Here is a 144179-nt window from a genome sequence, read left to right as displayed (position 1 = left end):
TTCATTTGGGTGGTAAGTTGCATGACCGAGCAATAAATGGTGAAAGTAGTGTAGTGCAGAAGTGTAAAAAGTGGCCTGGTCATTAAGGGTGCTTAAGCACTGGGGGCTGAAGTGGTTAGAGAGAATGCTTATGGAAATATATACAGTACTTGGTTATTTTGGTCAAATAAAAGAATGAAAATTTGCTGAATTTTGTCTTGGTGTAATGCTTTTTAATGTTTTTTTCTGTGTCTCTAAATAGATTTCAAAGCTTCCAGACGTGCAGAGGATGATTAATAAGCAAAGATATTTAGTTCATTAAGATTTTTGTTGTTGGTTTTTATCTGTGCCATTAAAGCTTACTTAGCAGTAACTCCACTCCACAATAACACATGGCCCCTGGGATTTATAATCAACTGTATTTTTTTAAAGAGATACATTCTTTGCATCCCCAATACTCAAAAATGACTTATCTGATTCTTGACCTGATGTATAGCATACCTTCAGTATGTGCAGCAATTGAATTTGCCACTGTTATTGTTATAGACAATGATTGTGGAACCACTGTGCCAACTAACTGGTTTGACTTTGGGCTATTAATGAGGACATTGTTCTAGCAGCCCTTAAAGGGAACCTGTCACCTCCAAAAAACATCCCAAGCCAGCAGCAGTACCTGAGAGTAGCCAGCAGTGTGTTTGTAACGATCATTTTCTTCCTGCAGGCAGATGAAGCAAAAGCTGTAAAAATGTTCTTTAATCCCCTGCCGGCACGCATCTCTAGTCAGGCTAGAAGTCACGGAGGCAGCGGCCTCCTTGCTTCAAGTCATGGTAAACACACCCCCTTCCCTGCCCCTTCTTTGTGATTGACAGCGCTTATGCACAACAGTTCGACTGGCTTTGCCGAACTACCAGCTGTCAGTCACAGCAAATGGGCAGGGAAGGGGGAGTGGTAGCCGTGACTTGAAGCAAGGAGGCCGCTGCCTCCGTGACTTCAAGCCTGACTAGAGAAGCGTGCCGGCAGGGGATTAAAGAACATTTTTACAGCTTTTGCTTCATCTGCCTGCAGGAAGAAAATGATTGTTACAAACACGCTGCTGGCTACTCTCAGGTACTGCTGCTGGCTTGGGATATTTTTTGGAGGTGACAGGTTCCCTTTAAACCTAGCTACCTTTTGGAATATTGCCGGTGTAGTTGGCAGCAGACCCACAGAGGTCAAAGACACTGATGCAAAGCACCAAGGGATCAGGCAATAATTGTATTCAGTTAACAGGCAGAGGTCAGGGCAGGCAGATTTCATGCAATTCTGAGAAACTAGTTGGAGGTCAGGGCAAGCAGCAAAGTGTCATGTGGTACTCAGTACAGTAGACAGGTTAAGGTCAGGGCAGGCAGCATTAGAGTTGGTTAACAGGCAGAAGTTTGGCACAGGGTAAAACAATCAGAATAGTGCACGATCAATGGTTGAACTAGTAAACCAGGAACCTAAGTTCAAGCACCCTCCCATTGAGAAAGGTGCCTTAAATATCCAGAGACCTACAGAAGAATTAAGATGTGCAGGCCCTGTAAAAGCTAGGAAGCACACGCTCCAGGGGGGAAAAGGGGGGGGGGGGCTAGACGTTGAAGAGCTAGCTACAGCTTGTAGGAGCAGAACGAAAGCCTGGGGCAGCAGGTTCAGGCCAGAAGGCAGGACAAGAACTGTGAGCAAGACGGTGTTCATAGCTACCCGGGAGATTTATTCAGCAGACAAAGGACACCGAGCTAACAGTACCCCCCTTACTCCCTCTGTTCTTTTTTCAACAAAACATTATTTTCTGCAGGCTTCCACAACCTTTTCTCAAGGCCAAAACCTTTCCAGTGAGTCAGTACTCTTCAACTTTAATTGTCTTCCTGCCCAGCATGTTCTTCACCACATACACATTATTAGAACTAACCAGGGAGGTAGGAGGGATGGATCTGCAAAAAATGATTGAAAATCACTAGCTTGAGTGGAGAGACATGGAAACAACACAATATTCGCAGAGAAGCAGGGAGACACAATCTGTAGCAGACTAGGTTCCTGAGTTCCAGTGAAGAACAGCACTGTACAAGCGGAGCCAGGGTAATAGGAGAAAGCTGGTAGACGCAGGTAAAAGAAACAAGGAGATATTTTCCGTGTGGATTGAACCCCCTTGTGACAAACTGAATAGACTCTGTGAGAGCTCTCCCATCAACCATGTCACCATCAATGGCTGCTCAAGGTGCTGAAGGGACATTCGATATTACCCTGTAGAATACCAGCGCCTTACATGCTGCGCCTGCCCGATCAGCTGCAGGGGTCCAGCAGTCACTGATAGCCGGACCCATGCTGTATGCATCGGCATTAATAAAAACACCAATGCCGACGCATTAACCCTTGCACTGCTGCAGTCAGCGCTCACCGTGGCACTTGAGGTATCCTCCCGGGTGCGGGGTGGCCATCGGGTCCCTGCGCTGCTGTGACAGGGATCCGATGGCAGGGAAGGCAGCCCGATGCCTTCCTTAGGCATCATGGCTGCCATCCGTGAGAGTCTATGAGATCCAGCCCCGTGGATCTCACAGGCAGGAAGCTGTAAGTGTATTACACTGGTAATACACTTAATGCCAATGCATTACAATGGAGAAGTATTGTAATTAGAGATGGCCCGAACTATCCGACGGCGAACAGTTCCCGGCGAACATAGCTTGTTCGCGTTCGCCTCTGCCGGGCGAACACATGCGATGTTCGGTCCGCCCCCTATACATCATCATTGAGCAAACTTTGACCCTGTACCTCACAGTCAGCAGACACATTCCAGCCAATCAGCAGCATACCCTCCCTCCCAGACCCTCCCACCTCCTGCACAGCATCCATTTTAGATTCATTCTGAAGCTGCAGTCTTAGTGAGAGGAGGGAGACTGTAACTGCTGCTGATTTAATTGGGAAATCGATAGCTAGGCTAGTGAATTCAGTGTCCACTCCAGTCCTGAAAGACTCATCTGATCTCTGCTGTAAGGACAGCGTCCTGACAGCACCCCAAAAAGCCCTTTTTAGGGCTGCAACATTAGTCTGCTTTTTTTTTTTCCTTTATATACATATTGCAGTTGCCTGGCCTGCCTGTGTGTGAGGAGCTGCAGGCCCACAGACTGTAGTGTGCCCACTGCCAGTGCTCACCCCTGTCATTCCGTGTGGCACAGGACTTTGCTTAAAAAAAGGCACTTAATTTTTACACTTTAATCTAAGGTTAGTTGCCTGCCAGTGTGTGTCAGGCTGACTTCCACTGACTGTAGTGTGCCCACTGCCAGTGCCCACCACTCATACCGGCTGGCACAGGACTTTGCATAAAAAAGGCATTTAATTTTTACACTTTAGTGTAATTTCAGCTGCTTGCCTGCTGCTAGTGTGTGTCAGGCCGACTTCAACTGACTGTAGTGTGCCCACTGCCAGTGCCCACCCCTGTCATCCCGTGTGGCACAGGACTTTGCTTAAAAAAAAGGCACTTAATTTTTACACTTTAATCTAAGGTTAGTTGCCTGCCAGTGTGTGTCAGGCTGACTTCCACTGACTGTAGTGTGCCCACTGCCAGTGCCCACCACTCATACCGGCTGGCACAGGACTTTGCATAAAAAAGGCATTTAATTTTTACACTTTAGTGTAATTTCAGCTGCTTGCCTGCTGCTAGTGTGTGTCAGGCCGACTTCAACTGACTGTAGTGTGCCCACTGCCAGTGCCCACCCCTGTCATCCCGTGTGGCACAGGACTTTGCTTAAAAAAAAGGCACTTCATTTTTACACTTTAATCTAAGGTTAGTTGCCTGCCAGTGTGTGTCAGGCCGACTTCAACTGACTGTAGTGTGCCCACTGCCAGTGCCCACCCCTGTCATCCCGAGTGGCACAGGACTTTGCTTAAAAAATAGGCACTTAATTTTTACACTTTAATCTAAGGTTAGTTGCCTGCCAGTGTGTGTCAGGCTGACTTCCACTGACTGTAGTGTGCCCACTGCCAGTGCCCACCACTCATACCGGCTGGCACAGGACTTTGCTTAAAAAAGGCATTTAATTTTTACACTTTAATGTAATTTCAGCTGCTTGCCTGCTGCTAGTGTGTGTCAGGCCGACTTCAACTGACTGTAGTGTGCCCACTGCCAGTGCCCACCCCTGTCATACCGAGTGGCACAGGACTTTGCTTAAAAAATAGGCACTTAATTTTTACACTTTAATCTAAGGTTAGTTGCCTGCCAGTGTGTGTCAGGCTGACTTCCACTGACTGTAGTGTGCCCACTGCCAGTGCCCACCACTCATACCGGCTGGCACAGGACTTTGCATAAAAAAGGCATTTAATTTTTACACTTTAGTGTAATTTCAGCTGCTTGCCTGCTGCTAGTGTGTGTCAGGCCGACTTCAACTGACTGTAGTGTGCCCACTGCCAGTGCCCACCCCTGTCATCCCGTGTGGCACAGGACTTTGCTTAAAAAAAAGGCACTTCATTTTTACACTTTAATCTAAGGTTAGTTGCCTGCCAGTGTGTGTCAGGCCGACTTCAACTGACTGTAGTGTGCCCACTGCCAGTGCCCACCCCTGTCATCCCGAGTGGCACAGGACTTTGCTTAAAAAATAGGCACTTAATTTTTACACTTTAATCTAAGGTTAGTTGCCTGCCAGTGTGTGTCAGGCTGACTTCCACTGACTGTAGTGTGCCCACTGCCAGTGCCCACCACTCATACCGGCTGGCACAGGACTTTGCATAAAAAAGACATTTAATTTTTACACTTTAGTGTAATTTCAGCTGCTTGCCTGCTGCTAGTGTGTGTCAGGCCGACTTCAACTGACTGTAGTGTGCCCACTGCCAGTGCCAACCACTGATACCGGGTGGCACAGTAGCTTGCCGATAAATAAGGCATTTAATTTTTAGACAGTAGTCTAAATTCAGTTGCTTGCCTGCTGCCAGTGTGTGTCAGGCCCGCTTCCACTGACTGTAGTGTGCCCACTGCCAGTGCCAACCACTGATACCGGGTGGCACAGTAGCTTGCCGATAAATAAGGCATTTAATTTTTAGACAGTAGTCTAAATTCAGTTGCTTGCCTGCTGCCAGTGTGTGTCAGGCCCTCTTCCACTGACTGTAGTGTGCCCACTGCCAGTGCCAACCACTCATACCGGGTGGCACAGTAGCTTGCCGATAAATAAGGCATTTAATTTTTACACTTTAGTGTAATTTCAGTTGCTTGCCTGCTGCCAGTGTGTGTCAGGCCCGCTTCTACTGACTGTAGTGTGCCCACTGCCAGTGCCAACCACTGATACCATCTCCCCGTTCGAAAAATCTATTCAATAAATGGCACCCAGATTGGGGACGTTAGAGGGATTAAACTGATGAGAATAGTACTACAGAAAATACCACTCATATCGGGTGTGACAGTAAATTGCACGGCGCAGACGCAGTCACCGTGGATAAAAACAAAGGGGAGGGAGCCAGCGTTTTTTTAACCATCTCCCCGTTCGAAAAATCAATTCAATTGACCTTTCGGGGACCCTTGGTGTTGTACGTGGCTGGGTGGAGGAAGAAACCTTCAATGACATCACCGGGACGTGGCTAGCTTGGTATCCAACCTTGTGCAAATGGGGAGTTTGCGGTTGTGCAAATGAACTGTTTGCGGTGCATTAAAAGGGGAGTTTGGTCTGTCAATGTCTGTGATGCGGGCGTAACCCTTACACTACCTGATCGATACAACATCATACCTGATCGTATACACACACTGGATGTTTTAAAGCACGTTATTCCAAACAATTTAGGAATGTTAGTTGATTTATGCCCTTTATGGATTAAAACCCGACTCTGCGTCCACTACGTAATTTTCCATGGGAGTTTTGCCATAGATCCCCCTCCGGCATGCCACAGTCCAGGTGTTAGACCCCTTGAAACAACTTTCTCATCACTATTGTGGCCAGAAAGAGTCCCTGTGGGTTTTAAAATTCGCCTGTCTATTGAAGTCTATGGCGGTTCGCCCGGTTCGCCAGTTCGCGAACATTTGCGGAAGTTCTCGTTCGCTGTTCGCGAACTGAAAATTTTATGTTCGCGACATCACTAATTGTAATGCATTGTAAAGGAGATCAGACTCCCAAAAGTTGAAGTCCAAGAGTGGGACAAAAATAAAGTGAAAAAAGAAGCTAAAAAATTAAAGTTTCACAAAAACAATTAAAAGTTTCAAGTAAGAAAAAAAAAAGCTTCCTTTTCCCCAAAATAAAGTAAAAAAAAAAGGGGGGAAAAATAAATGTAGACATATTAGGTATCGCCGCATCCATATCGACCAGCTCTATAAAAGTATCACATGATCCACCCCGTCAGGTGAACACCGTAAAAAAAAAAAAAACGGTGTAAAAAAAGCCATTTTCTGGTCACCTTGCCTCACAGAAATTGTAATACCAAGTGATCAAGAAGTCTTACGTAACACATCGATGGTTAACAGCCAAACAAAACTCAATATTTATTACCCAGATTCTGCGGTTTACAGAAACACCCCACATGTGGTCATAAACTGCTGTATGGGCACACGGCAGGGCGCAGAAGAAAAGGAACTCCACATGGTTTTTAGATGCCATGTCCCATTTGAAGCCCCCTGATGCACCCTTACAGTAGAAACTCCCAAGAAGTGACCCCATTTCGGAAATTAGGGGATAAGGTGCCAGTTTTATTAGTACTATTTTTGGGTACATATGATTTTTTGATCATTCATTATAACACTTTATGGGGCAAGGTGACCAAAAAATTGGTTGTTTTAGCACAGTTTCTATTTATTTATTTTTACAGCGTTCACCTGAGGGGTTCAGTCAAGTGACATTTTTATAGAGCAGATCGTTACGGACGTGGCGATACCTAATATGTATACTTTTTCTCATTTATTAAAGTTTTACACAATAATAGCATTTTTGAAACAAAAAAATTATGTTTTAATGTGTCCATGTTCTGAGAGCTATAGTTTTTTTTATTTTTTGAGAGATTTTCTTATGTAGGGGTTCATTTTTTGCGGGATGAGGTGACGGTTTTATTGGTACTATTTTGTGGGACATACGCGTTTTTGATCACTTGGTGTTGCACCTTTTGTGATGCAAGGTGACAAAAATTGCTTGTTTTGACTGTTTTTTTTTTTTTTTTTTACGGTGTTCACCCGAGGGGTTAGGTCATGTGATATTTTTATAGAGCTGGTTTTTACGGACGCGGCAATACCTAATATGTATACTTTTTTTTATTTGTTTCACTTTAACACAATAATAGCATTTTTGAAACCCAAAAAAATGATGTTTTAGTGTCTCCATGTTCTGAGAGCTATAGTTTTTTTTATTTTTTGAGAGATTTTCTTATGTAGGGGCTCATTTTTTGCGGGATGAGGTGACTGTTTTATTGGTACTATTTTGTGGGACATACCCGTTTTTGATCACTTGGTGTTGCACTTTTTGTGATGCAAGGTGACAAAAATTGCTTGTTTTGACACCGTTTTTTTTTTTTTTTTTTACGGTGTTCATCCGAGGGGTTAGGTCATGTGATATTTTTATAGAGCTGGTTTTTACGGACGCGGCAATACCTAATATGTATACTTTTTTTATTTTTTCTATTTTTAATTTTTTTTTTTTCATTCCTTACTTGGGGACTTTTTTTTTTTTACATGTGAAACTTTTTTTTATTTTCAACCTTTTATTTATTTATTTTTTATTTTACACTTTTCGTCCCCCATAAGGTCATACAAGACCTCTGGGGGACATTTACTTCACTTTTTTTTTTTTTTTCACAGTTGATTTCTCCTGTAACTGGGGCTGACATAGTAGCCCCAGTTACAGGACAAATACACCCCTAGAGAGGCTGTACAGCAGCAAACCAGCGCTGTACAGCCTCACAGCAGGGCTGATCGAGGTCTCTGAGAGACCTCACACAGCTCCTGCACACTCCGGTCACGGCGGTCACATGACCGCCGGGCTGGAACAGGAAGCGCACAGCGCTTCCTTCTCTGCAGACACAGCGCTCGGTGAGCGCTGTGTCTGCAGCGATCTAGAAGGCAGGGACACCTGGGCACTGTCCCTGCCTTGTCTTAGGGTTGCCCTGCTGTCACTGACAGCGGGCAACCCGATCAGCAGCTGCACGATTAGCGTGCAGCTGCTATTTCTGAAAGGACGTTTTAGAACGTGCTTTCAGAAATAGACGTCCACCCATAGGACGTTTATATCCTATGGGCGGACGTGAAGCGGTTATGGGGTGTAGTTTCCAAAATGGGGTGAATTTTTGAGGGTTTCCACTGTAGGGGTACATCAGGGTCTCTTCAAATACAAAATAATGTCTAAAAACCATTCTAGCGAAATCTGCCTCCAAAATCCATATGGCGCTCCTTTTCTTCTCACCACTGCCATGTGCCCATAGAGCAGTTTACTGCCACATATGGGGTATTTCTGTAAGCTGCAGAATCAGAGAAATATATATAAGGTTTATTTTGCTGTTAACCCTTGCTGTGTTGCAAGAAAAAATTGATTAACATAAAAAATCACCCAAAAAAGTGAAATTTTTAAATTTCACCTCCATTTTCCTTTAGTTCTTGTGGAACACCTCAAGGGTTAACAAATAGTGGTGGACGAACATCGGCCGGGACGATGCGCGAACGCGATCAAATATTCGCAAACCGCAAGTTTGTGGCGGGCCCCTTTCACTTTAATGGCAGGTGCACCTGAAAAAACTCCAGGTCATATTTGCAGCCTCCAAAGATTTACTAGAAGCTCACTAAAAGTCCCACAACATGGACAGTGACATACTAGAGGGGGATCAATGACACAAATTCCCACAAAAAATATATATTTTATTCATGGGCCATTTTTATGCGCCTTAAAGGGAAATTCTCATTCTCATTCAGCTGACATAAAACAAATTCTGATTATGTGGCTCGAGGTACATTATGCGGTCATTGAATAACAATTTTACTGTAGCCCACTGGAGTACAGGCCCCAAGCATTAGGCATTCAAAGTACAGAAAAGATCAAGTGATTATGTGGTTGGAGGTATATTAGACGGTCATTAGATATCAATTTTACTGCAGGCCAGTACAAATACATGTCAAATACATATGTTTAAAAGAACTAAAAATAAAAAATTGGATTAAAAACATGGCTAACGAAATCCCCCCTCTTGAATAAACCCCAAAAGATAATAGGTGAAATTCGATAACACGTGGTCATCATAGGTGTTGAATTCCTCCGAGACCCCAACAATTAGGCATTCACCGTACAGAAAAGATCAAGTGATTATGTGGCTGGAGGTATATTAGACGGTCATTCGATATCAATTTTACTGCAGGCCAGTGGAGTACAGTCCCCAAACATTAGGCATTCACCGGACAGAAAAGGCCTTTTATGCCGCTGTATTTACATAAGACAGGGACCATTGTTTGTTCTGGGAGGTGGCGGATATGTGTGGGCTGCCATGAGGAGATTCAATTAAATGTGGTCATCACAGGTGCTGAATTCCTCTGAGGTCCATGCTTCATTAATTTTTAGAAATGTGAGGTAGTCCACACTGTCGTGAGCTAGGCAAGTGCGCTTATTGGTCCCGATCCCCCGTGCTGCGCTGCACGTCCTTTCGGACAGGACACTCGACAAGGGGCAAGCCAAGAGTTGCATGGAAAATTGTGCCAGCTCTGGCCACAGGTCAAGCCTGCACACCCAGTAGTCCAGGGGTTCCTCGCTTCTCAGAGTGTCCACATTGGCCGTTACCCGATGTAGTCGGACACCGGTCGGTCTAGGCCAGTGATGGTGAACCTTTTAGAGACCGAGCGCCCAAACTGCAACCCAAAACCCACTTATTTATCGCATAGTGCCAACACGGCAATTTACCCTGAATATGGGCCCATGCATCTGACCTTATGTATGACGTCCGCGTGCATTCTGTATTTTGCGTAATGGGACAGCTGGCCCCTAATAGAACAGGACTATTCTTGTCCGTAATACGGACAATAATAGGACATGTTCTATTTTTTTGCGGAACGGACACACAGAAATGGAATGCACATGGAGTAACTTCCGTTTTTTTGCAGACCCATTAAAATGAATGGTTCCGCATACAGTCCGCAAAAAAAATGGAATGGACACGGAAAGAAAATACGTTCGTGTGCATGAGCTCTACTACAGTCCGATATAGTATATCTTCCATGTACTTTATCACTTAGCTATAACATTCAGTGCGCTGCCTGTGCTGTTCATAGTGCGCCCTGCGCTGATGAATGGCAGAGAGTCTAAGGCATATGGGTACACCATAGACTTTTTCCAGAGTGCGAGTGCCCACAGAGAGGGCTCCGAGGGCACCCGTGCAATAGGTTCGCCACCACTGGTCTAGGCGTTCCCTGAGGCTGGATCCGGAGGGCGGCTGTCGATGGGTTGGCTTCAAGAATGATCTCATATCTGAAGTGACCGACACATCTTCAAACCGCCCTCTTCTTGCATGCGCGGTAGGATTGGTACCTGCAACTGTTGGGTGGAAATTCCTTTGCCAGTGCCCGCAACAGCAGAGTGCAGCATATTTTGCAGAAAGGCCTGGAAATGCTGCATTCTGACAGCCCTCTGTGATGCTGGTAACATGTCCGCCATTTTGTTTTTGTACCGGGGGTCTAAGAATGTTCCCACCCAGTACTGGTCCTTGCCCTTTATGCTTTTCACACGGAGGTCCCTCTTCAAACACTTAAGCATGAAGACCCCCATTTTCACTAAATTGGAAGCAGTGGAGCACCCTGGCTCCTGCTCATCGCCCAGGAGAATGTCGTCTTCGGTCTCCCCCCACATCCACGGACAACACCAGAGATCCCCGAAAAGTTTAAAGCCTGCTCTCCCGCTCCTCCTCCTCCTCCCCCCAGGCACCATCCTCCTCAGACTCCTGCTGACTTGTCTAAGATGGATTAGCCCCACTGGGAATATATTCAGCATTGTGATACGACACAATGCACGATCCAGAAAGAAGGCGTAAGGCACGATGTCACTGATGGTGCCCTGGCTGCGACTGACCAGTTTGGTGATCTCATTAAATGGCTGCAGAAGTCTGCATGCGTAGCGCATGAGCAGCCACTGGCGCGGTGAAAAGAAACCAAGCTCCCCAGAACCTGTCCTGCTGCAAAGTTCATACAGGTAGTTGTTAACGGCACGTTGCTGCTGGAGCAGCCTATCAAGCATATACGAGGTGCAGTTCCAGTGTGTCGGGCTGTCACAAATCATACGTCTGACGGGCAGGTGGTGTCGCCGCTGAACATCAGCAAGGCGAGCCATGGCCGTATAAGATCTTCTAAAATGGCCAGAGATTTTCCTAGCCTGCCGCAAGACGTCTTGGACCCCGGGGTTTTTGGCAATGAATCGCTGCACGACTAAGTTTAGGACATGTGCCATGCACAGCACGTGTGTCATTTTGCCCTGTTTCAGCACGCTCAGCAGATTGGCACCATTGTCGTGCACCACTTTACCAACTGTCAAATATAGCGGGGTTAGCCACTGATCAGCATGTGTTCGCAGAGCTGAGAGCAGTGCAGGACCGATGTGGCTCTTGGCTTCCAGGCACAACAGCCGCAGCACAGCATGGCAACGTCTTACCTGGCTCGTCGAATAGGTTCTGGGGAGCTTGTTGGGTGCAGCAGAAGAGGCTGTAGCAGTGAAAAAGGAGGAGTCAGCCGAGGAGGAGACGGGGGATGGAGTAGGATAAGGAGAAGAAGAGGCAGGCCTGCATGCAATCCGTGGCGGTAGCACCAAATCCACACGGGTGCCACGGGTTGCATGCTTGACAGCCGTCAGAAGGTTCACCCAGTCGGCAGTAAAAGTTATGTACATTCCCTGCCCGTGTTTGCTAGATTATGTGTCTGTGGTCAGATGTATCTTGGCACCAACACTGTGTGCCAGAGATACAATTACTTGACGCTGAACATGCCCATATAGCTCTGGGATGCCCTTCTGGGAGAAATATTTCCAGGTACCTTCCATTGCGGTGTGCCAATGGCCACAAATTTTCTAAAGGCCTCCAAGTCCACCAATTTATATGGCAGTAGTTGGCGGGCTAGCAGTTCCGACAAGCCAGCGGTCAGCCTTTGGGCAAGAGGGTTATCCGGCGTCATCAACTTTTTACGTTCGAACATTTGGGCCACGGAAGTCTGCCTTTTGCCAGATGAACGCGATGACGGCACGGTGGAAGGTGGAGTGGAGGACAAATGGGAGGAGAAGGAGAAGAGACAGGACGTGTAGCGTCGGGAGTGTGGCTTTGTGTTGCTCCCACTGGGGTTGGTGATGGGAGGCCAGGTGCCTTCTTAAGGCGGTTGTCCCTAGGTGAGTGTTGGGCTTACCGCAACTTATGCGTTGCAGATGGCAAAACTATTGTCAGCAGCTGACACGTTAAAAAAATCCCACACTGCGGAGCAATGTGCCAGGGTCCTGGGAGTGCCAGATGTGACTGTGCCTGGTGGATGGCTCGCTCCAGATACATTAGCAGTCTGCTTTTTTCCTCCTGTGCACTGCGAGTTCTACCCCCTATCTGCTGCTTTGTCTCTCCCTCTGAACTCCCCTTCTCTTCCTCTCTTGTGGGCACCCACATGACATCCATCGACACGTCATCATTATCACCTTCACCACCACTGACATTAGAGATCTCGCAGTAGGCAGCAACAGCGGGGACCTCCGTCTTTGGTCTGATCTGGGTATTGTAATCAGACCGCTGGGTGGTGGCTGTTGCTACCTCCTTTTCCTGATCTGATGCCAAGAATGGCTGCGCATCGGTAAGGTCTGGGAATTGATGGGAAAAAAATTACTCTGACTCGAGTGGAGGGGCTATCGTGGTGGTGGTGGTGTCTTTGGGTGTGCACACAGCAGACAGTGAAGAGGGTGCAGATACAGAGGATGAGGGAGGTGCAGAAACGGAAGGCTGAGTGAGCCACTCAGCCAACTCTGGTGCGTCCTTTGACGTAATCGCACACACCTTCTCCAACTTCCCACTTAGGCTCCGGCCTGGTGCACCTGCCCGACCCCTACCACCCCTGCCAAATGACCTGCCTCTTCCTCTGCCTGTCATTTTCAAAATGACCCTGTACAAAGTCCCTATAGAAGAGCAGTATTTGTGGAAGCAGGTATATTGCAGGCCTCAATCAATATTTGGTGGAAGCTGGTATATCAATCCCCTCTATCAGTATTTTGTGGAAACAGGTATATAGAACCCCTTAATGAGTATTTGCTGGAAGCCGGTAAATCAAACCTCTTAATCAATATTTGGTGGAAGCTAGTGTATCGCAGGCCTCAATCAATATTTGATAGAAGCTGGTATATCAATCCCCTCTATCAGTATTTTGTGGAAATAGGTATTGTGAGGATTTGCTCTGGTAGGCCGGGTAAGCGGACGCAGTACAGAGGCAAAACAAGTTCGTAAATCAAAATGTTAGTGTTTATTCACACAAAAGGAAAAAGAAAAACAACTCATAACAGTCTTGCTGTTAATTCACACAATGAAAAGTCCATATAACAGACATGTCACCTTGCTAGCTGTTTTATCCCCGGCAGTCCACAGCAGGCTTTAGGGGCCTGTTTCCCAGCATACAGCCTTCATGCGGCTCCGAACCTTCCAGCACAGCACCATGCTTCAGATCCCAAGACAGAGACTCAGATTCTGAGCCCAGCTGACTATTTAAAGGACAGCCAGGTGCTGCCAAAACCTGGATCGGCACTTAAACTCTGGTCCGGTATTTGATCTCACCTGGCAGGAAATCAGCCCAGCCGCCCATGTTGGGAGGAAAATATCTGCTTTCCCAAACAAAACCCCTTGCTATGTCACATAGCCCCCCCCTTTGTTCAACCCTAAGGGGGTGAACACATGCCAGACAGTGTAGCCGGGACAGGGCATCTGTGTTTCCCTGTAACCGGCCTGCCCTGTGTTCTACTGTAAATTTAAAGTTTTGCAAGGACAAGAACCATCTGGTGACCCGAGCATTACTCTCTTTGGCCTGGCTCATCCACTTGAGAGGGGAAGAGGGGAGTGGTCGGTCACCAGACAGAACTTTCTCTCCAACAGATAATAGCGGAGAGACTTGAATGCCCACTTGATGGCCAGGCACTCTCTCTCCACTATACTGTACCGGGTCTTGGCTGGAATGAGCTTACGGCTTAGGAAGACAACAGGATGCTCCTCCCCGTTGACTTCCTGAGACAGTACCGCACTGAGGCCTACTTTGGAGGCATCGGTTTGTGGTATAAACTCCCTTTTGAAGTCGGGCATCACCAAAACTGGGGACACACACAGGGCTGACTAAAAAGCGGAGAAAGCCTCTTCCCCCTGGTTATTCCAGCGGACCATCACGGAATTCCGTCCCCTCAAGAGCCCTGTCAATGGAGCTGCTAAAGTGGCAAAATGAAACGAACCTCATATAATAGTCCACCATTCCCAAGAATGACTTTACTTGCCTAGAGGTGACAGGTCGGGGGCCATTCTTTATCGCCTCAGTTTTGTTTACTTCGGGTTTGATGACTCCACGCACAATGACATACACTAGGTATTTGGTCTCTAACCATATCGCACATTTTTTGGGGTTAGCTGTTAGACCAGCCTTTCGAAGGGAGTCCACTACGGCCTGTACTTTGGGCAGGTGACTTTCCCAGTCGGTACTGTGAATGACAATATCATCCAGATAAGCCGAGGCGTATCGCTGATGTGGACGAAGCACAATGTCCATTAGACGTTAAAAAGTGGCAGCGGCGCCATGCAGACTGAAGGGTAACACCTTATATTGGTACAGCCCCTCTGGTGTAATGAAGGCAGTTTTCTCCTTGGCAGCCTCCATCAAGGCTACCTGCCAGTACCCTTTGGTGAGGTCCAAAACAGAAAAATACCGGGCTTGGCCTAACCTTTCAATAAGCTCATTCACCCGAGGCATGGGATATGCATCGAATTTAGATATTTCGTTTAGCTTATGAAAGTCGTTAAAAAACCCGTAATGTCCTGTCCAGCTTAAGTATTAAGACTATAGGACTGGTCCACTCACTTTTAGACTCCTCGATGACGTCTATGTCACGGATGGTGTACAGGAAACAAGACAAAACCATATAAACAATGTCTCTCTGGATCCACAACTAAGGAACAAAGGGAGACCCCTGCAATAGACCTGCCGCTCTCCCTCACTGCTCAGCCTATGCGAACACCCCAAAGGTGGATGGCCGCATATCCACGTTCCTCGGCTATCTATTACCTGAAGACCCTACAATAGTGAAGGGACACGACCACCGGCTCCCTACACTGACACGGAGGGAGTCAGGGTCACCTGGATCCAGAAAAGACAAAAACATAAATACATAAACAGCACTTATCTGCAGACGACTGAAGACTGGGAACTGGGAACTGCATGCACACACACTCCAGGAAGTTGTATCAGCCGCACACTACTGCATTATGGGGAGGAACTTAAAGGGTAGCGATCAGTCTGACTGCATGACAGCTGAGATAGACTAACGAGATGAGAAACTAAACCAAAACAAAGAAATTCAAGGAGGAGGATCTGAGAAGCTCCTGTGAGCGCTTCTCAGCTGTCTGGCTGTGACAGTACCCCTCCCTCTAGGAGTGGACTCCGGACACTCAGGGCCCACCTTCTCAGGATGGGACCTATGGAAAGCCCTGATGAGACGAGAGGCCTTAATGTCCGTCACTGGGACCCACATCCTCTCCTCAGGACCATAACCCTCCCAATGAACGAGGTACTGGAGGGAACCGCGGACAAGACGAGAATCCACAATCCTAGAGACCTGAAATTCAAGATTTCCATCAACCATAATCGGAGGAGGAGGCAAAGGCGAGGGTACAATAGGTTGAACATAAGGTTTCAATAAGGACTTATGAAAAACATTATGGATCTTCCAAGTCTGAGGAAGGTCAAGACGGTAGGCAACAGGATTGATGACAGACAGGATCTTGTAAGGCCCAATAAACCTAGGACCCAACTTCCAGGAGGGAACCTTCAATTTGATATTCTTGGTAGACAACCACACCAGATCACCAACATTCAGGTCCGGACCAGGCACACGTCTCTTATCCGCCACACGCTTATATCTCTCACTCATGCTCTTTAGATTATCCTGAATCTTTTGCCAAATAGATGACAAAGACGAGGAGAATCTGTCCTCATCAGGCAAACCAGAAGAGCCCTCTCCCGAGAAAGTCCCAAACTGCGGATGGAACCCATATGCACCAAAAAATGGTGACTTATCAGAGGACTCCTGACGACGGTTATTTAAAGCAAACTCAGCAAGGGACAAAAAAGAACACCAATCCTCCTGATTCTCCGCCACAAAACAGCGCAGATATGTCTCCAGATTCTGATTGACGCGCTCTGTCTGGCCATTCGACTGCGGATGGAAAGCAGAAGAGAATGACAACCGAACCCCCAAGCGAGAACAGAAAGCCTTCCAGAATCTGGAAACAAACTGCGTGCCCCTATCAGAGACTATGTCTGAAGGAATCCCATGCAATTTGACAATGTGGTCAATAAATGCCTGCGCCAGCGTCTTAGCATTGGGCAAACCAGGGAAAGGGATAAAATGCACCATTTTGCTAAAACAGTCCACCACCACCAGAATCACAGACTTCCCCGAGGAACGAGGCAAGTCCGTTATGAAGTTCATGGACAGATGTGTCCAAGGACGGGAAGGAATGGGCAAAGGAAGGAGAGGACCTGATGGCCGTGAATGAGGGACCTTGGCACGAGCGCAAGTCTCGCAAGCTGCCACAAAAGCCTCAACCGACTTACGAAGCGCAGGCCACCAGAATCTCCGAGCGATGAGATCCAGTGTGGCTCTTGCCCCCGGGTGCCCAGCAAGGACCGTGTCGTGGTGTTCTTTAAAAATCTTGTGTCTCAAAGCGAGAGGCACAAACAACCTCCCAGGAGGACAAAGATCAGGAGCTTCTGACTGGGCTGCCTGCACCTCTGCCTCCAATTCAGGAAAAAGAGCAGAGACCACCACACCTTCAGCCAAAATGGGACCCGGGTCTTCAAAATTCCCACCTCCTGGAAAACAGCGTGACAGGGCATCTGCCTTCACATTCTTAACCCCAGGGCGGAACGTAACAACAAAATTAAACCTTGAAAAGAACAAAGACCATCTGGCCTGTCTCGGGTTCAGACGCTTGGCTGACTCCAAATAGGCCAGATTTTTATGGTCAGTAAACACGGTAATAGGGTGTCTGGCTCCCTCTAGCCAATGGCGCCATTCCTCAAAAGCCAACTTGATGGCCAACAATTCCCTATCTCCCACATCATAATTTCTCTCTGCGGAGGAGAGTTTCTTTGAGAAAAAGGCACACGGTTGCCATTTGGCAGGAGAGGAACCCTGAGACAAGACCGCACCCACCCCTACCTCAGAAGCATCAACCTCAACTATGAAGGGTAACGAAATATCAGGTTGTACTAGGATGGGAGCGGAAGCAAAACTCTCCTTGATATTAGAAAAGGCCTTACGCGCCTCTACCGACCAGGAAGAAAAATCTACCCCCTTTCTGGTCATATCAGTGAGTGGTTTAACAACAGAGGAATAATTCAAAATAAATTTCCTGTAATAATTGGCAAAGCCCAAAAAACGCATCAGCGCCTTCTGGTTCTCAGGAAGCTCCCACTCAAGCACAGCGCGGACCTTCTCGGGGTCCATGCGAAAACCAGAAGCGGAGACAAGAAACCCCAGAAATTGGATTTCTGGAACCGCAAACACACATTTTTCCAGTTTCGCATATAATTTATTCTCCCGCAGAATGAGCAAGACCTGACGTAAGTGTTCCTTATGAGTCTTGAAATCAGGAGAAAAAATCAAAATGTCATCCAAATACACTAATACAAATTTTCCCATTAAATGATAAAAAATGCTGTTGACGAAATGCTGAAAAACGGCTGGGGCATTCATCAAACCAAAAGGCATAACCAAATTCTCAAAATGGCCCTCAGGGGTATTGAAAGCCGTCTTCCATTCGTCTCCTTCTCTGACCCTAACCAGGTTGTATGCCCCTCTTAGGTCTAATTTGGAAAAGACTTTAGCCCCAACAACCTGGTTAAACAGGTCCGGGATCAGAGGAAGCGGATAAGGATCACGAATAGTGATACTGTTCAGCTCCCTGAAATCCAGACAAGGTCTTAAAGAACCATCTTTTTTCTTAACAAAGAAAAAACCAGCGGCAACAGGTGACTTCGAGGGTCGTATGTGTCCTTTTCTCAAACTCTCAGAGATATAAGCCCACATAGCGACCCTCTCAGGTTGGGAGAGATTGTATAAACGAGATTTAGGCAGCTTGGCGCCTGGGATGAGATTAATAGGGCAATCATACTCCCTGTGCGGAGGCAAACCCTGAACTCCACTCTCAGAGAAGACATCCAAAAATTCAGAGAGGAAAGGTGGTACAGTCTTAGTAGAAACCTCAGAAACAGATGTTATGAGGCAATTCTCTCTGCAAAAGTCACTCCAACCATTTATTTGCCTCGCTTGCCAATCAATGGTGGGGTTATGTTTAGTGAGCCAGGGTAGCCCCAACACTAGAGGAGTAGGCAAACTGCTAAGGACGAAACATGACACATCCTCAACATGAGCATCACTCACAATTAAACGGATATTGTGAACTATGCCCTTTAATGATTTCTGAGAAAGTGGAGCTGAATCAATAGCAAAAACAGGAATATCCCTTCCCAAAGTGCATACCTGGAAACCATGAGTTATTGCAAATTGATTATCAATGAGGTTGACAGCTGCTCCACTATCCACAAAAATCTCACAAAAAATGCTCTTGCTCTCTAGCGCCACCCTAGCAGGCAGGACAAAACGGGAACTACAAGCAAACGGAAAACCTTCAATTTCCGCCTCAACCCTGCCAATAGTAACAGACGGAACATTTTTAAGAGATTTTTTCCTTTTTGTCTCTTTATTACTCCCAGAAAACTGCCTGAATCTCCTTGAGGGACAAACATTTGCCAAATGATTTATACCTCCACAACAAAAACAAACCCTCCCATGCGGGCTGAATCTTCTATTGTCAGAGGCAATCAACCCCAGCTGCATGGGCTCCTGCTCAGAAGGGGCTGACAGCGACTGAGACTCCTGCGCACAGAATGAGACCGCTGCACTGTTCCGAGACTGAGTAGGACAGGAAGGAGAGATCTCTTGTCTCTCTCTAAGACGCCTGTCAATACGAACGGCCTGAGACATAGCAGAGTCCAAGGAGATAGGCCTCTCATGAAAGGAAAATGCATCTTTCAATCCCTCTGAAAGACCATGGCAAAATTGACTTCGGAGTGCAGCATCATTCCAACCAGTATCAGCTGCCCATCTCCGAAATTCGGAGCAGTATATCTCTGCGGATTGTTTACCCTGGCATAACAGACGTAGTCTAGACTCAGCCAGAGCAATACGATCCGGATCATCATATATCTGACCCAGGGCTAAAAAGAATTCATCCACTGAGTGGAGGGGCCGTGCCCCCTCCGGTAGCGAAAAGGCCCAAGACTGAGCGTTACCCCTGAGCAGCGATACAATGATCCCCACCCTCCGTTCTTCATCACCAGAAGAATGGGGAAGAAGGCGAAAATGGAGTTTGCAAGCCTCTTTAAAACGCACAAAATTCTCACTACCCCCAGAGAACGTATCCGGGAGCGAGACCTTGGGCTCAGCACAAACTCCATGAACGCAAGCTGAACCGGTCACTTGAAACTGAGAAAAAATCCTACGGAGATCAGCTACCTCCAAAGAAAGACCCTGGAGGCGTTCAGCCAAAAGTGAAACCGGATCCATGCTTGAGACGGTTTTGGCGGCTGATAATGTCACGGAAGGTGTACAGGAAACAAGACAAAACCATATAAACAATGTTTCTCTGGATCCACAACTAAGGAACAAAGGGAGACCCCTGCAATAGACCTGCCGCTCTCCCTCACTGCTCAGCCTATGCGAACACCCCAAAGGTGGATGGCCGCATATCCACGTTCCTCGGCTATCTATTACCTGATGACCCTACAATAGTGAAGGGACACGACCACCGGCTCCCTACACTGACACGGAGGGAGTCAGGGTCACCTGGATCCAGAAAAGACAAAAACATAAATACATAAACAGCACTTATCTGCAGACGACTGAGGACTGAGGACTGGGAACTGGGAACTGCATGCACACACACTCCAGGAAGTTGTATCAGCCGCACACTACTGCATTATGGGGAGGAACTTAAAGGGTAGCAATCAGTCTGACTGCATGACAGCTGAGATAGACTAACGAGATGAGAAACTAAACCAAAACAAAGAAATTCAAGGAGGAGGATCTGAGAAGCTCCTGTGAGCGCTTCTCAGCTGTCTGGCTGTGACAGTCTAGCTGCAGTATGAGCTGCACTTCCTCCGAGATGGCTTGTCGCCGAGCCTCAGGTACCCGGTATGGCTTTAACCAGACTTTTGCCTGAGGCTCAGTGACAATGTCATGCTGGATTGCGGAAGTGCATCCAGGGAGGTCCGAGAACACATCCGAGTTCCGACTAATGAACTCCCTGGTCTCCTTACCCTGTTTAGAGGAGAGGCTGTCAGCAATTTTTACTGTGGCAACCGGGTTAAAGGTCCAGACTCGAGCCTGCCGATTATAGATCCGACTCTGGGCTCACTGAGCGGCCTCCATATGCTCCCTGACAAGAGGCAAAACGGTCTCTATCCACTGTTGCATCTTGATAACATACTCCAGGGCACTTATATGCGGAGTGGGTTGCTGTTCCCACGCCTCTTTGGCCATGTCCAACAGACCACGAGGATGTCTGTCATAAAGCAATTTGAAGGGCGAGAACCCAGTAGAAGCCTGGGGTACCTCTCGCACATTGAACATGAGATAGGGCAGAAGAAGGTCCCAATCCTTCCCATCTTTAGACACCACCCTTTTTAACATAGTTTTTAGAGTTTTGTTAAACCTTTCAACCAGACCGTCCGTTTGCGGACGTCCGTTACTGTCTAATATGCAGCAACTTACAGAGTTCCCTCATGACCTTGGACATAAATGGGGTCCCCTGGTCAGTCAGAACCTCTTTAGGTAGCCCCACTCGGGAAAACATCTCCATTAGCTCCTTAGCTATAAGCCTCGCCGATGTATGTCGCAGTGGCACCTCCTCCGGGTACCGAGTGACGTAGTCCAGGACAACCAAGATGTGCTGGTGTCCTCTAGCGGACTTTGGTACTGGGCCTACGAGGTCCATAGCGATTCACTCAAACGGCACCTCGATGATCGGGAAAGGTAGCAAGGGACTGCGGGAAAGGTGCTGGGGGCTAGTTGCTTGGCAGGTCGGGCAAGACTTACAGAATTCTTCTGCCTCGTTAAACACACTGGGCCAGTAAAACCGTTGTAGTATCCGGTCCTGTGTCTTCTGCATTCCCAGATGACCCCCGAGAACACGAGTTTGCGATAAGACTGGGGCACCACCAACTGTTCAATGGATTCACCTTGCAGTTGGTTTACCAGATACAACATACTCTGATGAACCACAAAACAGGGGAACACTGACTCTGCCCCTGGTTGTTGTGGTTCACCATCTACTATTAATACATTTTCCCAGGCTCGGGATAGGGTTGGGTCCCGATGTTGGGCGGTAACAAATTACCCCTGGAGACATTGAGGTCTGCCAGTCCTTCATGTCTCCCACCATCACACTTAGCGGGGTTGTCTCCCCCTTTTCCACCGAAGTGGCGGTCACCCCTACCGCTGGCCCTTCAGACTCAGGTTCCCAGGGTTCTGGTGTTCCCCCTGAGCCGGGCCACTCTGCTAGGGTTACCCCTGTCTCATGGGTATCAGTCACTCTCTTAGCAGTCCACAGTGCCGGGAAGCCTGGGAAGTCTCTCCCTATTAAAAGTTCGTAATGTATATTGGTGGCGACAGCCACCTCGTGGGTCCACCTGCCGGCAACTGTGGATAGAGACACCATAGCAGTGGGCTAGTCTTTTAAGTCTCCATGAATACACATCACCCCAACTTTCCGGCCAGTATACTCAGTGGACCGTACCAGGGGAGCCCTTACCAGGGTCACCAGACTCCCTGAGTCCAACAGATCCTCTGCTGGAGTGTCTCCCACCTCCACCTGGCACAGGTGATTCAGAGTCTCCAGGGCACCCGCTGCACAGAGCTTCCTAGCATATAATGACTGACGGAAGCAATAGTTCATGTCAATTGGTTCCACCTGCTGTGGACAGTCAGCTCGTACATGGCCAGGCTCCCGACACCGCCAGCAGACTATCTGAGCTGGGTCCACAGGGGGTACATCCTGGGTGGGTTTGGTGGGTTCAAATCGGCAGGTCTGGGGTGGAGAGTTACAGGTTTTGACTACCCCCCTCCCAGAAGAACCAACCTGTAGCCTCATAGCGCTCCACTAGGTCGACCATCTCGAGAGCATTACCCGGAGAGACCTGGCCGATCCATTGCTGGACAGGGGGTGGCAAAGCCCTCCAGAACATATCAACCAACAGACGGTCCAGCATAGCAGTGGGGCTCAGCACATCAGACTGTAGCCACTTTTGCAAGAGGTTAAGTAAGTTTTAATACTGGGGTCTCACGGGCTCAGCCGGCTTAAACCCCCACTGATGCACCCGCTGGGCCCAGACCAGCACATTCACCCCAAGTTTTGCAAGAATCTCACCCTTTACTTTCTGGTAGTCGCCGCTTGATTGTCCGGCAAGTCGAAATACACCCGCTGGGAATCGGATCTCAGGAACGGAGCGACGTCCTCAGCCCACTGATCTAGGGGTAGATTCTCCCTTGTGGCCACCTTCTCATACACTGCCAGGTAAGTTTCGACGTCATCTGATGGTGTCATCTTGGGGTTTACCGCACGGACCACTTTCCGGACATCATGGACACTCTGGGACGCTCCTGCCGTCTGTAAAGCCATCACGTGTTGTAACAGCAGCTGGTTTGTTTCTTGCTGGTGTTGATTAGCCTCCACGAGAGCTTTCATTACAGCCTCCATTTTGTCATGTGACACAGGTTTGAATTTAGCTGGTTTAATCCAGGACATCCAGCCATACCAGAAAACAAGAATATTTTGGCGTTTACGCCAGCCTCACTGTGTGTGCCCGCTCCAAGCCGGCAATTGTGAGGATTTGCTCTGGTAGGCAGGGTAAGCAGACGCAGTACAGAGGCAAAACAAGTTTGTAAATCAAAATGTCAGTGTTTATTCACACAAAAGGAAATAGAAAAACAACTCATAACAGTCTTGGTGTTAATTCACACAACGAAAAGTCCATATAAGGCTACTTTCACACTAGCGTTCGGGGCTCCGCTTGTGAGTTACGTTTGAAGGCTCTCACAAGCGGCCCCGAACGGATCCGTCCAGCCCTAATGCATTCTGAGTTGATGCGGATCCGCTCAGAATGCATCAGTCTGGCACCGTTTGTCCTCTGCTCCGCTCAGCAGGCGGACACCTGAACGCAGCTTGCAGCGTTCGGGTGTCCGCCTGGCCGTGCGGAGGCAAACGGATCCGTCCAGACTTACAATGTAAGTCAATGGGGACGGATCCGTTTGAAGATGACACAGTATGGCTCAATCTTCAAACGGATCCGTCCCCCATTCACTTTCAATGTAAAGTCAAAACGGATCCGTTTGTATTATCATGAACAAAAAAAAAAAAATCAGGCTTCAGGGGCCTGTTTCCCAGCATACAGCCCTCATGCGGCTCCGAACCTTCCAGCATAGCACCATGCTTCAGATCCCAAGACAGAGACTCAGATTCTGAGCCCAGCTTCCTATTTAAAGGACAGCCAGGTGCTGCCAAAACCCGGACCAGCACTTAAACTCCAGTCTGGTATTTGATCTCACCTGGCTGGAAATCAGAGGAAAATACCTGCTTTCCCAAACAAAACCCCTTGCTATGTCACAGTTTATAGAACCCCTTAATGAGTATTTGCTGGAAGTCGGTAAATCAAACCCCTTAATTAATATTTGGTGGAAGCTGGTATATCAATCCCCTCTATCAGTATTTTGTGGAAACAGGTATATAGAACCCCATAATGAGTATTTGCTGGAAGCTGGTAAATCAAACCCCATAATCAATATTTGGTGGAAGCCGGTGTATCGCAGGCCTCAATCAATATTTGGTAGAAGCTGGTATATCAATCCCCTCTATCAGTATTTTGTGGAAACAGGTATATAGAACCCCTTAATGAGTATTTCCTGGAAGCTGGTAAATAAAACCCCATAATCAATATTTGGTGGAAGCCGGTGTATCGCAGGCCTCAATCAATATTTGGTGGAAGCCAGTATATCAATCCCCTCTATCAGTATTTTGTGTAAACAGGTATATAAAGTTCCTTAATAAGTATTTTCTGGAAGCTGGTAAATCAAACCCCTTAATCAATATTTGGTGGAAGCTGGTGAATGGCAGGCCTCAATCAGTATTTTGTGGAAGTGTAGTGTCCCACTACGTAAGGGTGGGGACTACTAAGGGTCATGTTGCCCCACCTCCTGTGGGAAATTGCTATTGTATTTTATATTGCATTGTAATGTGTAATGCCATGTTAATTCCTGTATACCAGGCCTATTAGGGGTGTAGTTTCTTCTCCCAAGCTGTAGAGGGAGCTAGGGAACCCCCTAGTATATATAGTTAGGCCCAGACAGGAAAGGGTTAGTTCAGTCTAATCCAGGAGGCTAAGTAGCTCAGGCTAGCCTGCCTGAGGTCCCTGAGCAAGAGAAGCTCAGAAGTTAATCCTGGGGAAGAAGTTACCTCCTGAGGATATATAGCACCTTATCAAGTACAGAGCAGAGCCACTTTTATCCAGCCAAATATAAAGCTGAAGGGCAGAAGGATATTTAAAGCAAGAATATATATAACAGAGGAAGTTTTCCCTACCCAAGGATAAAGCCAGCAATAGGGCATACGGGCCTTGGTGAAAGCCAGACAGGATCTGAGGAAAGTACAGCCTGATCTGTAAGTGTTATACCCTGTGAGTATCTTGCAAAGACTTTGCCTGCCAATTGTATGAAGCCTGCCTGTATTCAACATTATACATATGGAACTAACTGAAGACTATAAATAGTTGAACTGTTCAGTAAAAAGAAGTTCTGGTTCACTGCAACTGTATGTACCTCAATTCTTCCTACAATAAATCGGTGTGCCACCTTTACCGGCACTGGCATCACGAACTTTAAGGGATCTTGCCACAGGCACACTGAACCTACAACACCCAGGGCATCTCACCTACCACCTGGCCTGGTCCCTATACACAGAGAGTGCCCCAGAGGATCCATGTGCCAACCTCTCCATCACTGCTGTACGCCTGCCCAGGGTATATAAAAACTATGAGTACCAAGAGCAACCCTCGTTCTGCCTATTAACCATGACCTCACATTCGCTCACCCTGCAGGACTGGCACACTGCAGAAGCAGGTATATCCAACCCCTTAATCAGTTTTTTGGGGGGCAACAGGTATATCACACCAATTGCAATTAGTTACTTCAAATAGCGTTTGTCCCTCTATCTAGCTGCAGTATCTCAGCAGAACCGCACACAACTGCTGCACAATACAAATGCACTATAATATACTTTCTATGTTAGAAGGTATATTATAGGTATATTACACCCCTCAATCTTTTTTTTGGGGAGGGGCAATAGGTATATCACACCAGTTGCAATTAGTTATTCCAATAGCGTTTGTCCCTCTATCTAGCTGCAGTATCACAGGAGAACCGCACACAACTGCTGCACAATACAAATGCACTATAATATACTTTCTATCTTAGAAAGTATGTTATAATTATATCACACCCTTCAGTATGTCACACCTATCGATAGCACACCTATACCAGTTCTTAAAAGGACTTTTGTGGCCCTTATATCTAGCATTTGGTGTCCCTAACAGTCTGTCCCTGCTTTACACAGCAACCTCTCCCTACACTGGCAAAAAATAGAATGTAAAATGGCTGCCAGATCGGGTTTATTTATGGGGTAGGGGGTGTGTCTATGTGCTGAAACCTCTCAATTGGCTGTCCTGTCCCACCTGATGGATGTGTTATGGGTCAAAGTTCAGCGCTATGCAAAACAATATGGCGTATGCGAATATCGCCATATGTTCTCATGTTCGACGAATCGCGAACAACCAAAGTTTGCCGCGAAATGACCGCCGGGCGACCCGCAAGGCCATCTCTATTAACAAAGTTTGTAACATTGGTTTTGAATAATTTTAGTGGTGTAGTTTCTAAAATGGGGTCATTTATGGGTGGTTTCCATTACGTAAGCCCCTCAAAATCACTTTAGAACTGAATTGATGCTTAAAAAAATGGTTTTGGAAATGTTGAAAATTTGAAAAATAGCTTCTAAACTTCTAAGCCTTCTAACGTCCTAAAAAAATAAAATGACATTTACAAAATTATGCCAACATACAGCAGACATATGGGGAATGTTGATTGATATCCATTTTATGAGGTATCTGTCTTAAAAGAAAATAGTGAATTTTTAAAAAATTTTGGTAAATTTTTTGATTATTTTATAAATAAAGGTGAAATGTATTGACTCAAATTTACCACTGTCATGAAGTACAATGTGTCATGAGAAAACAATCATAGAATGGCTTGGATAAGTGAAAGCATTCCAAAGTTATTAACCACATAGTGACACATGTCAGATTTGCAAAAATCGGCCTGGGATTAAAGGTAAAAAGTGGCCCGGTACTGAAAGGGTTAGATCACTGATACAGGAAGTTTCCTGCCGAACAAGAATCTAGGAAGTTCGACAGTGAACTGAGTAACACTGAAGGACAGTATTTACAAGTTAAGTCAATCTAGTAGAGGACTGATCTTCACCCAGGTTCATCACTCCTACCCACCCCTACCCACTCTAGGCTCTGGAGTGTACAATCTCCACAATACAAATGCAGGTGGTTGGAACACCTGCGCAGACACTGCTTTTCCATCAGTCTGAATCTGTCCACCTGCATGGGCTCTGGTGTAGTAGTTGAGGTGGAAGCAAGAGACAAAGGCAGTGGTTTTTGAAACATATGTGCCAGTTGAAACATATGTGCTGGGGTCCATGGCTTGAGGTTACTGTTATGGAGAATGGCTGTGGAACCACTGTGCCAACTAACCGGTTTGACTTTGGACTATTCCTGAGGGTGTTGTCCTGGTGGTCCCCTGGTTTTACCATTTAAACCCTGTAATGGGATCTGATGCAGTACCCTAGAATAGGGAACTTGTAAAATGTTCTTGTTATGTAATGATATTTATTGTTAATTAATGCTATCTAATAGGTATGTCTTGTAATACACCAGAATAGTTTTCTATGGATTAGTGGGGGTTAATAATCCTGAGTCTGCCCTTGTAGGAGGTTAAGTGTTGGATTTAGGTCCACCCCTAGCTCAGTCAGTCAATTTCTAACTGAGGAAGTGAGCGGAACCTATCTGTGATCACTCCTCAAAGAATAGCCCTACATTCAACAGAACCCGCTACCTCTGGGAGAGTTACAGAGAGAAAACCATCTTCCTGTTAACTGACTCTACAGTACTCCAGGAAATTAGAAGCATAGAACTAGAAGGTCTAGAATCTGCATGGTTGAGTATTGGAGTCAGTAAAATATTTGCTGTTTAAGGTTGATAAACACTTTACTGCAGAGAGAGGCACACTGCTAAAACACCCTTTACTCTTGGACATGGTCTGGCCCAAGGTATCTTAATCCTGTACCCTTCAGCTGGGAATTACAGCCACCATTACAAGAATAATATTGCCAGTCTTAGACGCTGCAGAGACAGTCTTTGGAGATATAGAGAGAAGGAGTACTGCAAACCCCATCCTGCCCTATAATCATACATTAGAGAGTTCAAAAGTAAATGCTACTTTAAGTGCTGCAGGTACCTTGTGAAATAGGTTCAATTCACACCGGACATACAGTACAGACCAAAAGTTTGGACACACCTTCTCATTCAAAGAGTTTTCTTTATTTTCATGACTATGAAAATTGTAGATTCACACTAAAGGCATCAAAACTATGAATTAACACATGTGGAATTATATACATAACAAACAAGTGTGAAACAACTGAAAATATGTCATATTCTAGGTTCTTCAAAGTAGCCACCTTTTGCTTTGATTACTGCTTTGCACACTCTTGGCATTCTCTTGATGAGCTTCAAGAGGTAGTCCCCTGAAATGGTTTTCACTTCACAGGTGTGCCCTGTCAGGTTTAATAAGTGGGAATTCTTGCCTTATAAATGGGGTTGGGACCATCAGTTGCGTTGAGGAGAAGTCAGGTCGAAACAAAGCTGATAGTCCTACTGAATAGACTGTTAGAATTTGTATTATGGCAAGAAAAAAGCAGCTAAGTAAAGAAAAACGAGTGGCCATCATTACTTTAAGAAATGAAGGTCAGTCAGTCAGCCGGAAAATTGGGAAAACTTTGAAAGTAAGGGGTATTTGACCATGAAGGAAAGTGATGGGGTGCTGCGCCAGATGACCTGGCCTCCACAGTCACCGGACCTGAACCCAATTGAGATGGTTTGGGGTTAGCTGGACCGCAGAGTGAAGGCAAAAGGGCCAACAAGTGCTAAGCATCTCTGGGAACTCCTTCAAGACTGTTGGAAGACCATTTCAGGTGACTACCTCTTGAAGCTCATCAAGAGAATGCCAAGAGTGTGCAAAGCAGTAATCAAAGCAAAAGGTGGCTACTTTGATGAACCTAGAATATGACATATTTTCAGTTGTTTCACACTTGTTTGTTATGTATATAATTCCACATGTGTTAATTCATAGTTTTGATGCCTTCATAGTCATGAAAATAAAGAAAACTCTTTGAATGAGAAGGTGTGTCCAAACTTTTGGTCTGTACTGTATGTAGCAAAAATATATGGACCATGCTGCTTCTATAGAATCCACAGACATATTGGGGCAGGTTAGATCCTAAACCTCTCCTCCTTCATTCCTTTTCTGTGCTGCCAAACACTTCTGGTATCACTTGCGGTCACTTTCCTGTAACCTTATTTCCTGTATGAATCAAGGATCAAGTAGTGATAATGAAGCAGAGGTGAAATCTAGGTCAGGCGAACTACAGGCAACCGGCCTTTTAAAACATTGATGTACTTTCATTTTATCTACTCTTGTGAGCATAATAAATCCATTTTTTGTTGTACATGTGCCTGCTGTGCCTCACTATGTTGCTCCCTGGTCCTTGATTCACACAGGAACCGAGGTTGCAGGAAATGTTGAAGCTGTACTGCAAGTGATACCAGTAGCAGTGTTTGGCAGCACTGGAGTGAAGGAGGAGAGGTTCAGGATCTAACCTGCACCAATCTGTCTGTTTGTGGATTCTAGAGGAGCAGCATGGTCCGTTTCTTTTTGCTACATTCATACATTGCTATCTAGGAAGATTTGCACTGTGAATTGTTTGGAACTGTGTTCTGATACTGATGGCTGTACTTAAACTCCTATTTTGCACTGTAGCAAAATAAAAACTTGTTCATTGTATACAACTGGCCTGGTTACTGACTCCAGCACCATACTGTGGCCACAGAACATACATCTCCTGACTTTCATCATTTCAACACTTATAAAACCAAGGGCACCCTTACTACAATCAAGCAGGAGCTCCAACATCAGGGTGTGCCCCAGGGGAAGAAAAAGGTGTTTCTTCCTATCACCGCCATGGCCCTAGGAAGCATTGGTGTGAGTATTGCCAATGTAAATGATTATTGCAGCCAGAGCCACTGACACTCTCATCCTGCTCTCCACTCCTCCGGGGCTTGCGGCACTGTCCCTCAATGCATGGGAGCCACCAGGCCACCACCTCTTGGAATAAATCTGGTATAGTTGGCAGCTGACCCACAGAGGTCAGAGACACTGATGCTAAATCACCAAGAGATCAGGCAACACTTGTCAGTTAACAGGTAGAGGTCAAGGCCAGGCAGCAAAGGGTCAGTACGGAAGACAGGTTAAGGTCAGGGCAGGCAGCAAAGCTTCAGAGTTTGATACACAGACAATAAGGATAGCACATATTCACTAGTTAAACTAGTAAGCTATGAACCTAAAATTCCAATGGGAAAGGTACCTTAGATACCCAGAGACTTCCAGCAATAGGCTGAGGAAAAATGAGGACGTGTGTGTGCCAAGAAGTATCCATGCCCTACAGGCGGAGGGGGGAAGTCGGACCAAGAAGCACAGGTTGCACCCTGCACAGCAGCATGAGGCCCTAGAGACACACCCACTGCGGGTGAGGAAGAGGAGGGTCAGCAGGTCTGGGTCATTGGGCAAGACAAGAACCGTAAACTATACAGCGTCTATGCCATTATACTTAATAGGGCTGGCTGCCATTCCCTTTGTATCCAGCAGTGACAGATTCTGAGAATTCCGGCAGGCTGTTATCTGCCGAAACAGCCTGTCAGAATTTATGCCCAGATGTAAAACTAACCTTACTGCGTTTTTTCATTAAAGGTTTACTCATTAGCTATAAACTTAAATATGTGACTCCAAATGACTGAAATTCTATGCAATAAACAAACAAAAATACTCAGTAACAGTCCATTAATTATTAGTTTTTTAACTGATTTTTCCGTTTTTTTTCACTATTAATGTTTATTTTCAATGCAACAGAAATTAAAGCCCATAAAAAACAAAGCTGACAAAATTTAAGAATTTGTTTTTAACTGTATTCTATGTACCCCAAATGGTGCCATTGTAACTTGTCCTGAAAAAAAAACAAGCCTTCATACAGCTATGTACTAGTGATGAGCGGCATAGGCAATATTCGTTTTCGCGATATTTCGCAAATTTTTCGCATATTTGCAATAAATTTGCAAATTCTGGAATTCATGATCTCCAGTTATTATTTTTGCCATTGCGCAAATTGGCACTAATGATGCACATATTGTTTTGCGCAATACATCCAACTTCACATTTTATCAGGTCTGAGTAGATATTACTGATTGGTGCACTAAGTATTGTTGTGACATCACAGCACTATGTCTGTAGCATGTATGTATGGACAGCAGAGAAACAGTAATTCCTATCACACTACCTAACGCCCTGCACTGGAACCTAGCAGCTACACTATATAATTATCTAACCTACACTGACTACCTCCCACTAACTATCTTTATTATATATATGAGCTAACTAACTATCTAATGTAATTGGATAAGGAATAGGATCCAGATGAAAGCACAGAGCACAGCAATGTCACTGCTCTCTCTCTCTCAGAAAATGGCTGCTGGGGAGTTTCTTATACAGTGAGGAACAGAAGTATTTGAACACCCTGTGATTTTGCAAGTTCTCCCACTTAGAGATCATGGAGGGGTCTGAAATTCACATTGTAGGTGCATTCCCACTCTGAAAGACAGAATTAAAAAATAAATAAATAAGGAAATCACATTGTATGATTTCTAAAGAATTTGTTTGTCTTGCACTGCTGAACATAAGTATTTGAACACCTGAGAAAATCAGTGTTAATATTTGGTACAGAAGCCTTTGTTTGCAATTACAGAGGTCAAACGTTTCCTGTAGTTCTTGACCAGGTTTGCACACACAGCAACAGGGATTTTGGCCCACTACTCGACACAGATCTCCTCTAGATCTGTCAGGTTTCAGGGCTGTCGCTAAGCAACACTGAGTTTCAGCTCCCTCCAAAGATGTTCTATTGGATTTAGGTCTGGAGACTGGCTAGGCCACTTCTTACAGAGCCACTCATTGGTTATCCTAGCTGTGTGCTTCGGGTCATTGTCATGTTGGAACACCCAGCCACGACCCATCTTGAATTCTCTGACTGAGGGAAGGAGGTTGTTGCTCAAAATCTCACAATAAATGGCCCCATTCATCATCTCCTTAATACAGTGCAGTCACCCTGTCCCCTTCGCAGAAAAGCACCCCCAAAGCATTATGTTACCACCCCCATGCTTCACAGTAGGGATGGTGTTCTTGGGATGCAACTCATACCTTTTTTTCCTCCAAACACGACGAGTGAAGTTTAGACCAAAAAGATCTACTTTGGTCTCATCTGACCACATGACTTTCTCCCGTGCCTCCTCTGGATCATCCAGATGATCATTGGCAAACTTCAGACGGGTCTGGACATGTGATGACTTGAGCAGGGGAACTTTCCGTGCAATGCATGATTTTAAACCATGACGGCGTAGTGTTCTACTGACAGTGACCTTTGAAACTGTGGTCCCATCTCTCTTCATGTCATTGACCAGCTCCTCCCTTGTAGTTCTGGGCTTATTCCTCACCTTTCTTATTATCAGTGATACCCAACGAGGTGAGATCTTGCATGGATCCCCAGTCCGACGGAGACGGACAGTCGTCTTGAGCCCCTTCTATTTTCTAACAATTGCTCTAGCAGTTGATCTATTTTCACCAAGCTGCTTGGCAATTGCCCGTAGCCCTTTCTAGCCTTGTGGAGGTCCACAATTTTGTCTCTGGTGTCTTTTCACAGCTCTTTGGTCTTGCCCATGGTAGTAGTTGGCATCTGACTGACTGTGGGGTTGACAGGTGTCTTTAAAGAGCTTAGACAGGTGCTACTAAGTTAGATTAATGAGTGGAGTAGAGGTGGACTTTTTAAAGGCACGGTAACAGGTCTTTGAGAGCCAGAATTCTTGCTGTTTCTCAGGTGTTCAAATACTTATGTTCAGCAGTGCAAGGCAAATAAATTCTTTAAAAATCATACAATGTGATTTCCTGATTTTTAATTTTTTTTATTCTGTCTCTCAGAGTGAGAATGTACAGTACAGACCAAAAGTTTGGACACACCTTCTCATTCAAAGAGTTTTCTTTATTTTCATGACTATGAAAATTGTAGATTCACACTGAAGGCATCAAAACTATGAATTAACACATGTGGAATTATATACATAACAAACAAGTGTGAAACAACTGAAAATATGTCATATTCTAGGTTCTTCAAAGTAGCCACCTTTTGCTTTGATTACTGCTTTGCACACTCTTGGCATTCTCTTGATGAGCTTCAAGAGGTAGTCCCATGAAATGGTTTTCACTTCACAGGTGTGCCCTGTCAGGTTTAATAAGTGGGATTTCTTGCCTTATAAATGGGTCAGGTGGATACACAGCTGATAGTCCTACTGAATAGACTGTTAGAATTTGTATTATGGCAAGAAAAAAGCAGCTAAGTAAAGAAAAACGAGTGGCCATCATTACTTTAAGAAATGAAGATTATTCAATCAGCCGGAAAATTGGGAAAACTTTGAAAGTAAGGGCTATTTGACCATGAAGGAGAGTGATGGGGTGCTGCGCCAGATGACCTGGCCTCCACAGTCACCGGACCTGAACCCAATCGAGATGGTTTGGGGTGAGCTGAACCCGCAGAGTGAATGCAAAAGGGCCAACAAGTGCTAAGCATCTCTGGGAACTCCTTCAAGACTGTTGGAAGACCATTTCAGGGGACTACCTCTTGAAGCTCATCAAGAGAATGCCAAGAGTGTGCAAAACAGTAATCAAATCAAAAGGTGGCTACTTTGAAGAACCTAGAATATGACATATTTTCAGTTGTTTCACACTTGTTTGTTATGTATATAATTCCATATGTGTTAATTCATAGTTTTGATGCCTTCATAGTCATGAAAATAAAGAAAACTCTTTGAATGAGAAGGTGTGTCCAAACTTTTGGTCTGTGCTGTACCTACAATGTGAATTTCAGACCCCTCCTTGATTTCTAAGTGGGAGAACTTGCAAAATTGCAGGGTGTTCAAATACTTCTGTTCCTCACTGTATAGTAAAGGGGTAGACAACTTTCCTATTGGTTGCTAGGGATATTGCTAAGCTCTGACAAAGATATTGCAACCTTCTTATTGGCCCACAAGCAAGAAGGAAGGTTACCGATGAAAAAAAAATCTAGAATATTCGCGATTACGAATATATAGCACTAAAATCTGCGATTAGAATATTCACAATCAACACAATTATGTACCTTGAAAAATTAAAAAAAAAAAATGGGTCTCGGGATTGCGAAGATAAAAAAAAAATTAAGCCAAAATTACTTGGTCACTAATGGTCTGGTCATTAAGTGACATCTGGCTGTAGTGGTTTTGGCCAAAAAAAGTACAAAAGTACAAAAAAATTCACTGAAACCAATCTAAAAATGTTCAGTTCATTATAAGCATTTTAATTCTGATATTTTCATGGCCTTTTTAACCACTGACATTTTTTTTATTTTTTTATAAAAAAATAAACACATGAAAACTAAGCATTTTCAGTTCAATTAAATTACCAATTTTCAAATGTGCATTGATATGGCAGACAATTAAAATTTGTTTTATAATTACAGGCTTTTTTCTGTGTCAGACTCTGGATTTATTCTTTATTATGTGACATACATATATCTTGCTTGCAGCTTTCAGTCTAACCTTTGAGACTTTAGATAAATAGTATCGGTAAATGCCTCCCAGATGGCTGAGCTGACACTATAAGTATAAGTTGATTCTATATTAAAGCTGCATGCCTTAAGTATGAAGCTTCCCTATTAACACAATATATAAATCAATAAAGGAAGCCTCTTGGGTATTCTTTTAGGTTATAAAAGGTATAGAGACATTTAGAATGTGACCTGTCTTTGCCCCAACTAGGAGATTACTTTCTGTGTGTATTTCAAAGAATGACGAGAGTGAATTAGCTGATGACCTGTGATCTTTGTGTTCAGGACACAGTAATTCTCCATTAGAAATAATGCTGATGGTTGCACGCCAAGGTCAGTTAAAAACCCTGGAGAGCTAATAATCTCCCTGAAAAGCTACTAGACCTTCAGACAAGCTGAACAATAAGTTGCGAAAGTGAGTCTGGATATCTGCCAACCTTTCTCCAGTGCCAGTGGTCAGTACTAAAGATTTATGTGGTCAAAATTAAATCTACTGAAAGAAAAAATTTAAAATGCTACTACTGTAAAACTATAATTGTTATTTCATAAGCAACTGATTAAATTGAGGCTCTGAAAATTGTAAATTAGAGATAGATAGATACATTATAGTTTGGTTTAGTAAACATGATTTTATCATGGTGATGTAAAATGCTGCAAGTTTGTCCCCTCTGACCCTCGTTTAATAATTGATTGTTGTTATTTTAACACAAAGTTCATTTTATTAGCAACCAGCTTAACATTTTTCCATTCACAAGAGTAGAAAAAACAAGACACAAGATAATTCCCAAACAGATAAATCATAGGAGATTTAGCTAGCACATATAGATACACAAATGCAATGTCAAACCATGCAGTTTGTCCTCATATAACCTCTCTATTTTAAACCTCACTATGAAACTTAGCTTTAACATAGTAGAAGAAAAAGTCCCAAAGGTTCCAGTTGGCGGTTTATTAAGAAGAAAGATATGTCAACTGAACATTTTTGGTTTTGGAACTAAAATATACTGGACAATTTGAAAGCATGGAAAAAAATAAAATTGGAATAAAAGAATCCTATTTAGAAATATTGTATATTAAAACAGGGGAATGTTAGCGCGACTAGGAAATGTTTTAATATTTGTGGCATATACTAGTCACAGAAAGACCCATAACATGCCTGATGCCCTAACAATCAGTAGGTGCACCACTCATCTGGAGTGGGACCACTCAGAGGTAGGACCCGGACCAATCAGGCAATGAGGGCATATCCTAGCGATAGGCCCCCAGTGTTTCACATGGGAATACCCCTTTAATGCTTCTGTGGAAAAGAGAAACGCAAGCTAGTCTCCTTTCCAAAAGGAAAGGAAACAGAAGGGGAGATTTATCAAACTGGTTTAAAGTAGAATTGGCTTAGTTGACCGTAGCAACCATTCAGATTCCAACTTTCATCTTTCACAGCTAATTTGGAAAATGAAAGGTGGAATCTGATTGGTTGCTATGGGCAACTAAGCCAGTTTTACTTTACATCAGTTTGATAAATCTCCCCCAGGAGCCAGTTCTTTTCTGGGTAACTTTCCTTTAAAGGGAGTCTTTCACGCCGATTGACCCTATTAACCTATTAACAGACTTATGTCTACGGCATCCCCCCTATTAAAACTGTTCTTACCATATGTTGCTTGCTATCATCGTTCCTCCGAAAAACACTTTTATTCCGTATGCAAATGAGGCTGTGAAGGTGCCCAGGGGCGGCCTTACAACGGCCGGTGCCCAGGCCCCTGGGTCATTTTCATACCAATCCACTCCCGCTCCGCCGCTTCTGCCCGCCCATCCGCGCCGTCTGCCCGCCCTTGGTCTCTTCTCTATCCATCCTCCTACTGTCCGTAATCCCGCGCATGCGCGGATGACCGCGATATCGGCGCGTGCGCATTGAATGACCACAGTCTGGCCGGGGCATCACAGTTTACCGTGCGCATGCACCGGCCCCGGCCTAACTTACGTTCTTGCCGTGATGCTGTGGGCAGACGCGACGGATGGGCGGGCAGAAGCGGCGGAGGGGGAGTGGATTGGTATGAAAATGACCCAGGGGCCTGGGCACCGGCCGTTGTAAGGCCACCCCTGGGCACCTTCACAGTCTCATTTGCATACGGAATAAAAGTGTTTTTCGGAGGAACGATGATAGCAAGCAACATATGGTAAGAACAGTTTTAATAGGGGGGATGCTGTGGACATAAGTCTGTTAATAGGTTAATAGGGTCAATCGGCGTGAAAGACTCCCTTTAAGAGATTTGACCAAAGAACATTTTCATGGCTGCGTGAGATACCTTGGTTGGGGTACTATTGCAGCAAGCACCTGAGGAGCTGGTGCAGTGAATGGGAGAGGTAGTTGCCCTGATGAGATGTTGAGTCATGGTGTCCTACCTCAGTCCATCACTCCTTAGGGTTCGGTGCAGTAAAAAGGTGATGTGAAGAAACAGACAGAGATTATAGAAGAAAGAATGTCTTTATTTACTGAGTGAAAAAACTAATAGAAGCACATCCAGCAGCAGTTTGTACAAAGTGCAGTTTATTACTAGCACCAGATCAGGAGGTATAGTGGCTGGCAATTTGGCAGAAGATGATGCTCAGAAATTTTCTAGCTGATAATGTCTCTCCCCTGATTCCCTTTCCTACAGCTTTACTCTGGCACCTGTGGCTGTAGGTGTCCACTGTATGATGCAGGCTTTTAGCTATGGCTGTTGTGAACTGTGGTGATGGTGTCTTAATGTGTTTCCTGCCAGTCTTGATTTCATGATTACTTGATCACTCTGCTGACACAAATACGCTGTAGTTTACAATTGTTCTGTAGCGTGGGACCCTGCAGTCTCTCTAGGACAATATTATCATCCTAGATGAGCCACTTCTGTGGTTCTTATGGCCTGGAGGAGCAGGAGATAGATTGTATGCTCCCTCACTCCTCACTTTCCTCTCCACAACTCACTGTATCTAGCTTTGCCCCTCCCTTGGCAGGAAGTCGGACCAGTCCACTCCTGCCAAGAAGGGAGGAATGGTAAGTCTCATTCCTGTTGCCAAACACTGTAAACCGTACCCCATCTACTGGTGAACAAAGTGGGTAGCATGACATTACATTACATTGCATTTAAGTTACAAACCATTTTAGTTACAATAGTAGTACCTCCAGGTTTGGGGTTCTACACTATTTGTCCTCATGGAATGCATCAAGCATGTATGAGGAGTATTGTAAGCCAGTCAACGTTCCTCTGGGTTTCTGGGAAAATATATGAAAATTGGCACTAGAAATGAGCAAATTGAAGCTGATAAAGTGGAATTTGATCAGAATTTCAGGAAAAATTCAGTTCGCAACGAAAGCGAATTTCCTTGCGCTTCGTGGTAACGAATCACAATTTTTCCTAAAATGGCAGCTACAATGGCGGCTACACGTGTGAGGACATGGAACAAGGAACTCTGGGAAGGCGGGGTGACCCATAATGCCATGCATGCAGCCAATCAGCAGCCAGCCAGCCCTAAAAATTCTGGCGGCCATCTTAGAGTTAGACATTTTCCAGTGTTCAGAGTGCACGGACAGATGTGAGAAGGAGCTAGGAACAGCAATTGAAAAAACCTCATTGTGAAAAAACCCCTGAAAAAACTATTTATAAGTGCAGGGAAAGGATAGGGAGGAATCATTTCATAGCATCTTAGTGCAGGGAAAGACGTCAGAAGGCGCTAGGGACAGTGCTAGAAAAGTGATTTACAAGTTCAGGGAAAGGATAGGTAGGAATCATTTCACAGCATCTTAGTGCAGGGAGAGATGTCTGAAGTCACTTGGGACAATGCTAGAAATACCTCACTGTGAAAAATAAAGCAATTTACAAGTGCAGGGAAACATTATTTGGGGATCCGAATAGCCATAATACAGTTCTGGCATTCTAGCAAATTGTTCTTGTTATCATTTTTAAAAACACACTTTTTTGGCAAAATACACAGTTTTTTCGCCCTTGCAGCATCAAGACGTTTGAAATTCCAGGGTTATATACTGATGTCATATTCAGTTATTAACCACCTCCGGACCGCTGTACGCACAGACGCGTCCTGGAGGTGGTTGATTCATTCCGAGTGGACGCATATACGCGTCATCTCGCGAGACGCGAGATTTCCTGTGAACGCGCGCACACAGGCGCGCGCGCTCACAGGAACGGAAGGTAAGAGAGTTGATCTCCAGCCTGCCAGCGGCGATCGTTCGCTGGCAGGCTGGAGATGTGTTTTTTTTAACCCCTAACAGGTATATTAGACGCTGTTTTGATAACAGCGTCTAATATACCTGTTACCTGGTCCTCTGGTGGTCCCCTTTGTTTGGATCGACCACCAGAGGACACAGGTAGCTCAGTAAAGTAGCACCAAGCACCACTACACTACACTACACCCCCCCCGTCACTTATTAACCCCTTATTAGCCCCTGATCACCCCATATAGACTCCCTGATCAACCCATATAGACTCCCTGATCACCCCCCTGTCATTGATTACCCCCCTGTCATTGATCAACCCCCTGTAAAGATCCATTCAGATGTCCGCATGATTTTTACGGATCCACTGATAGATGGATCGGATCCGAAAAACGCATCCGGACGTCTGAATGAAGCCTTACAGGGGCATGATCAATGACTGTGGTTATCACCCCATATAGACTCCCTGATCACCCCCCTGTCATTGATCACCCCCCTGTCATTGATTACCCCCCTGTAAAGCTCCATTCAGACGTCCGCATGATTTTTACGGATCCACTGATAGATGGATCGGATCCGCAAAACGCATCCGGACGTCTGAATGAAGCCTTACAGGGGCATGATCAATGACTGTGGTGATCACCCCATATAGACTCCCTGATCACCCACCTGTAAAGCTCCATTCAGATGTCCGCATGATTTTTACGGATCCACTGATAGATGGATCGGATCCGCAAAACGCATCCGGACGTCTGAATGAAGCCTTACAGGGGCATGATCAATGACTGTGGTTATCACCCCATATAGACTCCCTGATCACCCCCCTGTCATTGATCACCCCCCTGTCATTGATTACCCCCCTGTAAAGCTCCATTCAGACGTCCGCATGATTTTTACGGATCCACTGATAGATGGATCGGATCCGCAAAACGCATCCGGACGTCTGAATGAAGCCTTACAGGGGCATGATCAATGACTGTGGTGATCACCCCATATAGACTCCCTGATCACCCCCCTGTAAAGCTCCATTCAGATGTCCGCATGATTTTTACGGATCCACTGATAGATGGATCGGATCCGCAAAACGCATCCGGACGTCTGAATGAAGCCTTACAGGGGCATGATCAATGACTGTGGTTATCACCCCATATAGACTCCCTGATCACCCCCCTGTCATTGATCACCCCCCTGTCATTGATTACCCCCCTGTAAAGCTCCATTCAGACGTCCGCATGATTTTTACGGATCCACTGATAGATGGATCGGATCCGCAAAACGCATCCGGACGTCTGAATGAAGCCTTACAGGGGCATGATCAATGACTGTGGTTATCACCCCATATAGACTCCCTGATCACCCCCCTGTCATTGATCACCCCCCTGTCATTGATTACCCCCCTGTAAAGCTCCATTCAGACGTCCGCATGATTTTTACGGATCCACTGATAGATGGATCGGATCCGCAAAACGCATCCGGACGTCTGAATGAAGCCTTACAGGGGCATGATCAATGACTGTGGTTATCACCCCATATAGACTCCCTGATCACCCCCCTGTCATTGATCACCCCCCTGTCATTGATTACCCCCCTGTAAAGCTCCATTCAGACGTCCGCATGATTTTTACGGATCCACTGATAGATGGATCGGATCCGCAAAACGCATCCGGACGTCTGAATGAAGCCTTACAGGGGCATGATCAATGACTGTGGTTATCACCCCATATAGACTCCCTGATCACCCCCCTGTCATTGATTACCCCCCTGTCATTGATCACCCCCCTGTAAAGCTCCATTCAGACGTCCGCATGATTTTTACGGATCCACTGATAGATGGATCGGATCCGCAAAACGCATACGGACGTCTGAATGAAGCCTTACACGGGCGTGATCAATGACTGTGGTTATCACCCCATATAGACTCCCTGATCACCCCCCTGTCATTGATCACCCCCCTGTCATTGATCACCCCCCTGTCATTGATCACCCCCCTGTCATTGATCACCACCCCTGTCATTGATCACCCCCCTGTCATTGATCACCCCCCTGTCATTGATCACCCCCCTGTCATTGATCAACCCCCTGTCATTGATCAACCCCCCTGTCATTGATCACCCCCCTGTCATTGATCACCCCCCTGTAAGGCTCCATTCAGACATTTTTTTGGCCCAAGTTAGCGGAATTATTTTTTTTTTTTCTTACAAAGTCTCATATTCCACTAACTTGTGACAAAAAATTAAATCTCACATGAACTCACCATACCCCTCACGGAATCCAAATGCGTAAAATTTTTTAGACATTTATATTCCAGACTTCTTCTCACGCTTTAGGGTCCCTAGAATGCCAGGGCAGTATAAATACCCCACATGTGACCCCATTTCGGAAAGAAGACACCCCCAGGTATTCCGTGAGGGGCATATTGAGACCATGAAAGATTGAAATTTTTGTCCCAAGTTAGCGGAACGGGAGACTTTGTGAGAAAAAAATAAAAAATATCAATTTCCGCTAACTTGTGCCAAAAAAAAAAATTTTCTATGAACTCGCCATGCCCCTCATTGAATACCTTGGGGTGTCTTCTTTCCAAAATGGGGTCACATGTGGGGTATTTATACTGCCCTGGCATTCTAGGGGCCCCAAAGCGTGAGAAGAAGTCTGGTATCCAAATGTCTAAAAATGCCCTCCTAAAAGGAATTTGGGCCCCTTTGCGCATCTAGGCTGCAAAAAAGTGTCACACATCTGGTATCGCCGTACTCAGGAGAAGTTGGGGAATGTGTTTTGGGGTGTCATTTTACATATACCCATGCTGGGTGAGATAAATATCTTGGTCAAATGCCAACTTTGTATAAAAAAATGGGAAAAGTTGTCTTTTGCCAAGATATTTCTCTCACCCAGCAAGGGTATATGTAAAAAGACACCCCAAAACACATTCCCCAACTTCTCCCGAGTACGGAGATACCAGATGTGTGACACTTTTTTGCAGCCTAGGTGGGCAAAGGGGCCCATATTCCAAAGAGCACCTTTCGGATTTCACTGGTCATTTACCTACTTACCACACATTAGGGCCCCTGGAAAATGCCAGGGCAGTATAACTACCCCACAAGTGACCCCATTTTGGAAAGAAGACACCCCAAGGTATTCCGTGAGGGGCATGGCGAGTTCCTAGAATTTTTTATTTTTTGTCACAAGTTAGTGGAAAATGATGATTTTTTTTTTTTTTTTTTTTTTCATACAAAGTCTCATATTCCACTAACTTGTGACAAAAAATAAAAACTTCCATGAACTCACTATGCCCATCAGCGAATACCTTGGGGTCTATTCTTTCCAAAATGGGGTCACTTGTGGGGTAGGTATAATGCCCTGGTATTTTAGGGGCCCAAATGTGTGGTAAGGAGTTTGAAATCAAATTCTGTAAAAAATGACGAGTGAAATCCGAAAGGTGCTCTTTGGAATATGGGCCCCTTTGCCCACCTAGGCTGCAAAAAAGTGTCACACATCTGGTATCTCCGTACTCAGGAGAAGGTGGGGAATGTGTTTTGGGGTGTCATTTTACATATACCCATGCTGGGTGAGATAAATATCTTGGTCAAATGCCAACTTTGTATAAAAAAATGGGAAAAGTTGTCTTTTGCCAAGATATTTCTCTCACCCAGCATGGGTATATGTAAAAAGACACCACAAAACACATTCCCCAACTTCTCCTGAGTACGGAGATACCACATGTGTGGCACTTTTTTGCAGTCTAGGTGGGCAAAGGGGCCCATATTCCAAAGAGCACCTTTTGGATTTCACTGGTCATTTACCTACTTACCACACATTAGGGCCCCTGGAAAATGCCAGGGCAGTATAACTACCTCACAAGTGACCCCATTTTGGAAAGAAGACACCCCAAGGTATTCCGTGAGGGGCATGGCGAGTTCCTAGAATTTTTTATTTTTTGTCACAAGTTAGTGGAAAATGATGATTTTTTTTTTTTTTTTTTTTTCATACAAAGTCTCATATTCCACTAACTTGTGACAAAAAATAAAAACTTCCATGAACTCACTATGCCCATCAGCGAATACCTTGGGGTCTCTTCTTTCCAAAATGGGGTCACTTGTGGGGTAGTTATACTGCCCTGGCATTCTAGGGGCCCAAATGTGTGGTAAGGAGTTTGAAATCAAATTCTGTAAAAAATGACGAGTGAAATCCGAAAGGTGCTCTTTGGAATATGGGCCCCTTTGCCCACCTAGGCTGCAAAAAAGTGTCACACATCTGGTATCTCCGTATTCAGGAGAAGTTGGGGAATGTGTTTTGGGGTGTCTTTTTACATATACCCATGCTGGGTGAGAGAAATATCTTGGCAAAAGACAACTTTTCCCATTTTTTTATACAAAGTTGGCATTTGACCAAGATATTTATCTCACCCAGCATGGGTATATGTAAAATTACACCCCAAAACACATTCCCCAACTTCTACTGAATACGGAGATACCAGATGTGTGACACTTTTTTGCAGCCTAGGTGGGCAAAGGGGCCCACATTCCAAAGAGCACCTTTCGGATTTCACTCGTCATTTTTTACAGAATTTGATTTCAAACTCCTTACCACACATTTGGGCCCCTAGAATGCCAGGGCAGTATAACTACCCCACAAGTGACCCCATTTTGGAAAGAAGAGACCCCAAGGTATTTCGTGATGGGCATAGTGAGTTCATGGAAGTTTTTATTTTTTGTCACAAGTTAGTGGAATATGAGACTTTATAAGAAAAAAAAAACAAAAAAAAAAAACATCATTTTCCGCTAACTTGTGACAAAAAATAAAAAGTTCTATGAACTCACTATGCCCATCAGCGAATACCTTAGGGTGTGTACTTTCCGAAATGGGGTCATTTGTGGGGTGTTTGTACTGTCTGGGCATTGTAGAACCTCAGGAAACATGACAGGTGCTCAGAAAGTCAGAGCTGCTTCAAAAAGCGGAAATTCACATTTTTGTACCATAGTTTGTAAACGCTATAACTTTTACCCAAACCATTTTTTTTTTTACCCAAACATTTTTTTTTTTATCAAAGACATGTAGAACAATAAATTTAGAGCAAAATTTATATATGGATGTCGTTTTTTTTGCAAAATTTTACAACTGAAAGTGAAAAATGTCATTTTTTTGCAAAAAAATCGTTAAATTTCAATTAATAACAAAAAAAGTAAAAATGTCAGCAGCAATGAAATACCACCAAATGAAAGCTCTATTAGTGAGAAGAAAAGGAGGTAAAATTCATTTGGGTGGTAAGTTGCATGACCGAGCAATAAATGGTGAAAGTAGTGTAGGTCAGAAGTGTAAAAAGTGGCCTGGTCTTTCAGGGTGTTTAAGCACTGGGGGCTGAGGTGGTTAAACAAACCCCCGTTTGGGAAAAAAAACAAATTATTTGGCAGCCTTTGCTGCAGATATCATTGTGAGATACACTCTTTATATACAGGGGTTATATTCAGTTAATTGAAATACAGCCATTTTAAGCACAAATCTTTAATTGCGGCCTAGTGTGGGTCTGGGCGTGTGAGATACACCCTTTAAATACAGGGGTTATATTCAGTTATTTGAAATACAGCCATTTTAAGCACAAATCTTTAATTGCGGCCTAGTGTGGGTAAGGGTGTGTGAGATACACCCTTTAAATACAGGGGTTATATTCAGTTATTTTAAATACAACCATTTTGGTCACAAATCTTTAATTGCGGCCTAGTGTGGGACAGGGCGTGTGAGATATACCCTTTATATACAGGGGTTATATTCAGTTATTTGAAATACAGCCATTTTGGGCACAAATCTTTAATTGCGGCCTAGTGTGTGTAAGGGCGTGTGAGATATACCCTTTATATACAGGGGTTATATTCAGTTATTTGAAATACAGCCATTTTGGGCACAAATCTTTAATTGCGGCCTAGTGTGGGTCAGGGCGTGTGAGATACACCCTTTATATACAGGGGTTATATTCTTCTATTAATAAAACACCCTTTTTTGGGCAAAATACACAATTGTTCCGCCCTTGCAGCATCAAGACGTTTGAAATTCCAGGGTTATATACTGCTGTCATATTCAGTTATTAAACAAACACCCGTTTGGGCAAAAAAAAAATTATATTTGGCAGCCTTTGCTGCAGATGTCATTGTGAGATACACCCTTTATATACATGTGTTATTTTCAGTTATTTAAAATACAGCCATTTTAGGCACAAATCTTTAATTGCCGCCTAGTGTGGGTCAGGGCGTGTGAGATACACCCTTTATATACAGGAGTTATATTCAGTTATTTGAATACAGTCATTTTGGGCACAAATCTTTAATTGCGGCTTAGTGTGGGTCAGGTCGTGTGAGATACACCCTTTAAATACAGGGGTTATATTCAGTTATTTGAAATACAGCCATTTTAAGCACAAATCTTTAATTGCGGCCTAGTGTGGGTCAGGGCGTGTGAGATACACCCTTTAAATACAGAGGTTATATTCAGTTATTTGAAATACAGCCATTTTAGGCACAAATCTTTAATTGCCGCCTAGTGTGGGTCAGGGCGTGGGAGATACACCCTTTATATACAGGAGTTATATTCAGTTATTTTAAATACAACCATTTTGGTAACAAATCTTTAATTGCGGCCTAGTGTGGGTCAGGGCGTGTGGGATATACCCTTTTTATACAGGGGTTATATTCAGTTATTTGAAATACAGCCATTTTGGGCACAAATCTTTAATTGCGGCCTAGTGTGGGTCAGGGCGTGTGAGATACACCCTTTATATACAGGGGTTATATTCTTCTATTATTAAAACACCCTTTTTTGGGCAAAATACACAATTGTTCCACCCTTGCAGCATCAAGATGTTTGAAAGTCCAGGGTTATATACTGCTGTCATATTCAGTTATTAAACAAACACCCGTTTGGGCAAAAAAATAAAAATTTGTCAGCCTTTGCTGTAGATATCATTGTGAGATACACCCTTTATATACATGGGTTATATTCAGTTATTTAAAATACAGCCATTTTAGGCACAAATCTTTAATTGCCGCCTAGTGTGGGTCAGGGCGTGTGAGATACACCCTTTATATACAGGAGTTATATTGAGTTATTTGAAATACAGCCATTTTGGGCACAAATCTTTAATTGCGGCTTAGTGTGGGTCAGGGCGTGTGAGATACACCCTTTATATACAGGGGTTATATTCAGTTATTTGAAATACAGCAATTTTGTGCACAAATCTTTAAATGCGGCATAGTGTGGGTCAGGGCGTGTGAGATACACCCTTTAAATACAGGGGTTATATTCAGTTATTTGAAATACAGCCATTTTGGGCACAAATCTTTAATTGTGGCCTAGTGTGGGTCAGGGCGTGTGAGATACACCCTTTGTATACAGGGGTTATATTCAGGTATTTGAAATACAGCATTTTGGGCACAAATCTTTAATTGCGGCCTAGTGTGGGTCAGGGCATGTGAGATACACCATTTATATACAGGGGTTATATTCAGTTATTTGAAATACAGCCATTTTGGGCACAAATCTTTAGTTGCGGCCTAGTGTGCGTCAGGGCATGTGAGATACACCCTTTATATACAGGGGTTATATTCTTCTATTAATAAAACACCCTTTTTTAGGCAAAAAACACAATTGTTCTGCCCTTGCAGCATCAAGAAGTTTGAAATTCCAGGGTTATATACTCCTGTCATATTCAGTTATTAAACAAACACCCGTTTGGGCAAAAAAAAAAAATATGGCAGCCTTTGCTGCAGATGTCATTGTGAGATACACCTTTTATATACTGGGGTTATATTTAGTTATTTGAAATTGCAATTTTGTGCACAAATCTTTAATTGCGGCATAGTGTGGGTCATGGCGTGTGAGATACACCCTTTAAATTTAGGGGTTATATTCAGTTATTTGAAATACAGCTATTTTGGGCACAAATCTTTAATTGAGGCCTAGTGTGGGTCAGGGCGTGTGAGATACACCCTTTATATACAGGGGTTATATTAAGTTATTTGAAATACAGCCATTTTGGGCACAAATCTTTAATTGAGGCCTAGTGTGGGTCAGGGCATGTGAGATACACCCTTTATATACAGGGGTTATATTCAGTTATTTGAAATACAGCCATTTTGGGCACAAATCTTTAATTGCTGCCTAGTGTGGGTCAGGGCATGTGAGATACACCCTTTATATACAGGGGTTATATTCTTCTATTAATAAAACACCCTTTTTTGGGCAAAATACACAATTGTTCCACCCTTGCAGCATCAAGACGTTTAAATTTTCAGTTACTAAACAAACACCCATTTGGGCAAAAAAAAATTATATGGCAGCCTTTGCTGCAGATGTCATTGTGAGATTTACCCTTTATATACAGGGGTTATATTCAGTTATTTGAAATACAGCCATTTTGGGCACAAATCTTTAATTTCGGCCTAGTGTGGGTTAGGGCGTGTGAGATACACCCTTTAAATACAGGAATTATATTCAGTTATTTGAAATACAGCCATTTTGGTAACAAATCTTTAATTGCGGCCTAGTATGTGTCAGGGCGTGTGAGATACACCCTTTATATACAGGAGTTATATTCAGTTATTTGAAATACAGCCATTTTGGCCACAAATCTTTAATTGCAGCCTAGTATGTGTCAGGGCGTGTGTGATACACACTTTATATACAGGAGTTATATTCAGTTATTTGAAATACAGCCATTTTGTGCACAAATCTTTAATTGCGGCATAGTGTGGGTCATGGCGTGTGAGATACACCCTTTAAATTTAGGGGTTATATTCAGTTATTTGAAATACAGCTATTTTGGGCACAAATCTTTAATTGAGGCCTAGTGTGGGTCAGGGCGTGTGAGATACACCCTTTATATACAGGGGTTATATTAAGTTATTTGAAATACAGCCATTTTGGGCACAAATCTTTAATTGAGGCCTAGTGTGGGTCAGGGCATGTGAGATACACCCTTTATATACAGGGGTTATATTCAGTTATTTGAAATACAGCCATTTTGGGCACAAATCTTTAATTGCTGCCTAGTGTGGGTCAGGGCATGTGAGATACATCCTTTATATACAGGGGTTATATTCTTCTATTAATAAAACACCCTTTTTTGGGCAAAATACACAATTGTTCCGCCCTTGCAGCATCAAGACGTTTAAATTTTAGTTACTAAACAAACACCCATTTGGGCAAAAAAAAATTATATGGCAGCCTTTGCTGCAGATGTCATTGTGAGATTTACCCTTTATATACAGGGGTTATATTCAGTTGTTTGAAATACAGCCATTTTGGGCACAAATCTTTAATTTCGGCCTAGTGTGGGTTAGGGCGTGTGAGATACACCCTTTAAATACAGGAATTATATTCAGTTATTTGAAATACAGCCATTTTGGTAACAAATCTTTAATTGCGGCCTAGTATGTGTCAGGGCGTGTGAGATACACCCTTTATATACAGGAGTTATATTCAGTTATTTGAAATACAGCCATTTTGGCCACAAATCTTTAATTGCAGCCTAGTATGTGTCAGGGCGTGTGTGATACACACTTTATATACAGGAGTTATATTCAGTTATTTGAAATACAGCCATTTTGGGCACAAATCTTTAATTGCGGCCTAGTATGGTTCAGGGCGGGTGAGATACACCCTTTATATACAGGAGTTATATTCAGTTATTTGAAATACAGCCATTTTGGGCACAAATCTTTAATTGCGGCCTAGTGTGGGTCAGGGCATATAAGATACACCCTTTAAATGCAGGGGTTATATTCAGTTATTTGAAATACAGCCATTTTGCGCACAAATCTTTAATTGCGGCCTAGTGTGGGTCAGGGCATGTGAGATATACAGGTGTTACATTCTTCTATTAATAAAACACCCTTTTTTGGGCAAAATACACAATTGTTCGGCCCTTGCAGCATCAAGACGTTTGAAATTCCAGGGTTATATACTGCTGTCATATTCAGTTATTAAACAAACACTAGTTTTGGCAAAAGAAAAATATTTGGCAGCCTTTGCTGCAGATGTCATTGTGAGATACACCCTTTATATAGTGAAAATTATTACCTGGAATTTTGCTTTCCATGAGTCCGAAGGCAGCACATGAAGGGTTAACTGAGTCCTATTCTCGCCCCAGGACCGCCCACCTAGATAAAAACAAGATAATTAATTAATTAGCAGTCCTATAGGTCCCTATAAAGCACTCCCTCTTTCAAACCTCCAATGTGTATAAAAAAATTGATTCAGGCAAAATGCAAAACAAAAGGATTTATTAGGGAGGGTATGTATGTGCTGCCTTCGGACTCATGGAAAGCAAAATTCCAGGTAATAATTTTCACTTTCCCCTGTCGTCCTCGGCAGCACATGAAGGGATATGCATAGATACTAAAGGGAGGGAATTACTGAACTGCTGCACTCAACACCGCAGTGCCAAAGGCTGAGCTCTTATTTTCTATGTCCAGCCGGTAGTGCTTCATGAAGGTAGATGGCGTAGACCATGATGCTGCTCTACAGATCTCTTCTAGGGAGACATGCGCTTGTTCAGCCCAAGATGTTGCTGTGGCCCTAGTTGAGTGGGCTCTAATCGGAGAAGGAGGAGAGATGCCCTCTATGGTGTATGCCTCCAAGATGACAGACTTGATCCATCTTGCCAGGGAACTCTTAGATGCCTTGTGACCTTTATTAGGACCGGAGTATAACAAAAACAGATTTTCATCTAGTCTAAAATTCTCCGTCCTTCGAAGGTAGATCTCAACTGCCCTCTTGACATCCAAGGTGTGCCATCGAGCTTGTTCTTCATCTGAGGGATCTGGGAAAAAGACTGGTAGAAATGCTTCTCGGTTGACATTAGCAGAAGAAGGAACTTTTGGCACAAAGGAAGGTAGAGTGCGCAGCAGAACTCCATTCGGCAGGATTCTTAAATACGGCGTCTTAACCGATAGTGCTTGCAATTCCCCGAGTCTCTTAGCCGAAGTGATGGCAATAAGAAAGAGAACTTTACAGGAGAGCCAATTAAGTTCTGCGTCTATTAAGGGCTCAAAAGGGGTTTCAGTCAATCTTCTGAGGACTAATGACAGATCCCAAACAGGCATAGGGTGTCTCACCACCGGTCTAAGCTTCTTAATGGCCTTGAAGAAACGATTAATTAAGGGATGATGTCCGAATCTGCTCTCTGTCATGGCATTAATGGCTGTCATGTGCACTTTCAAAGTGTTCGGAGTAAGACCCTTCTGGAATCCATCTTGCAGGAACTGGAGGATAACAGGGACTGTAATATCTGAACATTCATTCTCTGACATCCAGGATGAAAATTTTCTCCATATCTTTTCATACTTGATATTTGTAGAGGTTTTCCGGGAGGAGAGTAGAGTATTGATGACAGGGACAGACAGCCCTTTTCCTTCTAGTCTGGACCTCTCAGTCTCCAAGCTGTGAGATGAAGTTTGTTCAGATGTTGATGAAACAGGCCGTTCTGAACTAGTAGGTCGGGATAAGATGGAAGCTTCCAGTAGACTCCTCTGGATAACTGGAGTAGAAGTGGGAACCATGGCCTGCGTGGCCAAAAAGGAGCAATCAATATCGCTTGAGGTTTCTCTAATAGGATCTTCTGCAGGACTCTTAAGATGAGGGGCACCGGAGAAAAGATATAAACATACTGGTCCTTCCAAGTTATAGAAAAGGCGTCTACTGCTGCTGGATTCTGGAATCCGTTCAGAGAACAGAACTTGGGAAGTTTGCTTGTTTTCCCTGGAGGCCATCAGATCTACAGACGGAGTACCCCATCTGGCTGTAATCTGCAGGAAGTATTTCTAGTTCAGCTCCCACTCGGTTTGTCTGATCTTCCTCCGACTGAGAAGATCCGCCTGAGTATTCAACGAGCCTTTGATGTGTACCGCCCTTAGATTCTGTAAGTGCCTCTCTGCCCATGCAATGATCTTCCTGCATAATGCAAGGAGTAGAAGGCTCCGGGTGCCTCCCTGCTTGTTTATGTAAAAAACTGCAGGGAGATTGTCCGTCTGAATTAGGACTGATTGGTTCTCCAAATCTGCCCGAAAGTGTTGTAATGCCAGCTTGATTGCCTTCAACTCTCTGAAGTTCGAGGACAGCTGTCGTTCTGTGCAGGACCAAGAACCTTGAACCCAACTGCTTCCGAGATGGGCTCCCCAGCCCCGGGAAGAGGCATCCGTCGTAACAGTCACCGTAGGTGTTAGCTGGAAGGATTTTCCCCTGGATAAATTCCTTCCTCTTAACCACCATTTCAGCTCCGTGATTGTGGAAGGTCTCAACCTGACACAGGCTGAGAGATTGTGGTTGTACTTCCAAACTTGAAGCAAGTCCTGCTGTAATTCCCGTATGTGGGCCTAAACCCAAGGAACTGCATCTATTACTGATGTCATATGACCCAGGGTTTTCATCACCCTGTGGACTGTAGGTCTTTGGCCCGCAATTAAGATCTTTATTGCTGATGACACGGAGCTTATCCTGGAGGACGGGAGATACAGGGTCATGGTGCAAGTGTCTATCCTGAAGCCTAGAAACGTTTTGGATGTTGCTGGCTGGATGTCGGATTTGTCCCAATTGATCAAGAAGCCCAGAGACTGAAGCAACTCGATGACTTTCAGGAGATGGGAATTCAGTAAGTCCCTGGTGGGTGCCACTACAAGCCAGTCGTCCAGGTACGGAAACACCTGTAAGGCTTGTAGGCGTAAACTTGCAACAGCGATTACGGCTAATTTCGTAAAAATTCTGGGTGCTGATGAGAGGCCGAAGGGCAGGGCTTTGAATTGGAGGTGTTTTACTTTTCCTCCCATGGTAATTGCAATCCTCAGAAAGCGTCTGGACGCGTTCTCTATTGGGACATGCAGATAAGCGTCTCTCAAGTCGATGGATGCCAAGAAGTGACCTTCTTGAAGCAGAGACGTGATAGACCTTATGTTTTCCATCTTGAAATGAACTTTTGTGATGAATTGATTCACGTAGCGGAGGTCTATGATTAGGCGCCACTTTCCCTCTGGCTTGGGGACTGGAAACACTCTGGAATATACTCCTGTTCCTTCTTGATGTCTTGGTACAGGTTCCAGAGCACCCTTTTGAATGAATTCCCTTACGAGGTCTATGACCCGAGGGTCTTCTCTTTGATTTAAGAGAAAACGGTCTCTTGGACGGCGGATAAACTCCAGCGAGTATCCTTCTCTTACGATCCTCAAGGCCCAAGTGTCTGAGGAAATTCCCTGCCATGCTGCGTAGAATCGAGTAAGCCGACCTCCTACCACTTTGCTTCTGGCGTCATAAGTCCTCTTTGGTGGGTTTATCCTCTGGTTTCTTCCTACCCTTATCCGATGTTCTGGCAAAATATCTTCGGTCAGATCCTCTCCTGTCCGAAAGCCCGCGAAAATCGGATCTTTGAAAGCGCTGCCTTCTGAAGGGCCGAAAGCTTCGGGGTAGAAATCTGCGCCTGGAAAGAGGAAATTCCAGTGCTTTATCTTCCTTATTGGTTTCCAATAAAGTGTCTAGTTGAGAGCCGAACAGACGCCCTGGTTCAAAAGGAAGAGAACAAAGGTTGTTCTTGGAGGGGACATCACCCGACCACAATTTCAACCAGATTGACCTCCTGATAGAGTTGGAGAGAGCCATATTTTTGGCTAAGCCTTTCAGGGTATCCACGGGGAAGTCACATAGGAATTCCGCCGCGATCTTCAAAGAAGGAAGCTGCTGAAGCAAATCTTCTCTATCAACGCCATCCTCAATATCCCTTCCTAGTTGACTCAACCATGGTTACGACTAAGAACTATTGTTCGAAACGCGTCAAAATTGCTACACTTGTGGGTAGATGTCCTGTCTAAACTGTCTACTGCCTGAATAAAAGACGAAGATTTTAGCTACCAAAATCGTGAGTGCTGGAATTTTGTTGTGCTTCATACTAAAGATATACAGGCTCACCAGCCTTTTCCGTGCACGCAGGTGTTTGGATAATTGGGTTGAGCTGGACTTTTCTTTGTGCATATTGACTCAACCATACCCTCAGGGCACGGGCTACAGGTACTGTGGCCATGGACGCCTTCTTCAGGGAGGCTATATAAGAATGAAGCCGCTTTAGGAGATTATCTGCCTTCTTATCCATGGGATCCTTTAACAACGTAGAGTCGTCAGATGGAAAAAAGGACCTCTTCGCTAGTCTGGCCACTGCAGGATCGACCTTGGAAGGTGCCCCCCATTTCTCACATTCGGCAGGGTCTATTCTGTACATAGCCCTAGCTCTTCTTCCTGAATCCATCTTCCTTAATGGATGTTTCCATTCCTTCTGGATGATGGATTCAAGCACCGGATGACTGGGTAAGACCCGTGCTTTCTTTTTAGGAAAGTAAAACAGGCTCCCCTCATCTTGGTCGGTACGCGTCTCCGTCTTGGATTCAATTATATGTTTCACATCCTTGATGAGACGGTTAATATCCTCCTTCCTGAACAAGAAGTTCTCTTCTGTGGCTGGTTCTAGATCTGAGCTAGAACCAGAGGACACCTCCCCTTCTGAGCGAGAAGACCTCTCGGGAGACGTAGAAGGGCTAGGATCAGCCCGTTTCCTCTTATGCGTCTTATGTCTCTTAGATTGAGACAGAAAGGATTCGAGTAAGGAGATTAATTTTTTTGTATTATCTTCAGAGACAAGCTCCAGCTGAGTACAAGCTGCGCAAATGTTTGACGTATAACCCTTAGGAAGCGGTTTGATACACGTAATACATAAGGGCTGCTTCTTCTTATATCTCTTCACACGCCTGGGTGAGGATTCCGGGGAATGGGAAAACGCCTCTAATCCACAGCTCCCACAATAATCGTCCTGGTGGTCATCAGGGAGAGGCTGGTCGCAGGATTGGCACAGTCTGTGTCTGTGCTTCCTGGATCTTTTTCCTCCTTTACTGGAATGGCTGGACATCTGGAAGAGGAACAGATTAAATATATAAAGAACTAAGATACCATAAAATAAAAAGCCAGGACAAACTGGCTGTAATCAGTTATAACCAGAGCCTGGATCAGGGGTACCTTAGAAATAATAGAGCTCGACTGCCAAGGCACAAGGGAAGTGAGAGCATGGACTATACCACCTTAAATACAGGAGAAAATTTAAATTTGCCGCCGGAATCCCGGGGGGCGGGCGCCCGCTGATGACGTCACACTCGGCAGCCGACGCTGCGTTCCACGATGCGTTCCATGAGACTTGCAGGCACCGCCATTGCCACCCAGAGAGATGAAGCGCTGGTGCGGCATATTGCAGGCATCGCTGCACACCCGAACCCGGCACAGGAGAGGAAAGACTCCAAAGAGCAGCGCCAAGGCACCCCCATGGCTAGCTGGACTCTGAGCCTAAGCCTGGGACACCCCCCAGGCATGAGGGCTCCAGATGAGGTGGGCTATGGAACCTGTCCAGAATCAGGACATGAAAAAAACACATTGGAGGTTTGAAAGAGGGAGTGCTTTATAGGGACCTATAGGACTGCTAATTAATTAATTATCTTGTTTTTATCTAGGTGGGCGGTCCTGGGGCGAGAATAGGACTCAGTTAACCCTTCATGTGCTGCCGAGGACGACAGGGGAAACATGGGTTATATTCAGTTATTTGAAATACAGCCAATTTGGGCACAAATCTTTATTTGCTGCCTAGTGTGTGTCAGGGCATGTGAGATACACCCTTTATATACAGGGGTTATATTATTTTATTAAATATTAATAAAACACCATTTTTTGGGCAAAATACACAATTGTTCCGCCCTTGCAGCATCTAGACGTTTAAAATTCCAGGGTTATATACTGCTGTCATTTTGAGTTACTAAACAAAAACCCATTTGGGCAAAAAAATTATTATATGGCAGCCTTTGCTGCAGATTTCATTGTGAGATACACCCTTTATATACAGTGGTTATATTCAGTTATTTGAAATACAGCCATTTTGGGCACAAATCTTTAATTGCGGCCTAGTGTGGGTCAGGGCATGTGAGATACACCCTTTATATACAGGGGTTATATTCTTCTATTAATAAAACACCCTTTTTTAGGCAAAATACACAATTGTTCTGCCCTTGCAGCATCAAGAAGTTTGAAATTCCAGGGTTATATACTGCTGTCATATTCAGTTATTAAACAAACACCCGTTTGGGAAAAAATATATATTTGTCAGCCTTTGCTGCAGATGTCATTGTGAGATACACCCTTTATATACAGGGGTTATATTCAGTTATTTGAAATACAGCAATTTTGGGCACAAATCTTTAATTGCGGCCTAGCGTGGGTCAGGGTGTGTGAGATACACCGTTTAAATACAGGGGTTATATTCAGTTACTTGAAATACAGCCATTTTGGGCACAAATCTTTAATTGCGGACTAGTGTGGGTCAGGGCATGTGAGATACACCCTTTAAATACATGGGTTATATTCAGTTATTTGAAATACAGCCCTTTTAGGGACAAATCTTTAACCCCCTTCAAGACCAGGCCTATTTTCATTTTTACATTTTTGATTTGTCCTCCTCATGTTCCAAAATCCATAACTTTTTAATTTTTCCGTTCACATAGCTATATGAGGGCTTTTTTTTTTTTGCGAGACAAGATGCATTTTTTAATGCCACCATTTAACTTACCATGTTTTGTATTTGAAAAAAGGAAAAAAATTATTTGTGTGGCAAAATTGAAAAAAATACTAAATTCCACCAAGGTTTTTGACATCACAGTGTTCACTATGCACTAAAAATGACCTCACATTCTTATTCTGCGGCTCAATACGAATGCGGCGATACCAAACTTTAACATTTTTTTTTTGTTTTACTACTTTTAAAAAAAATGTAATCTTCTGAAAAATCTAAATTTTCTTTGCATCGCTATTTTCTGACAGCCATAACTTTTTTATATTGCGGTCTACACAGCTTTATAAGTTCTTGTTTTTTGCGTAACGAACTGTACTTTTCATTGATGCAATTTTTGTAGTACATACAACGTTTTGATCACCGTTATTCAAATGTTTTTTTGAGACAAAATGACAAAGAAATGGCAAATCGCATATTTTTCATTATTTTTTCGGTTACTGCGTTCACTGCACAAGATTTTTTTAAAAATATTTTAATAGACGCGGCGATGCCCAATATGTTTATTTTTTTTATTGTTTATGTAGTTTTATATGTAAATTTGTGAAAGGGTGGTGATTTAAACTTTTAATATACAGTACAGACCAAAAGTTTGGACACACCTTCTCATTCAAAGAGTTTTCTTTATTTTCATGACTATGAAAATTGTAGTGGTAGGTTGTGGTGGCTCACTAGCAAGTAGTTAAGGTATGGTGCTGCAAGCTCATATAGAGGGAATCACCCCACCCTCTCTTAAAGGAAGGGAGAGTGAATCTACCCGTAACGCGTATGGTGAAACAAGTGATGTACCTGCATTGAAAAGCCTCCGATAATACTGTATGGCCATACAGAAGAAAATCTCTACAGTAAAGGATTAACTATTCTTATCGTCGAAAGCTGCACCAAAGGAAATTGCGGAACAGAGTGGCAACTCCTGCGATCTTTAGAACTCCTGCGAAATTTAAACCAGCTTGCTGTATGGAGCGACCGAATAAGCCGGCAAATATTTAAAGCTCCATTGAAGCAATAGGGAGACAGCAGACGCCAGACGGTAAGCCAAACATCGATTTAAAGTTTTCTCCAATCCAAAGCTCATATCGAGCTTAAAAGGATATGCTATAAGAGACTTTTCACATTATCAGGATTCCTGTGGACACTTTATGAACATATTGCGCTCCCAGTGAATACACCTACAACATTTTCAGTGACATTCAGTTTCCCAAATTGGGAGAGAGCGCTAGAAGACAATACCCCCTCTTCCCAAATAACAGCAGATACTTGAAGTTTCTTGGTGTGATATATATTATTGAATTTATCGACACTATTGAGTTATATGAATATAGTGTTGATCATATCTACCACAATATATGTGATTGTAATGTTGTATATTATTGCTACATTGTTCTTATAAATTTTATTACTTGTATTTTATGGGGATATAATAAATATTTTCTGCACATGTCAATTTGGTTGCCAAGTGTATGAGTGCTCGCTCATTACTCTATTACTACATATGAAAATTGTAGATTCACACTGAAGGCATCAAAACTATGAATTAACACATGTGGAATTATATACATAACAAACAAGTGTGAAACAACTGAAAATATGTCATATTCTAGGTTCTTCAAAGTAGCCACCTTTTGCTTTGATTACTGCTTTGCACACTCTTGGCATTCTCTTGATGAGCTTTAAGAGGTAGTCCCCTGAAATGGTTTTTACTCCACAGGTGTGCCCTGTCAGGTTTAATAAGTGGGATTTCTTGCCTTATAAATGGGGTTGGGACCATCAGTTGCGTTGAGGAGAAGTCAGGTGGATACACAGCTGATAGTCCTACTGAATAGACTGTTAGAATTTGTATTATGGCAAGAAAAAAGCAGCTAAGTAATGAAAAACGAGTGGCCATCATTACTTTAAGAAATGAAGGTCAGTCAGTCAGCCGAAAAATTGGGAAAACTTTGAAAGTAAGGGCTATTTGACCATGAAGGAGAGTGATGGGGTGCTGCGCCAGATGATCTGGCATCCACAGTCACCGGACCTGAACCCAATCGAGATGGTTTGGGGTGAGCTGGACCGCAGAGTGAAGGCAAAAGGGCCAACAAGTGCTAAGCATCTCTGGGAACTCCTTCAAGACTGTTGGAAGACCATTTCAGGGGACTACCTCTTGAAGCTCATCAAGAGAATGCCAAGAGTGTGCAAAGCAGTAATCAAAGCAAAAGGTGGCTACTTTGAAGAACCTAGAATATGACATATTTTCAGTTGTTTCACACTTGTTTTTTATGTATATAATTCCACATGTGTTAATTCATAGTTTTGATGCCTTCATAGTCATGAAAATAAAGAAAACTCTTTGAATGAGAAGGTGTGTCCAAACTTTTGGTCTGTACTGTATATATATTTTTTTCACCTTTTTTTTTTTTTACTTTTTTTTTACAGCAATTAGCCCCCATAGGGGCCTCGTACATGGGGTCTTTTGATCCCCTCTCCTATTTACCATAATAGAGATCTATTATGGTGAATAGGATTTTTACACACTCCATTCTGCGCTATGCCTCGTGCATAGCTCAGTATAGAGAAAGCCATGGCAGGCCTGGATCGCTTCAGCAGCGTCCAGGCTGCCATGGCAACCGATCGGAGCCCAGCGATTTCCCTGCGGGGGCTTCGATCGGAAGGAAGATGGAGGCGCATCACATCATAGGTGCCGCAGTCAGCCTTGATCGCGGCACCTGAGGGGTTGAATGGCAGGGGCGACGCGATCGCAGCTTCCTGTTAGTGCAGCCAGATGCCGGCTGTATCATACAGCAGGCAGATCATGGGTATGGATCAGGCTCACTGCAGAGGCCCGCTCTTTACATCACCTGTCACGCAATGACGTACCTGTACATCATAATGCGTAAAAGGGAATAATTGCGGCCTAGTGTGGATCAGGGCGTGTGAGATACACCCTTTATATACAGGGGTTATATTTAGTTATTTGAAATGCAGCCATTTTGGGCATAAATCTTTAATTGTGGCCTAGTCTGGATCAGGGCGTGTGAGATACACCCTTTATATACAGGGGTTCTATTCAGGTATTTGAAATACAGCCATTTTGGGCAAACAAATTTAATTGAGGCCTAGTCTGTACATGTCGTGTACTGTCGTTCTATTCTACTATTAATTAAACACCCATTTAGGGCAAGATCCTAAATTCGAGAAATATGAGGAGAGTGTCAAATAAGGGACGTGGCCTAGATCGTGGTGCTGTTGGTGGAGCTCCTGTTGCAGGGAGAGGACGTGGTCGATCTGTGCCAGCTACACGCACAGGTGAAACCCCTTCCTCAGGTGCGAGTAGGCGAAAGAAACTGCAGCAGTATTTGGCCGGGCCTAATGCAGCTCCACGAATGGTGAGGCCTGAACAAGAACAGGCGATAGTAGATTGGGTTGCTGACAGTGCCTCCAGTTCCTTCACATTGTCTCCTACCCAGTCTCCTGCTGAAAGATCAGAGTTGACACCTGCAGCCCATATCCATCAGTCATTCACCTCACCCCCTTGCAAATCAGCCAAGCAGTCTGAGCCCCAAGTCATGTAGCAGTCTCTTCTGCTTTTTGATGACTCTGTTAGCAGGGTTTCCCAGGGCCATCCACCTAGCCCTGCCCCAAAAGTGGAAGAGATTGAGTGCACCGATGCCCAACCACTTATCTTATAAGATGAGTATGTGAGATTGTGGAAAAGCTCTGCCTGCATAATGTTTATGCCTAGATTGTATTGAAGCTGTCATTTGGCATTCCGGGCACTAGAGGCCACTGTTTTGCAGCTACAGTCAGAACACTCTGGGATCTGCATATGCAAAGCAGATGATGACTCATGCAAGCTGCTTCTGAAAACCAGGAAGTCTGAGCTAATCTGACATGGTGGAAGGATTGTGCTGTGAGGGACTGAATCCGATTCCATCCTGGCTTGTGGATGTCCGGCAGTGAATGGACACTCAAAGGAAGGAGAGTAGTTTTTGCTCCCTTACTGGATCCAGCCCTTTAAAAGAGAGGTTGTCCCAGGAAGACCAGTTCCAGTGTGTGGACAGAAAGCCTTATCATCAAGCAAGGCCGCACAGTTGCTGAGAGCTTGGTGGCCATCCCGGGTAAGCGGTATCCTAGGGCCCAGAACGGACCAGGTCAGTACACCCGTCTACTCCTTGCTTTATACTAGTGGCGCCTGAAGCAACAGAGACTAAGCCTAGGCCTGAAACTAGATAGATAGTTAGGGTTGTGTGATTGCCAGGTTGTACAGAACTGTTCTGCAGGGCAGTATTGACTTTGCAGTCTCTGCTGTGTCCGCCATCGGCTAGGTTTGTCCTGTTCTGCGGTACAGTATTGACTTTGCAGGCTCTGCTGTGTCCGCCATCGGCTAGGCCTGTCCAGTGGGCAGGGACAGTGACTGTGGGTCCGGGGTATAGCATTTTCTGTGCATGTTTGTATTGTTGCAATTTATACTTGTGTTATTACTTTTGCCAAAATAAAGTTTCTGTTCTTGCATATTAAGCTGGTGTCAGTGTCGCTTTCCTTTATTGTGACTTCGCTGTATCCTGGGGAGCCCACCCCGGTACACGGCTTACAATTACATGGGAGGACCATCGCAGCACGTCTCGGATGATGACGAAACACAGGTGCCAATTGCTGGGGCTTTCGAAAGTGGGCAGACCGACAAGGAAGTCAGGGGTGAAGACGGGGTGGAAGATGATGTGGAGGACGATGAGGTCCCCGACCCCACATGGAATCAAGGTCATGCGAGTGACCTATGTAGTTTCGGCTATGCAGTAGCGTTTATCAAGTATGTATATACTTGATAAAGGCTACTGCGTAGCCGAAAGGTCATACTCTCTTGGCTTCCAATAAACAGACACACCGGACATGCTGCTGTGATGCATGTTTGCTATTTTCCTAAGTAGTTCAGAGGAAGAGGCGGTGGTCGCACAGAGCCACCAGCACAGCAGAAGAGAAAGCAGGGTGCAAAAGCGGAGCGGCCATCCTCTAGACAGTACGCCTCCTACTGCCCACCGCAGCAAGGGACCAAGCACACCAAAGCCAGCTCCAAGGAGTTCCCTGGCGTGGCAGTTCTTCAGACAATGTGCTGACGACAAGACACAAGTGGTTTGCACGCTGTGCAATCAGAGCCTGAAGCGAGGCATAAACGTTCTCAACCTGAGCACAACCTGCATGACCAGGTATTTAAGTGCTAAGCACGAGCTGCAGTGCAGTAGACACCTCAAAAACCAAGAAAGGTCTCTGGCTCCTCCTGCTCCCTCTTCTGCTGCAGTCTCGGCCTCTTCATCCACCTCTGGAGTGACAGTGCCACCTGCCACCCCGCAAATAGAGCATCTTCCAGCAACATCACCACCTGGGTCACCAAGCATCTCCACAATGTCCCACGGAAGCATTCACCTCTCCATCTCCCAAACACTGGAGAGGAAGAGGAAGTACCCCCGTACCAACCCGCGATCCCTAGCCCTGAATGCCAGCATTTCTAAATTACTGGCCTTTGAAATGCTGTCATTCCGTCTGGTGGAGACGGATAGTTTTAAAGGCCTTATGGCGGTGGCTGTCCCACAGTACGTCGTGCCCAGCCGCCACTACTTTTCCAGGCGAGCCATCCCTTCCCTGCACAACCAAGTAGCAGACAAAATTAGGTGTGCACTGCGTAACGCCATCTGTGGCAAGGTGCACCTCACTACGGATACGTGGACCAGTAAGCACGGTCAGGGACATTATATCTCCATAACAGAACACTGGGTAAATGCAGTGGCGGCTGGGCCTGAGGCGGATAGCAGTTTATCGCATGTCCTTCCACCACCGAGGATTGCAGGGTGCTTCAGTTTGCCTCCTGTTGCTTACTCCTCCTACTCCACTTCCTCATCCTATACCGGCTCCTCATCCGGTCAGCGTAACACCTTCACCACCAACTTCAGCACAGCCAGGGGTAAACGACAGAAGGCAGTTTTAAAACTTATCTGTTTGGGGGACAAACCCCACACCGCGCAGGAGCTGTGGACGGGCCTTGAACAACAGACCGATGAGTGGTTGGTGCCAGTGAGCCTCAAGCCCGGCCTGGTGGTGTGCGATAATGGGCGAAATCTCGTAGCAGCTCTGGAACTAGCCGGTTTGACACACATCCCTTGCCTGGCGCATGTGCTGAATTTGGTGGTGCAGAGATTCCTTAAAAATTACCCCGATATGTCAGAGCTGCTGCATAAAGTGCAGGCCATCTGTGCGTGCTTTCGGCGTTCTCACCCTGCTGCTGCTCGCCTGTCAGCGCTGCAGCGTAACTTCGGCTTTCCCGCTCACCGCCTCATATGCGACATGCCCACAAGGTGGAACTCCACCTTGCACATGCTGGCCAGACTGTGAGAGCAGCAGCAGGCGATAGTGGATTTTCAGCTGCAGCATGCACGGATGAGTCGCTCTGCGGAACAGCACCACTTCACCACCAATGACTGGGCCTCCATGCGAGACCTGTGTTCCTTGTTGCGCTGTTTCGAGTACTCCACCAACATGGCCAGTGCCGATAACTCTGTTCTCAGCGTAACTATCCCACTTCTATGCCTCCTTTAAAAAAAATGCTGCTGGCGATTATGGAAGAGGAAGTGGAACAGGAGGAAGAGGAGGAGGAAGAGGGATCAATTCGTAGGGTTTGCGGCCAGTCATTCACAAGTGGCTCCGAGGGTGGGTTCCTGCACCCACAAATGGCAGGTACACAATTGTAGAGCCAGGGCTGAGTTCTGGAGGATGACGAGGTGGAGGATGAGGAGGAGGAGATGGAGGAGGAGGAACCATGTTCACAGCAGGGTGGCACCCAGACCAGCTCATGGCCATCACTGGTGCATGGCTAGGGGGATACAGAGGACACAGATGATACAACTCCCACAGAGGACAGCTTTTTGTTGCCTCTGGGCAGCCTGGCACACATGAGCGATTACATGCTGCAGTGTCTCCGCAACGACCGCCGAGTTGCCCACATTCTAACTTGTGCTGATTACTGGGTGGCCACGCTGCTGTATCCCCATTACAAGGACAACGTACCATCCATAATTCCCTCACTGGAGCGTGATCGTAAGATGCACGAGCACAAGCGCACGCTGGTGGCATTAACACCTGACAGCGTAGGCACAGTGGAAGCACAAGGCGAAGGCAGAGGAAGAGGTCGCCAACGCAGCTGGGGCACCGCCAGCACCTCAGAAGGCAGGGTTAGCATGGCGGAATGTGGAAAAGCTTTGTCAGCACACCACAACAACCAGTACCACCAGTTGATATGGAACGTCTTAGCAGGAGGCAGCATTTCAGCAACATGGCGGAGCAGTATGTGTGCACACGCCTACACGAACTGAATGACGGGTCTGCCCCCTTCAACTTCTGGGTCTCCAAATTGGGTACATGGCCGAAGCTTGCCCTTTACGCCTTGGAGGTGCTGGCCTGCCTTGCAGCCAGTGTATTATCTGAACGTGTGTTTAGCACGGCAGGGGGCGTTATCACGGACAAGCGCAGCCACCTGTCCACAGCCAATGTGGACAAGCTCACGTTCATTAAAATGAATCAGGCATGGATCCCACAGGACTTGTCCGTACCTTGTGCTGAATAGACATGTATACCTGCCTTAACCAGCCATTGTTATACTACAGCGCAATTGCTCATTCTAGTATTTTGGATATTTTACACTCTTTTGGAGTGTACCCTAATTTAAAAAATAAAATAAATTAAAACCAAAAACCAGTGTTGGCTACCTCGTCCTTTTCCACCGCCGCATCCACTTACACCGCTACGTCCACCGCCTCCTCAAACTCCTACTCCATATGGACCTCCACCTCATAAATCAAGTTAATTTTTTTTAATTTGTACGAATTTTATTTTATTATGTATTTTCACTAATTTGTCTGTTACATTTTCGGGTGAAATTCACCAATTTTTGGGTGTGATATACCACTGCTATACCTAGTAGACAGGTAAAAAAAAAAAAAATAATTTGTCTGTTACATATTCAGGTGAAATTTACCAATTTTTGGCTGTGATATACCCCGGATGTACCTAGTACACAGGTAAAAAACATTTCACTAATTTGTCTGTTACATTTTCGAGTGAAATTCAACAATTTTTGGGTGTGATATACCACTGCTATACCTAGTAGACAGGTAAAAATATTTCACTAATTTTGCCGTGATTAAACCCCTGCTCTGCATAGGTGATAGGGACCTAAATTAAATAAATCCTCCTTTCATTCAATGCTTAAACTTTAATAACTTGTCCCACATTTGCGCTTCAATAATTTGTTCCAGTTTTCCGCTCGATCATATTTAATTTTAAAAAATTTACCTCCCTTGGATGTGATCTCTCTTTCTCACGCTCCCTATCCGGTGTGGAACCCTGATTCGCCGATATCCGTTATCAACATTGTAGGCTCAGAAAAGAACATTGAAAGTTGATAGAAAAGATATCCAAATGGATCGTGGACGTCACGGTAACATGCGACATGGTGGGGCAGTATGTTTGCACACGCCTACACAAACTGAGGGATGGGTCTCCAAATTGGGCACATGGCTTAATCTTGCCCTTTACATCTTGGAGGTGCGGGCCTGCCCTGCAGCCAGTGTATTGTCTGAACATGTGTTTAGCATGACTGGAGGGGGTTATCACAGGTTATAAATTTAAAACCAAAATGCAGTGTAGGCTACATCCTCCTCCTCCACCGCCACTTCCACCTACACTGCCACATCCACTGCCTCCTCAACCTCCTACTCCATATGGACCTCGTCCTCCTAGATCAAGATTATTATTATTTTTTAAAGTATTTTATGTTATTTAAAGTCATTTCCCTATCCACATTTGTTTGCAGTGCGCTTGCCATGTTCTTAACCACATTTTGATGCCATTTGCAGCCGTCTAGCCCTTTCCATGACATTTTTAGAGCCATTTTAGTGCTCAAACGTTCGGGTCCCCATTGACTTCAATGGGGTTCGGGGTCAAGTTTTTGTGAAGTACGGCTGAACCTGTCGAACCCGAACATCCAGGTGTCTGCTCAACTCTAATCCTTAGACACTTAGACTCTTTGGTCTTGGCCATGGTGGAGAGGTTGGAGTGTGATTGATTGAGTGTGTGGACAGGTGTCTTTTATAAAGGTAGCAAGTTCAAACAGGTGCAATTAATACAGGTAATGAGTGCAGAGCAGGAGGGCTTCTTAACCCCTTAAGGACTCGGCCCTAATTCACCTTACGGACTTGGCGATTTTTTGCAAATCTGACCAGTGTCACTTTAAGTGCTGATAACTTTAAAACGCTTTGACTTATCCAGGCCATTCTGAGATTCTTTTTTCGTCACATATTGTACTTCATGACACTGGTAAAATGAGCTAAAAAAAAATTCATTTATATTTTTAAAAAATACTAAATTTGCCATTTTTTTTTAAAAAATTGCAAATTTCCAAGTTTCAATTTCTCTACTTCTATGATACATAGTAATACCTGCAAAAATAGTTATTACTTTACAAAATTTCACTTTTTTGGCAGATTTTCCATTTTAATAATTTTTTTCCAGTTACAAAGCAAGGGTTAACAGCAAAACCAAACTCAATATTTATGGCCCTGATTCTGTAGTTTACAGAAACACTCCATATGTGGTCGTAAACTATTGTACGGGCACACGGCAGGGCGCAGAAGGAAAGGAATGCCATACGGTTTTTGGAAGGCAGATTTTGCTGGACTGTTTTTTTTGACACCATGTCCCATTTGAAGCCCCCCTGATGCACCCCTAGAGTGGAAACTCCATAAAAGCGACCCCCATCTAAGAAACTACATCCCTCAAGGTATTCAAAACTGATTTTACAAACGTCGTTAACCCTTTAGGTGTTCGACAAGAATTAATGGAAAATAGAGATACAATTTCAAAATTTCACTTTTTTGGCAGATTTTCCATTTTAATAAAAAAAATTCCAGTTACAAAGCAAGGGTTAACAGCCAAACCAAACTCAATATTTATGGCCCTGATTCTGTAGTTTACAGAAATACCCCATATGTGGTCGTAAACTACTGTACGGGCACACGGCAGGGCGCAGAAGGAAAGGAATGCCATACGGTTTTTGGAAGGCATATTTTGCTGGACTGTTTTTTTGGACACCATGTCCCATTTGAAGCCCCCTGATCAACCCTAGAGTAGAAACTCCATAAAAGTCACCCCATCTAAGAAACTACACCCCTCAAGGTATTCAAAACAGATTTTACAAACGTAGTTAACCCTTTAGGTGTTCCACAAGAGTTATTGGCAAATGGAGATGAAATTTCAGAATTTCAATTTTTGGGCAAATTTTCCATTTTAATCCATTTTTCCCAGTAACAAAGCAATGGTTAACAGCCAAACAAAACTCAATATTTAGGGCCCTGATTCTGTAGTTTACAGAAACACCCCATATGTGGTCGTAAACAGCTGTACGGGCACACGACAGGGCGCAGAAGGAAAGGAATGCCATACAGTTTTTGGAAGGCAGATTTTGCTGGACTGTTTTTTTTGACACCATGTCCCATTTGAAGCCACCCTGATGCACCCCTAGAGTAGAAACTCCAAAAAAATGGCCCCATTTTAGAATTTACGGGATAGGGTGGCAGTATTGTTGGTACTAGTTTAGGGTACATATGATTTTTGGTTGCTCTATATTACACTTTTTGTGAGGCAAGATAACAAGAAATAGCTGTTTGGCACAGTTTTTATTTTTTGTTATTTACAACATTCATCTGACAGGTTAGATCATGTGATATTTTCATAGACCAGGTTGTCACGGATGCGGCGATACCTAATATGTATACTTTTTTTTATTTATGTAAGTTTTACACAATGATATCTATTTTGAAGCAAAAAAAATCATGTTTTAGTGTTTCCATAGTCTGAGAGCCATAATTTTTTCAGTTTTTGGGCGATTACCTTGGGCAGGGTATGATTTTTGCAGGATGAGATGACGTTTTTTGGCACTATTTTGGGGTGCGTGTGACTTTTTGATCGCTTGCTATCACACTTTTTGTGATGTAAGGTGACAAAAAATGGTTTATTTAGCACAGTTTTTATTTAAAAAAATTTCCGGTGTTCATCTGAGGGGTTACTTCATGTGATATTTTTATAGAGCCAGTCGATACGAACGTGGTGATACCAAATATGTATACTTTTTTTTATTTATGTAAGTTTTACACAATAACAGCTTTTTTAAAACAAAAAAAATGATGTTGTAGTGTCTGTATATTCTGAGCCATAGTTTTTTATTTTTTGGGGGCTTGTCTCAGGTAGGGGCTCATTTTTGGCGGGAATATGTATACTTTTTATGTATATGTATACTTCCCCCCCCCCCCCTATTTTTTACAATAAAAAGCAGCAAACCGCAGGTCTGAATTTAGCCTAGGTGCCTATGTAGCTTCAAGCTAAGTAAATAAGACAACTCCATTTCAAATGCCCTATTAAGCAATGTGGAGAGCCATTTACAAAGAGCACCTCACGTTCTAGCCAATCCATCCTGTCAATGCATTACATAGTTGGTCATCCACTTCAGAGATACTACAATAAATTTATAGCCAGTAGAAACTTTCAGTTTATTGTAGAACATTAAAGGACTATTCTGGTGTTCCGGTCCACAGGATAACTATCAGGGTCCTATCACTGGGATCCCTACCGATCATGAGAACAGGGGCCCCTACCCTGTGGAGCCCCATGGCGTCACCCTGAAATGGACCCTTACCATTGTGTATGTGTACTGACAATTACTGACCTGACCATATTTAGAATGAACTTCAAAATTTTACCCTCTTTTACCCACGGACCACTTTACTAGATGTTTTTGTCTGGATCCCCACTTATTGACATAAAGGTTCATAGTAAGAAGACACCATCAAAATCAGGAATGAGATGGTCGTTTGCAATCATTGCCCCATGTAAATCTGCTGCTGACCATTCTTCTTTGTTAGGTGAGGATATAGTTTATGCGGCACTAAAAATCCATATTTGTCAGCAGGACATCCTCCACCTCCTCTGCTTAAAAAGGACACAAAAACTATATGGGGACGAACAACCATTTGATCCCATACTTGGCAGTAAACAGTACTGAATTGTAGAATGGCAGAAATCTTTCCATTTAAAAGAGTCAGGACCGTAATTCTTAATTTTCTGAAGGGAGAACGTGCATTGTACAATTGCTTTTCTCATAATTACAGCTTAATACAGTATCTTCCAGCCTGGGCATGTTCATCCATCCATTCTATTTACATCAAGGATCTGAACTTGGATGCAAAATGCAATTTAGTTTGTTGCTACGTTTTATCGTATTAAGAGATTGTATTGCTACCTAAGATAATAAGAATAACAGCAATAATAGTTACAGCACAAATTGTAAATGCGATAAGAGCAAATGGGATTTCAAGTACTTGTGTTTGGGGCACAATAATTGGTACTAGAGCCCATCAATCAGAAATTACATTGAGGTATATTATATAGATGTGTATTGACTAGAAAGAAAAAATGTGGGGGATTCAGTCAGCACAACCCTATATGCAGGTGCACATCGCTATGGCGAAATACATATTCAAAGAAAAAAACACAAATGCAATAGCACTCTGCAACCAGCACTCCGCCCTGCCTCCATGCTGGATGTTGAATGAGGCATTTGGTGTAGATTTTGGCCAAAGCGTAATAAGCCACTCACCACGTCAAGGTCGTCTCTACGAGTGGTCCCTAACACTAGTTCCTACCTGTTTATGGGCCATGACAGCCACACAAAGTCCAGGGAGCGCAGGTACAGCATGAACGCCAGGCACACTCTGCTTTTAACCCTGTCCGGTGCCGTTACAGCTTTCATCGGATCCAGGGATGCAAGTACCAACATGCATGCTGAGCCCACTATATACTTCTCCTGGAGCCAAATGGCTACTGGTAGGCCCTGTAGAAGTAGACTCAGTTTTATACTGACTTTAAAACCAGCCTCCAGGGCAGACTGACTGGTCAGGTGTGCATGACTGCATGGAGATCGCCACGCCTCCAATATATACTACAAAGAAAAAATGTGGGGGATTCAGTCAGCACAACCCTATATGCAGGTGCACATCGCTATGGCAAAATACATATTCAAAGAAAAAAAACACAAATGCAATAGCACTCTGCAACCAGCCCTCCGCCCTGCCTCCATGCTGGATGTTGAATGAGGCATTCAACATCCAGCATGGAGGCAGGGCGGAGTGCTGGTTGCAGAGTGCTATTGCATTTGTGTATTGACTAGTGTTGAGCGAGCATGCTCAGCACATTGCAGTGTTCGGCCGAATACTGTGTATGCTCGAGCACAATGAAAATCAATGGGAGACCCGAGCATTAAACCAGGCACCCCCTGCTCTAAAAAAGAGAGGGTGTCTGGTTTACAGCAAAAGGCTATAAATTCATGGAAACACCACCGAAATGGTTTGAAAACAGCATGGGAAGAATGTCTGGATGTATCTTGGACTTCCATTACCTATGACATACAATAAACAACCTCACAAAGGCTATATGCCAAAAGCCAGGTATGTGCATGCCAACAATCTATCCATGAGACAGATACAGTCAGCATACCTTACAATGGCAGCCCTGTGAACTATAAGACATTCAAAACCAGCTCTCATCTGGCTGAGAGCCAGTAAGCCTCAAAGTTGCTTCATAACTGTTGGATGACCTGGGTGGACCTGCGCACCTAGATCATTATCATTAGGGTGACAAAAAGTTTTCTGATTGTCCTAGCATAATATTCAATAACCTTTCTATACAGTTTTGTCATGTTAACCCATTTGCATAATCGTGGGCATATGCAAATTAGCTGAATCTGCATGTTTTTCAGCTGAAACACCATTTGCATGGAAAATTCTAGATAAAAATTTGCGATCAACACTACTCATAAACAGCGCCATTTATTGGATTCATATTCTTATGACAAGACTATGAATCCAATAGATGGCGCTGTTCATGACTCATGAACAGCGCCATCTATTGTTTCATAGTCTTTTTTTTTTAAATACATTTGATTAGGTTTTGATATAATTTGCACATTTACATTCAAAGGTACATATTAGATCAAATTACAGGTCATGTTCCTTTTTTAAAGATATGTGCATTGAAAACAAAGATGTGCAATAATCCTTTCCCTAAACATTTTCCTTCCCACCTTCTATAAAGGTGATGTGGTTTAAAGCTTTCTTTTTATTATAGGTATTCCTGGAGGTGTACAGTGTCTCATTTCGGAGTTCATGTGGATTTATTGTCGTGTAGTCTCATGGTAGTGCGTCTTTATGTAAGGATTGATTATGCTTTATATGATATTGGTTTCATAGTCCTATGACAAGACTATGAATCCAATAGATGGCGCTGTTCATGACTCATGAACAGCGCCATCTATTGGATTCATAGTCTTGTCATAAGACTATGAATCCAATAGATGGCGCTGTTCATGACTCATGAACAGCGCAATCTATTGGTTTCATAGTCTTATGACAAAACTATGAATCCAATAGATGGCGCTGTTCATGAGTAGTGTAGATCGCAAATATTGAAAATTGTTATCGCTAATTTTCCCTGCAAATGGTTTTTCAGCTGAAAAACAAGGCAGATTCTGCTCATTTGCATGTCTTTCCCATATGCCCATGTTTATGCAAATGAGTTCACATGACAAAACTGTATAGAAAGGTTATTGAATATTATGCTAGTACAATCAGAAAACTTTTTGTCACCCTAATGATAAGGATCTAGATGTGCAGGTCCACCCAAACCAGTCAACAGATCTGAAGCAACTTTGAGGCTTACTGGCTCTCAGTCAGATGAGATCTGGTTTTGAATGTCTCATAGTGCACAAGGTTGCCATTGTAAGGTGTACTGACTGTATCTGTCTCATGGATAGATTGTTGGCTTGCACATACCTGGCTTTTGGCATATAGCCTTTGTGTGGTTGTCTATTGTATGTCATAGATAAAAGGAGTCCAAGATGCATCCAGATGTCATCCCCATGCTGTTCTCCCATTGACTTCCATCCTGATGTGTTTGGCCCGAGCACTATGGTGCTCGATCAACGCTACTATTGACACATCTAATATAAGGCTACTTTCACACTTGCAGCAGAGTGATCCGGCAAGCAGTTCCGTCACCAGAACTGCCTGCCGGATCAGGCAATCTGCATGCAAATGGACAGCCTTTGGAGACAGATACGGATGCGGATCCGTCTCACAAATGCATTGCAAGAATGGATCCGTCTCTCCGTTTGTCATATGGACAAACGGATCCGTTTCTATTTTTTTCTCCACATTTTTACCTGTCTGCTCATGCACAGACCGGAAGGACAGATACGGAATTCCGGTATTTTTAATGCCGGATCCGGCACTAATACATTTCAACTGATCTGGAATTTTGGACGGAGAGAATACCACAGCATGCTGCGGTATTTCCTCCATCCAAAACGCCGTTCACTGACTGAGCTGAAGACATCCTGATGCATCCTGAATGGATTTCACTCCATTCAGAATGCATGGGGATGAAACTGATCAGTTATTTTCTGGTATTGAGCCCCTAGGACGGAACTCAGTGCCGGAAAAGAAAAACGCTAGTGTGAAAGTTCTCTAAGAAATAAATAGACTTGAACTGTTTTCTATAAGAATATTGTTAGATTGTCCTTGCCTAAGACATTTCCTATTCGGAGCGGCAACGCCTGCTATTCGTATGTGGAATAAAGTGAAAAGCACATGAAAAATTTGTGGAGCAGTTTGAGTGGGTGGATGATGCTTGAATAAAAAGAGGAATAACTTATAGCCATATCTTAATTTGAGCTTGCTGCTGACTCGTGCAGTAGAAAAAACTGCCACAGTATACTGGTTTCTTATTAGAAAATACAGATAAATAATGAATATTGTAGTCACAGCTTTTATGTAAATTAATATTGCACATAATGAGCACTGTATTCAAAATCAGCTTGCATACGTTTCCAAAATTGAATGTCTATAACTGGCAGTAAGTTTTATCCCTGAAGTCCATTGCTAATTTATTAAAGGAAATGCTTATTGAAAGTGATGGTCTAGCACGCCAAGTGGTGTTCACAAATTATAATTGCATATATTATATACATTCTAAATCACAGAGTACATATCTTGCATTTCTGAAAAATAATATTTTCATAATTACAGAGCTAGTAAAATGTTAATATCAATTTAGGGCCAACTCAGTCTATGGTAACTAATTGTGCCCACTTAAAAGGATATTTATATTTATGGGGGTACAAATCAGCATAACTTGTAATTTATTGGTTTTAAATTCTTGCTCTTTCTATTTTTAGGAGTCAACTGGATGGTCCTTCTCAGTGACTGACAGCTATCTCATACAGGGAATCTGTCAGTCGCTTGAAAGACAACCAACTGGACTCCTAACTATAGACATAGCACAGAGTTACATGAATAAATTACAAGTTTTATTGAATCCTTTCTTATAAAACTGCAGATTACATTTCATTTTCATAATATCAGATTCCCTTTAATTACTTCCAATTTGTATTTTGGTGACCTCACAAACAAATATGTGCAGAAGGGCATCTTGATACCAAGGGCCTTTTAAATTGGCCTCCTTGTAAGTCACACTTCACAACATGTTAGGGAGCGGGTGTGGAACCACTGTGTCAGCCAAACAGATTCGACTTGTAGCTACTCCTAAGGGCATTATCCTGGCAGTTCCCTATAACTCTTGTAAAGGGATCTGGTCTTTACTTCAGACAATCATAAGGCAGTAACCTTCTGAAGTAGTCTCTGGTTAGTTGATCGATGACCCACGGGTCAAGAGAAACATGCGAAGAGCACAAGGGATCAGGCAAGACCAGGGACAGGCTGAAGTCAGGGCAGGCAGAGAACGTGCAAAACAATAACAGTCTGAGGTCAAGGCAGGCAGCTCAAGGCCTATATGGAGATCATGCAGTGGTCAAGTTAGGCAGTGAAGGGTAAAATCCATAAAACAGGAAGACGTCAGTACACAAGCAGATAAACATAACTATGGCAGCTTTGCAGGGAACTAGCAGCTGGAAAACCTATTGTTCAGGCACCATCCCATAAGGGAATGTGCCTTAAGTACCATAAGGTGACCAGCCATTGGCTGGGGTTAATTAGGGTAAGTGCAATGGCTCCAGAGAGAGGCTGAGGCAGTAAGCAGGCCACAGCCTGTGTGGAGGGACAGAGTTACCCTGGCATCCAGGCACATTGGGAAGAAGGAAGAACAGGAGACAGCTATCCTGAGGATAGTTAATCAATATTTTCTGACTGCACAAACCCTTTAAGCCCTCTCTTCTTGGTCCAGATTGCTGCAAAAATCTCTTAAGAAGAACCAGAGCATTCATAAAAACTTTCTAATGCCTTAGGAAGAAGGTTTTTCCTCTGACTTTCTTTATATGCAAAAAACCTTTGTTTAAATATTCATTCTCTGTGCCAACAAGAGTAGAAGCAAGAGCCAAACATCCAGAGTAATGGTTGAATACAACTATCTTAAGTAGGGAAACATGAAAAGAATTAGAGATGCGTAGAGATGGAGGAAGACATAACTTGTAACTTACTGGGCTCCAAAGGACCAGAGAATCCGAATGCCAACATGTACAAAGTTACAATGAGTCTGTTTTTTAGAGGAGAGCCCATATTGCCTTCTTTGCTGGCTTGATGCATTTTACCGTCACATTATAAACTGCTCATATCCAGGTGTTACAATCACTCTGCAATCCAACAGCGGTGGCCTTGCTTGCACACTGTAGGAAAAAGTGCTTTTTTCTATAGTGTGCAAGCACAGCCACTGCAGATCCTAGAAGGAGATCTATTCTGTGTGCAAGATTCCCACTTGGAGATTTATGAGCATGCTGACATCCTATTGATGGATAGAAAGAATAGAGGGCCACAGCAGCATATCCAAATTTCTTCTTTATTGATCAATCACCGCATGACACGGCATAAAAAATAGCAGCAACGTTTCGGCTAAGGATAGCCCTCTGATGACGCTTGCTGACATGCGCAGTGTGAGCATTGGGACGCCAACCACCACGTTGTGATGTTCGTCATCAGCAGTTGCGGTGCTGCCCTGGGTTAGTCGCCTCCTGATGACGTCCGCGGCCATGCGCACTCTCCACTCTGAGACGCCAGCCACCATGAGGATATGTATACATCGACATGCCACGCAGGTGAATATATGAATGTGTGAACTCTGTTCATGTTGGTTAGAATTGTTAATGAATGTTATACAACAGCCTGGTGAATATTAACTAGGTGGGTGTAACATAGTGAAACGTCTATTGATTGGATTGTTGTCATTGTGGGTGGCATTGACATGCTGGTTATATACCTGGTGTTTTAATTGTAAAATATGCTTGACAAAGGCTATCCTTAGCCGAAACGTTGCTGCTATTTTTTATGCCGTGTCATGCGGTGATTGATCAATAAAGAAGAAATTTGGATATGCTGCTGTGGCCCTCTATTCTTTCTATACATCTCTGGATCGCTTTGGATCTGTGATCCCCTGCCCAGCTGCTGCATGACCTCCATTATTGCTCTACACTAGCCGTTTGCTGTGCTGCTTCTGAACAACCTTTATCCTATTGATGGATGTCAGCACCAAGGATTTCTCCAACTGCTTAGTAGGGACACAGTATGGGGCTATCAAAATCTGATGCAGGGAGTTTCCTGTTAAGCCAGAATCCAGAAAGTCCTGAATCGCACCACATGCCAAGGAAACAGGAAGTGTCAGCTTTGGAGATTTGACTTTGGCCAAAGATGTCTTTCCAATCGACTCTAGGTGCTGGAGTTTACCGCCTTGAGGGGACAGGTTCGCACATAGTCACCTTTGGCTCCAGAATTGCGACTGGGCCCCTAAGTGCACCACCAATTGCTGTATTTTTTGCTTTATAAGACCCAGTGCATCTTGTAAAGTGAATACTAGTGAGTGCTTCCAATATGGAAGCGCTTACTAGTATGTAGGAGGAGCGGGGGTAAAGCACTGTAAGCGCTGTACTCACATCTCCTTCCTGGTCTTCTCTGGGATGCACTGCTGTGTCCTGACTGCGTATAGCATCAGGACGTACGGCGCATACAATGACCTGACGTTGTAAGCAGTCAGGTGGTAGTGCAGTGCAGGCCTGTAGAGGACCAGTGAGCAGGGACTGCAGGAAAGGACACCAGTTATGGATAGTTTATTTATTTTTTGTCTGATATGGGAGTCTGACTCTGATCTGAGGTCTGATATGGGGGTTTGACTCTGATCTGAGGTCTGATATGGGGTCTGGGGATCTACGATGAGGGTCTGATCTGAGGTTTGATATGGGGGTCTGATGATTTGGTATGGGGGTGTCACACGCTAGTGTGGGAGGGAACCCCCCACTCCGAACATAGGAGGGAAAGGGAAAAGAAAATATGGCCTGAAAACTAGGGAAGGAAGATGGACACCTCTTGGTGAAAACCCTTATCAAAGCCCTGACTGAATACCAGTATAAACAGACCCCAGAGGTAGGTGTGTTCATACACAGGAATACCTAAAATCCTATCTAACCCTAAAGGACCCGGGTACTAATAACAGGAATGAGACATCCTGTTCCTCCAAAAGGAAGGATTAACGGGAGTCTCCCTAAGGCCTAAAACAAAACAACAAAGAAATTCAACACACATAAAAGTCAAAATACAAGGGAAAGGTAACACTTAACTTCCAAGAAGCTATGGCAGCATCAGGAACTCAGCCGAGATCCAAACACCAGCTATCCACAGGTCCAACTGAAGCTATAAACCGCACAGCACTGTGGGAGAAACAACTATAAATAGGGAAAGTTAAATTACCACAATATCAACACCTGGAGGTTAAGGGTGTGGCCAGTACCAGAAACAACACAGATGCATATTGATTTGTGTTCATTGAGCACCGTAGTGCTCGGGGGCTCGGGCCGAACACATCGAGCTGCGATGTCTGTGTCCGGCCGGGAGCTCCTCCTACTGGTAAGTGAAAGGTCTGTGCTATAGGCAATGCGCCGCACAGACCTTTCACTTACCAGTAGGAGGAGCTCCCGGCCGGACACAGACATCACAGCTCTTCAGGTAAGTATAATGCTTCTATGTCACGGCCACGGCTATGGTCGTGACTCCTCAACCGCATGCGGTTGCCTGCGGTTTGGTTTTGGTCTTCAATCACAGCTGAGGGCCGCTGGTTTGTGGCCTCACCTGTGGTTGCCGCGGGCAACTAGTTTTATGGTGTTGGTTTCAGCAGAGCAGCCTGAGCGGTGCTGGGCAGCTTGCTGCATGGCATGCGGTTGCACCTAACAACCTTCATGTTGGGTGTTGTGTTTGTTTGTCTGTTGTGCACTGCGTTTTGTGTTGTGTGTGCACTAGGACTCTTCCCTTCACTGTGGCTGCCCGTTGCAACGTTTGGTTGGATGTGTACATGTGGTGGCAGTGTCCCGGCCTGCGGGCTGACTTCCAGGACATGGTAGCCACCCATGTCGTTGCCTGCGGCAACAGCCACAGTGTGATCTTGGTTTGGACACTTCCCCTTTAAGTGGTGTTTTCCCTTCCCTGGTGTTGGAAGGGTTAACTCTCTTTCTGTGTGTGTGTGAGACACTGGGTGTGTCTGTGTGGATGTGGCCTCTTAGGCCTATAAAGCCTCAGTGTTTGGCATGTCTCAGTGGGTTGCTTCAGCCATGTGTAGCTGGAGCAGCCTCCTGTGTATATCATCTGCCAGTGGGGGCCACCCTTGTGGTCATAGGTTTATCTGTGAAGTATAAGTTATGCTTGCATGATGTTCAGTTGATGTTTCCCTTTGTTTCCTGTTTAGTGCAACTATGGATGTCCTGGTTACCTGTGTGTTATGTGTGCTAGGTCCCTTTGTGTTCTGTGGACATGAGTAGTGCATGCATGGGTTCCAGTCAGCGTGGCTGTGACAGGTACGTGTGGAACTTGTTTAGTTCGCCTGTCATATCTGTATGTTGTATGTGTTCCCCCATTCCTTGAAGCTTGGCCAGTGAGACCCCTGTTCCTCCGTGTTCAGAAGGAACAGGCCGTCTTAGCCTGACTCCTAGTTCAGGGACCGGTCGGAGGGTGAGTTAGGGATCCGAGGTTCCTGAGCATGGGCCCTCCTACCTTCAAGGTCGGCCCATGCAGCTAGGAGTTAGGGTCAGGTTAGGGATGTGTTAGGAGGTGACCTGCTCCCTAATCCTGCTGTCCTGGCCGAGCCGCCTTACATCTTCTGGCATCGCACGGCTGAGGATTTTCCCCATCCTCAGCCGTGACATTCTATTTGTTGCTAAGTAACCATGGCAGCCAAGACTGCAATAGCGTCTTGGCTGACATGGTAACCGATCGGAGCCCCAGCGATTTAAACTGGGACTCCGATCGGTACTCTCCGCTGCCACCAATGATGGGGGGGTTTATTTTAATTAGGGGGGGGGGGAAGAGGGCCGGCCGCACTGGTCACAATACTTGGAATCCGCACTGGCCGGGCCACCAATGAATATAGAGGGAGGGGGAGGCCGCACTGGTCATATTTAATACTGGGGAGGGAGGGAGGGAGGGAGGGGGAGGCCGCACTGGTCATATTTAATACTGGGGAGGGAGGGAGGGAGGGGGAGGCCGCACTGGTCATATTACTGGGAATCCGCACTGGCCACCGATGAATATAGAGGGAGGGTTACAATTAATACTGGGGAGGGAGGGGGGGCCCGCACTGGCCACCAATAAGTTAAATACAGGAGGGGGGGGGTCTGCCCCTGCTGCCTGGCAGCATCTGCCAGGCAGCAGGGGGCAGTCATGTACACAGTTCTCAGTATATTCTAACTTGAAGCATCACCCCATCACCATGGGAAAGCTTCTGTGTTTAGAATATACTGTCGGATCTGAATTTTCCGAAGTGAAAAATCAGATCTGAAATAAACAGTTATGCAAACGGATCCGTTCTGAACGGATGCAAGCGTTTGCATTATAGGAGCGGATCCGTCTGTGCAGACACCAGACGGATCCGCTCCTAACGCAAATGTGAAAGTAGCCTTATCAACAACGAAAGTCGAAGGTTTGAAGACAATCTGACAGGCGATCCGGCGGCGTTATTCCCATGACCCGCCGAGCAGCTTCCGGGAAACCAAAGTCTTTGGGTTGCGGGTGGAGTATGGTTGCAAAGCTGAAACTTAAACTAATTGATGGAAGTGCGGAAGGAGTGGAGCCTGCGGCTTAATTTGACTCAACAAGGCAAACCTCAACTGGCCCGGACTCAACTGTGGGTGGTGGTGCATGGCCGTTCTGAGTTGGTGGAGTGATTTTTCTGGTTAATTCCGATAACCAATGAGACTCCTCCGTGCTAATTAGTTACTTGACCCCCGGCGGTGAGGATTGTGTTGACCAGACTCTTATGGGAGAGTGCATGCTGCTTAGCTGACCATGGAAAAAATTATGGTTGAGGGCCTGCAAGTGGGCTGACCATCGCAAACATTATGGGCGAGGGCCTGCTGCCGCTTTGTTGACTCTAGATAACTTCTGCCTGATCGCACATCCCCGTGACGTTGATGATCCATTTGGATGTCTGCCCTATCAACTTTCGATTTACTTTTATGCGCCTAACATGGTGACCACGGGTAACGAGGAATCAGTGTTCGATTCCGGAGAGGGAGCCTGAAAAACGGCTACCACATCCAAGGAAGGCAAGCGCGGGGCGCGCAAATTACCCACTCCCGACTGTCAGAAGAGGACACCCTCTATTGAAAAATTAAATTTTATGTCACAGAAAAATATTAGAAGCGCACACCTTACACAGCAGATGTGGGCATGATAAGGTCACTGTCAGAAGTGGACACCGTCTATTAAAATATTACATTTTATGTCACAGAAAAAACTTTGAAGCGCACATGTTACACAGCATATGTGGGCCTGGTCAGGTCACTGTCAGAAGCGGACACCGTCAATTGAAAAATAAAATTTTATGTCACAGAAAGAATTTTGAAGTGTACACATTACACAGCAGATGTGGGCCTGGTAAGGTCACTGTCAGAAGCGGACACCATCTACGAAAAAAGTGCACTGGATGTCCCTGATATTTTACGGATGCGCACACTTTAAACGGGAGAAGTGGAGCGAATAATTTAACTGTCCGCAGCGGACACCATCTATGGAAAAAGTGTACTGGATGTCACAGATTTTTTAGGAATGCGCACACTTTAAACAGGATATTTGGCGCTGATAATTTAACTGTCCGCAGCGGGCTATTACACCGTATTTAACGCATGATGTGCTAAAAATATATATTGCTGCTGTCACACACAATAGTACTTAAAAGGACTTTTGGGTCTCTGAAAAAAAAATTGTATAAAAATCTTCCTATGACACTCCCTACACTGTCTGTCCCTTCCTATGCACAGCTCTTCCTAACACTGAGCAATTAAGTGCAGGTTGCGCTACAAAAATATATTGCTGCTGTCACACACAATAGTCCTTACAAGTGCAATAGAGCACAGGCAGGACCGTTGTATGGTTACACTGACGCCAAATTATGCAGTGGGTCAGGATAAAGATATAATAGTCTATAGTTTTGTTTGTGACGCCAATTGCAGCGTGCGCAGGGTACTGTCACAGGGCCCTTTAAAGGTGTTATAACGCATGTCCCAGTTTAAGAATGCCAGAGTGGTGTAATGTCTCTGTATGGTAGTTGTAATTATATCAACGGTGTCTCCTACTTGGGTACGGCTGGACTCCTGGATCCTGGCTCACTTGCAATAAAATGAGTGTAGTGCTAGTAGGAATAATAGAGGGATTTTGCAGCAGAAATTGAGATCCAGACCTTTGGTGAAGTTCAAACTTGTTTTTACTGATTGTAACTTTCATCCAAGAAAGATACAGCTTTAGTCTTTGGTCCCAGCAGGTATTGGCAATGGTTGGCAGGAATTTATCTTCTGCTCTATCAACCTGGAGCTTGCAGGAAAGGACGTCTGCTTTGTAGCTCTATACTGTGTGGCAGGAATTTGGCTTCTGCACTTTCTATCTTCTGCTGTATGGGGACTGACTAGCTGAGGAGGAATATGGCTTCTCCTGGGTCTTTGGACTTTATTCACAGTTATAATCACAAGGTATGTTTTCTTCCTGGAACTGGAGTCTGTCTGCTTGCTTCATCCAGCCGAGGCTGCAGGGCTCAGGCTGGGGATGATGATCAATGTCTCAGCCGAGACAAGATTCTGGCTTTTCTCTATATCTGGGAGCTCCTAACATGCACACCCTACCCCTAGCAGGGGGTGGGCTACACTCCTTACTAACTTCCTTCTCTCCCTATGCTGCAGGATGTGGGCACAGCCCAGTCTGCTCACAGAGGGGGAGCTAAGCTGGAATGAACTATTCCAGCTTAGCTGTACTAAACTGAACCTAAATCCTTGCTAACACATTGCTGCCACCTGCTGGTGAACATGGAAATTGCAACATTATACATTTAACATGGTTTATAATGCACAGTTGTGAAGACATCATGTAAAATCACATCAGGTGACAAGGTTAATGCTCTCAGGAGATTGTAGCAGGGTAAAATAGTTTAGTAACACAACTCTGGGGTGTTTCACAAGGACTTTTGGGTCTCTGAAACATTTTTGTACACTTATAATATTCAATTACACTCCCTACACTGTCTGTCCCTTCAGCTCTCCCTGACTTAGAATGAGCCGAACACGCGTCATTGGGTGCTATATAGCACCGGATGAAGTGTTCCGGCCAGCCAATCACTGTAATGCCAGTAGCCAACATGGCTACTGGCATTACAGTGAGGGCAGTACTTACCTGCATGTTTATTGGCTGCTTAGCAGCTGCAAAACTTGTGGGGAGGAGACTCGAGCATAGCGCTCAAGCACATGTGCTACTCGGCCGAGTACCGCCATGTGCCGAGCATAGAAATTCTCGAGCCAAAATTGTATTCGGCTGAGCATGCTTGCTCAACACTACTATTGATCCACAAGGTAAACATGTCAAACCAAACCACGTTTTGCCAGTCTCAAAGATTTCCTGCCACTCACAGTCGCGGGAACGTCCGTATGTCTTGGTATGTCTGTGACAGGGGGTCTGAAGATATGATATTGGGTTCTGATCTGAGGTATGATATGGGGGTCTGAGGATCTAATATGGGGGTCTGATCAGAGGTGTGATACAGGGGTCTGAGGAACTGATAAGGGGGTCTGAGGATCTGATATGGGGGTTTCATTTGAGGATCTGATATGGCGGTCTGATCTGAGATCTGATATGGAGGTCTGATCTGAGGTGTGATATGGGGGTCTGACCTGAGGATCTGATATGGAGGTCTGATCTGAGGTGTAATATGGGGGTCTGATCTGAGGTGTGATATTGGAATCTGATATGGGGGTCTGATTTGAGGTCTAATATGTCGGTCTGATCTGAGGTCTGATATGGGGGTTTGATTTAAGGTGTGATATTGGTGTCTGAGATGAGGATTTGATATGGGGGTCTGATTTGAGGTCTAATATGTGGGTCTGATCTGAGGTCTGATATGGGCGTCCGATATGAGGCGTGATATTGGTTTCTGATATGGGGTCTTATTTGAGGTCTGATATTTGGGTCTGATCTGAGGTTTTATATGGGGGTATGATCTGAACTGAAAGGTAAGGAGATATTGTTTTGTATTGGCACACATTATAAGGGGGTATTTTGTTTCTTTACTGGCGCACATTGTAAGGGAGTATTTTTGTAATGGTGCACATTATAACGGATATTTTTTGTACTGGCACACATTATTAGGAGAATTATTACTAACAGGGGACTACGGGGAACATGATTACTAGTATGGGCACAATGGGGGCATTATCACTATTGGAGGCACTGTTAACATTATGCACTCTGGCAGATAATTATTTTAATTGGTGGGACTGGCACTCCTGCCCCTTGCCACAAAGCACTGAGGGAATGGAGGGGAAGGGGGGGAGCTGAACTCACCAGGGCCCATGAGCCTTTAGCTATTCCCTTACTGCTACATATATGTTGACACTCCTCCTCAGACAATCTGACTTTTTCCAGTTGCATAGGCTCTGGAGCAGAGGAAGAAGAAGAAGATGGGAGCATTGACCTCTGAAAAGAAGGTGCCAACCTTGGAATTTTCCTCTAACATGCAGAGGTCAGGACAATCACACCATCCAGGGTATATGGTACATTTCAACTTGCCAGTTCATCCTTTATGGACCCTGACTGCTTTGATTTTCATCCTTTGACCCCCTATACAGGGATCTAGACTTTTCTGCAGGGGAAGGCGGCTAGTCTCTGTTCGGTTGATAGCAATCCTAAGGGGGTCAAGAGACACAGATGCAGAGCACTGAGGGTTCCAACAAAACCATAAGATAAGATGCCTTTATTGTCACTGTACAATACAATGTAATACAATGTACAATACAATGAAATGTTGTTTGGAGCAATCCTAGATGCCATGGACAGAGGAACAAGAACTGACATTTAAACTAAAGCATTACACTAGAAAAAAACAAAACATTGCACTAGAAAGCATTACTATTCACAGTTCACAGCATATATATAAATAGCAAGAGCAAAGTAGGAAGTGCTTATGAGTATATATACACACTGATTCAGACACCACTGCAGACAAGAGATCATCATGGGTTCATGAATGCAGCAGTCACTTTCAGTCTGTGGTAATTTCTATCCTAGGAAGGGGCAATAATCTCTGAGCATTTAGGAGACTGATTGTTTTGGGGTAAAAGCTGTTCTTCAGCCTAGTGGTGCGGGCATATAGGGCTCTAAGACGCCTACCAGAGGGTAGGGGAATGAAAAGGCTGTGGCTGGGGTGAGTTGGATCCCCGCAGATAATTTTTGCCCTGTTGCTGCAGCGAGCAGTGAAGATGTCATCCAGTGATGGTAACTGAGTACCAGTGATTCTGCCAGCCATTCTGATGATGCGCTTAAGGGTCTTCTTGTCCTCAGAAGAGCAGCCGGAGTACCACACTGTAATGCAGTATGTGATAACAGATTCTATGGTGTACCTGTAAAAATTGACTAGCAGCTGTTTTGGGAGTTGTGCTTTCTTCAGACTCCTCAGAAAATAAAGCCTCTGAAGGCCTTTTTTGGTAATTTCTGTTGTGTTTTTTTATTTTTTTTATCCATAGTCAGGGACAAGCTGAGGTCAGGGCAGTCAGAGTACATACAATCTGATAAACAGTCCAAGGTCAGGGCAGGCAGATCAGGGTCAAATAAAAAAAAAAGCAGAAGTCAGTATATGGGCAGACAAACGTGTAACAGTACATCTAGGCAGGACACAAGTGAACTAGAACCTATTGCTCAGGAACTGTTCCATAGGGGTAAGTACCCCGTGGAGGCCAGACATTGTCTAGTGTGAATTAGGGTGCGCATGCTGGCCCTCTCAGACTTAGAGAAAACACATGGACTCCCTATGGGCAGGGGAGGAAAGGTCTTGCCAGCAAGAAGCAGGCTGCAGTCTGCAGCAAAGGGGCAGAGCTATTGCAGTGGCTAGACCAGTGAGAGGAAGAGGAGAAAGAGAGTTAGGTCTATGCTGCTGGGGCCCAGAGCACCAGATTGGGTTAGCAAGGTAGTCAATGAGCAGCTGCTGTAACACAACACAGATAACATTTATGACCAACAGATCTTGGTCCAGAGAAGCATTGATGTGGATCACCCTCAAAGTATATAATCTTCACCACAGGGCTCCTGAAATATTCAAAATATGTTCATTATAATCCATATTTTTAGAGTTCTCTACATAAAATTGTAATCTTGGGACAAGACTATATCAAGATATGTTGTTCCCTGTCTGAGATACAAAAATTAAGAAATATCTAAATGTATACTATATCAAGGGGAGAAAAAGAGAACTGGATCACACATTTGCAATGCTATTCTTAGATCTAATTAAACTCACTTCTGAGCGCAATATTAAAGTGTACAGCCCCCTATACTGCATGCTGTACAAGAGGCCTTAGTGTACATTTTGATCAAAAGGCATAAGCCCACTCACCACGTCAAGGTTGCCTCTTAGAGTGGGACCGCACTGTGCTGCGCCTATTTGTCAGAGTAGGTCCCACTCTAAGAGGCAACCTTGACGTGGTGAGTAGGCTTATGCCTTTTGATCAAAATGTACGCTAATGCCTCTTGTACAGCATGCAGTATAGGGCATTGTACACTTAATATTGCACTGAGCAGCGAGTTTATTTAGATCTATGCATAGCATTGTGGATGTGCGATCCAGTTCAGTTTTTCTCCCCTTGATATCTAAATGTATCCTACGTGTTTCATAAGTATATGTGTGGATCAATATAGTGGGCTTGATGAGTAAATTATTATTACTTAGCAGTAGTCTGGCATGTGCTCAGTGAAAGTTGTTCCTAAAATTCCTAAGCCTACAGAGATTTTGAAGGCACATAAAAGAGAGCCTAGTCTTATGCCAGTGGGAAAGCCCACGTGGCATACATACAAGTAATTTTTTTTAACTTTCAGATTTCTATTACATTTTTGAGCATATAGTTGTATAGACAGTACACAATGATACTGAAAATCTAAGTAATAATACAATCTCCAAAAAAAGAAGTACAAACAGTATGAAGTCATGTGTTTTAAGTTAATAGTAATAAAAAAAAACTAACAATAGCTACCAAGATGTGTGACCCAATATTGAAATGAAAGCAGACTGAAAGAATCTCAGTCGATCAATCTCTGTCCACCCGTTAGTACTCACAACTCGGGATGTCAAACAGTGCGTAAAAAATAAAAAGAAGAAAAAATAAAGGAATGATAGATGTTAGAAGTCGAATTGCAAAGGGTCCTTTCAACCATGTATCCCATCTGTCACAGACCCCTAGTTCTAAACTGAAGGGAAGTGGCATATATTACATATTTTTCACCCTATAAGACGCACTTAGGTTTTTGGGGAGGAAAATAAGAAAAAAAATATTTTTAACCAAAAGGTGTGCTGTGTGTTTGGTGGGTTTGGAACTAATGGTGGTCTGTGGATGGCACTATTACTGGAGATCTGTGGATGACGGACACTGTTATGGGGGGATCTGTGGATGACGGACACTGTTATGAGGGGATCTGTGGATGACGGACACTGTTTTGGGGGGGATCTGTGGATGACGGACACTATTATGGGGGGATCTGTGGATGACGGACACTGTTATGGGGGGGAATCTGTGGCTTGCACTGTTACAGGGGGATCTGTGGATGGCACTGTTACAGGGGGGATCTGTGGATGGCACTGTTACAGGGGGGATCTGTGGATGGCACTGTTACAGGGGGATCTGTGGGTGGCACTGTTATATATGTGCCATCCACAGACCCCCCCACCCCATAACAGTGCCATCCACAGACCCCCCCAGCCCATAACTGTGCCATCCACAGACCCCCCCAGCCCATAACTGTGCCATCCACAGATGTCCCCCATAAAAATGTCATCCACAGATCCCCCCGCCGCTCCGGTATACTAATATAAGATGTCTTATTCAATTAATAGTTATTAAACATGCCCCCCAACTCCTAATAGTACCTTACATCCTAACAGCTTCTGTACAATGCCGGTAGGCAGGCCGGGCGGCCGGCGCGTCCCTCACTGACGTCACTTGCCTGCGCCGCCTGCTTCATTCATAAAGTAAGCGGCTCAGGCACGTGACATCAGGGAGTTATGCTGCCGCCTGCCCGACCTTCCTGCCTGCATTCTACAGAAGCTATTAGGATGTAAGGTACTATTAGGAGTGAGGGGGCATGTTTAATAACTATTAATTGAATAAGACATCTTATATTAGTATACCGGAGCGGCGGGGCGGGGCTATACTACACTGACTGCACCGCCCTGCCGCTATTGCCGGCCCCCAGCTCCTCCTCCCAGTCCCTCCCCAAGTCCCCGCTCGCTCGTACATCGCAGCTTGCGATGTAAAACTGCAAGCATTCGCCCCATAAGACACAGGGACATTTTCCCCCCATTTTGGGGGGAGAAAAAGTGCGTTATATGGGGCGAAAAAATACGGTATTTCATATTTCATATATTGATTAACCAAGAGGTCAGTTCAGATACACTAGGTGTGAGTATATTAGAACTAGCCATCTATGAAGGTAAGGTATAGCTTGCATTCCTATACAAAGTACAGCTAAATATGGTTCGGGGGATACATACAACTTTTGTGATAGTTTCTTATTTAATTTTTTTGGAAGCTTTGGAAATTTTTATTAAGATATTGACCATGCGAAATAAATAACACTATACTTTAATAGTTTGGGCTTTTTTGCACTTGGCAATATAAATTATGGGGGTCATTTACTATCAGAAATACACCTATATTAGACATATTTCTAGCAAAGATTGCGGCGCAAAGGTTATGCCGCAATCTGCGACTTTTCCATGCTCACGCCAGTTCTAAAAAAAGTGGGTGTCGTATGGCCGGGGAAGGGGACGGGCCGTCAAGCCAGTCTCATTCATCATTTTCTATGGCTGTTTTAGGAAATGGTTTAAATTTAAGCCAGCAAGGAAGCTGGCGCCTCTGCAAAACTTTGACGGATCCACCGCCAGTCAAAGGGCTTATTAAGACCAGCGTCTAAAATGCCAGTCTTAATAAATGACCCCCTATATTTGTATATTTTTTTTAATAATATATGGGAAAAGTTTTTTTTGAACTTTTAATATTTGGGTTTTTTAACCTTTTTTTCATACACCATAATATTAAAGTGGTATTATTGGGAAATAAAATAAAAAAAGTCCAAAACTGATTAGAAGTTACTAAGAAGCTACACTCACCTTCACAGATTCCCAATGCTGCAGTTGCAAAGCTATTTAAGTCCCCACAGCTCTGCACTTTCTGGCCTGGCTCGGCACACCAGAAACGTTAGGAAATGCTCACTCAGTCAGTCTCTGGCCAAAGCAGGTGACCACTAAGGACAATGATTGACATAGTGAGCTTTTAATTGCATTTATGTTGTGTCAAGCCATGACAGGAATTGGAAAGAAGTGGGGACTGGATCAGCTTTGAGCTAGGGTATTAAAACAAAAATCGGGTTCTCAAAATACATGAAAGGTAATTCGATATAAAATACATTAATTTGCACAATACATTTATTTGCACAAATAAAAACTATACTTGCTCGTACCCACACTACAGTAATAACATGCTAAATTAATTTAACAGGTTTAGTGCTGTTAGTGTGAAATGTGAACAGTATAAAACAAATACCACCAATATCACTTTTTTCTATTGTTGCCTCACAAACAAAATCACACATTAATTTATATGTACTCACTAACAGAGCCAAATTTCTCCTACATAAAACAAGGCCTCATACAGCCACATCTATGAAAACCTAAAAAAAAAAGCTCTGGCTTCTTTAATGTACACAGTCAAAAACTAGGAAAATCTTCAATTTTATATCAAGGCAGGAGTCTCCATTATGCAAGTTTAAAGCTTATGCTCAATAATATAATTCTAACAATAACTATAGACACCAACTAATGGGTACTGAAATAATACAGTGGAAACGTGTGGATCAGGTCGGAAATAAAAGGTATTAAACGTAGATTCTGAGGCCCAGTTGGCCATCTTTAGAATGTCTGATAAGGATCCTCCAGATTGTCTAAATTTTGTGGACATAGCTCCTCTAGTGGAGTGAGCCCCAAAAAGAGAAGTGTCCACCCCTGCTAAGGACATAGTTTGAGAAACCCATCTAGCTAGGGTTGCCGATGACACTAGTAGATGGGGTCTGCAATATGAAATGAGGAGTTGGGATACAGATAGACTCCTTAGAGGTAAAGTTCTATGTTCGTAGGATTGTAGGCACCTGACCACACAAAGCTTTTCTTGTAGAGGGAAAGCGGGGTAGAAAAAAGAAGAGATATTAGTTTTGGTACAACTGGCAATAGAAAACTGAAATCCTTATGGTAGAAATTGCCTACGAGATATGTCTAAAGCTCGGACATCCAAAACACGTTTAAAAGATATTAGACATAATAACATGGTTAACTTAAAGGACAATAACTTCAGAGGGAGAAGATCATTATCTTCCCAAGTTAAAAATAGATCCAGCATCAAGTTAACGTCCCAAGTAGAGTGATATTTGGGAGTGGGAGGCCTTCAAAATTTATTGGCCTTCAAAAGTTTGCAACCTAAAGGATGTTTGCCTATTGGTAAAGCCTGGATAGGTGCATGATAGAAAGAGATTGCCGATCGGTAGACATTAATAGTCCGATATGCCTTCCCTGCTTCAAAAGAATCAGAAAGGAAGTTTATAATATGGCTTAGAGGTGCACATACGGGATCCAATGTCCGTTGACCGCACCAATCAGACTAAATCTTCCAGGCTGATCTGTAAGATGATCGGGTGCCTGGAGCCCAGGCGTCAGAGAGGATGTTTCTAGCTGACTGTAAAATTCCGTAATCAAGTCCTGCTGGCCTGAAATGAACCCGGCTACTAGAGACAAAAGATCCGATAGAATCAGAGGATGTTGATGTCCGGTCGGGTCTAAAAGGATCGATGGATGAATCGTAAGGATTCGTGGATAATCTATAGTCATTGCCAGAATCTGGGGGAACCACGTCTGAGTTGGCCAGAGTGGGGTTATTAACACCAGAGTTGCTTGTTGAGACATGGTTAAAAGGAGAATCCTCGAGATGAGAGTGAACGGAGGGAAAGCGTAAAGGAACTCCGTAGGCCACAGTTGTGACAGGGCATCGGTTCCTAGAGATTCTGGATCAGGGCGCCAGCTGAAGAACCAAGGTAGCTGACGGTTGAGACGGGATACGAAAAAGGTCTATGTATAGTGGACCCCAGAGGGAATTGATCTGATGGAAGATGGTGGGATCTAATCTCCAGTCGCTGGTGTCCAAAATAAATCGGGAATTCCAGTATGCAATATTATTGGACAAACCCGGAAGGTACTCCGCATTCAAAATGATATGTTTGTCTAGACAGAAATGCCAAAAATCTTTGGCAATATTGTCTAGAATCTCCGATCTGGTTCCTCCTAAGCTGTTGATATACTGCACCACCGCTATATTGTCCATCCGAAGAAGGACACAACAATGTGATTTGTCCTTTGTGAAGCTTTTAAGGGCAAAAAATCCCGCTAAGAGCTATAGGCAATTTATGTGAAGGGAAGTTTCTTCTGTGGACTATTTCCCCCCTGCACCGAGCACCACAACCAAGTCGACTGGCGTACGACTCGATAATTAGGTCTGGGGTAGAACTGAATATGGTCTTGCCATTCCAGTCTTGGATGTTTTTCAGCCACCACAGGAGCTCGTGCCTGGTATCTGGAGTTAGAGTTACCTCATCTGAGTAACCCAACCTTTCCCTTTAGATATCGAGCTTTCAATCATTGGAGAGCTCTGTAGTGGAGGGGAGCAGGTAAAATTGCTTGAATTGAGGCAGAGAGAAGGCCTACAATCCGAGCAATGGTTTGGAGAGACACTAAATCCTTGTTGAGGACGGACCGAATTTCTTTCCTGATGGTCTTCAATTTCCTGGATGGAAGGCTCAGAGTTTAGAAACCCTAAAAACTCCATCTGTCTCGATGGGGTTAGAATCAATTTCTCGTGGTTGATCAAAACCCCAGGTTGGTTAAAAGAGTTAATGTCCAGTGGATGTGAAGGAGAATTAATGAGTGAGACTGAGCCATGATGAGCATGTCGTCTGGGTAAATGATGAGACGTACACCCCGAATCCGAAGAGTTACTATCACTGGTTTCAAGAGTTTCAACAGTCCGAACGGTAGGCTGGTAAATTGGTATTTGTGACCTTCCCATAGAAATTGGAGGTAGGGTTGAGACATGGGATGCATAGGCACCGTGAAATAGGCGTCTTTCAGGTCTATTTTTGCGAGCCAATCTTTTTGTGAAAGTAGATCCCTCAGTAAATGGATACCTTCCATTTTGAAATGTCGCTAGAAGACACAATTGTTGAGGGTCTTCAAGTTGATGACAGGTCTGTGGCCGCCATCCCTCTTTTTCACCAAGAAGAGGTTGCTCAGGAAACCCAGTGATTTTACGGGTATTTCGACTAATGCGCCCTTGGAACATAGTTCCTAGATTTCTAGTTGTATCAGACCTTGATCTGTCTGTGAGAATATTATAGGATGAGGGAGCTGTGTTTGTATTGGTTGACAGAGAAAATCTTTGTATATGTGTTTAAGATCCATGCGTCTGCTGAGATCATATCTCTTACCTGCAGAGGATCTTGATCTTGGGAATCCTCTATTGCCTCTGGAATGCTATGGTCTTTCTCTTGTGGGGAAAAAAGGAGTGGTGGCATAGGAGGTGGTAGGGAAGGTAGGAGGTTCTGGCCGAGGGGGGGAAGCCTCTGTAATATTGTCCCTCCTGGGACACCTGGCTGGGAAATCAGCCCCTCCGTTTCCCAGCCCTTGTAAAAACACGGCCTTGGAAAACACGTTTTAGTTATGTCTGGGCCCTTTCTAGGGATGAAAAAAGACCTAGATATTTACTTATGTCCAAAGAGTAAACCTTCTGAGGATGGGGTATTTTCTGAAGCGGCCAGGTGTACTAGCTGCAGATCTAACCGCATGAGGATAGACCTCTTCCTTTCCATGCAAATGGATGCGTTGGTGTTGCCCACTAAACATACTACTCTCTGGGCCCAACCCTTCAGGACCGATAGGTCCACCAGATCTCCAGAGGTAGAGGCTTGTTCAGTCAAGTCTAAAATTTTTGTTAGTGGACCAACTACAGTCAGGTCCATAAATATTGGGACATCGACACAATTCTAACATTTATGGTTCTATACACCACCACAATGGATTTGAAATGAAATGAACAAGATGTGCTTTAACTGCAGACTGTCAGCTTTAATTTGAGGGTATTTACATCTAAATCAGGCGAACGGTGTAAGAATTACAACAGTTTGCATATGTGCCTCCCACTTGTTAAGGAACCAAAAGTAATGGGACAGAATAATAATCATAAATCAAACTTTCACTTTTTAATACTTGGTTGCAAATCCTTTGCAGTCAATTACAGCCTGAGGTCTGGAACGCATAGACATCACCAGACGCTGGGTTTCATCCCTGGTGATGCTCTGCAAGGCCTCTACTGCAACTGTCTTCAGTTCCTGCTTGTTCTTGAGGCATTTTCCCTTCATTTTTTTCTTCAGCAAATGAAATGCGTGCTCAATCGGATTCAGGTCAGGTGATTGACTTGGCCATTGCAGAACATTCCACTTCTTTCCCTTAAAAAACTCTTTGGTATGCTTTGGGTCATTTTCCATCTGCACTGTGAAGCGCTGTCCAATGAGTTCTGAAGCATTTGGCTGAATATGAGCAGATAATATTGCCCGAAACACTTCAGAATTCATCCTGCTGCTTTTGTCAGCAGTCACATCATCAATAAATACAAGAGAACCAGTTCCATTGGCAGCCATACATGCCCACGCCATGACACTACCACCATCATGCTTCACTGATGAGGTGGTATGCTTAGGATAATGAGCAGTTCCTTTCCTTCTCCATACTCTTCTCTTCCCATCACTCTGATACAAGTTGATCTTGGTCTCATCTGTCCATAGGATGTTGTTTCAGAACTGTGAAGGCTTTTTTAGATGTCGTTTGGCAAACTCTAATCTGGCCTTCCTGTTTTTGAGGCTCACCAATGGTTTACATCTTGTGGTGAACCCTCTGTATTAACTCTGGTGAAGTTTTCTCTTGATTGTTGACTTTGACACACATACACACACCTACCTCCTGGAAAATGTTTTTGATCTGGCCAACTGTTTTCTTCCCAGGGAAAGAATTCTTCGGTCATCCACCACTGTTGTTTTCCGTTGTCTTCCGGGTCTTTTGGTGTTGCTGAGTTCACCGGTGCGTTTCTTATTTTTAAGACTGTTCCAAACAGTTGTTTTGGCCACGCCTAATGTTTTTGCTATCTCTCTGATGGGTTTGTTTTTTTTTTTTCAGCCTAATGATGGCTTGCTTCACTGATAGTGACAGCTCTTTGCATCTCATCTTGAGAGTTGACAGCAACAGATTCCAAATGCAAATAGCACACTTGAAATGAACTCTGGACCTTTTATCTGCTCATTGTAATTGGGATAATGAGGGAATAACACACACCTGGCCATGGAACAGCTGAGAAGCCAATTGTCCCATTACTTTTGGTCCCTTAACAAGTGGGAGGCACATATGCAAACTGTTGTAATTCCTACACCGTTCACCTGATTTGGATGTAAATACCCTCGAATTAAAGCTGACAGTCTGCAATTAGAGCACATCTTGTTCGTTTCATTTCAAATCCATTGTGGTGGTGTATAGAGCCAAAAATGGTAGAATTGTGTCAATGTCCCAATATTTATGGACCTGACTGTAGTTGTGTGGGTGCAGGGCACTATCGTTTTACCCTGCCCTGAGCTCATTGACCAAAAAATACTAACTTTTACAATTCTGTTAGTTAGGTGGGTGGCAGCGGCGACCATTTTATGCATGCTCAGTGCACCAGCACTGCATCTGAGCTTTTGGGACATTGCAAATCACAATTTTTTTGGGGCAAACTACAACATCTGTATTAGTCAGTGTGCAATTTAAGGTAGAAATACACCCATCATTTTCTGGGGTTTGAAAAACACACTATTTTTTTTTCTCCAAAAAACTGTATTTTCCAGATCTGCAAGTGTTAAGTTTAATATTTAATTTCATATTCTGTTAGCAAAAAAAGACTTTTTTGGCAATCTACAACATCTGTATTAGTCAGTGTGCAATTTAAGCTAGAAATACACCCATCATTTTTTGGGGTTTGAAAAACACACTCTTTTGACAAAAAACACAATTTTCAGGCCTTGCAGCATCAGCATGTGTGAAATTACAGGCTTATATACTGCTGTCAAATTCAGTTTTCAAACAAACACTCATTTGGGCACAAAAAATTTAGTTGGCAGCCTTTGATGCAGATGTCATTGTGAGATACACCTGTAACATCCCAGAGTGGGGTTACTATACGCTTTTACCCCGCTACAATCTGCTAAGAGCATTAATATTGTCATCTGATGTGATTTCCCTCATGTCATTCACTACTGTGCAGTTGAAACCATTTTAAATGTTATATTTTCCTTTGTAATGTCTCAGGTCTACCAGCAGGTGGTGGCACCATTGGTAGGCATAGTTTTAATGTTATGGCCATTCAGAATGGAACATTCCAGTACTGTTCTGCCCCTCTGCTTAAGGGAAGTGGAGTTTCCCACGCCCTGCAGCGAGGGAGGGAAGAAACCAGTTAGATCCGGTGTGTTCCAGCTCTCCCTGCTAGGGGAAGGCTGTGTGAAGAGGAGCTCCCAGAGAAACAGAGATCCCAACCAAGGATTCAGGCCCTTGCTGAGGTCCAAAGCAATCTTCCCAGCCTGAGTTCCTTACCTTAGCTGGAGTACAAAGAAAGCATCCATCTTCAGAACTACTAGATCTCCAGGAAAAAAACACCATTCCCTGCGAGCAGTCCTGTAAGTACAGATTTCCAAATACAAGGAGAAGATAAGTACCTCCATAGCTAGTCAGGCCCAAACAAAGCAGAAGATAGACAAAGCAGAAGACAGATACCTGCCAGTTTCTTAAAGGTGTATGTACTAGATGCAGAAGATATATATAATTCCTGCCACATATTGCCAATACCTGCTGGGACCCTAGACTATTGCTGTAGCATTGTATGGATCTAGAGCTGCATAAGATAACCTCAAGTAAAGACAAGTTGGACCCTATTCTCTGTGTGGAATTCCATCATTCCTCCATTACTCCTATTTACAACACTCAATTTGTTGCATGTGAGCCAGGATACAGGAGTCCGGCCATACTAAGGTAGGAGACACCGTTAACACAATACAGAGATAATATCCCCCTCTGGCATTCCTAACCTAGTACATGAGCTATACCATCTTAAAGGGCCCTTTTACAGTACCTGCACAAGCTGCAACTGGCGTCACAAACTTAGTTACACCTAAATCTGACCCACTGCATAGCAGCCCCAATGACCCAGTGTCCTGCTCATTGCACACCCTTAATAAATTTGGATTACATTCAGAGATTTTAAATACCGCCTTTTGGTGCACCAATATCGAATTCAGGCCTACACTGGTTCAGGCCCTGTGAGATACCCCCTATACATACAGTACAGGGGTTGGAATTAGGCATTTGAAATACAGCCATTTTGTGCAAAGATATTTTTACTTCAGGCCTACACTGGTTCAGACCATGTGAGATACCCCCTATACATACAGGGGTTTCAATTAGGCATTTGAAATACAGCCATTTGAAATACAGCCTTTTTGTGCAAAGATATATTTACTGCAGGCCTACACTGGTTCAGGGCGTGTGTGATCCCCTCTATACATACAGGGGTTTGAATTAGGCATTTGAAATACAGCCATTTGAAATACAGCCTTTTTGTGCAAAGATATATTTACTGCAGGCCTACACTGGTTCAGGGCGTGTGTGATCCCCTCTATACATACAGGGGTTTGAATTAGGCATTTGAAATACAGCCATTTGAAATACAGCCTTTTAGTGCAAAGATATATTTACTGCAGGCCTACACTAGTTCAGGGCGTGTGTGATCCCCTCTATACATACAGGGGTTTGAATTCAGGGATCTCAAGTCTCCCGGACGTTCAGGGAGTCTCCCGCTATTAAATAGCGGCTCCCTGACACCCGCATGTGAAACAATATATCCCAGAAAGGTTTACTGATAGCAGAGCAGAGAGATAAGAGAAGTGACAGATGACACAGAGTTTAGATTACAGGTTGAATTAACCCTTTAGGGTCAAATTGGCTTCTCAAGGAGATCTATATGTTAAAGGCATCCCTTCTTCTGTCTCATTCAGTAGCTATATAACTATTGAGAGAGATGTATTTTTTTTAAATACATTTACACATTTAACCCTCCATTTTAATTATATTATTTACCCCAGTGTTAAATTCACACCCCCTGGATGCTTGATTTTTTTCCTACAGTGGGGTAGATAATTACACACAGGGTTTTAAAGAATAAACTTCCTGACTCAGACCAAGAGCCGACTCAGCGAGTCAGCAAGTGAATCGAAGCATCCAGGCATGCGCATTGCGCAACCAAAGTTTCGGTTCACTTGCTTCTTGTCAGCTCAGCAAATGAACCGAAGATTTGATTCATAAATCGGTTCATTTGAATGAACTGATTCAAATGAACCGATTCATGTGAAAGATCCGAACTTCCCATCTCTAGTTTACTCGCAGTAAACCTTTCCGGCAACCTGTAGCAGTGTCCTCTTCTCGGCGCGTGCGCACAGTGCAAGAAGTAGCCGATGCCAGCAGTCCGCAACGGCGCATCAGGCTGAGCCTGTTCACAAGCGGGATCTCAAAGCGGGAGGAGGGGGAGGGAGGGAGAGGGAGAGGCAGCACTGAGGAGTAGAAGGCGGCGCTGGGCACGAACGGCGATGCGTGCAGCTGGGCACCATGCATCCACAGACCTCCCCTGCTTGGGCACCTTAATTCAATGATTGACAGGTTAGTAAAACCTGTTTTTCAGCAGAATAAAGCCACAAATAGCTTTTATAAGGTCACCTTAGAAATCAGAATGCTACCCTGGACATGAGCATATGTTTAGTTCACAGGGCTTATAGGTGGTGACAGAATCCCTTTAATCATATACATAAATATGATAATTTGGGGCAGGGTAATGAGCCCAGTCCTCCACACCATAGAGCAATGTGTGCAGATACTGCATATGTTTGGAAAATGTAATAAAAAGTTTGTGAAAGAAAAAAAAAGAAAACCTCCCTGAAATGAAAAGTGCACTTCCCTGAAATGAGTTTTTGCAGGTTGGGATGTCTGTGAATTAGGCATTTGAAATACAGCCATTTGAAATACAGCCATTTTGTGCAAAGATATATTTACTTCAGGCCTACACTGGTTCAGGGCGTGTGTGATCCCCCCTATACATACAGGGGTTTGAATTAGGCATTTGAAATACAGCCATTTTGTGCAAAGATATATTTACTTCAGGCCTACTCTGGTTCAGGGCGTGTGTGATCCCCCCTATACATACAGGGGTTTGAATTAAGCATTTGAAATACAGCCATTTGAAATACAGCCATTTTGTGCAAAGATATATTTACTTCAGGCCTACACTGGTTCAGGGCATGTGTGATCCCCCCTATACATACAGGGGTTTGAATTAGGCATTTGAAATACAACCATTTGAAATACAGCCATTTTGTGCAAAAATATATTTACTTCAGGCCTACACTGGTTCAGTGCGTGTGTGATCCCCCTTATACATACAGGGGTTTAAATTAGGCATTTGAAATACAGCCATTTCAAATACAGCTTTTTTGTGCAACGATATATTTACTTCAGGCCTACACTGGTTCAGGGCATGTGTGATCCCCATATACATACAGGGGTTTGAATTAGGCATTTGAAATACAGCCATTTGAAATACAGCCATTTTGTGCAAAAAAATCTTTAATTGAGGCCTAGTCTGGTTCAGGCCGTGTGAGATACACCCTTTACATACTGTCGTTCTTTTCTACTATTAATTAAACACCCATTTAGGGCAAGATCCTAAATTCGAAAAATATGAGGAGAGCGTCAAATAAGGGACGTGGCCCAGGTCGTGGTGCTGCTGGTGGAGCTCCTGTTGCAGGGAGAGGACGTGGTCGATCTGTGCCAGCTACACGCACAAGTGAAACCTCAGGTGCGAGTTGGCGACAAAACCTGCAGCGGTATTTGGTCGGGCCTAATGCTGCTCTACGAATGGTGAGACGTGAACAAGTACAGGCGATAATAGATTGGGTTGCTGACAGTGGATCCAGTTCTTTCACATTGTCTCCCACCCAGTCTCCTGCTGAAAGACCACAGTTGGCACCTGCAGCCGATGTCCATCAGTCTTTCACCTCACCCCCTTGCAAATCAGCCAAGCAGTCTGAGCCCCAAATCATGCAGCAGTCTCTTCTGCTTTTTGATGACTTTGTTAGCAGAGTTTCCCAGGGCCATCCACCTAGCCCTGCCCAGAAGTGGAAGAGATTGAGTGCACCGATGCCCAACCACTTATTTTTCAAGATGAGTACATGGGAGGACCATCGCAGCACGTCTCGGATGATGACGAAACACAGGTGCCAACTGCTGGGGTTTTCAAAAGTGTGCAGACGGACAAGGAAGACAGGGGTGAAGAATGGGTGGAAGATGATGTGAAGGACGATGAGATCCTCGACCCCACATGGCATCAAGTTCATGCGAGTGACCGATGTAGTTCAGAGGAAGAGGCGGTGGTCGCACAGAGCCACCAGCACAGCAGAAGAGGGAGCAGGGTGCAAAAGCGGAGCGGCCATCCTCTAGGCAGTAAGCCTGCTACTGCCCACCGCAGCAAGGGACCGAGCACACCAAAGCCAGCTCCAAGGAGTTCCCTGGCGTGGCAGTTCTTCAGACAATGTGCTGACGACAAGACACGAGTGGTTTGCACGCTGTGCAATCAGAGCCTGAAGTGAGGCATAAACGTTCTCAACCTGAGCACAACCTGCATGACCAGACATTTAAGTACAAAGCACGAGCTGCAGTGGAGTAGACACCTCAAAAACCAAGAAAGGTCTCTGGCTCCTCCTGCTTCCTCTTCTGCTGCAGTCGCGGCCTCTTCATCCACCTCTGGAGTGACAGTGCCACCTGGCACCCCACAAACAGAAGATCTACCAGCAACACCAACACCTGGGTCACCAAGCATCTCCACAATGTCCCACGCAAGCGTTCAGCTCTCCATATCCCAAACGCTGGAGAGGAAGAGGAAGTACCCCCTACCCACCCGCGATCCCTAGCCCTGAATGCCAGCATTTCTAAATTACTGGCCTTTGAAATGCTGTCATTCCGTCTGGTGGAGACGGATAATTTTAAAGGCCTTATGGAGGTGGCTGTCCCACAGTACGTCGTACCCAGCCGCCACTACTTTTCAAGGCGAGCCATCCCTTCCCTGCACAACCAAGTAGGGGACTAAATCAGGTGTGCACTGCGCAATGCCATCTGTGGCAAGGTGCACCTGACTACGGATACGTGGACCAGTAAGCACGGTCAGGGCCGTTGTATCTCCATAATAGCACACTGGGTAAATGCAGTGGCGGCTGGGCCTGAGGCGGATAGCAGTTTGGCGCATGTCCTTCCACCACCGAGGATGGCAGGGTGCTTCAGTTTGCCTACTGTTCATCATCCTCTACCAGCTCCTCATCCGGTCAGCGTAACACCTTCACCACCAACTTCAGCACAGCCAGGGGTAAACGACAGCAGGCAGTTTTAAAACGTATCTGTTTGGGGAACAAACCCCACACCGCGCAAGAGCTGTGGACGGGCCTTGAACAACAGACCGATGAGTGGTTTGTGCCAGTCAGCCTCAAGCCCGGCCTGGTGGTGTGCGATAATGGGCGAAATCTCGTAGCAGCTCTGGGACTAGCCGGTTTGACGCACATCCCTTGCCTGGCGCATGTGCTGAATTTGGTGGTGCAGAGATAAATAAATAAAAAATTACCCCGACATGTCAGAGCTGCTGCATAAAGTGCGGGCCGTCTGTGCGCACTTTAGGCGTTCTCACCCTGCTGCTGCTCGCCTGTCAGCGCTCACCACCTCATATGCGACGTGCCCACAAGGTGGAACTCCACCTTGCACATGCTGGCCAGACTGTGCGAGCAGCAGCAGGCGATAGTGGAGTTTCAGCTGCAGCACGCACAGGTGAGTCGCTCGGCGGAACAGCACCACTTCACCACCAATGACTGGGCCTCCATGCGAGACCTGTGTGCCCTGTTGCGCTGTTTCGAGTACTCCACCAACATGGCCAGTGCCGATAACGCCGTTCTCAGCGTTATTATCCCACTTCTATGCCTCCTTGAAAATACTCTGCTAGCGATGATGGAAGAGGATGTGGCACAGGAGGAGGAAGAGGGATCATTTCGTAGGGTTTCCGAATTACTTCTTAAGTTAGTTCGTCTTTGTAAGTAGTGGGTGCAATGATATGGAGCGGCAATTGCCCTTCACAGCTGATCACGGCATCTGACAGCAATATTAAAATGTAAAATTTTGAAAAAATTAATAAAATCATACCCTCATTCATTTGATCGCAAAGAGCCGATCGCCGCCATCTTGCGCACTCCATTATGACTTCATAACTTCGGCTGGCGTGGTGACGTCATACATCACCGCGCATGGGATTTCGCGTGGGATCTTCATTGAAGATAGTGGCTGCCGGCACTTCGTGCTCAAATGAATGATGTAATCATTAGTCTTGATCGAGCACCGTAGTGCTCGGGTGCTCGTCGGCTCGGGCCGAACACATTGGGATGTTCGGGTGCTTCTCCAAGCACCCGAGTATAATGGAAGTCAATGGGAGAACCCGAGCATTAAACCAGGTACCCCCTACTCTGAAGAAGGGAAGGTGCCTGGTTCATGGGAAAATGTCAGAAATTGATGAAAACACCACCGAAATGGTTCGGAAACAGCATGGGGAGGATGTCTGGATGCATCTTGGACTCCCAGGTCGCTGCTGGGAATGATATTGTCCGATTAGTACGCCACTTTTTTACAGACTAACAATAATACGCACAAAACCTAAGATTATATCGAATTTAGAGGAAAAATTGTTAGGAAACATTCTTTCCTGTATATTTACTTGTATATAAAGTGCAAGTTCAGCCCAAAAATTTGTTGATTTTCGAAACTGGGGCCATGATTAAGAGGGACGGCCATTGGCATCCGTATTGCGCCGCTAGAGGTGAAATTCATGGACCGGCACAAGACGAACCAAAGTGAAAGCATTTGCCAAGAACGTTTTCATTAATCAACAATGAAAGTCGGAGGTTAGAAGATGATCCGACAGGCGATCCGATTCCGGGTAAGCAAAGTCTTTGGGTTCCGGGGGGAAAGCTGAAACTTAAACTAATTGACGGAAGGGCACCACCAGGAATGGAGCCTGCGGATTAATTTGACTCAACACGGCAAACCTCTCCTGGCCCGGAGACGGAAAGGATTGACAGATTGATAGCTCTTTCTCGATTCTGTGGGTGGTGGTGCATGGCCGTACTGAGTTGGTGGAGCGATTTGTCTGGTTAATTCCGATAACCAACGAGACTCCTCCATGCTAATTAGTTATGTGACCCCCGGCAGTGAGGATTGTCTTGACCAGACTCTTATGGGAGAGTGCCTGCTGCTTAGCTGACCATCGAAATTATTATGGTTGAGGGCCTGCAGGTGAGCTGACCATCGCAAACATTATGGGCGAGGGCCTACTGCCGGTTTATTGACTCTAGATAACTTCTGCCTGATAGCACGTCCCCGTGAAGTCGATAATCCATTAGGTTGTCTGCCCTATTACCTTTGACTTCGAATGAGCCGAACACGCGTCATCGGGTGCTATGTACACCCAACAACTCGTTCCAGCCAGCCAATCACTGTAATGCCAGTACCGAACATGGCTACTGGCATTACAGTGAGGGCAGTACTTACCTGCTCATTTATTGAATGCTTAGCAGCCGCGAAACATGCGGGAAGGAGACTCGAGCATTGCGCATGGTGCACATCTTCAATCTGGTTATCACCCGGTTTCTGAAGTCTTCCATCCAACTGCAAGATGTCTTTAAAACGGCCACTTCAGCTACTCCTTGAGCAGTAAATTCAGAATGCTATCCCCATAAATTGCCTCATATGCAATGTTTCAACACTTTGGAACTCCACCCTCCACATGTTGGACCGACTGTATTGAGCAGAGGAAACCTGTTACCGATTTCTTGATGATGCAGATGGACAGGACTACTCCCCGGTGTAACTTTGATGTTAGACAGTGGCAGCTCATTTGTGACACCTGCCGTTTGCTCAGGCCCTTTGAGGAGGCCACTTTATTTGTCAGTAGCCAGGACTATGGGATGATTTGGAAGCCAAAAGCAGGAGTGAGTCCAAAACACACAAAATATTTCCATCACATGTTAACTCTGTTTTGGACTCACTCCTGTTTTTGCCTTACCAATACTAATCAAATGCTGTCCAAATACTGACAGTGTGAAGGCAGATGCTCAAACTACAGGATCCACTTTTTTTTTAGCTGTTCTTCTGAACGGAAAAATAAACCGTTTTTTGAACACGCAATAAATTAGACCTGACCCTAACATTGACCTAGAAGTCTGAGTTCCCACTTCTGTTATTTCGTCAGTTATTACCATCACTTATTGTGAGGCAAATTCAGGAGCCAAGCGTACTCTCTGATTAGGTATCAAGAATAGATCTGCCCCTGTTCTGTGGGTGTGACCTGCACCTCCTTTGGGCTGACAATTACAGTGAAATGTGAACTAAGCCTAATAGTGATGCACAGTCCTTCTACATCTAAGCAAAGGGATTCAAACACGTGTTTGCACTGCCATAACATGGATTAAAATAACCTTTTTTTCCCTACTACTTTATTTCCTCCATGTCCTTATTTTGTTCAACTAAAGAGTCATTGGGATACCTGCAGGGGCGTGCAAGGTGTTTTTTTTTTTTTTTACTGAAGGCTGCTGTATGCTTTTTTTGTTTAGCTAGGGGTTAACTAGGAGTGTTAGTGACCTGCACAAATACAGGGACATCGACACAATTCTAACATTTTTGGCTCTATACACCACCACAATGGATTTGAAATGTAACGAACAAGATGTGCTTTAACTGCAGACTGTCAGCTTTAATTTGAGGGTATTTACATCCAAATCAGGTGAACGGTGTAGGAATTTCAACAGGTTGCATATGTGCCTCCCACTTGTTAAGGGACCAAAAGAATTGGGACAGAATAATAATCATAAATCAAACTTTCACTTTTTAATACTTGGTTGCAAATCTTTTGCAGTCAATTACAGCCTGAAGTCTGGAATGCATAGACATCACCAGATGCTGGGTTTCATCCCTGGTGATGCTTAGAGATGTCACGAGCATAAAATTTTCCGTTTGCGAACGGCGAACGCAAATTTCCGCAAATGTTCACGAACGGGCGAACCGGGCGAACCGCCATAGACTTCAATAGGCAGGCGAATTTTAAAACCCACAGGGACTCTTTCTGGCCACAATAGTGATGGAAAAGTTGTTTCAAGGAGACTAACACCTGGACTGTGGCATGCCGGAGGGGGATCCATGGCAAAACTCCCATGAAAATTACGTAGTTGACGCAGAGTTGGGTTTTAATCCATAAGGGGCATAAATCACCTAACATTCCTAAATTGTTTGGAATAACGTGCTTTAAAACATCCAGTGTGTGTATACCATCAGGTATGATGTTGTATCGATCAGGTAGTTTAAGGGTTATGCCCGCTTCACAATGACAGACCAAACTCTGACAGACCAAACTCCCCGTTTAACGCACCGCAAACAACCGCAAACTCCCCATTTGCACAAGGTTGGATACCAAGCTAGCCATGTCCCGTTCCTTGTCCTCACTGATGTCATTGAACGTCTCTTCCTCCACCCAGCCACGTACAACACCAAGGGTCCCCGAAAGGTGACGACAAGCCCCCAGGGACGCCTGCTGTGGTTGGTCTTCCACCTCCTCAAAGCCACCTTCCTCCTCGGACTCCTCTTCTTCAGACCCCTCTCTCTGCGTTGCCGCAGGTCCAGCAATCAACGACGACAAGGCTGCTTCTAGTGGTGATGGTGACCACAACTCTTCCTCTTCATGCTCATCTACGGCCTGATCCAGCACTCTTCGCAGGGCACACTCCAGAAAAAACGCATATGGGATGAGGTCGATGATGTTGCCTTGGGTTTGACTGACCAGGTTTGTCACCTCCGCAAAAGGACGCATGAGCCTATAGCCATTGTGTATGAGCGTTCAGTAACGCGCCCAACAAATACCCAGCTCCGCAGAGGCTGTTCTCTTTTTTTTTTTTTATTTAAAAAATCAGTTCTTACCAACAGTTTAATCTCTGTTTTGTCCCCTATCAGGGGCCGGTGTATGGAATAGATTTTAGGAACCGGGAGATGGAAAAAGATGGTTGGTCGGTCCTCTTACTTCCAATTCGGGGCACTGCGCGTGCGCCGTGCAATGTACTGTGCCACTCTATATAAGTGGTGTATTAAGTAGTACTATTCCTATCAGTTTAATCGCTGTTACGTCCCCTATCAGGGGCCGGTGTATGGAATAGATTTTAGGAACCGGGAGATGGAAAAAGATGGTTGGTCGGTCCTCTTACTTCCAATTTGGGGCACTGCGCGTGCTCCGTTCAATGTACTGTGCCACCCGATATGAGTTGTGGACATTGGCAGTGGGCACAGTACAGTCAGTGGGCCTGACACACACTGGCAGGCAATTGCAATTATATTACAGAGAAAAAAGCAATTGACTTTTTTATCTGCAAGGTATTGTGCCACCCAATATGAGTGGTGGGCAGTGGGCACAGTACAGTCTGTGGGCCTGACACTCACTGGCAGGCAACTGCAATTATATTACAGAGAAAAAATTAAATGATTACTGTGCCACCCGATATGAGTGGTGGGCACTGGCAGTGGGCACAGTACAGTCAGTGGGCCTGACACACACTGGCAGGCAACTGCAATTATATTACAGAGAAAAAATGTAATGACTTTTTTATCTGCAAGGTACTGTGCCACCCGATATGAGTGGTGTGCACACAGTACAGTCTGTGGGCCTGTGGCCTCTCACACGGGCCGGCAACTGCAATATATATATATATATATATATATATATATAAAAAATAAAAAAAAGCAGACTGATGTACCAGCCCTAAAAAGGGCTTTTTGGGGTGCTGTCAGGACGCTGTCCTTACAGCAGATGAGTATTTGAGGACTGGAGTGGACACAGAACACTGGCCTAGCTAACGATTTCCCTATTAATTCAGCAGCAGCAGCACTCTCCCTGCTCTAACTAACACTGCAGCTTCACAATGAATCTAAGATGGATGCTTTTTGATAGGAGGTGGGAGGGTCTGGGATGGAGGGTATGCTGATTGGCTGGAATGTGTCTGCTGACTGTGAGGTACAGGGTCAAAGTTTGCTCAATGATGACGTATAGGGGTCGGACCGAACATTGCATATGTTCGCCCGCCGCGGCGAACGCGAACAAGCGATGTTCGCCGAGAACTGTTCGCCGGCGAATAGTTCGGGACATCTCTAGTGATGCTCTGCCAGGCCTCTACTGCAACTGTCTTCAGTTCCTGCTTGTTCTTGGGGCATTTTCCCTTCAGTTTTGAAATTAATGCTTAATAGGATTCAGGTCAGGTGATTGACTTGGCCATTGCATAACATTCCACTTCTTTCCCTTGGGGTTGCTTTCCCTATTGGGTTGCTTTTGCAGTATGCTTTGGGTCATTGTCCATCTGCACTGTGAAGCGCCGTCCAATGAGTTCTGAAGCATTTGGCTGAATATGAGCAGATAATATTGCCCGAAACACTTCAGAAATCAATTCCTGCTGCTTTTGTCAGCAGTTTTCTTCACCAGGGAAAGAATTCTTCAGTCACCCACCACTGTTGTTTTCCATGGTCTTCCGGGTCTTTTGGTGTTGCTGAGCTCACCAGTGCGTTCCTTCTTTTTAAGAATGTTCCAAACAGTTGTTTTGGCCACGCCTAATGTTTTTGCTATCTCTCTGATGGGTTTGTTTTGTTTTTTCAGCCTAATGATGGCTTGCTTCACTGATAGTGACAGCTCTTTGGATCTCATCTTCTCATCTTGAGAGTTGACAGCAACAGATTCCAAATGCAAATAGCACACGTGATATAAACTCTGGATCTTTTATCTGCTCATTGTAATTGGGATAATGAGGGAATAACACACACCTGGCCATAGAACAGCTAAGAAGCCAATTGTCCCATTACTTTTGGTCCCTTAACAAGTGGGAGGTACATATGCAAACTGTTGTAATTCCTACACTGTTCACCTGATTTGGATGTAAATACCCTCAAATTAAAGCTGACAGTCTGCAGTTAAAGCACATCTTGTTCGTTTCATTTCAAATCCATTGTGGTGGTGTATAGAGCCAAAAATGTTAGAATTGTGTCGCTGTCCCAATATTTATGGACCTGACTGTATGTGCAAGCCCATATATGTGACCTGCTTGTCATTCAGACGCAGAATGATTTTCACTAGCAGAAAGGACTAGCTATACATGTTGCTGCACTGGACAGTGATGTACATCAGGATAGATTCTCCCTAAAGTTTAGGGAGAATCAAATTTTTGAAAACTTTGCTTGTCTCTACTCATGACCTCCATTCACACATAGATTCAGCTGAAGTTCTTATCAGCTGTATTAAGTTGTGTTTTTTTTTTACTTTCAGATTTTTATTAGGTTTTAGAGTGCAAATCAGTACAACAATCAATGAGATGCTGTTCAAACATTATAATGAATACAAAAGAAATCATTCGGCATTCTTAGGCCTCTTTCACACGGGCGAGATTTCCACGCGGGTGCAATGGATGATGGATCATGTGACGGACCATGTGATGAGCGCAGTGACGTCACCACAGGTCCTTTTCCTCCTGCACAGCAAAGAAGAAGAAAGAAGACAAGCTGGGCTGTGCGATCAAGTGGATTAAGGTGAGTTAAATTAATTTTAATTTTTTTAACCCCTTCAGCCCTATTTTACTAAGCATTCTGTATTAAGAATGCTATTATTTTCCCTTATAACCATGTTATAAGGGAAAATAATAAAATCTACACAACACCTAACCCAAACCCGAACTTCTGTGAAGAAGTTCGGTTTGGGTATCAAACATGCCGATTTTTCTCACGCACATGCAAAACGCATTAAAATGTTTTGCACTCGAGCTGAAAAATTGTGCATTTTCCCGCAACGCACCAGCATCTTATCTGGCCCAAATCCATGATGCCCGTGTGAAAGAGGCCTTATAGTTTGTACAATGTTTAGAGCTATAATAAACAATCAATATTGTTAACAGATAATAGGACAATGTGACTCATAAGAAAATAGTGCTTTGTAGCACAACTAAGGAACAGCACCAGTAATCGTGATATGCCAGAACAGCTTCATCTAGCTCCCCTCCAGCAACTTTAGACATAAGGTCAAAGACTTCCTTCAAAAAGGGAAATATAGTAGGACAATTCCACCACATATGTGATGGTGTTCCCCTCTCCCCACATCCCTGCCTGCAATATGTGCTGTATGTAGAGTTAATATGCGCTATACGGGCTGGGGTTAGATACCAACGAAGTTGGATTTTTCAATTTTGCTCTGCATCGTTAATGCAATTGGATCCAGCTACCGCCCAATGAAAAGCATTCCGCCATTAGTGTTGAGCGCGAATATTCGAATATCGAATTTTTTTTACGAATATCGGCACTTCGCTAATTCGCGAATATTTCGAATATAGTGATATAAATTCGATATTTCGAATATTTTTTTTTATTTTTTTTATTGTTATATTTTTTTTCTTTCCCACTTCCCTAAAGTAGTTCTTACCTGTCCTTTGGATTCCTGGCTTCCTGGCTGCTCCAGTCAGTGCCTGTTGCTGCTTCTGCCGACTTCCGTGCTCATGGAGCGTCCCCATCACCATGGGAACGTCTCCATATACTAGAATGTACTGTCGGATTTGAGAATTACGTGAAAAATCGCAATTCGATTATTTCAAGTTATAATAATCGAATTTCGATTTTAACTTAGCACTGCTATATTTACACTATCCGCCATTCATTAATGGTCCATTCACATCCCAGCTCCTCCTCCCATTTCACCATAAAGCCTGACTTGCCATCTAGGTTTGGACCCAGGGCTTGATACGCAATAGAGAGGCCTTTTCCTGCAGTTCTTAGAGTGTTAAAAAGCCTGCTAATTGGGGAGGTTTCAGGTGATTGGATAGGAGGGAGCATGATGCTATGCAACAAGTGCCTCATCAGCAAGTATTGGTAGAAACATGAATTAGGCTACTTTCACACTTGCGGCAGGACGGATCCGACAGGCTGTTCACCATGTCGGATCCGTCCTTCCGCTATTTCGCCGTGCCGCCGGACCACCGCTCCGTCCCCATTGACTATAATGGGGACGGGGGCGGAGCTCCGGCGCAGCACGGCGTTGCACGGCGAAAGCCGCCGGACTAAAAAGTCCTGCATGTCCGACTTTTCAGTCCGGCAGCTTTCGCCATGCACCGCCGTGCTGCGCCGGAGGTCAACACTTGTCCCCATTATAGTCAATAGGGACGGAGCGGCGGTCCGGCGGCACGGCGAAATAGCGGAAGGACGGATCCGACATGGTGAACAGCCTGTCGGATCCGTCCTGCCGCAAGTGTACCCTTAGGTAGCTGGTGAGAATGCTTCAGAATCTCAAATGTTTTAATGTTGGAGTTCTCCAATATCTGGTCTAAATATAATAAAAGCATGCAAAAATCACAGCAAGATAGATGGTTGTCTTTGTTCTGTGAATAGTTTTATTTTCACGGCAATATACATGTGCATACATGTGCATGTGCAAACGTTTTCGGCCTAATTAGGCCTTCGTCAGGCACTATGCCGCCAGGGGTAGAAAAGAGAAGAGTGATGAGCAGTGTATGGAGCGCTCCGGCCGCCAGAGAATACATCTGTCATCATGACATCATGACGCTAGAACCTGCGCAGATGGAGAGGAGTAGAGGTTCATTATGGCTGTTAGTATAGAACCTGAAAACCCAAACCAATCTAGAACCGCTGCCAGGAACCCCCAGTGCACTCTATCAAACGCCTTTTCAGCATCAAGCGAGACAAATAACATGGGTGCACCTGCGGTCTCGGATATCTGAATAAATCTATCATCCCCTTAGTCCCATCTCTGCACTGGCATCCCGGAATAAAACCTACCTGATCTGGGGATATCAATTGTGGAAGTAGAGGTTGGATCCTCAAGGCTAGTAGCTTAGAAAATAATTTAATGTCATTGTTTAGTAATGAGATGGGGTGAAAGTTAAGTGGAACATCTTGGGTTTTCCCCGGTTTGGAAATAGTAGTAATGATGGCACTCAACATTTCTTTTAAGATGGTATAAGGGAGGAGAAAGGCATTAAAGAAACGGACGAGAAAAGGTGTCAGTTCTACTTTAAAGGTTTTATAATAATCCCCAGAGAAACCGTCCGGACCCGGAGCTTTCTGTGATTTAAGAGTTTTTATTGCTACTTCTATCTCCTTTTCTGTAAAAGGGGTATTAATAGAAGAGAGGTCTTGAGAAGATAGCGCCGGTGGGGAAACAGTCTAAAAAGACAGAAATTTGTTATGGTGTGGGTTGTGGTGTAGCAGTGTCCTCTTTCCGATTATATAAGGAGTAATAACAATCCGCAAACACATATACAATAGCCAGCGGATGTGTAGTAGTCATACCATCTCTTTGCTTCATAGATTCAATACGAGCTGTATTAAGGATTATAACCCCTGACAAGTAGGAGAAGAGGATGAAGCAGTTTTTAAGCTCAGTATTGGAAAGTAATTTGTCCTGCTGTGTGATTAGGACAGGTTTTGTGTGTACGGCCATTTTATTTCTCCTAATGATTGCTTCCTAGACAAAATTATCCTTTATAACTAATGAAGATATATTTTAATAAAGTAATATTTATGTATTTTGATTTTCTTATTTCCTGGAGGACCCGTTTAAAGACAACAGTTTACTGCATATCACAATGTGGAAGAACACAAATCCCATATGTTATGAACAGTTTTCAGAACTAAAGTCATTTTTATATAAAATAGATAAGTCGCATTATGATGTGAGCTCACTGAAGACGGCTGATAAGAGTACAGTAAAGTCCCAGAGGAAAGGTAATGAAATAATAAATATTTGCTCACTGTTGCTTACTGCTCAGCTGATTATTTGTCAGGTTGATCGGCTGTATGTTCTTGCTGAAGCCTGCAGGCAGATATTACATCTTGCTTTCTTACTCTGTTAATCTGTCTATGAATACAGAAAGAAGAAATCATTCAAAGCTTTATCACTTTCCTTTTGGAGTAAAAAATATATAGTATCTGCTATTCCTGGATTTTGTTTTACTCTGCAACTTTCTGAATATTTATTTCTAGTTTATCAAAGACATGTTTGTGGACATTGAGCACAGAAGTGGCCTTTGATTTGTTCTTTATTACCTTTTGACTCAATGTCAATATTATTTGTCAATTCACAGGCGTATTTTGGGTCCATAGCTGATCCACATTTACTGCACATGACACCTGGACCCATTAATTTCTATGGGGCTGGAAATAATGCAAACAGCACTCAAATGTCATCTGTATACTGTCCACATCTGTGCGATCATTCTGCAAATTATAGAACATGACCTATTCTTGTCCGATTTGTGCAAAAAAATTGGCAGTTCTATTACAAAAACTTTGCAGAGCCGCAGTTTCTGGACAGCAATATACATAAGGTCATGTACAGTCGTGGCCAAAAGTTTTGAGAATTACATAAATATTGGAAATTGGAAAAGTTGCTGCTTAAGTTTTTATAATAGCAATTTGCATATACTCCAGAATGTTATGAAGAGTGATCAGATGAATTGCATAGTCCTTCATTGCCATAAAAATTAACTTAATCCCAAAAAAACCTTTCAACTGCATTTCATTGCTGTCCTTAAAGGACCTGCTGAGATCATTTCAGTAATCGTCTTGTTAACTCAGGTGAGAATGTTCACGAGCACAAGGCTGGAGATCATTATGTCAGGCTGATTGGGTTAAAATGGCAGACTTGACATGTTAAAAGGAGGGTGATGCTTGAAATCATTGTTCTTCCATTGTTAACCATGGTGACCTGAAAAGAAACGTGTGCAGCCATCATTGCGTTGCATAAAAATGGCTTCACAGGCAAGGATATTGTGGCTACTAAGATTGCACCTCAATCAACAATTTATAGGATCATCAAGAACTTCAAGGAAAGAGGTTCAATTCTTGTTAAGAAGGCTTCAGGGCGTCCAAGAAAGTCCAGCAAGCGCCAGGATCATCTCCTAAAGAGGATTCAGCTGCGGGATCGGAGTGCCACCAGTGCAGAGCTTGCTCAGGAATGGCAGCAGGCAGGTGTGAGCGCATCTGCACGCACAGTGAGGCGAAGACTTTTGGAAGATGGCCTGGTGTCAAGAAGGGCAGCAAAGAAGCCACTTCTCTCCAAAAAAAAACATCAGGGACAGATTAATCTTCTGCAGAAAGTATGGTGAATGGACTGCTGAGGACTGGGGCAAAGTCATATTCTCCGAAAAGGTGAGCGCTACCATCAGTCCTGGGTCATGCCAACAGTAAAGCATCCTGAGACCATTCATGTGTGGGGTTGCTTCTCATCCAAGGGAGTGGGCTCACTCACAATTTTCCCAAAAACACAGCCATGAATAAAGAATGGTACCAAAACACCCTCCAACAGCAACTTCTTCCAACAATCCAACAACAGTTTGATGAAGAACAATGCATTTTCCAGCACGATGGAGCATCGTGCCATAAGGCAAAAGTGATAACTAAGTGGCTCGGGGACCAAAACGTTGACATTTTGGTCCATTGCCTGGAAAATCCCCAGATCTTAATCCCATTGAGAACTTGTGGTCAATCCTCAAGAGGCGGGTGGACAAACAAAAACCCATTAATTCTGACAAACTCCAAGAAGTGATTATGAAAGAATGGGTTGCTATCAGTCAGGAATTGGCCCAGAAGTTGATTGAGAGCATGCCCAGTCGAATTGCAGAGGTCCTGAAAAAGAAGTGCCAACACTGGAAATACTGACTCTTTGTATAAATGTCATGTAATTGTCGATAAAAGCCTTTGAAACGTATGAAGTGCGTGTAATTATTTTTCACTACATCACAGAAACAACTGAAACAAAGATCTAAAAGCAGTTTAGCAAACTTTGTGAAAACTAATATTTGTGTCATTCTCAAAACTTTTGGCCACGACTGTACATGTAGCCTAAGATTCCTTTGCAATGAACGCTGGATTTGCTTTACCCAATCAGGATCTAGCCAATTTTCGTTTTTTTCCATCCCGGCTTTCAAAGAGCTATAACATTTTAACTTTTTTTTCCCATAAAGAAAGGGCTTGTTTTTTTTTTTTATAGGACCTAATCTACCATATCATATACTGAAAAAATTCTTTGTGGGGTAGAATTGAAAAAGATCTGCAATTCCACCATGGCTTTTGGATTTGCCTTTATGGCGTTCACGGTGTAATATAAATGAGATGACCTTATTCTGCAGGTCATTAGTAGAGATGAGCGAATTTCAAAAAAATTCGATTCGGCCGGTTCGCCGAATTTTCCGAAGAAATTAGTTTCGACCCAAATTTATTTGTGGCGAATTGCGTTAAAAATGGCTATTTCCTGGCTGCAGAGAGCCTTTATAGTGGTGTAGAACACTGTGCCTTGCATAACACGCATAGGGAGTGTGCTGCGTTAGTGAAATAATATTGTGAGTCAGTATGACATGTAGATGACAGGCGTCGCTCTTAGAATCACTGCACATTTCACTTATTTGGGCAGTTACTGGGACAAAACTGTTCAAATAACTTAAGTGTAAACTCAGCCTTACAGGTCAATATTAGCGCCAAGTATAAAGAACCATGCAGAGGCCCAAGATCCTACTATAGCGTAAAAGAGCACACTCTTTTTACACCAATTCACTGATTCCACATAGATTTCTACAGAACCTGTTCTATTAAACGCTTATACAAGTAAAACCCCACCGACAGAGTGGAGTGGGCGTCAGCAGTAAGTTTGTGTTGACGTCACTGATTATTTTGCCCTTCCTCTGATCCGTCAGAACAATAACTCCCAAAAAATGGATCCTGTCTGTGGAGCATTTGGTCAGTAATCCATCAGCATTGCTAAAACAAAAACAAAACAGGAGTCTTCTGTGTTTTGTATCCACTCCTGCTTTTGGCTACCAAATAGTAAGCCAATTCTGATGCAAAATAGGGACCATGTCATGCAGGCCTTAAAGCTGCTACATAGACAGGATCCATTGTGCATCTCGATTTTCTTTTCTTCTGACAGATCATAAGAAGGGTAAAAAAATAAATAGGATAATGATGATATCAACCAGGCCAAAAGGCAAAATTGTGGTCCAGTCCTGAAGTAGGGAGGGTGGGAACAGCATGATAAGTCCACAGAGTGGCCCTATGACATAGTGGTGAGGTGGAAGCAGCATGAGAAGACCACAGAGTGGCCCAATGACAGAGTCTGGAGGTGGCGGCAGCAGCATCAGGAGGAGGCCACAGAGTGGCACAATGACAGTGTGGAGGTGGCAGCAGCATCAGGAGGCCACAGAGTGGCCCAATGACAGAGTCTGGAGGTGGCAGCAGCAGCAGCATCATAAGGAGGCCACAGTGTGGCACAATGATAGAGTGTAGAGGTGGCAGCAGCATCAGGAGGAGGCCATGGAGTGGCACAATGACAGTGTGGAGGTGGAAGCAGCAGTATCAGGAGGCCACAGAGTGGAACAATGACAGAGTGTGTATGTTGCGGCAGCAACAACATCAGGAGGAGGCCACATGGTGACAAAATGACAGTGTGGAGGTAGTAGCAGCATCAGGAGGCCACATAGTGGCACAATGACAGAGTGTAGAGGTGGCGGCAGCAGCATCATCAGGAGAAGGACACAGAGTGGCACAATGACAGTGTGGAGGTGGCAGCAGCATGAAGAGACCACAGAGTGGCACAATGACAGAGTGTGAAGGTGGCAGCAGCAGCATTAGGAGGCCACAGAGTGGCAAGGTGACATAGTGTGGAGGTAGCAGCAGCATTAGGAGACCACAGAGTGGCAAGGTGACATAGTGTGGAGGTGACAGCAGTATCAGGAGACCACAGAGTGACCCGGTGACAGAGTGGGGAGGTGGGTGGCAATACCAGTACCAGCTGAATAGGGTGGGTGAAAGAAGGAGCACTTGGCATCAGATGTGTGCCACCAAGCGGGTGGCAACATCAGAATAGTATCTGAGGCAGGTAGCCAGAAGAAACCGATCTCTTTTGTCAAAGTGTTGGTGTGGCACCATGGATGATCTAGTCTGATGCATCAGGCATTGGTGGGTGGAAATCCTGGCTGATCCACGCCCGATTCATCTTGACAAAGGTCAGTCTCTCCACATTTTGGGTGGACAGGCAAGTTCTTCTTGGATAACTATGGCCTCGGCCGCACTAAACACCCGCTCTGACGCCACACTACTGGCCGTGCAGGACAGCTTTTTCAGGGCAAACTCTGCTAGCTGTGGCCACAAATCCAATTTGGCTGCCCAGTAGTCCAGAGGATCTTCAATGTGGGGTGGCAGGATGCTGTCCAAGTATGCCACCACCTGCTGGTTCAGGTCCTGCTCCAGGACTAGCTGCTGCTGCTGGTGAGTAGTTTCTTTAGTAGGCAGGTGAAGAAAGCTAATCATCAGCGACTCTAGACTCAAGTTGCACAGGGGAGTACCAGTGGCATAGCTAGAAATGACTGGGCCCCACAGCAAATTTTTAAATGGGGCCCTCTTCCCACAGTAATTTTTTCGCAACCCCTTCCTTTCATGCCATCCCCATTTCTGTGGCTAGTAAAGATCACTCTCTCAGACCAGTGCCAGCAGCTGTTCCATCAGTTTTCTACACTGTCTATACTGTCACTGTATATAATTTCATTGTGTAATACTGTTGAGGGGGCCCTGACAAAATCTTTTAGTCCTCCTCCTCCTGGATGGGCCCCTTCTGGGTCAGGGCCCCAAAGCAGCCGCTTCCCCTGCTTTCCCTATAGCTACGCCCCTGGGGAGTACCTCTGTCCTCTTGGATCATGAAGGAATAGTGTATGGCCTTTCTCTGTTCATATAGTCGGTGCAACATATGGAGGGTGGAATTCCAACAGGTGGAAAAGTCTCATATCAGCCTATGTTGGGGGACGCCGTTCTGCCGTTGCAGCTCAAGGAGGGTGTGCTTGGCAGTGTACGAGTGGCTGAAGTGCATAAAAAGTTTCCTGGCCATTTTTAGTATGTCTTTCTGATGGGTGTAAGACTTCAGGAACCGCTTTACAATTAGACTGAAAACGTACACCATGCAGGGCGCATGGCTCAGCCCGCCGACACCATGTTCTTCCCATTGTCGATCACCAGTTCTAATTTTGAGTTGTCGTGGAGAAAGCCAGGATTTGAATTCTTGATGAAGGACATGGAGCAGTTCCTCCCCTGTGTGACTCCGTTCGGCCAGGCAAACGAGGTGTAGAACAGAGTGACACCGCCGTGCCCGACACATGTGGTATGCTGGAGGGGCACTGTGAATTATCCCTGCAATGGAGGCTGAGGACACGGTGGAGGATGAGGAGGCAGAGGCGGACATTGTCGCAGGACCAATAGCGTGAGAACGTGGAGGCGGAAGTGGCATCACCTGGCCAAGCTGCTGGTGTGGCTGTGCAGGAACCACATTTACCCAGTCGGCCTTAAAGGACGTATATTGTCCTTGACTGTAGTTACAGCTACCGACCAATTTTCCCCAAAAAAGGCTGTATCACAAACAAATTTTACCACTGAATGGCTAATCGACGAATTGTTAATCCCTACAGAAGAAAGTCTATATTCACCGACCAATTTTCCCAAAAAAGACTGTATCACAAACAAATTTCACCACTGAATGGCTAATCGAGGCAATTACTCAGTCGCTATCGAAGAAAGTTTACCTTCATTGACCAATTTTCCCAAAAAAGACTGTATCGCAAACAAATTTCACCACTGAATGGCTAATCGACGATTGTTAGTCCCTACGGCTAATAACACATACTTATTTTTGCTATTAATACAGCACAACAATGTCTGCATGACAATGTAAATTCACCGCAGAACAGCTAATAACACAAACTTATTTTCGTTATTAATACAGCGCAATAATCTATGTATTACAATGAAAATTCACCGCAGAACGGCTAATAACATCCCGGAAGGCCCAAGGCAGACTTCCGGGATGTCAAGCAAACATGACACAGGCAAAACAGACCAAGGATCCACAGAAAACTTTATTACAAGTGTAATAAAAGCACATGACAGTAGGCAGGTAGGCAATAGTGGTAGAACTAGAAACAAGTGCATCGGCAGACCACAGGCAAAACCCAGAGGCCAGAAAGCCAGCAAGCCCCGTTCTTCACAGAGCTCAGAGTTGGGAATGAACTGGGCCGAGGGCTTTCTGGTCGCATCTCCAGGAAGGTCCCGATTCACTTGGCCCATACCTGCAGAGAGCGAGGCTAGTGAAACCACCAGCGGAAAGACAAAACTGGAACCCAAGCAAACACAGGACATGGAACAGACAACAAGATGAACGGGAACCAGCACAGAAGCAGATGCCTGGACCCCAAACAGAATGGAAGCATGGCGGTCTCAGGCAGAGCTGCACACAGACTAGAGATTCACGGACAAGAGATTCACGGACAAGTGATTCCCCCTCCGGGTAAGCCAAGGACCCTCTCACAAAGACGGGACGTACATGGGAAAGGAACAGATGCAGAAAGGCACAACAGGCAGACATGAGCAGACAAGGATCAGAAGCAGTAGACACTGCAGACAGGACATGGGACAGAATACTGCTAGGCGAAACAAGGAACAAAAAAGGATAACATAAACATTATACAGGACAGGTACAGAACATCATAGAACAGGTTCCAACAACCTCAGACAAAGCAGCAACAATGCATTACCAGGTGACACCACAAACAAGGGCAGATAGGAAAAAAAAAACTGGGTCAGCAGTAAGGGGCGACACCCAGTAAGGCACTGGACAGAAGATAGACTGACCTCCTGGGTCAGCAGAGAGGTGATACACGCCACAAGACACAAGAAAGACTGACCACAAGCCCCACAGTTCACAGATGGGTATAGCTGGATAACTAGGGCACCTGATAAGCCCCACCCAGGACCCGACCAGGAAATGTTAACCCCATCAGAACAGGAGTCACAGAACACAGAGGTTGCAGTACAGGACGTTACACCTGGCAACCAGCATACATAGAGTCCACCGCAGCCAGCACGCCAGAGCACAAACAACCCGTGTCACAGTGACAAACAGAGAAGCAAATTCAGACCCAGTTCACACACAAGGCCGCAGCCAGCACGCATTACACCAGAGAAATGAACCACAAAGATGCAGACAAGGGAATACACATACACAGGACACAGTTCACACACTACACCGCAGCCAGCATGCAGTCCCACGCAACCAGCATACACAGGTGTCTGCCTGCAGCCAGCCTGCACGGCAACAGTGATAAGAACTGCACAGAGAAGCAGACACGGGGAGAGCAAGCAAACATTCACAGGCAGCAGTTCACAGAAGACACCACAGCCAGCATGCAGCCCCAAGCAGCCAGCCTGCACAGGAGGCAGCCTGCAGCCAGTACGCAAGAGGGCATGCAGCCAGCCTACACGGACACAACTGTCACAGTTAACAGCACTGTGACATTAATACAGCGCAACAATGTCTGTATGAGAATGTAAATTCACCGCAGAACGGCTAATCACACGTACTTATTTTTCCGATTCCGATGCAGCAGCCATTTTAGGAAAAAATGTGATTCGTTACCACAAAGTGTGAAGAAATTCGGATTCGGTGCAAATCGAATAATTCCTGAAAATTGGATCGAATTCCACTTTGTCAGCTTCGATTCGCTCATCTCTAGTCAGTACAATTGTATAAAATTTATATAGTTTTGGTATGTTTTACTACTTTCTAAAAATGAAAACCTTAGAAATGTTTTTATTTGTGTCACCATGTTCTGATTCCCATAACTGTTTTGTATTTCAATCCACAGAGCTGTATGAGGGATTGTTATTTGTAGGTAGAGCTGTAGTTTTACAGATTTTATTCTTGGGTACAGTATATACCACATTTGATCACTTTTTAATCTGTTTTTTTCTTTTTTGGAGTGTGGGTGAAATTGATTAACCCCTTCCTGACCAATGACACAATAGTATGTCATAGCAGTAGGTGACTTCCGATCAGTGCGGGGGCCCGGCAGTCACTGATATCCGGGCCCCGGGTGAGCATTCCAATTGGGTCCCCGCGCTGTGGTGACGGGCACCCCGATAGATGAGAAGGCAGCCTGATGCCTTGCAGAGGCATCAGGACGTGCCTTCTACAGAAGCCAATGTATTGTAATGCATTGCAGAGGGGCTCAGACCCGCAAAAGTTGAAGTCTCAGAGTGGGACAGAAATAAAGTAAAAAAAAGTTTTTAAAAAGTATTTTTAATAATAAAAAATAAAGTTTCAAGTAAAAAAAACGCCCCTTTCCGTTGATTTTATAATTAAAAAAAGAAAAAACACACATATTAGGTATCGTTGAGTCAGTAATGACCGACTCTATAAAAATATCACATGACCTAACCCCTTAGGTGAACACCGAAAGAAAAAAAAAATGAAAACTGACCAAAAAACATTTTTTTGTCATGTTATATCACAAAAAGTGTAATACCAAGTGATCAAGAAGTTATATGCACCCCAAAATAGTACCAATCAAACCCGTCACCTCATTGTGCAAAAAATTAGCCCCTAAATAAGACAATCGGCCAAAAAAACTATGGCTCTCAAAGTATGGAGACAGTAAAACATCATTTTTTGCTTCAAAAATGATTTTATTGTGTAAAACTTAAACAAATAAGAAAAAGTATATATATATTAGGTATTGCCATGTCCATAACAACCTGCTCTGTAAAAATATCACATGACCTAGCACCACAGGTGAACTCTGTAAAAAAAAAAAAACTGACAATTTTTTGGTCACCTTGCCCCATAAAGTGTAATATTGAATGATCAAAAAATCATATTTCCCCAAAAATGGTACCAATAAAAACGTAAACGTTTCCTGCAAAAAACAAACCCCTGCACAAGATGATCAGCAGAAACATTTAAAAAAATACAGTGTTCACAAAATGGAGACAGAAAAACATTTTTTTTTTCAACATTTATTGGTGTTTTCTACTATCTAAGCACCACAAAGTGACTTCATAACTAAACTGGTCCTTAACCACTTCACATCCGCCCATAGGATATAAACGTCCTATGGGTGGATGTTTATCTCTGAATGGACGTTCTGGAACGTTCATTCAGAGATGGCAGCTGCACGCTAATCGTGCAGCTGCCGAGCGGGTGGCCACTGTCAGTGACAGCAGGCCAACCCAGTGAGAAGACAGGGACAGTTCCCAGGTGTCCCTGCCTTCTAGATCGCTGTATACACAGCGCTCAATGAGCGATGTGTATACAGATCAGGAAGCACTATGACGGGAGAGTGCAGGAGCTGTCGGGTCTTCCATAGACCTCGATCAGCCCTGCATTGAGGCTGTACAGTGTTGTATTCTGCTGTACAGCCTCTCTGGGGGCTGTATTTCCCCTGTAACTGGAGCTATGTCAGCCCCAGTTACAGGAGAAATCAATCGTGAAAAAAAAAGTTCAATGTCCCCCACAGGTCTGGAATGATCTTATGGGGGACGCAAAGTGTAAAATAAAAATAAAAAGTAAAAAAAAAAGTGCTTAAAAAAAAAAAGTTTCACATATAAAAAAAAATCCCCCAATTAAGTAATAAAAAAAATGTTAAAAATAGGAAAAAAACATAAAATAGACATATTTGGTAATGCTGCATCCGTAACGACGGGCTCTATAAACACCCCGTCCGGTAAACACCATAAAAAAATAAAATAAAAACAGTGCCAAAAAAGCCATTTTTTGTCACCTTACATCACTAAAATTGCAACACCAACCGATCAAAAAAGCGTATGCCCCCAAAATAGTACCAATCAAACCATCACCTCATCTCGCAAGAAATGAGACCGTACCTACGACAATCGGTAAAAAAAAAAAAAACTGACTCTCAGACAATGGAGACATTAAAATATGTTTTTTTTTCTTCAAAACTGCTATTATTGTGTTAAAATGAAATAAATAAAAAAGTAGACATATTAGGTAATGTTGCATCCGTAACAACCAGATATATAAAAATATCACATGATCTAACCCCTCAGGTGAACACTGCAAAAAAAAAATAATAATAATAAAATAAAAAAAATGACAAAAAAGCCATTTTTTGTCACCTGACATCACATATGCAACAAGTGCAACACCATGCGATCAAAAAGGCGTATCCCCCCAAAATAGTATCTATCAAACCATCACCTCATCTTGCAAAAGATTTGACCCTAACTAAGACAATTGGTCAAAAAATAAAAAAGCTATGGCTCTCGGACTATGGAGACACTATAACATCATTTTTGGGGTTTCACAAATGCTATTATTGTGTAAGACTTAAATAAATTAGAAAAAGTATACATATTAGGTATTGACACATCTGTAACAATCTTCTCTATAAAACTGTCACATGACTTAACCTTTCAGGTGAAAGCTATAAAAATAAATAAATAAAAACTATGCTAAAACAACCAATTTTTGGTCACCTTTCCCCAAATGGTACTAATAAAAACTTCAACTCTTCCTGCAAAAAATGAGCCCCTGCACAAGACGATCGGCAGGAAAATATGGCGTTCAGAAAATGGAGACAGAAAAACATTTATTTTTTTTCAAAAATGCTTTATTATGTAAAACTGAAACAAACAAAGTACTGTAGACATATTTAATATTATTGCGTCCATAAAACCTGCTCTATAAAAATAGCAAATGATCTACCCTGTCAGATGAATGTTGTAAAAAATAAAAACAGTGCCAAAACCTTGCCTCACAAAAAACGTAATATAGAGCAATTTAAAATCATATGTACCCCAAAATAGTACCAATTAAACTGGCATCTTATCCCCTAGTTTCCAAAATGGGGTCACTTTTGGGAGTTTCTATTGTAGGGGTGCATCAGTGGAACTTCAAATGGGACATGGCATCTAAAAACCCGTTCAGCAAAATCTGGCTTCCAAAAACCATACGGCGCTCCTTTTCTTCTGCACTCTGCCGTGTGCCCCTACATCAGTTTACGACCACATGTGGGGTGTTTCTGTAAACCGCAGAATCAGGGTAATAAATATTGAGTTTTGTTTGTCTGTTAACCCTCGATGTGTTAAAGAAAAAAATGGATTAAAATGGAAAATCGGCCAAAAAAGTGAAATTTAGAAATTTCATCTCCATTTTCCTTTAATTCTTGTGGAACACCTAAAGGGTTAATAAAGTTTGTAAAATCAGTTTTGAGTAGCTTGAGGGGTGTAGTTTCTACAATGGGGTCAATTATGGGGGGTTTCTACTATGTAAGCCCCACAAAGTGACTTCAGACCTGAACTGGTCCTTAAAAAGTGGGTTTTAGAAATTTTCTTAAAAATTTTATGAATTGCTTTTAAAATTCTAGGCCTTCTAACATCCTAAAAAAATTAATTACATTCACAAAATGATGCTAACTAGTGATGATCGAGCATGCATGGCCGAATACCCCATGTGCTCGAGCGCAATGCTCGAGTCTCCGCCCCGCACGTTTCTAGGCTGCTACGCAGCCAAGAAATGTGCAGGTAATTACTGCCCTCACTGTAATGCCGTAGCCATGTTGGCTGCTGGCATTACAGTGATTGGCTGGCCGGTACGCGTCACCGGGTGCTATATAGCACCCGATGACGCCTGTTCAGCTCATTCTTAGTCAGGGAGAGCTGTGCTGAGGAAGGGACAGACAGTGTAGGGAGTGATTTAAAAATATTTTTACCAACAAAACTTTTCAGAGACCCAAAAGTCCTTTTAAGGACTATTGTGTGTGGCAGCAGCAATCTATATTTTTAGCGTAACCTTTGCTAAATAGCTAAAACTTTACAGACCAAAAAGTCCTTTTGAGGACTATTGTGTGTGGCAGCGGCAAAATCTTTCTTTAGCGCAAACTGCGCTAAATAGCTAAAACTTTACAGACCCAAAAGTCCTTCTAAGGACTATTGTGTGTGGCATAAATATCTATTTTTAGCGCATCCTGCGCTAAATAGCGTACAATAGTTAGGCCGCTGCAGAAAGCGACATGAGCTGCGCCACATCTCCAGTGTGCATCCCCAAAAAAATCTGTGACATCCAGTGTACTTTTTCCGTAGACTGTGTCTGCTGCGGACAGTGACATTAGCTGCGTCACATCTCCAGTGTGACGTGTGTGTATCCAAAAAATATCTGTGACATCCAGTGTACTTTTTCCTTAGACGGTGTCCTCTGCGGACGGTGACATTAGCTCCACCACATCTCCTGTGTAAGTGTGCCCGTCCAAAAAATATCTGACATCCAGTGTACTTTTTCCGTAGACGGTGTCTGCTGCGGACAGTGACATTAGCTGCGTCACATCTCCAGTGTAAAGTGTGCGCATCCAAATAATATCTGACATCCAGTGTCCTTTTTCCGTAGAAGTCCGCTTCGGACAGTGACATAAGCTGCGTCACATCTCCAGTGTAAAGTGTGTGCATCCAAAAAATATCTGTGACATCCAGTGTACTTTTTCCGTAGACTGTGTCCGCTGCGGACTGTGACATTAGCTGCGCCACATCTCCTGTGTAAAGTGTGCGCATCCCAAAAATATCTGACATCTAGCTTACTTTTTCCATAGACGGTGTTCGCTTCTGACAGTGAAATAACCAGTGCCACATAAAGTGTGAGCTGAAAAATATGTATCTGTGACATACCGTGTCCTTTTTCTGTAGACGGTGTCCGGTGCGGACAGTGACATTAGCTGTGCCACAACTCCTGTGTAAAGTGTGTGCATCCCAAAAATATCTGTGACATACAGTGCACTTTTTCAATAGACAGTGTCCGCTTCTGACAGTGACATAACCAGTAGAGATGTCGCGAACATAAAAAATTTAGTTCGCAAACGGCGAACGCGAATTTACGCAAATGTTCGCGAACGGGCGAACCGGGCGAACCGCCATAGACTTCAATAGGCAGGCAAATTTTAAAGCCCACAGGGACTCTTTCTGGCCACAATAGTGATGGAAAAGTTGTTTCAAATGGACTAACACCTGAACTGTGGCATGCCGGAAGGGGGATCCATGGCAAAACTCCTATGAAAAATTACGTAGTTGACGCAGAGTCGGGATTTAATCCATAAAGGGCATAAATCACCTAACATTCCTAAATTGTTTGGAATAACGTGCTTTAAAACATCAGGTATGATGTTGTATCGATCAGGTAGTGTAACGATTACGCCCGCTTCACAGTGACGGACCAAACTCCCTGTTTAACGCTCCGCAAACAACCGCAAACAGTCCATTTGCACAACCGCAAACTCCCCATTTGCACAAGGTTGGATACCAAGCTAGCCATGTCCCGTTCCTTGTCCTCACTGATGTCATTGAAGGTCTCTTCCTGCACCCAGCCACGTACAACACCAAGGGTCCCCGAAAGGTGACAACAAGCCTCCTGGGACGCCTGCTGTGGTCGGTTTTCCACCTCCTCAAAGCCACCTTCCTTCTCTGACTCCTCTTCTTCAGACTCCTCTCTCTGCGTTGCCTCTCTCTGCGTTATTATAAGGTGTGTTAAGTAGTACTATTCCTATCAGTTTAATCCCTGTTACGTCCCCTATCAGGGGACGTGTATATGGCATCGATTTTAAGAACGGGCAGATGGAAAAAGATGCTTGGTCGGTCCTCCTACTTCAAATTTGGGGCACTGCGCGTGCAATCTAATGTGCCGCCAGATAGTTGTGGTGTGTTATGTTGTTCTATTCTTATCAGTTTAATCCCTGTTACGTCCCCCTGGAACGCCTCAGACTCCACCAGCTTGTATGGTAAAAGCTGGCGGGCTAAGAGTTCAGACAAGCCAGCTGTCAGACGCAAGGACACCTGACTGTGGGCAGATGAGCAGGAACTGCTCAAGGCGAGAGACGGAGTGGCGGATGGTTGAGAGGGGGCAAGGAGGACAGCAGTGGTTGACGTGGATGAAGATGCTGGACCAGGAGGAGGATGGCGACTTTGAGTTTGTGTGCTGCTTGTACTCATGTGTTGATCCCATAGGCATTTGTGATGTGCGATCATGTTCCTTCGCAAAGCAGTTGTACCTAGGTGGGTGTTGGACTTCCCACGACTCAGTTTCTTTTGGCACATGTTGCAAATGGCATCACTGTTGTCAGAGGCAGACACACAAAAAAAATGCCACACTGCTGAGCTCTGCAATGACGGCATTCTGGTGGTGGCAACAGCATGCGTTGATTGGCGTTCTGTCTGGCTGACCCCGGGTGCCTATGCATGCTGTCTGACTGTGCCACTAGCTCCTTGCGACGACCTCCCCCTGCTTCCAACTCGTCTCCTCCTCCTCTTTGTCTCCCCATCAGAATTTTCCCCCTGTTCTTCTTCTCCACGGACACATGGTCATCATCAACCGCTTCACTTGTATCTGACAACTCAGCAAAGGAAGCAGTAGCGGGTACAACATCATCATCATCACACCCTACGTCCATGTGTGTAATGCTGCCTGACTGAGACATATCCCTGTTATCTACATCCTCTGGCAATAATGGTTGCGCATCACTCATTTCTTCCAACTGATGTGTAAATAACTCCTCTGACAGATCAAGTGAAGCGGCTGTGGTGCTAGTGTTGGTGGTGGCGGCAGGCGGGCGAGTGGTAACTTGAGAGGTGCCCAAAGCTGAGCTGGAGGAGGATGGTGCGTCAAGGTTCCGAGCGGAAGCTGTAGAAAATTGAATGTCCTGTGTTAGCCAGTCAACTATGTCCTCAGAACTTTTCGAGTTTAGGGTACGTGGCCTCTGAACACTGGGCATTAGTCTAGGGCCAAAGGGAATCACAGCACCACGACCACGACGGCCCCTGCGGGGTGGCCTGCCTCTGCCTGTCATTTTTTTTAGATTAGTTAAGTTGTACTATGCGTGCAAGCTACTGTGACACAAGATATGAGTTGCGCTGAAGTGACACTATGCACTGCACTGGGCCTTAAACACACAAACACGTGTGTAACTGACTGCTATTTATTCAGCCAAAATTGTTTTTTATTCTTTAAATGGAATCGAATGTGACACCAGATATGAATGGCGCTGAAGTGACACTATGCACTGCACTGGGCCTTAAACACACAAGCATGTGTGTAACTGACTGCTATTTATTCAGCCAAAATTGTTTTTTATTCTTTAAATGGAATCGAATGTGACACCAGATATGAATGGCGCTGAAGTTTGTAAAATCGGTTTTGAATACCTTGAGGGGTGTAGTTTCTACAATGGGGTCATTTATGGGGGTATCCACTATGTAGGCCCCACAAAGTGACTTCAGACCTGAACTGGTCCTTAAAAAGTGGGTTTTGGCAATTTTCTTAAAAATTTTAAGAATTGCTTCTAAACTTTTAAGCTTTCTAACGTCCTAAAAAAATAAAATGACATTTCCAAAATGATGCCAACATAAAGTAGACATATGGGGAATGTTAAGTAATAAATATTTTATGAGGTATCACTTTCTGTTTTAAAAGCAGAGAAATAGAAATTTAGAAAATTGCAAATTTTTCAAATTTTTGGGTAAATTTGGGATTTTTTCATAAATAAAAGTGAAATATTTTGACTCAAGTTTATGACTATCATGAAGTACAATGTGTCACGAGAAATCTCTGAATGACTTGGATAAATAAAGGTGTTCCAAAGTTATTACCACATAAAGTGAGATATGTCAGTTTTGCAAAATTAGGCCTGGTCAGGAAGGGGGCAAATGGCCCAGATGGCAAGTGGTTAAATAAGTAAGGCTGCGTTCACACGGGCGCGATTTCCGCGCGGGTGCAATGCGGTAGGTGAACGCATTGCACCCGCACTGAATCCGGACCCATTCATTTCAATGCGGCTGTTCAGATGAGTGATGATTTTCACGCATCACTTGTGCGTTGTGTGAAAATTGCAGCATGCTCTATAGTCTGCGTTTTTCACGCAACGCAGGCCCCATAGAAGTGAATGGGGTTGAGTGAAAATCGCAAGCATCCGCAAGCAAGTGCGGATGCGGTGCGATTTTCACGCATGGTTGCTAGGTGACAGTCTATTCACTGTATTATTTTCCCTTATAACATGGTAAACAAGGGAAAATAATAGCATTCTGAATACAGAATGATTAGTAAAATAGTGCTGGAGGGGTTAAAAAAAATTAAACAAATTAACTCACCTTCTCCTCTTGATCGCGAAGTTCCCGGTCTCTTCTTTACTTCTTTAATGATGAGTTGTGGGCTAAAGGACCTTTGGTGACGTCAGATCACATGCTCCAATCACATGGTCCATCACGATAAAAACTGAACATCGGAACGCAATCGCAGTCAAAACTGACTGCAATTGCATTCCTACTCGCGCGGGTTTGCCGCAACACACTGGGACGCATCCGGACCTAATCCGGACACGCTCGTGTGAACTCAGCCTAAAAGTGTTCCAAAGTTATTACCACATAAAGTGACACATGTCAGATTTGCAAAAAATGGTCTGGGCAGGAGGGTAAAAACTGGCCCGGGGTAGAAGAGGTTTAAAAATGGCAAATGATTTTTCCTTTTTTGTTTCATTTATGGCATCCACTGCATATGATAAATATTAGCATTTTTAATAGTTCAGACATAGCTACCAATTACTGTTTAATTTTTGTTTCTTTTTATATGTAAAATTATGAAAGGAGGGTGATGCAATTTTTTGTATTTCTATATTGTACATATTTATTTTCATATATATTTTTGAAATGTTTGCGTTTTTTATATTTTAAAAAAACTTTTTTTTTTTTACTATACTTCTAGTCCCCTTAGGGGACTTAGAAAGTGATCCAAATTGCTTTTTCCATATACTAGTGTACTATTTTAGTCTATTTACAGGCTGTGTGTCAAGTCTTGCTGCAGGCAAGGCTTAACATACAGTTTGCTATGGTAGGCCTGGACAAGGTCCATTTCAAATCTCTGCTTAGATCCATAATGCTTTGCCTGTATTCATGTACTGCATTTTTCTGACCCTGAAGATGCAATAAAGGTATTTGCTTTTATGGATTGGGTAAGCTGGACTTTTTCAAGGTCTATGCTCTCCATCTTGTTCACAGATAGGCCTCATGCACACGACCGTTGTTGTGTTCCGTGTCTGTTGTTCCGTTTTCCGTGATTTTCTGCGGACCCATTGACTTTCAATGGGTCCGTTGAAAACTCGGATAATGCACCGTTTGTCATCCGCGTCCGTGATCCGTGTTTCCAGTCCGTCATAAAAATAGGACCTGTCCTATTTTTTTAACGGACAACGGTTCGCGGACCCATCCAAGTCAATGGGTCTGCAAAAAATGCGGATGCACATCCATTTGTCATCCGCGGCCGCATTTTTTGTGCAACCATTGGCTTGCAGTTGGCAACTTGTCAGCCTGTCTTTTGGCAATATGTAAAAAAAAAATCGGGAAGTGGAGAGCCACCAGGCTTTGCAAATATATTGCAGATCCCTCTCCACTGTGTAGCAAGTTGTCTGGTGTGTGTGTAGATCCTCTAATTTTGTCAGGATGCCAAGGTCGAATGTAGATAAATTAATAACCTTGGTCCAGGAGCGCCCAAAACTTTGGGACAGCAGGTGTAGTGGCTACCAGGACCGTGTACGCAAGGAGGTATCCTGGGAGCAGGTGGCACGTCGCATGTGGCGTGGCGAATGGGAGAAAGGCGACAGCCGATCTCGTGCAGACTTAGGTAAGTGCCAGCTTTGTATTTTTTCACTCCTTCCCTTGAGTTCTCACTTTTCTTTATCTCCAACTTCAAGTAGGCCATGCTACTGTCTAATTGGTTGTTCGCCTTGTAGCTTTCTTCAGGCCATTCTTTTTTATAAAGTTTTTTAGTCAAAAGTTAGAACAAACACTCTCATTTACATTGAAATATGGATGTTCAAGCCTTTTTAGTATATAGCATATATGATATTTGTCTCCCCTAGCATATTGCCTGTTTGATTATGTGACATCTTTGCGCCTGTAATAATAGTGCATGCAATAGTTGTCCCCATCCTCTATGGTGAAAAGGGTGTGTTTTGTTAACAGGCCTCCGCATATATTCACCTTCTTCTTCCTGCCATGCTTGTACGTTCCTCTTGCCACTCTGTGTCCTACTGTACCATGCAAAATGCATTGGTTTGTATGTATTTTTTATTGTTTTTTTTGGTTGTGTATTTTCTGGTGTGTATGTTCAAATTTTTCATTTTAAATTTCCACAGTCAAACAAACAAAAACCAGATGGAACAGCTGCCGAGATCAGTTTCGGAGAGAGCTGAACGAGCGGGGGCAAAGTGGGCAAGGTGGCTCAAAGAAGAGGCCCTATCTATATACTGCCCAACTTCAATTTCTTAGGCCTGTCATGGATCTGAGGCCGTAAGTACTATTTCCACCCCATTCTTTGTTGATGTACAGTCGTGGCCAAAAGTTTTGAGAATGACACAAATATTAGTTTTCACATAGTTTGCTGCTAAACTGCTTTTAGATCTTTGTTTCAGTTGTTTCTGTGATGTAGTGAAATATAATTACACGCACTTCATACGTTTCAAAGGCTTTTATCGACAATTACATGACATTTTTGCAAAGAGTCAGTATTTGCAGTGTTGGCCCTTCTTTTTCAGGACCTCTGCAATTCGACTGGGCATGCTCTCAATCAACTTCTGGGCCAATTCCTGACTGATAGCAACCCATTCTTTCTTAATCACTTCTTGGAGTTTGTCAGAATTAGTGGGTTTTTGTTTGTCCACCCGCCTCTTGAGGATTGACCACAAGTTCTCAATGAGATTAATCTGGGGAGTTTCCAGGCCATGGACTCAAAATGTCAACGTTTTGGTCCCCGAGCCACTTAGTTTTCACTTTTGCCTTATGGCACGGTGCTCCATCGTGCTGGAAAATGCATTGTTCTTCACCAAACTGTTGTTGGATTGTTGGAGGAAGTTGCTGTGGAGGGTGTTTTGGTACCATTATTTATTCATGGCTGTGTTTTTGGGCAAAATTGTGAGTGAGCCCACTCCCTTGGATGAGAAGCAACCCCACACATGAATGGTCTCAGGATGCTTTACTGTTGGCATGACCCAGGACTGATGGTAGCGCTCACCTTTTCTTCTCCGGGCAAGCCTTTTTCCAGATGCCCCAAACAATCGGAAAGAGGCTTCATCTGAGAATATGACTTTGCCCCAGTCCTAAGCAGTCCATTCACCATACTTTCTGCAGAAGATCAATCTGTCCCTGATGGTTTTTTTTGAGAGAAGTGGCTTCCTTTCTGCCCTTTCTTGGACGCCCTGAAGCCTTCTTAACAAGAATTGAACCTCTTTCCTTGAAGTTCTTGATGATCCTATAAATTGTTGATTGAGGTGCAATCTTAGTAGCCACAATATCCTTGCCTGTGAAGCCATTTTTATGCAACGCAATGATGGCTGCACGCGTTTCTTTGCAGGTCACCATGGTTAACAATGGAAGAACAATGATTTCAAGCATCACCCTCCTTTTAACATGTCAAGTCTGCCATTTTAACCCAATCAGCCTGACATAATGATTTCCAGCCTTGTGCTCGTCAACATTCTCACCTGAGTTAACAAGACGATTACTGAAATGATCTCAGCAGGTCCTTTAATGACCGCAATGAAATGCAGTGGAAAGGTTTTTTTGGGATTAAAGAGAACCTGTCACCATGATTTTGTGCATAGAGCTGGGGACATGGGCTGCTAGATGGCCACTAGCTCATCTGCAATACCCAGTCCCCACAGCTCTCTGCGCTTTTATTGTGTTAAAAAACAGTTTTGATCCATATGCAAATGACCTGATATGAGTCCTGTATCCGGAGATGAGTCCAGCGGAAAGGAGCCCAGCACCGCCCCGCGTCCTCCGAATCTCCTCCTTGCTGGCTGACGTCACAGAGCTGGAGCGCCGAAATCTCGCGGTGCGCGAGCTAGCGCATGCGCAGTGTCGGCATCATGTTCATTTCCTGTACTGGCATCAGCACAGGGAACAAACTACGCATGCGCTAGCTCGCGCATCGCGAGATTTCGGCGCTCCAGCTCTGTGACGTCAGCCAGCAAGGAGGAGATTTGGAGGACGCGGGGCGGTGCTGGGCTCCTTTCCGCTTGACTCATCTCCGGATACAGGACTCATATCAGGTCATTTGCATATGGATCAAAACAGTTTTTTAACACAATAAAAGCGCAGAGAGCTGTGGGGACTGGGTATTGCAGATGAGCTAATGGCCATCTAGCAACCTATGTCCCCAGCTCTATGCACTAAATCCAGGTGACAGGTTCCCTTTAAGTTAATTTTCATGGCAAAGAAGGACTATGCAATTCATCTGATCACTCTTCATAACATTCTGGAGTATATGCAAATTGCTATTATAAAAACTTAAGCAGCAACTTTTCCAGTTTCCAATATTTATGTAATTCTCAAAACTTTTGGCCACGACTGTACACATTTTACATTATATGTAATGTAGTCCATTACCGGCTCTAAACTTTAGCTTTATGGCTGTTTGGCCCTGCTATATGATTCGCTGTCTGATGCGCTGGGGCGTGCTTTGCGCATATGCCGGCTACATTCTCTCTTCATGTGGGGCCCTCCCTTCTATGCCACAGACCTGTGCTATCTACAAGCAGAGACAGAAGAGAGCGGGTGGCTGACACGTGTGACCTGCATTTTTCATCTCTTCATACAGTTGTTGTTCTGGGGTGCATGGTGTTGTTCCCCTTACAATTCCATCTTGGTCACCTATCCCGCTAATAGGTGATCAATCTTCTAAAGGGGTCCCCCTTTTCTGTTGGTGTGCACCAGGCTTTTTAAATTTTTGCACTAGCGTCAATTTTTCTCAAAAGCTTTGTTCTTTTTTTGTACAGGTAAGCTTTTTCTATAATCAATACTATACATGTTATTAATTTTAATGTTGTAGTTCAATCTAATTCTTCTCCTTGTGTTAATCTCAAATTGCCTGCCTCCACCCCGTCCCTGTATAATATCTACTTCTCCTGGCATGTGCATGTGATGCCTCCTACCTGGTTTTGTTGTGTGAATCAAAATTACACTGTTCTTGTTCTCAATGAATTTGAGGAGTGTGATGTTTGGTTGGTTGTGAAACTGCCCTTTGAAAAGACGGATCCAACATCAGCATTTGGTTAGCTCCTTGTATTTGTCTAGATACTTTTGTGCTGGACAGCTCAAAACACTAAGTAATGTGCCTATTAAGTGTTAGTCAATTTGCCATTTGGCTATAATTGTGAACGTCTTTTCCATGCATTTTTGAGGCCTTAATTCAGGCAAAACATTTTACAGTCATTCGAAGCAGATATTTCATTATGTGGGGCCAGTCGCTTATGTAATAGACATACCGCTGGATTCCATGTTTATTATAAAAGTATAGGAAGTTGGAGAATAGTAAATATTTCTTATTTTCCATTTTCCATACAGTACCGTGGATAGTTTGGACGATCCGGACGACTCTGATGTTGGGGGCAGCGATACACCGGCTGTCTTTTCCCCAGCCACCAGCCCACTATCAACACCTGCAGAGGAGTCTCAGCCAGCTCCAGCCCAGCCAGACGTAACATCCCAGCACAGGCCAGAAGAGAGGACACAAGCACAACCCAGGCGGAGGCGTCAGGCCCAACCCTCTTCCTCTGGGCAACAAAGTCGGGAAATGATTGATTCCCGAGTAATTGAGTTTCTTGCCCAGAGGAGGAGTGAAGGGCAAGAAGAGGCCATGCTGAGGGGTTTTGCGCTTCTATTAAGGCGGGTTCCCCTGGAGAGATATAACGACTGTATGGCCGCAATCTCTATGATATTAGATATGTTTGCCTCTTCTTATCAGGGAGACCTACTTTCCGAAATAAATGAGATGCGCAGGCGGGTTCTGAGGCCACCACCGGCAACACATGCTGCACCCTGCCAGCCAGCTCCTCAACCCATTCAAGGACCCTCTTTCCAACAACCACCACTGTATCAGGGGTCCCATCAGCAAAACTTGCCCCCCCCCTCCTGGCCAGCAAAGTTATGGGGCCAGTTTTGCAAGCGGGGCACGTGATTCAGGGCATGGTGCACCTTCTAGTTCATGTGGGCCTGGCTCATTTACACGTGATCTTTTTGACATATAGTTTTTGTTTATGTACAGTCAGGTCCATAAATATTGGGACATCGACACAATTCAAAAATGTTTGGCTCTATACACCACCACAATGGATTTGAAATGAAACAAACAATATGTGCTTTAACTGCAGACTGTCAGCTTTACTTTGAGGGTATTTTTATCCAGATAAGGTGAACGGTGTAGGAATTACAACAGTTTGCATATGTGCCTCCCACTTGTTAAGGAACCAAAAGTAATGGGACAGAATAATAAACATAAATAAAACTTTCACTTTTTAATACTTGGTTGCAAATCCTTTGCAGTCAATTACAGCCTGAAGTCTGGAACGCATAGGCACCACCAGATGCTGGGTTTCATCACTGGTGATGCTCTGCCAGGCCTCTACTGCAACTGTCTTCAGTTCCTGCTTGTTCTTGGGGCATTTTCCCTTCAGTTTTGTCTTCAGCAAGTGAAATGCATGCTCAATCGGATTCAGGTCAGGTGATTGACTTGGCCATTGCATAACATTCCACTTCTTTCCCTTAAAAAACTCTTTGGTTGCTTTTGCAGTATGCTTTGGGTCATTTTCCATCTGCACTGTGAAGCGCTGTCCAATGAGTTCTGAAGCATTTGGCTGAATATGAGCATATAATATTTCCCGAAACACTTCAGAATTCATCCTGCTGCTTTTGTCAGCAGTCACATCACCAATAAATACAAGAGAACCAGTTCCATTGGTAGCCATACATGCCCACGCCATGACACTACCACCACCATGTTTCACTGATGAGGTGGTATGCTTAGGATCATGAGCAGTTCCTTTCCTTCTCCATACACTTCTCTTCCCATCACTCAGGTACAAGTTGATCTTGGTCTCATCTGTCCATAGGATGTTGTTCCAGAACTGTGAAGGCTTTTTTAGATGTCATTTGGCAAATTCTAATCTGGCCTTCTTGTTTTTGAGGCTCACCAATGGTTTACATCTTGTGGTGAACCCTCTGTATTCACTCTGGTGAAGTCTTCTCTTGATTGTTGACTTTGACACACATACACCTACCTCCTGGAGAGTGTTCTTGATCTGGCCAACTGTTGTGAACAGTGTTTTCTTCACCAGGGAAAGAATTCTTCGGTCATCCATCACAGTTGTTTTCCGTGGTCTTCCAGGTCTTTTGGTGTTGCTGAGCTCACCGATGCATTCCTTCTTTTTAAGAATGTTCCAAACAGTTGTTTTGGCCATGCCTAATGTTTTTGCTATCTCTCTGATGGGTTGCTTCACTGATGATGATGGCTTGCTTCACTGATAGTGACAGCTCTTTGGATCTCATCTTGAGAGTTGACAGCAACAGATTCCAAATGCAAATAGCACACTTGAAATGAACTCTGGACCTTTTATCTGCTCATTGTAATTGGGATAATGAGGGAATAAGACAAACCTGGCCATGGAACAGCTGAAAAGCCAATTGTCCCATTACTTTTGGTTCCTTAACAAGTGGGAGGCACATATGCAAACTGTTGTAATTCCTACACCGTTCACCTGATTTTGATGTAAATACCCTCAAATTAAAGCTGACAGTCTGCAGTTAAAGCACTTCTTGTTTGTTTCATTTCAAATCCATTGTGGTGGTATATAGAGTCAGAAATGTTAGAATTGTGTCGATGTCCCAATATTTATGGACCTGACTGTATATCTTCATTATTTTAAAAGTTATTTATACCTAATTGTGTTAAAACTCAGTGGAGTTGTTAATGTTATTTTTTGAATTTAAAAATTTAGTCTTAAAGTGTCCATAGACTACTAATCTTGTTCTTTTCATACATCACACACATTTACATTTTAAACTCATTCATCATATAGAAACAGAGACACACACATGATTTACATGCCAATAATTTATTTTGCAAATTATTCTGATTATAGAGTCCGGTGAACATGAGGTATTAGAAGATTTTGGGGACCATATCCTTCACAATAAAAACATTATAGTCACCACACAATGTTGGTGAATCAATGCTTATGCTCTTTTGATTTAGTTTTAAAGATATTCGGTCCCTAAAACCTCAGCCCGCAAGCCCACGTCAAGGGTCCTCATTCTCTTGCGAGTCCCTACACTCAACTATAATCAATATACTGTACTTAGCTATTCTATCAAAAAAAACAAAAAATCTAACGAGAACAGAAGATATCAAACACTGCCACGAATAGCGTCCCTCTGCCATGGCAAGGACCCCTCTGGGCTCAAAAAGTAGTCTGCAAAGAGCTCCCGAACTGCTATACCTGCAATACCAGGTCGTCTATGCAGGGTCTGATCCAAGCCTAAAACTGTTGACGTAGGAAATTCGTCCATGTCAACAGAAGAAGAGGAGGAAGCCTCGTGAATCTGGGTGAAGTTGTGTAGAACTACACAAGCTTGAATCACCAGGGTAGCATTCTCCGGATCTATTTGTATGGTTGTCAAAAACACCCTCCACTTGCTAGAGAGTATTCCAAAAGTGCACTCCACATACCGACGGGCACGAGTCAATCGGTAGTTGAAAATACGCCGCCTGATATCCAAACCACGCTTTGGGAAGGGCCGCATAACATGGTGAGTCAATGCAAACCCTTAATCCGCCACGAAGACAAATGGACCTGCAGATCCGGGCAGTCTTCTGGACTCGGGAAGGGCAAGCTGGGTGGCACGAAGCTGCTCACCCATTCTAGAAGCACTAAAGATGCGAGCATCCGCTGTGCTTCCATAGGCCTCGATATCAACCATTATAAATTTATAGTTACTGTCAGCAATAGCCATCAGAACTATAGAAAAATAATGCTTATAATTGAAGAAACGGGACCCAGAGTGAGGAGGCTTCTTCACACGAATGTGCTTGCCATCCATTGCCCACAGGCAGTTGGTAAACTGCGCAGAATCATTGAAGCCCTCCGAGATCCGAAACCAATCGTCCACCTTGGGCTGTGGCATCACCGTCTCTCGGAGTTGTTGCCAGATGACCTGGCAAGTGTGACGCACAATCCGAGAAATCGTCGAGGTTCCCAAAAGAAACTCAAAATGCAGTGATGCAAACGAGTTCCCAGTAGCAAGGAATCTGTAGGTAAATTAAAAAAATACAAGCATTAAAGTAACCCAAGAAAGGGAACAGCATAAACATAGTTCCTATAATGCAGGGCTAGGGAACCTCAGGCTCTCAAACTACTGTGAAAGTACAATTGCACACATTTTTTAATTAAAGGGGTAACTGCATTATTAAGTATCCATGCTGGGAGTTTTAAGTGTAAAACCAGCCAGAGAGCCGGAGGTTCCCTAACACTCCTCTAATGCTTGATATGCCACCTGTTCAAACTGTCTCTGGCTATTGTGAACGAATATCTGCACAAAAAATTGATTAGCATGGATACTATAAACACTGCCACTAATGGCGGTGTAGCCACAACTATAATAAGAAATGATACACCTCCTGTGCGGACAACATTTACATGCACTATGTATATTAAAGGGAGGCTGATGGGGGACACTCAGCATGATGCTGACATTTGAACAAATGTTCTATGAAAGTGGATTAGTACACACAAAACAGGCTAAAAAATTAACATGTTATATGCCCTGGATACCAAATAAAAAACTGAATTTAGAATGGTACGAATATATTCAACTCAAAAAAAGGTATCTTCCAATAACACAGCCTCATATCATACTACATACATTTAGGTTCTTAATTCACTGAGCACAAATGTCCTGCACATTAAAAAAGGGCACAACATTATTAAAATCTTGATTACCTCAACGTGACGATGAACCTTTCCTCTGGAGTAATGCTGCGCCTCATATTGGTGTCCATGAAGGTAAGGACAGTACGTAGAGAAGACAGCAAACTATCAAAGGTACCCACTGACATCCGACAGAACGCAAAGAACTTCTCAGGATGGAGACGAAGATCTTTGTAAAGGCTATGGAAGTGTCCTTTCCGGTAGCGTTGAGACACAATGGGATGGACCCAAAAACGCCGCCTTCTAGTCAGTTCCTCATCCAAAAGGGAACGCTGGCCCCAGCGCCGAGAAACAAGCCAGTGCAGTACAAATTCTTCCTCTGAATCATCCGCCATGGTGATGCCAAAGACGAATAAAAGGGAAAATACAACGACAGCAACGCCAAGCAGCCAACAGAAACTCTGTACCCTGTGGAGAGTAGAGAAAATGGCCACCGCAAAAAAAATCAGGTGCCCAGCATATATTCCTATATTGCTGGGTGTGGATATTGAAATGACATAGATTATTTAATTTTTTTTTGTTTGGTCATGACCGCAAAAAAAAGGAAGACACACGGAAACACAACGGAAACAAAAACGGATCACGGAACAACGGAACCCCTTTTTGCGGAACGCCGTGTGCATGAGGCCATAATCTGTGATTTTCTCTTTCTTTAAATTTTCCTTTCTCTGCCAACAACTCCCACCTAGTTTATAGCTCATCAGCTAGTTACATAAAAACTTCCAAATCACTGCTTCATGGACATAACATCACAGGACATAAGAACGAGCTGCATGAACATGGTCGTGTCATGTACCCACAGGCCAGAGGATAGAAGCAATAAAAGTAAAAGAAATACATAACAAAATTACATTTACCTTCATAAATGATTATTTTAAAGGATGCTGATGCAGCCTCTTTAAAGCCTCAAATAGACTTGACCTAAAATGATTAATTATGGTATCTAAAAGAAGAGTTATATCCAGTGGCGTGCTGAGGAAGGGGGCATGGGGGGCATTAAGCCCGAGGTTGCCGCTCTCAGTGGGGTGCCAGAAGCAAGCAATACAGATGGAAGCTCCCATTGCTGGAGCGCAGGGAGCTGCAGTCCTATCACTCACCGCTCAGCTCCCCACACTCCTCCCCTCCATCAGCCCTGTGGTGGTTTGCATGGTGGAGCAGAAAGACTTCTCCCTGCTCCACCATTCAGCCTGCAGGCACAGATTGCTCTGACGGCCTGCGTGGGCAGAGCCTGCAGAGAAGACTGTGAGCTTCAGGAACGGGACAAGGTGAGTAGTTATTGTGTTTTTTTTTTGTTTTTGTTTTTTTAACACAGAGGGGGCACAATGGGCATTTCTACTCTGGAGGGGGCACAAAATGAGGGGGCACAATGAGGGCATAACTACTGTGAGGGGGCAACATTGAGGGCATAACTACTATTAGGGGGCACACATCTTTACAAAACTACTGTGAAAAACTACTGTACAATGAGGGCAATACTACTGTGAGGGAGTACGATTTTTTTAAAGTATTGGGGGGGTCAGAGAAAGGACCTGCCCTGGGTGCCAAACAACCTAGGCACGCCACTGGTTATATCTCTTCATAGACACTTCTGTCCGACTATGCAGCAAGTAAGGTAGAAAGGAATTCTAGCTTAGATCAAGAACTGCTCACATTAGAATTCTAAATGTTGCAAAACATCAAGGTTCTTAAAATACATGTACAGAATTAACTCTTTTTTGTTTTTGGTTCATTTTAGAGAAGTGCAAAAAAGGGAATAAGTAGGATATAAAAGTTATGTCAGGATCTTGCATCTTTGGATTTCCACGTAAAAAACTCAAGTACACGTAATGAAAATGATACCTTCTCTCAGTTGTAGACATATAGTATAGTGCTATTGGATATGTTGTGTATAGCCTGTATGGCCTCTCTTGCTTCTTTCTACTGTTATCCATAAATTAACATTTGCAATCATCTTAATTTCTGAGTAGTTTATATGGGGACTGTTTCATCTGTAAGTATAATAAAAACACTTAATGTCTACTTTTGTTTTCTCTCTCCGTGATCCCTCATCTGATGTATGGGAATTACTTTGTGGAGACCATCTATAATACAAAATTGAGGAAATTGAGTGTTTGAATGTACGTAGGACATCAAATCAGAGAGTTTGTAGAAAGCAGACTATTTAAAAGTGAACTTTTTAAACTGCCCATATTATCTTATTATTCCTTATTACATTGTCACCATTGGTGTTCCTTTACAGTTCTTCTGACTTGTGAAAGCAGGGAAAAACATCTTTGTTCAAAGCTATCGTCATATGCTAATTAGTGTTTTCACTTCTTGGAGGCTGTTTCTTTATTGGAGGTTGTCTCTTTTTTCCTCTGAGTCAAGTTAATCATGTTGACATTTCCTTTTATAGGCAACATCACCATGTGAGACAATGGTTTGATGTTGTCGGTGAGTGTCAATGAACAGGCAGAAAGTGGGCACTGGGCATGACTATTTTGATTCGAATGAGGAAAAAGTGAGTCTTGATTTGAAAGCATTAATTAGCATACAAAGAGAAAAGAGATAAAAGATCCTTTCTCTGGTTTCAGAAATCAGAACTGTAAATGAACACCATCACAACATGAAATGATTAATAAAGTAATGCAGGCATTTTGCAGGCCATTATCCTGCTGACTGGTTTCCTTTAAGAATTTCATTTATTGTTCTGATGAGGAGATAATGTCAAATAGATTTTTAAAATAGTGAGCTCCAAGGTCAGATCATATACTTCTGTATTTCAATGTATATTGTCACTTACAGTAAAACTGAGAGAATGCCTATTGGGCCCTGCTAAATGCAGGATCTAATATGCATCCAGGTATGGCAGTCCTAAGGGCTGTCATAATTCCACCTTCTTATCTCCCTAGTCCTCATGATTGTATTACAGCTTCATGCAAACTTGGCTGTAGAAGTCTTTAATATGGTCCTCATAGATTATATATGACTTTACTGTATCCCCATATGTCTCTCTTTATATGCAGATTAATACATATAGTTTCTACAGATTAGTGGGTATTTTGTTGATGCCAATTGTTTTTGAAATAATAACAGTATCTAGTTTAACTAAATAAAAACTTTGGTAAAAAATTTACAGAAAACAAATTTCCCTTTCAGTCATTTTAAAAATTACAATGCCTTTGAGTAGAAGAAAGTAATAAAATAAAATTTTAAATCTCTTTTAGTGAATGTTATAATTTTTTATTTCACATTGTCTGGCAATCAGCCAAAATGCTGGGTTTTCACAGAGCACATTGTGTAAATTAACAAGTGTTCCAGAAGATTCAGCTTGCTTTGATGGATGCTGTACACATTTTTGTGACACTCTAATATTTGTAGTGTATGTGAAAACAAAAATAACTTTACTAAAATGTCTCTCAGTTAATATGTAGAGTTGTTCCCAGTTTATATGTACATTGGGGAATAGTCAATACATTTTTGTGAATACTTTTTAAAATAATATTATTATTTTCTCTTATGTTTTAGTACAAGCATGTAGCAATGTGCACAAATATGTTTTTTATAGAGATCACTGGAATGTAGTCAAGCTACTTCATACATCTATATCTGTATTGTTCAACTTTTGATGAGGCTTGACCAGAAATATCACCATATACAATAGACAAAATGACACTCAACATTACACAGTGACACAGGTTTAAAAATTACTAGGTGGGGAATGGTTTAGGACAGCAAAATAATTAAGTAATTGAATGTCTATTTATGAGTACAGCAAAGTCATTCATTTAAACAAGTGAATAAAAAATAGTAGTTACATAGTTAATGCAGTTGAAAAAAGACATAAGTCTATCAAGTTTAACCAAGGGATAGGTGGGGATGTGAATCCCAAAATGAAGTGAGACTCAGATTTCTACACATTTTTATAAGCATTAATGTCATTTGCTTTTAAGAATTTATGTAAGCCCGTTTAAAACTGTCCACTGTTCCTGCTGTGAACATGTCCAGAGGAAGTCTATTCCACAGATTCACACTTCTTACAGTAAAGAAGCTTTGATGCCTCTGGAGACTGAACTTTTTCTTCTCCAGACGGAGGCAGTGCCCCCTTGTCTTTTGAGGTCATTTTACATGGAACAGTTTTTCACAGTATTTTTTGTATGACCCATTTATATATTTGTATAGGTTAATCATGTCCCCCCTTAGACGTCTCTTCTCAAGACTAATAATATCATATGAGTGCGGGACAATAGTCCCGCGGGCGGTCCGATGCGCACAGCATCATAGTAACCTATGATGCTGTGCGCTCCCGTGCGCATGATGTATGCCACTTCGGGACATATGGCCACTCACGGACCGTATGTCTCAGAGGTCATACGGTCATGTGCATGAGCCCTTAAAGTGATTGCTTCTATAATAATAAACTGGGTAGTTTATTAAATAATCTATCCAGTTCTTCTGTGCCCCCAATGCAAAATAATTAATTAATGACCTCTTAAGTGGCCCCAGCACAATATGGTCCCCCCTTATGTGCAACATATGTACGCCCAACACTTTTCTGGCCATAACATTGCATTGTTATACCCAAGTTAGTGAACTCATTACTGCATCAGACTGTGTAGTTCAAAGACATTGCACTGCACAAATTGCATAAATATACCCTGTTAATGAACGCATAGACATTTTACCACAAACATTGCACTGTTATACCCATGTTTGAAAACACATAATTAAAGGATATTTTACTGCAAAAATTATATTGTTATACACATCTTAGTGAATGCATGGTTTAATGACATTTTACTGCAAACTTTACATTGTTACATTTCTGTTAATGAGTAGTTTTGAGCACTAATATTCAAATAATTTTAATCGTGAATATCGGCACTTTGAGAATTTGCGAATATTTCGAATATAGCGCAATATATTCGTGAATTCGAATATTCGTTTTTTTTCCAAAGTACACATGATCCCTCCCTGCTTCTATCTTGGGGGCCAATGAGAAGGCTGCAAGAGCTTAGCAACTTCCCTAGCAACCAATAGAAAAATTTGCCTACCCCTTACTATATAAGAGAACCTTCCCACAGCCATTTTGTGCTGTTTCATGCAGTTGTGAGAGAGAGAGAGTGTGATCTTTGTGCTGTGCTGAATTCCTGTGACTTCTGATACCTCATATATATAATCCAGATAGTGTTAGCTAGTGTAGGTTAGTGAGTGAATAGTGTAGCTGATAGGGTCCAGTGTAGGGTGTTAGGTACATTAATTAGGTAGCTCATATATATAATACAGATAGTTAGTGTTAGATAGTCAGTGTATGTTAGTGAGTGAATAGTGTAGCTGATAGGGTCCAGTGCAGGGTGTAGTGTAGGTTAGATAGAGATATAGTATAGTGTAGGCTTTTGCTGACATTTATCCATCCAGTTCGGCCTGTTATCCTGCAAGTTGATCCAGAGGAAGGCAAAAAAAAAACTGTGAGGTACAAGCCAATTTTCCACACTTAAGGTGGGAAAAAAATTCCTTCCCGACTCCAATCAGGCAATTAGAATAACTCCATGGATCAACAACCCCTCTCTAGTAGCTATAGCCTGTAATAGTATCACACTTCAGAAATACATCCAGGCCCCTCTTGAATTCTTTTATTGTATTCACCATCACCACCTCCTCAGACAGAGTGTTCCATAGTCTCTCTGCTCTTACCATAAAGAATCCTTTTCTATGTGTGTGTACAAACCTTCTTTCCTCCAGACGCAGAGGGTGTCCCCTCGTCACAGTCCCAGTCCTGGGGATAAATAGATGATGGGAGAGATCTCTGTACTGACCCCTGATATATTTATACATAGTAATTAGATCAGTCCTCCTTTTTCTAAAGTGAATAACCCTAATGTTGATAACCTTTCAGGGTACTGTAGTTGCCCTATTCCAGTTATTACTTTAGTTGCCCTCCTCTGAACCCTCTCAAGCTCTGCTATGTCTGCCTTGTTCACAGGAGCCCAGAACTGTACACAGTACTCCATGTGTGGTCTGACTAGTAATTTGTCAAGTGGTAGGACTATGTTCTCATCACAGGCATCTATGCCCCTTTTGATGCAACCCATTATCTTATTGGCCTTGGCAGCAGCTGCCTGACACTGGTTTTTACTGCTTAGTTTGCTGTTTTTTAAAATTCCTAGGTCCTTTTCCATGTCAGTGTTACCCAGTGTTTTACCATTTAGTATGTATGGATGATTTGCATTTTTCCTTCCCATGTGCATAATCTTACATTTGTCAGTGTTAAACCTCATCTGTCACTTATCTGCCCAAGCCTCTAATCTATCCAGATCCCTCTGTAGTAGTATACTGTCCTCTTCATTGTTAATTACTTTACACAGTTTAGTGTCATCTGTAAAAATTTATATTTTACTGTGCAAGCCTTCTACAAGATCATTAATAAATATATTGAAGAGAATAGGGCCCAATACTGACCCCTGAGGTACTCCGCTAGTGACAGTGACCAAATCTGATTGTGTACCATTAATAACCACCCTCTGTTTTCTATCATTGAGCCAGTTACTTACCCACATACAGACGTTTTCTCCCAGTCCGAGCATTCTCATTTTATATACTAACCTTTTTATGTGGTACAGTGTCAAACGCTTTGGAGAAGTCCAGATTTACGACATCCATCGATTCCCCGCTGTCAAGTCTAGAACTTACCTCCTCATAGAAACTGATTAAATTAGTTTCACATGACCGATCCCTCATAAAGCCATGCTGATATGAGGTTATTTGCTTGTTTTCATTGAGATCCTCCAAGATAGCATTTCTTAGAAAACCTTCAAACAGTTTACCCACAACAGATGTTAAACTTACCAGTCTATAGTTTCCAGGGTCTGTTTTTGCACCCTTTTTGAATATTGGCACCACATTTGCTATGCGCCAATCATGTGGAACACTCCCTGTCAGTATAGAGTCTGTAAATATCAGAAACAAGGGTCTGGCTATGACATTACCTAATTTTCTTAGGATACGGGAGTGTATGCCATCTGGCCCGGCGATTTGTCTATTTTAATCTTTCCATAGCATCATCACGGCGGCATACAAGGAGATTGACACCTGACATCTGTAGGGGCAGGAAAAGAGAAAGGTTTAAATTCCCCCCTCCCACCACCAACACCAGTATTTCCTGTCCCTACAGACAACAGGGCAGAGAAAGGTCTCCCTGTATGCAGGGAGATGAAGCTTCTACCATTCGGTGTGGTTAAATTTTCAGCGTACACCATCCTGGATCATGATGTTCCCCTGGGCAGGGGATGGGCAGGGGATGGATCGGGAGGACTCGCTCTGGTCCTATCTGGAGCCTGCTCCCGGGGCGACGTCTCCAGCCTTACCTCTAGCAGGTCAAGCCGGGCGCTTCTTCATGACGTCACTTCCATCGGACGGAGAGACATTGGCAGGCATGCGGCATACTCAGTGTTCTGAGCCGTGTACCCAGCAGCAGCCGAACACCGGAGTGGTTAACTGAGCCCGCGTACCCAGCAGCAGTGCTCGTCCTCATGATGTCCAGAACGGAGACGCCAAAGGAGTCAGACCAGCCACTGCCACCATCCGTGAGTTCCACTTGAGGGAAAAGATCTTTTTGATCCCCCTCTCCTCTTGCTGGGGGATTATATGTGCAGTATTTTTTAGAACTCATGATGCCCCCCCCCCCCATCTCTATTCCTCATGGATACATTTTTTCTTTTAGGTCTCCAAGGAGGCACAAAAGAAAATCAAAAGATCCCTTAAGTGCATTTCCTGTAATGCCCGGCTTCCTGATAATTATCCCAAGAAGTTATGTAAAGTCTGCATTTCCAATATTGTCTGTGATGAAGCTCCTTCTCTGAAAGACGAACTTAGGACAATGATTCAGGAAGAGATACGGTCATCTTTATCTCATTTATCTTCCAATCCTGTGGATACACCCCACCCCAAAAAGAAGATGCTTAGATCCTCCTCATCCTCCGATTCTGAGGCTGTGTTAGACGACGTTCCGTCGGTCAAATCGCAGGAAGAGGGGGAGTGGGACTTGGACGCAGGATCATCTAACAGTAACCAGAGATTTTTCCATGGAGGACATGTCGGACCTCCTAAAAGCTGTTAGATCAACTATGGGGGTGAAAGAGGTGCAGAGAAGCCATTCTATCCAAGAGGAAATGTTTGGAGGCTTACGGGTTAAAAAGACCCGTGTATTCCCTATTAACGAGAATATTAGGGACATCATTTTGGAGGAGTGCTCTGACCCTGAAAAACATTTAGGGGTCTCCACCACCTTCAAAAATCGATTGTTATTCTTGAGGAGTCCAAAATTTTTAATGAGATCCCTAAGATCGATGTCCAGGTGGCAAAGGTGAATAAAAAAACATCCCTTCCCTTTGAAGATGCTTCCCAGTTAAGGGATTCCATGGACAGGAAAGCCGACAGCCTCTTGAGGAAATCATGGGAGGCCGCAATAATTATCAGGGGGAGAAAAACAGAACTGGATCGCACATCCACAATGCTATGCTTTGATCTAACTCGCTTCTCAGTGCTATATTAAAGTGTACAGCCCCCCATACTGCATGCTATACAAGAGGCATTAGTGTACATTTTGATCAAAAGGCATAAGCCCACTCACCACGCCAAGGTCGCCTCTTTGAGTGGGACCTACTCTGACAAAAAGGCGCAGCGACAATGCGGTGACAAAGCGGCACTGCCCTAGTAGGCGGCGGGACCCAGGAGTCAAACAGCACCTCTGCTGTCTGACAATGGCACCCATGGCACTGGGTCCCACCAACCCACCAGCACAGCGCCACAAAAACAAAGGCCAACACGCAGTACTGCACCATGTGAACAGTTGTCTAACACAACATGTCCATTGCTATCAGGAGCTACAGGTCAATGACCACTTATATGCAGACTTCTGTGATTAAAACCACCTGTGCCGAATGGGAGGAGTGCTGATACCAGTAGTAAAAAAGAAAGATTATGTTAAACATGTTGTGTTAGACAACTGTTCACATGGTGCAGTACTGCGTGGTGGCCTTTGTTTTTGTGGTGCTGTGCTGGTGGGTTGGTGGGACCCAGTGTCATGGGTGGCATTGTCAGGCAGCAGGATTGCTGTTTGACTCCTGGGTCCCGCCGCCTACTAGGACAGTGCCGCTTTGTCACCACATTGCGCTGCGCTTTTTTGTCAGAGTAGGTCCCACTCAAAGAAGCAACCTTGTCGTGGTGAGTGGGCTTATGCCTTTTGATCAAAACGTACACTAATGCCTCTAGTACAGCATGCAGTATGGGGGGCTGTACACTTCTAAATGGCACTGAGAAGCGAGTAGATCAAAGCATAGCATTGTGGATGTGCGATCCAGTTCTGTTTTTCTCCACCTTGGTATGTCATGGGAGGCCGCAATGTTTAACATCAAGTCTAATATCGCGGCAACCTCTGTGGCCAGATCTATGTTCCTCTGGCTTAATGAATTGGAGGACCATATTAAAAATAAAACCCCTAGGGAAGAGATCCAAAATTTCCTACCCCTCCTCAAATCAGCCACCGCATTTCTGGCTGATGCCTCGGCCGAGTCGGTCCGATTCTCAGATAGGGATAGTGCCCTCTCCAACGCCGCCAAAAGGGCACTCTGGATGAAATGTTAGTCAGGGAATAAAACATCTAAAATTAAGCTCTGCTATATTCCATTCACGGGAGAGTATGTGTTTGGCCCCGTTTTGGATAAGATTTTAGAAAAGGCCTCTGATAAAAAGAAGGGTTTTCCTGAAGACCGGCCCTATAAACGCCGTTATCCCTTTCGTTCCTCCTCAAATCAAGACAGATCATACAGGGGGAAAGGGAAGACCGGGCGCTGGAGTTACCCCAAAGCGGATAAAGGAAGAGGTTTCCCTACCTCCCACTCTAAACCAAGCGATAAACTGATATCCCAGAATGCTTGGACAAGAATGGTCATAGGCTCAGTATACAGAATCGAGCTGTCTTCAAAACCCCCAAACAGATTCACAATAACACGCTTCCAAACGAGTCTATGGCAGGGAATTCAGGACCTTCTAAAAAAAGAACGTGATTACTCAAGTCCCTCTCCTAGATCAGGGAAAGGGATTCTACTCAAACCTTTTTCTGGTAAAGAAAAAGAAAGGTTCGTTCCGTATGATAATAAATTTGAAACCCTTAAACAAGTTCATCTTGTATCGAAAGTTCAGGATAGAATCCCTGATGTCGACAGTACCCTTGTTAACCCAAAATGTCCTGATGTGTACAGTAGATCTACGAGACGCCTACTATCATGTCCCAATCCATACCAACTCCCAAAAATTCCTCCGGTTTTCCATCAGAGACTACAGAGGCCGAATCCATCACTACCAGTTCAGGGCACTCCCATTTGGAATTTTCTCGGCCCCGAGGATCTTTACAAAGTTAGTTGTGGAAATAGTGGTGTTCTTAAGGAAAGGGGGCCTGATGCTAGTTCCGTACCTAGAC

Source organism: Bufo bufo, chromosome 2, assembly GCF_905171765.1.
Source record: "Bufo bufo chromosome 2, aBufBuf1.1, whole genome shotgun sequence".
NCBI lineage: Eukaryota > Metazoa > Chordata > Amphibia > Anura > Bufonidae > Bufo > Bufo bufo.
Note: the sequence above shows the minus strand (reverse complement) of the source record.